Source organism: Barbus barbus, assembly GCF_936440315.1.
Source record: "Barbus barbus genome assembly, chromosome: 22".
NCBI classification, from domain to species: domain Eukaryota; kingdom Metazoa; phylum Chordata; class Actinopteri; order Cypriniformes; family Cyprinidae; genus Barbus; species Barbus barbus.
The window spans coordinates 30,291,916-30,413,811 of record NC_136750.1 but is presented as its reverse complement, the minus strand read 5'-3'; the positions used below and the strand labels follow the sequence as shown (position 1 = coordinate 30,413,811).

At 35.5% G+C, this 121,896-nt stretch overlaps 4 protein-coding genes across 4 annotated transcripts; all 4 read right to left on the bottom strand.

The window, feature by feature from the left end:
• Nucleotides 1-1,751: 1,751 nt before the first annotated feature.
• LOC306888011 (AT-rich interactive domain-containing protein 3B) lies at nucleotides 1,752-47,959 on the bottom strand. The gene is made up of 9 exons (XM_079446103.1): nucleotides 47,832-47,959; nucleotides 43,154-43,687; nucleotides 21,315-21,389; nucleotides 20,700-20,772; nucleotides 7,790-7,973; nucleotides 6,381-6,640; nucleotides 4,054-4,290; nucleotides 3,884-3,973; nucleotides 1,752-1,993 (listed from the first exon to the last, which is right to left on the bottom strand). The coding sequence occupies exons 1-9, from the start codon at nucleotides 47,865-47,867 to the stop codon at nucleotides 1,842-1,844; spliced, it is 1,641 nt and encodes a 546-aa protein (XP_079302229.1). The 5' UTR covers nucleotides 47,868-47,959; the 3' UTR covers nucleotides 1,752-1,841.
• Nucleotides 47,960-49,120: 1,161 nt separating this feature from the next.
• On the bottom strand, nucleotides 49,121-57,392 carry fam219b (family with sequence similarity 219 member B). The gene is made up of 6 exons (XM_079446655.1): nucleotides 57,188-57,392; nucleotides 54,613-54,700; nucleotides 54,422-54,515; nucleotides 53,211-53,285; nucleotides 53,077-53,119; nucleotides 49,121-50,973 (listed from the first exon to the last, which is right to left on the bottom strand). The coding sequence occupies exons 1-6, from the start codon at nucleotides 57,257-57,259 to the stop codon at nucleotides 50,824-50,826; spliced, it is 522 nt and encodes a 173-aa protein (XP_079302781.1). The 5' UTR covers nucleotides 57,260-57,392; the 3' UTR covers nucleotides 49,121-50,823.
• Nucleotides 57,393-58,365: 973 nt separating this feature from the next.
• cox5ab (cytochrome c oxidase subunit 5Ab) lies at nucleotides 58,366-61,045 on the bottom strand. The gene is made up of 5 exons (XM_079446557.1): nucleotides 60,917-61,045; nucleotides 60,454-60,570; nucleotides 60,069-60,190; nucleotides 58,917-59,054; nucleotides 58,366-58,767 (listed from the first exon to the last, which is right to left on the bottom strand). Exons 1-4 carry the CDS (start codon nucleotides 60,978-60,980, stop codon nucleotides 58,941-58,943), a joined length of 417 nt encoding a protein of 138 aa, XP_079302683.1. The 5' UTR covers nucleotides 60,981-61,045; the 3' UTR covers nucleotides 58,366-58,767; nucleotides 58,917-58,940.
• Nucleotides 61,046-75,358: 14,313 nt separating this feature from the next.
• On the bottom strand, nucleotides 75,359-75,898 carry LOC306888038 (ribonuclease P protein subunit p25-like; the record flags this gene model as incomplete). Its single annotated transcript, XM_079446135.1, has 1 exon — nucleotides 75,359-75,898. The coding sequence occupies exon 1, from the start codon at nucleotides 75,860-75,862 to the stop codon at nucleotides 75,359-75,361; it is 504 nt and encodes a 167-aa protein (XP_079302261.1). The 5' UTR covers nucleotides 75,863-75,898.
• Nucleotides 75,899-121,896: the final 45,998 nt, after the last annotated feature.

Here is a 121,896-nt window from a genome sequence, read left to right as displayed (position 1 = left end):
ATGTTAGAACTTCATCATACATGGGTGAATCTCACGAAACTTCAAAAAACACGACGTTCTGATACAAAATCAACAGGAAGAAATATATTTTTGCATTAAGAAAATGACTGTTTTAGAGCAAAGATTTTTTTTGCTGTGACTATTATTTGAATATGTATATGTACATATACATTTATTAAAAATTAAATTTAAAATATATTATACAATCACATTCATATATATGTGCACATACGTGCATATAACGTGCTTACATATATTTATTAAAATATAATAAATAAAATGCACATATGCATATGTATAATAAAAATAATAATAAAATACACTGCCATTCAAAAGTTTGGGATCAGAACATTTTTAATGTTTTTAAAAGAAGTTTCCGATGCTAATCAAGGCTCTATATATTTGATCAAAAATACAGATTTTTTATTTTATTTAGTGAAATAACATTGCAATTTAAAATAACAGTTTTCTATTTTAATATATCATTTATTTCTGATTTTCAAAGCTGAAATCATTCAATGTTGGAAACAGTTGTGCTGCTTAATATCTTTTTGAAACTAGGATTCTCTGATTAATAATTAAAAATATCAGTTTATTCAAAATGAGAAATTGCATGTTACAATATACATAACTGGGTAAGTACATTTTTTTTTCTTTCTTTATATTTTTTAAAGAAATTATCATTTTTTTTAATAGCAAGGATGTGTTAAATGGATAAAAAGTTATCGTAAAAACAAATAAATGCTGTTCTTTTTAACTTTTTAATTCATAAAAAAAAAATCAAAGATTCAGCGCTGTGTCACAGAAATAAATTATATTTTAAAGTATATAAAAATAGGAAACCAATATTAGAAATTGCATATTGAATATTTACATTTTTTCTGTATTTTTGATCAAATAAACACAGCCTTGATGAGCAGAAGAACCTCCAATAAAAAACATTACTGATCCCAAACTTTTGAAATAATGCAAGATTTCTTATAAATGTGATGATTCTCTTTTATATTCAATTATTAAAACCTAAAATATGTATGCAAATATGTGCATATATATATATATGAATAAAAGAAAAGTTGCATGTATTATAAATGTTCTTTGGATTTCATGAGATTTCCCCACATATTTAAACCCTGCCCTGAGATCCAGATCAAATGATTAGTTTTTGCAGATCCCACAGAAGGCCGGTTGCTCGTTTCAACATCTACTGAGACATTCATCTGGTTTCTGAGGTATTTGACGGTTGTTCTTGAAGACAGACGGGCTCATCATCAAACAAACAGCATATATATTCCCAAGACTCGTCTTCCCCAACGATCACACGCTCAGGTCCAGACGGGCGATGCATAGAGGAGAATCAGTGAGGTCCCGTCAGCGTTTCTGATGAGAAAGCCTAAAGTACAGATCCTGAGGTAAAAGACACTCCTGTAATGTTCCACCGCTAAGTGTTCGAGGTATGACTGTAAAATGAGGAACTATGAGTGAAAAAGATCATAAAGTCCCGAAACATAATCAGAAGAAACATCAAAACACACCCTAAATAAAAAAAATCTTCAAGTTCTGTAAAACCTGCCCGTCGTTTGGCTGAGCGTTCTGATTGTGTTTAGCGTTTTTGGACGTCGTTCATGAAACTCGAGCATGAATCCAGTCTGATGTAACTGTTTCATTGAATTGATTAGGATTTTTTTGCATAGGACTGTATGATTAATGAATGATTAACTGGTGATTCATGAATGAGGCCCAGCCGTGTTATTTTATGCATGTGTGTCCATGTAAATGTGCGGACAGCCGATGTGGACAGGAGAAACTGAGGTACTGGTTGTGCAAAGCGGCCGGCAGACGGGTTACGGAGAGCCGCTGGGGTCCGCTGAGCTCCGCCCCTTGGAGGAGGAGGAAGAGGCGGGGCTTTGGCTGGGGGCGGAGCTAGAGAAGGTGAAGCTGGGTCCAGGCGCAGCAGACGCAGATGCAGACGCAGACTTCTGCGCAAACAGAGTTCCTGCCATAGAAAACATTTAAAAACGAGATCAGTGCTGATTAAAACATAACTACAAATAACACTCTGTGCCAGGGATACCCAGACTTTTCATCAGCCGAACCCTTTACACATTGAATATTTTTTAGGACAATATTTCAATAATTTAACTACACATTTGCACAGTTCTCTGATGATTGTTAATTGTCACATGATGTGAAAACTATTTTTTTTTATAGTGTTTTATTTGAACTTTTTTTTACATTTGCTGAAACTAAAACTACAATTATAAAAAACAATAATAATTGTTACCAAAATAAAATATATGAAAAATGTATTGCTATTTTTTAAACAGCAATGTTTAAAAACGGGGTTAACAATTAAAACTAGAAGCATAAAAAAAATTGTTACTTAATGTTAACTGAAATAAAATAAATCAGCTAGTTGCCAAAGCAACATTTCTCATTTTACCTTAATTATAATGAATAAAGTAAAACAGAAACAATATTAAAAAAAAAAAAAATCCACAAAAAAAAAAAAATCCACAAAAAAAAAAAAGACTAAAACTTTAACTAAAATTAATAAGAAATTATTAATAAAAACGATTATAATATCTCAACGATAGGGGCGTAACAGTACACAAACATGACGGGGTTCAGTTATTTTTTTTGTTGTTAAACAAAGGTTTACTGAACAAATTGCTCTTTCTTTAAATAAATTCAATATAATTAAAAATCTACCTCAGCTTAACTGCAGGAGCCGTTTTACACAAGGTTACAATTAACATTAACAGTTAACAACAGAGCCCAAACTTAAAATTTAACTATTTATTTTTAAATATAATAATAAACACTCAACTTAAAAAGAAATTGTATGCAAACATGTAAATTGTACATAATGGCGTTTTTAAATAACTTCTAAATTATAACATTTCTATTTGTTGTTGAATTATATTCATTTACACAGTGGCTGTCATTACTTTTTTCAGAACAGATTTATTTAAGCAAACATTCAATAATTAATTCATCACTAACAGGTCAAATAAAACATAATGAGTAGCTATATAGTCTAATATTTCACGAAATGCTCCTCTCCAGACTTCACTTCTCTAGCAAATAACTGATGATTTTCCTGCCTGAGGTACATTAATTAAACTCAATACTGTGTTTAGACTGTAAAACATTTATAGTGGATTTAACACAAAAATGTAAAGTCTATCTTTAAAATGCATGCTTTTTATGAACCCTTCAATACTTTAAATACTTTGGTGAGTTATGAAGAATATAGATACTTTAGTGTCTAGTTCTCACTATTAACTAGTTGTTTATTAGCATGAATATTACTGTGATATTGGCTGTTTATTATTATTTAAAAACATATTAATGTCTTATTCTGCAAGGCCTTATTCTAAATCCTTAATCTGACCCAATTATTAAATTTAACTACTTTATTAAGTAATAATAAGCAGTAATTAGGAGTATATTGAGGAGAAGGTCATAGTTAATAGTGAGAATTGGACTCTAATCTGAAGTGTGAGCAGAATAATTTATGTAGTTATCTATTATGATATCTGATTCTGATTCTGATTCTTTATTTGAAAGAATTCAAAGAAACGTTTCATGTTTATCCTCGTATCATTAACTTATCGAGGCTGATATAGGATTTAGAAAGTAATTAGTAATAAGTAATTAAATACTTTTTGGAGAGAGTAATTTGTACAGTAATCTAATTACACTTTTGAAGATGTAATTAGTAATTAATTAATTTTTTACACTAAAAAAATAAAAATATTTGAGTTCTCTCAACTTTTAATTTTTTACAGTGTAGAGTAACTTACCCAACACTGGGTTAAATAAAATAATAATAATAATAATAATAATAATAAAACGCAATGCATTTGTCTGTACGGCATACCTGAGTAAACGATGCCATTGACTTCCACTGACACGCTGACACTCGCTGCGCCGCTGGAGGAAATGCTCACGGACAGATCCTGCTTCTCATCTACAGACACAAACACTCATTAACACACACACACACACACACACACACATCAGTGCATCACAAACATGCAGCGCACTGACCCCGGGCCGGAGCTCCGAGCCGCAGGTTGGCGGGGATCTGCGAGGCCATGGCGAGCAGGTTGTGATGGAAGGCCTGCTGCATGAGTCTCTGCTGCTCCTCGGCCAGACGCACCATCTTCCTCTCCGGCACCTCCGTCTCCAGCTTCTCTCTGAGCTGCTCCAGCGTCGCCGCTCGCGCCAAACCCACCGCCTGCTGCTGCCCAAACGCCAGAGCCATGGAGGACAAGCGGCCATCGTCTGCAGGACAGAGAGGAGAACCAACCTATATGTGACCCTGGACCACTAAACCAGTCATAAGGGTCCATTTATACATCATCTGAATAAAGCTGAATAAATAATCTCTCCATTGATGTATGGTTTGTTATGATCGGACAATATTTGTCTGAGATACAACTATTTGAAAATCTGGAATCTGAGGGAGCAAAAAAATCTAAATATTGAGAAAATCTCCTTTAAAGTTGTTCAAATGAAGTTCTTAGCAATGCATATTACTAATCAATAATTAAGTTTTGAGATATTTACAGTAGGAAACTTACTAAATATCTTCATGGAACATGATCTTAATATTCAAAGGATTTTTGGCATAAAAGAAAAATTTATAATTTTGACCCGTATTGTTGGCTATTGCTACAAATATACCTGTGTTACTCATGACTGCTGTTGTGCTCCAGGGACACATTTCAGGTTTATTTGACAGGGACAATGCACATCAATAATACATAAATGTACAATGTGCCAGAATTAGCCAGGAGGCTATTTTGCATCTGTAGACACTGGACTGATGGTAAAATCGTGACCTTAAAAATATTTTTTATAATTAATCAATACATCCCTAAAAAAAAAAAAAAAAAACAAAACAAAAAAAAAAAAAAATATTAACATCTGCTTAAAAATTACACTATATATATATATATATATCACCTGTGCATGATAATTAGTTTCTGCATCAATTCAACTTGGTATAAATGGGTATTATAGCAATAAACATGGATTTTTAAAACACAACATGTTCCTTGCAGTGTTATTTTAGTATCATTGACAAACTATTACAGTTTTCATTAATAGTTTAAATTTTATTTTATTTTCTGTTTTCACTTTCATTTTAGTTCACGTTTTGTTGTGCATTTTTGTTCCCATTTACTTTTTTAATGTTTATATTTATTTCAGCAACTTTTTCATTAAGTTTCACTTTATGTACTGAAACAACTAAAACTGGAATAAAATCTGATAAATACAATAGACATTAAAAAATATATATAATAACAATAAAAAAATAATCTAATATACTAAAACATTAAAAATGCAAAAATTTAATTTAATTCAAAATATTAATAAAAACTCAAAAAGCATCTAAAATATCCCTGGTTTTAAGATAATAATAATAGTTATTATTATTATTAATTAACTTAATTTTTAGTTTTAGAATTTAATTGTGCATTTGTTTCATTTTTACTTTTTAGAAATTGTCTGTTTTTATTCAAATTTATTTATTTACTTTTATATAGGTTTTACTAATTTTTATTTATTAGATTTTGTTTATTTACTTTCAGTTATTTTAGTTAAAATAAATGAAAATAAGAAAGGTTGCCATGGCAATTAGCTGGAATAAAACAAGTTTACGTTTTTAAAACTTTAAGTTTAAGTAACAAAAATGTTAGTTTTAGTTGTAATTAATGATTACCCTGTTTTTCAAAATAATATTAATGCTGTTTAAAAAATAGCAATAAACCAGTCAAGGTTGTGATTTTCTGCACAGTCAGTTATCATCATCAAAAAACACACAGGGCAGAAAATGACTGTCTGTGAGATAAATCTATAATAAGAACACAAAAAAACAGAAGCTATTCTTTCGAAATGGCCTTTTGTACATCATGTGACTCGTTTGGATGAAACTCTGCCATAATCAGCAAGTGGAGAAACACTAATTACCACATGAAACTTCCAGTTAATGTGTGTGTGTGTGTGTGAAAAATATAAAAAAGAGAAGTCTTATGAGGGACAACATATTCATTCAATACCACTGAACACTGAACACTGAACACTGAAATGTCTTAAGATGCAGTTCCTGTCAATGTCGACAGGAGGCGCTGTAACACCACAAACACCAGACTGAACACTAAAACAGCACAAACACGACTCTATAAAAACACCCTGTGAAAATAAATATGAGTTCTGTAGCTTTAAGTAGGCGTGTCATGAATAATGTTTAATAATTGTCTGATTGTCCTTGCTTGATCTAATTGCATTGCTAATTTAAGATAACCACAATAATTGTGCAGCTTAAATTTCAATTACATTTTCTTATAGTTTATTTTTGCATCACTCACCCAGTCCCTTCTTCAGAGATGGCCCCGAGGATGCCTGCAGTCCGTTCAGGGCCCCTATGGCCCCCAGCGCTGACAGGTGCATCTTGGGCGGGGTCAGGAGGTGAGGGGCGGAGCCAGGGGAGGGGCTAAAGCGGAACAGGCTGTTGCTGTAACTGGGTCGACGGCCTTCACGCCGGTTGCTGTCGATGGCAGCCTGCAGCTCGCTGGGAGAACTCAACGCCTTCCGCTCGCATTCGTACGGATACAGATACTTCATATACCTGAGACAGACAAACCAGACACAAGTCAACACCACCGGTGGCTTTCATTCTGTGCACTGATTCTGCAAAATGCATTCAAATACAGCATAGGCGCTCCAGTATAATTCACCATTTAACCACAAATTAATCACAGAAAGTGCAGTACTACTAAAAGCTATTGACAAGTTTTGTGTGATTCATATAAACACAGTCAGTTATGTATTAAATCAACAAACAGTCGGGAAAAAAATTGGATGTGCATCAATATTTTGGATCCGTGACTTAGGTCTTAAAGTGACAGCAGCCTAATAAACCTGCTGCTGTCTGTCACAGAAACAAACTGCATTTTTTTTTATCTGATTTTTTTCTTTCTGTCATGTATGACTTTTTTTGACCACTGTGGATCTGACATGGTATAATATAATAAATGTAGTAATGCGAAAAAATCTGCAAAATTCTGGAAATTATTATTAAAATTTTTATTGAAAAAATAAATCCTGGACTGATATAAGAGTGTGTCGTACGGCACACTTATTAACAGCTGAAAGCATCATCAGTTTAGCTACTACTCAATCCAACTACAGATGCATCCACCCCCACACTAAAGCCATCCAAATCAAATCAATAGATCAATAAATCAATATATCTATCAGCTCAAGCTAATTAGTGGGAGGAAGTATGTGAAGTGAAGAGGGAGAAGCGGCAAAGACAGAGAGATACAAGGACGAGGGCCGACAAAACCTCTGTTTACAGGCATCTCAAAGATATAAACCATCTAAATACAGCAGTGGCCAAAATGATTAGAGCACTAATATTTTCAGCAGCTAAGAAAGGGTTTTAAGTCAGTTTCTTGAAGCTTGGAGACACAGTTCTTCTGGATTTAGTCTGTCTCAGTTTCTTCATGTCATTCCAGACAGACTGATGATGATGTCAAAATGAATGTTTGGAAATATAAACTGATATTTCCTGCTGACACACTACAGCAAAAGATAGAAATAACTGACTTAAAACCCTTTCTTAGCTGCTGAAAATACTAGTGATCTAATCATTTTGGCCACCATTGTATAGTGTTTTATGTTTATGATTTGGGGTTAGGTGTGTGTGTGAGAGTGTGAGTATGCGTCTGTGTGTGTGTGTGTGTGTGTGTGTGTGTGTGTGTGTGCGTCGTACTGTGTGCGGAGCGTGAACGCGGCGCTGGTGATGGACGTGGGCAGGTTGAGACCCTTGGTGATCTCTCTCCAGATCTTCTTGTTGATGACCTCCACCAGTCCTCCCTTCTCCGTCACCAGCTTATACAGCATGTACAGATCCAGAACCTGCTTCGCCATGATGGGGATCCTGTTCACCGGAGTCCCTGCAGAAACAACAACACAGAACCCATCAGAAACCAATAAATCACCAATAAAGCAATTTTACTACCCCACGTCATGCCTAACACACCTTAACTGCGGTAAAATCACAGTAACATGACTCACTGCTTTATAAATCAGTGGAAAGAGGAATTTAACAACAGACGCCCAGCCCAAGATCAATAAAATCACGACATGAAGAATAAATCACAATAATCCTAATAAACACTCCTCTGCAGTTATACAGTTCACCGAAGGATGTGTGTGGTTGCCTGGCAACATAACATTTAGAGATCAATGAACAGCATGTTAATATAGAACTCCAATGCTGTGTGTGTGTGTGTGTGTGTGTGTGTGTGTGTGTACACACAGGCTCATCCAATCAGATGTCACAATCTGAAACATCAGATTTTTAATAAAATATATTATGCATTATATAAAGTATACAGATTATTATACATTACATTTCACTGACATTTAAATCAGTTTTGATTTAAAGTTTTGCATTATTGTTCATTGTTGTTGCTTTTAAAGTTATGGTATTAATAATAATAATAATAACACATTTTTATTTAAATATAAACTACAAAAAATATATACATGAAAAATGAGTGACAAAACTTCAATTTTACAACTCAATTTCCAAGTTTATATTTACCAGTGTTATTTTAGTTTTTTAGTATTTCATTATATACTATTTTATAGTTTGTATGAATATTTTTAATAGCTTTTATTTTTTATATATTTAGACTTTTAATTTCGTTTTATTATTTATTATATTGCATTTAGGTTTCATTTATTTTTATTTCAGTTTTAGTTTTTATTTATTTCCAGTTAGTAATATTAGTGCTTCAATTTATTTTAGTTGGAAAGACAATATTTTTATTTTTTCCATCTATTATTTACATTTCAACTGTTATTTGAATTAACAAAAATATTTTTAATAAACTTTTAGTTAAACAACCCTGATTGATATATATATATATTACACACACACACAAACAACTGTATATATTACACAACAGTATAATATAAAAAAAAAATCTTAAATATAAGTGTTTTTCCATTATATTTTCCAAAACAAAAACAAACAAACACACAAACAACAAAAGATAAAAGAAAATTCACAATATATTAAGTTGGAGGGTTTTTTAAATAAAAAGATCTGTCACACTAGTTCATATAACAGCTCTGAGTAAAACACAAAGAAACGTGTCATTTTTACTCCATAAATGCATTGAAATGCACACAGCAGATGTGTTTGTATAGAGGTGAGAGTTCAAGCCGCCCACGAAACAGAACACACTTCAAAAGACACAGGTGGGCTACAGGCGGAAAAATACATATTAGCCTGCTTTACGCAAACAAGCTTAACCTGGATACCAGAGCCAGCCTGCCCCAGACGTCTGATAGCCATACATGAATCCTGTCAACAGCTTATCTTTAGGTCCGGCGCGGGTGGAGATGTTTGCTGGATAGTTAAACCTCCATATGAAGAGTACACAGCGGCTCCCTCTGATTGTGTGCTAGAATAAAACACACTTGAGTATCTACAGGAAAAACATTAGGATAAGTGTTTTATATTACAGGGTTTCTAAAATGTTTTGTTTAAATATGCAAATGATGCATTATCTAATTATAAATGTGCACTGATTTGCATCTGAACATAAACCTAAAGCCTGGTTCAAAATGTTTGTTTGACATATTAGAGTTAAAGAGTTTATCACTCCATAAATCAGAAAATACTGTCAAATGACAGAGAAAAACATTTTCATCATGCTTTCAGGAATAAAATATTGTTTAAATCAATGTGAATGATATATGAACAAACTCTTCAGTAAAATCCTTCAGAATATAGAGAGGAATAAAACTAAGTCCTGCTGAAGTGGAGAAACAAACTTTTTTTTTTTTTTTTTAAATATTGTAAATTAAATCTACAGATGCAAATAGATAAAATGCAATAATAAAACCCACATGAATGACATATGAACAAACCTTCAGAATATAAATAGGAATAGTTTTGGTGTTTAAGTGCTGCTGAAGTGGAGCAGAAAACTCATTTTAAGAAAATGGGCTTTGAAAATACGTATAGTAAATTAAATCTACAATTAGATAAAAGTACAATAATAAAACCAGGCAAATAATATATGAACAAACTCCTCAGTAAATTTCTTCAGAATATAGAGAGGAATAAAACACAATACGTTTTGGTGTCTGAAGATAATGGAGAAAAGGTATGAATTCCAGACAGACACAAACAGATAAAGTGTAATAAACACTTGAAGTGTATTTTAGATGCTTCTTTTTCCTATTCTGAAACAGCACATTATGGAAGAGCAAACTCTTGGAGCATGATCATCAGAACGGCAGAGATGCGAGTAACATGCACAGACTTCGATCTCATGCGGGTGTGATTCTTATCAACAGCGTCCTACAGAAACAACTCATGACGGCTTTACGATCTCGTCTACAGAGCAAAACATAAAACAGAAATGCAAGAATGTGCAGTGAAAAACAGTCAAAGTTCAAAGGTCGTGTGACACGCCCCGACACGCACACACGACAACAAAAGAGCTTTAGACGCCTGTCAGATTGAAACGCTGCATTCTGGGAGAAAACGCTAACATTAGATCAGCCGGTGTGTTTCAGATCACGTCATCTGCTCCAGAAGCATCTCTGACCATCAACACAACATCAAACAATTAGTGCAAACACAGGGGTCAAAGGTCAGCCTGAGGTTATTGATGGCTGAATTAAAACGCCGGTCAGCAATAAGCCAAGCTTTTATAGGTACAAGCGCACACAGAGACTAGAGAATGGACGAAACACAATAGAAACAATCCTGAATGATTAATACTGACTGCAGCTACATCCATCCGCTACTGAACTACACTGACTACAACACATGATCAAAAATACAGTAAAAATCTGAAATATTATTATGATTTAAAATAGTTGTTTTCTATGTGAATATGTGTTAAACTGTAATTTATTTCTGTGATCTGCAGCTGTATTTCCAGCATCATTACTCCAGTCTTCAGTGTCACATGATCTTCAGAAATCATAATAATATACTGATTTACTGATCAACAAACATTTTCATATACATACAGTATATATACACATATATATATATATATATATATATACACACAATACATGATTTTTCTCTATATGCATATTTAGATGAAGTGTGTTACTAAACAGAAGCTCAGTGTTGCTGGTTAGTTAACCCTCTCTGACAGTAACTAAATAAACAGGGTAGATTCAGGGTTGCTGAGGCCTGTAGTTCAGTGTGGCGCCACCGTTGGCTGGAGCCACGCTCTGATTGGCCCCTGGCTGACCCTCCCATCATGCCTTGCTGGGTTGATTTTCCCAGTGGGACAGAGCCATCAGGAGCTGAATGATTAATGGCAGGCGGGGTCAGAGGTCACCCAGCGGGCCCCTCCCACACCCGGCTGTACGGCACAGCACAGAAAACACAACTGAAGGACATCACTGAACGATATGACATCCATCAACATCTACTGCCTTCCACTAAATACTAACAGAGCATCATCTGCTGAAATAAACACGGACTGCTTCAACCTGTTACAAATCTACAGGAAAGAAGCTGTAGGTTGAATCCAAGTAAATTAGGCCACTTTTGCCATTATCCTGAATTAATCCTAAATAAATAAATAAGTGTAGTGTTCTAATCCACTCTATTACAGTCTTTTTTTTTTTTTTAGAAAATTGAGAATAAAATTATTGTAATTAAAAAAAGCATATTTGTATTTCAATAAAACATTTTGGTAAATGTTTTAAAAATAATGCCATGATGCAACAAAATACAAAAAACGTCCTCATTTATAAGATATAAACTAAAAAAATAAAATTATATATATATATATATATATATATATATATATATATATATATTTTTTTTTTTTTTTTTTTTTCAGTACTACAGTCATTATTAAGAATTAATATTTTTTAATAATTAATTATTAAGAATTAAGTTAACATTTATAGAAAAGTTGAGAATAATAAAAATAACTAGAATAGTAATTTAAAATAATAATTGTTCACATATCACATATATACTGTATTTTAGAATTTATGTAATACAAACTCTTTTTTAAACAATATATATATATATATATATATATATATATATATATATATATATATATATATATATATATATATATATATATATATATATATATATATATATATATATATATATATATATATATATATATATATATATACGTTTTTGAATAAATTTTTTTATTATGAAGGGAAAACTAAATCCAAGCACTTTTTCACACAGGGCCATGTGGGTTTGGATTTAGTTTTCCCTTCATAATAAAAAAATTTATTAAAAAACTGCATGTTGTGTTTACTTGTGCTATCTTTGATTAATATTTAAATTGGTTTGATCTGAAACATTAAAGTGTGACAAACATGCAAAAAAAAAAAAAAAAATTCAGGAAGGGGGCCAACACTTTTTTACACCACTGTGTGTGTGTGTATACTATACTTTATGAAAATGCAGTATACATAATTAAAAGCAATATTAATTTAGCTTTTTTCAAATATATTTATTTTATATATGTTGTATTTTCTTATATTTCTATTTTATATATCTATATATAAAGCGACATACAATACACTTTTTTTTTTTTAAATGTAAACAAAATATTTTATAACTATGAAACTAATAAACGATATATTTACAATATAATATTGTATAATATATAGAATTCTCTTTATATGTAAAATCATTCCTCATTCATTCACCCAGATAAAAGCTGAAAGGTGAAGAGTATTTGACCTGTAGTTCAGCTGAGAACAGCATTCTGTCGTACGGCTCCTGAACTCAATCAATAGATATCAGCGCGCCACATTAAATATGGCTGATTTCACATGACGGACGTGTGTGAATAATTCAGAGGCAGAGAGTGACAGGCTCACGCGTGACACAGACTCTGAGGAAATGCATTTCTCCGGCGGTCGGTGTGAGGTTTCACTGATGCTCTGCTCTTAATGCACAGGAGCAGCATGCGGCACTCAGGTGCTTTATTTTTAATGGCAGGTCAGGGACATAAAAGGTAACACTCAATGACTGCAGGGAATCTGCTATATTTAGTCCGGCTCGTGCCACATGAGAGACGAATTCATATACAGTGACAGCAGCACATACCTACTGCGTGTTTACATGCGACGAGTACAGAGGTCATGCAACACACATCCCAGCAATAAAACACAAGCACATGAACATGCATGGATATATTAATGTGTGTTAGTGCAGCAAACTAACTCAATCAAAACCATAAAGAGACAAACCTGATCATGCATCTTCCTCTGTGCAATAAAATCACACAGCCAATGGAAAACTACGTTGAAACATTTCCATATGCGCACAAAAACATGTCATCATTGACAAAACGCACAAACAAATCCTGCCGGAAAGAATTTCCATTTTCTGCATTTGTTTAGGAGAACTGAAGGAACCATCACTTGTCTGATTATCAGCCGCGCATCTTACTGTTCGTTATTACGTCTGGATCAAAAACATCAGCATGAAACATCTGAACTTACCACTCTAGATGAGAGACTGTTGAATTCATTATATTAATATTGTTTACACTTTATATTTGATGTCAATAAGATATACTTATATTTATCTAGATGGATACATGATTTGAGGAATCATTCATCAAGTCCACAGCAAAAATGGTGCAGAACACATTATAGACAGGGTTATTAGTTACTTAAAAACATTAAAAAAACTTGTTACTTCAAATAAAATAAACTTTAAATAACACAAAAAAAAAAATATTTCTAGACTGAAAAAATTATAGACTGAACCAAGGCTATTAAAGTTAATTAAAACCACACACACACACACAAAAAAAATGCTAGTTTAAGTAAACTTTAATTGAAATAAATTAAAATATATTTTTTAGACTGAATCAATTACAGAATAACAGCTAATTAAATACAAAAATTTGTTGAAATAAAATGAAATGCATTTTTAATTACTGTATTTCAGCCATTTTTTCAAGGCACATTTCTCATTTTCATTTCGTTTAACTCGAAAATAAACTAATACTGAAATAAAAAATACAAATATTTATACTGCACAAATAAAAATGTCAAAAAACAACAAAAGTAGTAAAACTTTAAACTAAAAATGCAAACAAATGAACTTGAAAACATGAAAAACATTAATAAAAACTATATTAGCATCTCATACTCGCATGACACTAAAAACACTGTTCTGAAAATCAATAGGGTCCACTTTCATTGTTTGGACAAAAACAAACATTGAGGCATCTTTCATAATACTGCGGTTTGTGTCCCACAGAAGAATAGAGGCAGTAAAGCGCACTACTGAGCTGAAGCGAGGGATTGAGACGCTGTAATGTGACTCCAGAAGACGGTCACCTGCACAGATAAAACCAAGAGGAGAGCAGGACACTCAAAAGACTCGACGGCGCGAAAAGTGAGACACCAATTTAAGTGTAACTAGAGTCTGTGAGATCCTCTGGGGAAGCAGAAGAGATCAGGATCTTATCAACACCTCCTCGAAACACGAGAGGAACGGCTGGAGTCACGGAGAAATATACAGTTAGAATCAGATCTGATCCCAGCCCCATTTCATTCTGGACCAGAAACACTGATGCTTTCACAGACCCAGAGTGAAAAACGCTCTCTGATGAAGAGAGAAGATGCTCTCGGGTCACAGAGGTCACACAGATCCTGTCAGAGGTCAAATAAAGGAAAGCAACCCCCTCCGTAATCAATGAGTAACCACATACTCAGATGAAGCCATCCGCTGATGAGACCATTACTGTCAGCATCAGCTGCTCTAATACCCTACCGTTCAGAGGCTCATTCATTCAATCAAAAATACAGTAAAGATTTGAAATATTTTTGCAATTTAAAATATCTGTTTTCTGTGTGAATATGTGTTAAACTGTAATTTATTTCTGTGATCTGCAGCTGTATTTTCAGCATCATTACTCCAGTCTTCAGTGTCACATGATCTTCAGAAATCATAATAATATACTGATTTACTGCTCAACAAACATTTCTGATTATTATCAATGTTGAACACAGTTGTGCTGCTCAATATTTTTATGGAAACTGTGATGCATTTTATTTGTCAGGATTCACAGATGAATAGAAAGTTCAGAAGAACAGCATTTATTTGACATGGAATTTATCTGTAACATTATAAATGTCTTTACTGTCACTTTTGAGCAATATAATGCTTTCTTTCTCAATAAAACTATTAAACTTTAAACTCAAGAGTGTATGTGAAGGTCGTTTTCTATACTAAAGTGTGCAGGTGTTCAATTTCTGTCACGGTTTGTAACTGATATGAAAACAATCCAGTCTAACTAGTTTCAGTCAATCATTATTGGTGACTATTACAGTATAGAATCTGACAGTAATACTTACATAACGCATAATAAAAGTAGGTTTAATGCATTAATTATGTTATAATGCATTGTATGATCGCAACCACAGTTATAATGCATTATTTTAATAATCATTGTTTAGGAAGTGTAATGCATTAAAGCATGACTAACAAACCTTCAAAAATTATAATGCATTATAACTTAAGTTACAATTATTTATGAGTAGATATAATGCATTACAATGTACATTATGAATACCTTTATAATGCATTAAAGTGTTACTAAATCGACTGCATCTCTCGTTTTGTATCAGACGACAAGCAACATTCTGTGTGCGCTACATTTGGACAAAGAGTTACATTTTTTCCACTTTCTCTAGAATTTAAATGTTTCCACTTTCTCTAGATCGGTCAAAGCTAATGGGATAAGATTAATTAAATATATTCAATATTTCCAAACCAGTTAAAGCAGCTGAATGTGATACTATGAAAAAAAATATGTGATTGAAATTTAATGGTAGTTTAACCAGGAAAGGCTGCAGTGATTGAGCGTGAAAGTGTGAAAAAAAGCAAAGAGACATTAAACAGGAAGTGTGAAACAGGGTGAATGACAGAGACAGGAAGTGGGCATTTATAACGGGCGAGCGTCCAGCGTGGCGTCGGGAGAGAAATGATAAATGCCTTTCAGCTTCACCGTATAATTTAAAACACATTAAGAATGTTATTCTGGAGCGAAAACGCATTTACACACAAAACCTCATCTTATAATCAAAGATAAATATATAGATACTAAGAATAAACGTCTTTGATTAAACAGCAGATGGGATGCCAGGCCCCTGCCCTGTTTCTGTCTCTGATAAATCACTGGTTTCAGCGCGACTCCGTCTGAATTATTGTTTTCCTATGAAGGAAATTTCATTTCACTCAACCAAAGCCTTTTCTTTCTGGTGTTCATCTCTGCCTCGGCTCCATCAGACGGTAGTTGTGTGTTTCAGAGGTTCATTAATCATGCTACGAGACACGGCCCCTAATTCAGCCCTGCTAACCCACTTTATCAAGTTTCAGAGGCCCGAGGCCCCGAATGCAGCTCCAAACACAGGAAGAACCAGCCAATAAATCAAAACCACATCTTATTTCAGCGCAGCGTCCTGTGAGGTGCGTTCAGCTCTCTGCCACATCGTCTGCTAGAAAGACTCAAAACCTGACACTAAAATACTAGTTCAGCCTTAAAAAATAAAAAATAAATCGCTTTTGTGTCATTCAAACCTGTTTGACTTTCTTCTGCAGAGCACAAAAAGACTTAATGGAGTCAAAAAAAAAAAAAAAAAAAAAAATTATAAAATTATAAATATTTTCTCGTGTTTCAAAAGAATGGTGCAAAAAAAGAGCAAAAAAGCAAATGCTAAAATATTGATATATATACAGAATATTGTCAAAACTAGGAAAAACACATACGGAATATCTTCAAAATTAAGAAAAACATTGAGATATTTACTGCATATCATCCAAAAATAGTGAGATAAATACTGATTGTCAAAAAATTTTAAAATATTGAAATATATACTAAATATCATCAAAAGATTGAGAAATAAATGTCATTAGAATTAGGAACAATAGTGAGATGCATAATTAATATAGTCAAAATGTGGAAAGAATATCGAAATACTGAATATATTTAATTATTAGGAAAAATACACACTTAACATTTTTTTAAATATATACTGAATACACAAAATTGCGGAAAATATTCAGATATATCAAATATCATCAAAATTTCACTCATAAATATTAAACTAAAGGTCTAAATTTATGATTCAGGTTTTTAAATTGCATATAAATTTCCTTCCATTTGGATTACACAGTTTTAACATAAAAACAGATAAAATCAATACATTTATTGCTGTGATAGTAATAAACTGAATGTGTTTCAATAACCAACTTTATGTATTTATCATCAACAAACCCAATGTCATACATTTTAACTGACTGAATATGGCTTATTCCACAGCTAACCATATTTTAAACATGCTCATACTTTTTAACTGAATAAATGTGATTGTTTTCACAATGAAGAGATTTACTGATTTTAAGCAATTTGAATAAACATTTTGCAAATAGGATTATTTAAATCAAATGAAGTAGATGCAAATAGTTGATGATAAACTATGCCACAGTTTGTTTGACTGCAGAAATCCGACTTATTTCATTGATGCATGACTGACAAGTATGCATCACATTCAGTTTATATTAAAACCATGTAATCCAAATGGATACAAATTTCATAAAAAGTCACAATAAAACAGAAGTTGCATCAGATCTTTTCTTTTCATATTGTGACATTCAACCGAGTGAGAGAGATGATCCAAAAATAATAAATCTAGGGTGGGACTTGGTTCTGTGCATTGGTTGCTGATTGGATGCTAAGATGTGGGTGTGGCTCTCGAGTGTATGCAGATGAGCATGAGCTGTGGGGGCGGAGCTTAAGAGCACTAAATGATAGGAGAAATCCTGCATGTTTTGGTTAAACATTACAAGGTCAAAAGCTGTTTAAAAATAACATGCACGGATTAATTACTCATAAGATGATATATAACCAGTGTTGGGGAAAGTTACTTTTAAAAGTAATGCATTACAATATTGCGTTACTCCCTAAGAAAGTAACTAATGTTACTTAGTTACTTTTTATGGAACGTAATGAGTTACGTTACTTTTCAGTTACTTTTTAAATCTGGGCAGGGTTTGCTTGTTTGTTTTTAATATAAAGTTATTTTACAAATGTAAAAGCTCTTTCACAACAAAAGTTAAATGAATGCGCCACAGGCTGAAGGAAATGTAGATTCAGGTCTGTACAGTAGAGTACAGTAAACTAATCGCATGAAGAATGTGACGCAGGAGAAGAAAGTTCAACACTATTCAGCAATAACTAAAATCAAACACAAATGTGTCATTTTTGCTTAGTATGGTTGAATTGGATCATTGAAGGTCAGCAGCAAAGACTTTGGTTAATAAAATGGGATTAAATGCATAAATGATTTTTGTCTTATTTAACATATTTAACTATTGCAGGTTTTTATAATATTCTGAGTTTGCATTTGATCACAGTAAGATCATGTTCTCACACAACGCTCTGCACTATTTCTCTCAACATGGCAACACCAGAGCTGTCAGTCAATACATGAGAAACACAGTAACTGGTGATACTTATTTGAAAAAGTAACTCAGAAATGTCCTTCTAAATTAAAAAGTAATGCGTTACTTTACTAGTAACTTAAAGTAATCTGATTACATTACTTGTAATGCGTTACCCCCAACACTGATTATAATATGCATGATCTGATGAAGATATGTGATGAGGATTCCTGCACCTGTGACACCAGACATCAAACCACAACCGGCGCTCATGTTGTGTTTAAAAACATCTGCGTGACCTCTTTAACATCTCACGCTCTGATGTGTTCAGCAGAAGCGCTCGTGTCGAACACACATGAATCAGGCTGGACGGCGCACACGTCTCTGAAATAAAGAGCACAGCAAACCTGATGGGAAAAACCACTCTGTCTCACACCTAAACTGCTCTGAAACACACACACACACAGACGATTGAGCCGCTGCGTGCCATCAAACTGCAGCAGCATGTGGCTTTCCTGAAGCTCCTCGATATGGGGCCTCAAGAGCGGGCCCCTGACGCTCCGTTAAAAACAGCTGCTGGAATCTCACACACACACACACACAGTTCCCTGTATTTTAGCACTCGACACGGAAGTGAGATTCTGCGTTTTTCCTTCCTCACAGAGAGATGCTTGAGGAGATCCCAGTGATCTTCTGCTCTGGAGACACAGCAGGACGCTCTGGACTAGTTAGTTATGGTGAGGATTGGTTTAACGAACACTAATGCAAATGTTTCTCACACACAGCCAAGCACTGTGTTTATTGTGATTAAAGTCTGTTTCAGGAGGTCAGAAAGACAAAGAATAGAGAAGAGAAAGTGATCATATGATTTTTAAATCATATGTTTTGAAAGCAGTCTCTTCTGCTCACCAAGGCTGCATTTATTTGATGAAACATACAGTAACAACAGAAAAACGTTAAATATTATTACACTTTAAAATAGCTGTTTTCTATGTGAATATGTGTTAAAGTGTAATTTATTTCTGTGATCTGCAGCTGTATTTTCAGCATCATTACTCCAGTCTTCAGTGTCACATGATCTTCAGAAATCATAATAATATACTGCTTTACTGCTCAACAAACATTTGTGACCCTGGAGCACAAAACCAGTCATAAAGGTCTTTTTTTTTTTTTTTTTTTTTAATTGACCATCTTAAAGCTGAATAAATAATCTTTCCATTGATGTATGGTTTGTTATGATAGGACAATATCTGGCTGAGATACAACTATTTGAAAATCTGGAATCTGAGGGAGCAAAAAAATCTAAATATTGAGAAAATCTCCTTTAAAGTTGTTCAAATGAAGTTCTTAGCAATGCATATTACTAATCAAAAATGAAGTTTTGATATATTTATGGTGGGAAATTGACAAAATATCTTCATGGAACATGATCTTTATTTAATATCCTAATGATTTTTGGCATACAATAAAAATGTTTTATTTTGTCTATGTTGTCTATTGCTACAAATATACCTGTGCTACTCATGACTGCTTTTGTGCTGCAGGGTCACATTTCTGATTATTATCAATGTTGAAAACAGTTGTGCTGGCCAATATTTTTGTGGAAACTGTGATGCATTTTATTTTTCTGGATTCACAGATTAATAGAAAGTTCAAAAGAACAGCCTTTATTTGAAACAGAAATCTTTTGCTACATTATGAATGTCTTTACTGTCACTTTTGATCAATTTAATGCATTGTGGCTGAATAAATGTATTTTTCTCTTTCAAAATGTTTCGTTCCATGATTCTGATGCTGTTTCATGCGGATATGAAGCACTGCTGTGTTTAAACACTTCATGTCCTTCACGTGTGAACTTGCCACAGGTCAATCCCCTCATCATCCCACGGCCCCTGACGGGCCCCTCAACATTCAGCATAAATAAACACACATCCAGATCTTCAGGTTTCAGTCCAGACATGAAGCATCAATCACACGGGCTTTACACTAACAAAACACACACACAGACATACATGTGTGCACATGCTCAAGAACACACACACACACACACAGACAGACACATGTGCACATGCTCAAGAACACACACACACACACACACACACGATCAGAACGGATCCTGACAGTGACAGTGAACTCACTCCACTTTCAGACTGTAATCATATGAATTCAGATTAATCCTTCTCACCTCGTTTCTGCATGAAGGTGAAAAGGTCATCCAGAAACTCCTTCCTGTGCGGGTCACTATCCAGCTCATATAACTATCAGACACAAATCAACCTTATTACACAAAATCATCTTCATACACACCCATCGGACATCCATGCCAGAATCAATCAATTCAATTAACAAATTAAACAGATCAATTAAAACACATTTACTTTGAAAAAAGTTTCACTGATAAATTACTAGTAAATTTCACAAATAATTACAAGTGACAAGGAACACATTAATTAAACATGAAATTTTAGTAGAAAGACTAAAATATTGTTTTCTTACAAAACACACTCCAATAATCTGTTTTATTTACAACTTCAAAAAATGTTGTTTTTTTACCGTGCAGAGACACAGATTGCAGTAAATCATAAAGTAATTGTATAAAAATGCAAATTTAAATTAAACTAATAATTTAAGCAACTCTGAATTAATCATGAAATTTTGAAGTAGAAAAATAGCAGTTTCTCAAAAATAATTGTTATATTTAGAACTTTGAAAAATTATTTGTATTTTTTTTTTTTTACAGTGCACACAGATAGATACAAATAATATATAATAACATATAATATAATAACAAAAAACTGACCTTGGCAAAATCTCTGGACGCTTCCCCTCTTCCACGAGCAACATCCACATCATCCGGCCAGGATACACCGCCGTTCTGCACACACACACACACACACACACGTGTCAGTTCACAGGAAATAGTAAATAAGGTTGTGTGTCTTCCTCCTGTAACACTCATCCTCCCCTCTCGTCCTCTGACCTCCAACACACACACACACACACACACACACACACACACACACACCCTACCCAAACTACAGAAGATTAATCTGAAGCGGCTCTAATGGTCTGAGGGTCATGGGCTCCAGCGCAAATTCAGTCCATGCGGCTCCATATACAACACACAGGGGTCAAGGAGGCCATTGCTACAGAGAGCAAAGGATCATGGGATAATGGACTGTCTGTCTGACAAATGCAGTTCAAGCAGAACTGAATGAAACTGCTCAAATAATGAGTGTTTCCAGACAGGTTTCCCAACACTCTCACTGTGCTGCAGTACTATAATCATAATAAAACTAGAGTTGCTGTCAGCTTTATTGCCTTTTTCAAGGCTTCAATATTCAACAAACAGTATATGCAATAAAAATAAACATTTTGTGAAATGAAACAATTTATTTTTTTAGTATATTCATAACTATGAAATAATGACGCTATTGTGCTCTACTTCTGTGGAGCTGCTTTACAGCTGAAATAGATTTAGTTATTTTTCCTGTTTATTCCTGTGAAGCTGCTTTGAAACAATCTGTACTGATATAGAAATAAATGTGACTTAATTATTAAAAAGATTCTGTAAATGCATTTGTGATAAAAAAAAAATGAGTCCATCAAATATCCTTTAAAGTTTAGTAAAAAATCTCATAAAACCATAAAAAATTGTTTCTAAATTCTATAAAAAAAAATTGAACAGACAGAAAGAGAGAGAGAGAGAGAGAGAGACAGACAGACAGACAAACTACCTGGACAACAAAATTGCTAAAACTTTAAAATGAAAACAGAAAAAATAAAAATAAATAATATTAAAATTAATTTAAAATAACATTGGTTGGTGCTCACTGATGCAGGACTTTCAGATGTTACCCAGTTACTGGATGTTTTGATCTCTGCTTCAGTATAATATAAAATCATCAATCATTAAACTAAAAACCATTAAGTGTCAGAGGATGATGATTCAAGCAAAAGCAAACCAATAAAAACTCTGAATCAAAGCAGTACAAATGCATGCTTTCGTACTGCTTTTATTTTATCCTAAAATGCAAGCTGATCCTGGTTTTCTCCGTTTCTCGCGTCGGTCTAAATCCATTAGCAGGTTTAGAGTAAGCGGCAGGTTAATCACGTTACCTCAGGACGTGAGAGGATCGCTGACGGCTAAATAAGAGTCAAAAATAACTCTGATCTCTGATGCTCAGACATGTTTTACTGGGTCACAGAGAGAAAGAGACGGGCTCCTCTGAGATCACAAACCACAAAACAAAAGAAAACTACACATCTGCTTCAGACCGGTTCAGAATCAGAGGGAGTGTCAGCGTCTCAAATATCAGATGAATCTCTGAAATCCAGACAAACTCGCTCCGCACACAAATACAGCCTGTGTGTACATATTACGGAGCACTCAGGTTTACACACATAACCTGTATAGGTTACTTGTACACATTTGCACAAGTTAAAACATGGACATGGACTCTGTATTATTTCACACTTGTTAGAATAATAGTAAAGTGATAAACTCTGAAATCACATCAAAGGAGGTCTGGAAATGCTGATGAAATCATATAAAAACTCTTCAGAATCAGAATGAGCTTTATTGGCCAAGTATGTTTACACATACAAGGAATTTGTTTTAGTGACAGAAGCTCCTCAGAGCAACAGAGAGACAGTAACAGGACAGGACACAGATAATAAAAGAATAACAACAATTAACCAAAAAGCAATGTACAAAGCAGCAAAAACACAATATATAATATATACAACTATGGATGTACAGGTCAAGTATGTGCAAATTAGAAATGAGAAAATAAAGATAAAATAAGTGAGTGTGGTGAATGGATAGTGTATTATAGTTGTGTGTTCCACGTTTATTGTTGAGTGTTCATGAGATGGATTGCCTGAGGGAAGAATCTGTTCCTGTGTCTGGTCGTTCTGGTGCTCAGAGCTCTGTAGCGTCGACCAGATGGTAACAGTTCAAAGAGGGAGTGTGCTGGATGTGAGGGGTCCAGAGTGATTTTACCAGCCCTTTTGCTCACTCTGGATGAGTACAGTTCTTGGAGAGTGGGGAGGGTTGTACCAATGATTCACTCAGCAGTCCGGACTACCCTCCGTAGTCTTCTGAGGTCAGATTTGGTAGCTGAGCTGAACCAGACAGTTATTGAGGTGCAGAGGATGGATTCAATGATTGCAGAGTAGAACTGTTTCAGCAGCTCCTGTGGCAGGTTGAACTTCCTCAGCTGGAGAAGAAAGTACAACCTCTGCTGGGCCTTCCTGACAATAGAGTCAATGTGAATATCCCACTTCAGGTCCTGAGAGATGGTGGTGCCCAGGAATCTGAATGACTCCACTGCAGTCACAGTGCTGTTCATGATGGTGAGTGGGGGGAGAGCAGGGGGGTTTCTCCTGAAGTCCACGATCATCTCCACCGTTTTGAGTGTGTTAAGCTCCAGGTTGTTAAGACTGCACCAGACAGCCAGCTCCTTAACCTCCTGTCTGTAAGCAGACTCGTCACCGTCCTGGATGAGGCCGATCAGTGTGGTGTCGTCTGCAAACTTCAGGAGCTTGACAGAGAGGTCTTTAGATGTGCAGTCGTTGGTGTAGAGGGAGAAGAGCAGTGGGGAGAGTACGCAGCCCTGAGGAGCTCCAGTGCTGATGGTTCGAGTGCTGGATGTGAATTTACCAAGCTTTACTAACTGCTGTCTGTCTGTCAGGAAGCTGTTGATCCACTGGCAGACGGAGGTGGGGACGGAGAGCTGAGTTAGTTTATTTTGAAGGGTTTCCGTGATGATGGTGTTAAAAGCGGAGCTGAAGTCCACAAACAGGATCCTCACATAAGTCCCTGGTCTGTCCAGATGCTGCAGGATGAAGTGCAGTCCCATGTTGACTGCATCATCCACAGACCTGTTTGCTCTGTAGGCAAACTGCAGGGGGTCCAGTAAGGGTCCAGTGATGTCCTTCAGATAAGCCAGAACCAGTCTTTCAAATGATTTCATGGCTACAGACGTTAGAGCCACAGGTCTGTAGAAATTAAGTCCAGTAATTTTGGGTTTCTTTGGGACGGGGATGATGGTGGAGCATTTGAAGCATGAAGGGACTTCACACAGCTCCAGTGATCTGTTGAAGATCTGTGTGAAGATGGGGGCCAGCTGATCAGCACAGATTTTTAGGCAGGCTGGTGACACACCGTCTGGGCCTGGTGCTTTCCTTCTTTTGCTCTTCCTGAAGACCTGGAAGTCGTCTGCCAGGTGTTGATTCTCCACAGTACTGGGGGATGGTGACTTGTAACTGGTGATAATTCCTCTTTGCCACTCTGATCTCCTTTTCCAGTGTGTATTTGGCCTGTTTGTACAAGTCTTTATCCCCCTTTCTGTGAGCATCTTCTCTGGCCTGACGGAGCTGTCTGAGTTTGGCAGTGAACCATGGTTTGTCATTGTTGTAGATTAGATGAGTCCTGTTAGGAATGCACATATCCTCACAGAAACTGATATAAGATGTTACAGTCTCTGTGAGCTCGTCCAGATCAGTGGCAGCAGCTTCAAAAACAGTCCAATCAGTGAGAGAGAAACAGGCTTGTAGATCCCGCTCTGTTTCTTTAGTCCATCTTTTAACAGATCTTAATACAGGCTTTGCAGACTTAAGTTTCTGCCTGTAGGATGGAATAAAATGAACCAAACAGTGATCAGAGAGTCCTAAAGCTACTCGTGGAACCGAGTGATATGCCTCCTTTATTGTTGTGTAACAGTGATCCAATATATTACTGTCTCTGGTGGGACATGTGATGTGCTGTCTGTATTTTGGCAGTTCGCGGGAGAGATTTGCTTTATTAAAGTCCCCGAGAATGATTAAAACAGAGTCCGGGTGTTGTTGCTCACTCTCTGTGATCAGATCAGCGAGTTTCTGTAGAGCTGTGCTCACGTGCGCTTGCGGTGGAATGCAGATACTCACGAGAATGAACGAGCAGGACTCCCACGGCGAATAGAACGGCTTGCAGTTAATGAAGAGCGTTTCTAGATCTGAACAGCACATCTTCTTTAACACAGTTACATCTGTACACCACCTCTCATTGATGTAAAAGCATGTCCCGCCGCCGCGCGATTTCCCCGTTGATTCCGTGTCCCGGTCTGCTCTGATCAGCTGGAAGTTAGGCAGATGTAGTACGCTGTCCAGTATGTCACCATTCAGCCAGGTTTCCGTGAAACACAGGGCAGCAGAGTTAGAAAAATCCTTGTTTGTCCGGGAGAGCAGAAGGAGTTCATCCGTTTTGTTGGGTAGAGAGCGGAGATTCGCCAGATGGATGCTAGGCAACGCCGTTCGAAATCCGCGCTGACGAAGTTTCAGGAGCGCACCAGCTCTCTTCCCCCGTCTGTGCGTCCTCCTGTAGCGTTTGACCAGAGCTACGTAGACCACCAACTACAATGTCCAGCAAAACGTCCGAAAAATCAAAATCCGGTAAAAGATTTTGTGGTGTGTTCTGCCGAATGTTCAGCAGATCATCCCTGGTAAAACTGATCGTATTTGAAAAAACAAAAAACAGGAAAAACAACAAAAACAACAACAAAAAAAAAACTAAAAAAATTCCACTCAGCTGTTTTCCAAACACTGCAAGCAAACATTGAAACGAACAGTGCAACTTCTGTTCTGTCGAGCACAGCGCTTGCAACATCAACATCACGGGTTTGATTCCCTGGAAATGCATAAGCTGCAAAAAGTCTGCCTTGAATGCAATGCAAGTTGCTTAGGATCAAAGTGTCTGCCAAATGCATAAAGGTGAATGTAAAGGTTTAGAGTAGTAAAGAGAATACAGGTTTGAGTAGAAACTCTCGAGGTGAAAATGCTCTGCTCTTTCAGCACGACTCTTTAGGGTCGTCAATCTCTAATCCTGATTAAATAACTGGGCCGCTGCATCGCACCTGTGGAGCCGGACGAATCCTCTGTACCAGAGCTCAGAGCCACAGAGAAGTGTGTAACCCGAGGAAAGTCTTAAACGCAGAACGACTCCAGGAGCCCTTAACAAACAGCCCTGATCGAGCCCAACAAACTACTCAACCAGACCAGCCAGCAGCATTTGTTCAGCAGATCCTCTTTACCAGCGCAACACATTCCACAAACCCTCCCCCACACACACACACACACACACTCAAAAAGGTAAACTTATTTAATTTCAGCTAACTGTTAAGGCAAAATCTCAACTTTTTAAAACTATATGCACTAAAATACTAAAAACAAAAACTAAAAACTAAAAACATTCAATTAAAAACGAAAACAAAAAATAAAACATTAAAAATGTTAAGAAAAACTAGAATAATATCTCCACAATACTAAAATAACACTCGATAATCCATCAAACAGTAGATCACTGCGCTTGCAACTCCAAGGTCATGGGTTCAATTCCCAAGAAATGCATGAATGCAATGCGTGTTGCATTGGACAAAAGTCAAGTTAAGAACCTTTTCCACTATAAAGAACCTTTTGTGCAATGGATGGATGTTAACGGTTCTTCACAGAAGCTCAGATGCCAATAAACAGCCTTTAGTTTATGTATGCATGCATGCATGTATAGTGCTTTATACAATAGAGATTGCATCAAAGCAGCTTTACAGTATTAAACAGGAAAATAGTGTGTTGATAATACAAGAGGATGATGCAAACACTCAATTTTCCAGTTAAAGTCAGTTCATCATTGATTCAGTGTATTAAGCGCATGCAATAGAAAGAGGAGAAAAAAAAAGACTTATTTTGTATCCGACAGGCTGTAAAGCCATCCTGTTATTCTAGTTTTAGAATCAGGCTAAATATACCCTTCATATCTGACCTCTTCAGAGTAGTTAACTGATAATGCACTCGTCTCAGAGTGTCTCATGCTGTGAAATGAATGACTCATTCGTGCACATGATCACTGAAATCCATTTCACAAGAACCAAAAAAACAACATTTGTCAGCCATTTCACCATCAGCGGCTGAACAGGTTCCTGTAGTGAAAGAGTCAAACGTGACGTCCAATCATCAAACCGCAAGATACTCATTCAGATGTTTCATCGATAGCAGCAGTGCTATCTAAATGGCCCTTCGGGGGGAAACTTTGCTCTCCTGAATTTGCATCGACTCATCCGTGAATCTCTGAATCTCTCGTGGAACGCTCAACATGAGCGCATCATGCAAATAATGCCTCGATGCAACCAGCACTTCCAAAAAGGCCTGATCTGAGGATGTGATGCATGAAAATAATACAGAGTAAAATATTAAAATTGACTAAATTCCAAATGGAATTATTCAGTGCATCACGGAATTGATGTTTCTGCAAAAAAAGGCATCTTAGAAGGCATTAACATATTGACTGATGTTTAGGCTTTATGTAATGCATTAAACAGGCTTTCTGCAGGTTTGATGAGGGATAAGCATTTCTTAAGAGCTTTTTAAGACCAAGTAAAGAAAATTTAAGGAATAAACGAAAGGAAACCCAATAACGTCAGTTTATTCTCTTAATGTAAATGTACAATGATGCACAATGAGTTGTATGAGCAAAACTTTAAAGTTTGGAAATATGCAACTTCCAAAGGATCTACAGGACTTAATTTTACAAAAAAAAAGAAAGAAAATGTAAGAATATGGAAATAACTTTCAGTATTACTTCCGATCACACTGCAAAGAAAAGATGTTCTTCCACAGTGTCGTGTTTTTTAGTGCAAACGTCTAAAGATTCTTAAATCAACATAAATCTACTGAAGAAGAAAAATGACAAAATAAAGTCTTATTTTATGAGAAAGCGATCAAAATGAAGTTTATGGTTTATGATTAAACAAGAACAAATATCTGCCAATGAGCACAGAAAAATCAGCTTAATTCAAAGGGAAAACATCTTTTCATTCCAACTTTTCAATGAGAGATATTTGCTCTTGTTTTTAAGTAAACTCACTTCTTTATATATATATGTGTGTGTGTGTGTGTGTGTGTGTGTGTGTGTGTGTGTGTGTGTGTCTTGACTTAAGGACGTTTAGATATTTGTATTGGAAGATATTCATTTTTTGCCATGCATGCAAATGTTTTTTTTATTAAGAAATTAAGACTCTCCACTCTGATTTAAAGTGTTTAAGGGCCTTAAATTGTGGAAGGGCAAATAAAAACTTTAAGACATCTTTAAGAAACCCTGTTTTTATATAGGGAGCTCACTACGTTTTAGAACACAGCCTATGACAGAGTTGAAAAAACACAAATCCATAAAAAAAAAAAAAAACACAACAGAAGAAAGAAAGACTCCCCATGCGTGTCATGACGTCTTCTTTTAAGTTCAGAGGAAGTGGGCTGCAGTGTGCGCTGCGGAAGCAGGTTGGAACGCAGCCCGTTTTCTGCCCAGCTGCCAAAATCTGACGAATGCATTTCAGAAAATCAGCCGCGCTTTTGACTCCACACTGCCTTGAATGAGCTAATAACCACTGCTTATTAATTGCATCTAAACCTGCTATTACAGAGCTAAATCAAAGCTGAATATCAATTAGAGAACTGTAAATACGGTTTACTCGATATCTCGGAGCCGGCCAGACGGATTTGATTTTCTAAACGCATCTAATTTGACAAAGAGATCACACCAACCCAACCCTGAAATCAAATAAGCTAAACACAATTGATAAAGCAAATGAGGGTGTACTCATTTCCATCCAGTAAAACAGGACAAGCCCCAAATTTGCATAACTAGTATTGAAACGTGATCCATTTGTGGCCAGCTGTTTGTGGCCGTCACCGAGCCTTCGGTTATTTCTGGTGAGGAGACTGTTGATTTCACGACACAAACGGCACCAGAAGCACAGAAGCACTTCAGGTGATTCAACACAAGACCAACGACACGAGAAGAGGTTCGTCCTGATTGTGTCTGAAAACAACCAACAAACTTGCACTTTTAAAGACTGGAGCCAAGAATCTTCCGACGAAATGAATGAGTTTTCTAGTACAGTGAAACTTCTATACAGTAAACTAACTAAATAATAAGACATAATTTAAAGCTTGCGATGATGGATCCATTCACACGCCAATTCTAGGAATCAATATATATTAGATTTACTACAAAATGTCTCCGATAAAATTAAAACATCCTGAGACGTGATAAAAAAATTAAAAAAACTTCTGAAGTGAATAATAATATACTGTAAAAGAATACTTAATTATTTTTTAATTTTAATGTATTAATTGTTTATTTAATATTTTATTTAATACTTGTCTACATATACACATATATATATATATATATATACATACATACATACATACATACATATATATATATATACACACACACACACACATACATATATACATATATATATACACATAAGTATTGTATTTATTATTTCTTAAAATTAATGTTTTTGTAAATATATTAATTTTAAGTATTTTATATATGAATCACAACATTACAATATATATACACATTAGAATGTTTTGATTTATTAAAATGAATATGCATTTTTTATTTATTCATTTTACGTCTGTTTAATACTACAGGGCCGTTGAATGCTTGAATCTGATTGGCTGACAAACGTTTTAAGGTCTGCAATTATTTTCAGGAAAATGCACCGTGAAGCTCCAGGTATATCACTTCACCAAATGATCATCAGTCATAGCTTACAACAGCAAAATAACCAAAACCCACAACGACACAGGCCGAACACATAAATATAGCGAGCAATAGGATAAAAACGACAGATCATTTCCATGTTTTGCCACAGAATTACGTTTTATTATGTACGGAAAGCACATACTCCATCTCTCCCGCTCTCTGTCCCTCACACACACAGAAACATATGAGCTAATGTTGTAATTTTAAGTTATTTTACTCTAGCTAATAACTTCGTTATTAACTGTATTAGTCTGCCATCAACAGCTCAAGCCTCTGTTGTAGGTCTAAAATAAAGTTTTGGAATACTTGGCCATATATATATATACTCAACTCTCTAACCATTAGGCCACGACCTCCCCACTGCTATATATATATATATAAAACACACCCACACACACAATATATACACCCACATAACAAAATAACTTTGGTTTGGTTTAATACTTTTCTGTCTTATATAAAACAGTGAATTTGGCAATTAAAGAAGTTTGAAAGTGGAATGGAAATCACTACGTTTGTCTGTTAAGATTCTGGCTGTTCATTTTAATATGTGTTTGCGTTATCTGTAGTCGATCTGCTAGTGCTTTCATTTGATTGAACTCGGACGGCTCATATGACATCTGCTGCACTGTCATGGCAAAACCTTGAGCAAACATATGCAGAATAAGAGCGATCGCATGATTGGACTTTAAAGCTCCTCCACTGGTGTGCGTCACATATGCATTGCTCTTATTTGCCTGTTAAATTGTTTTTCAAATCTCAACATTCAAACATCAACCCACGCATGTTCAACAATGAGGACGAGAGAGACCACCGATACCACTGATCCTGATCCAGGTCTAGAGACGACTCCAATACTAACTGAAACAACAATCTGACCATTAAACACACAACAGGCATCTGCACCTGCTGTAAACTGGGAAAGAACTCAATGCTTCTGTTAACTCAAACTTCAACAGTGAACAACTTCAGCAGGAATCATGACAAATAAAACCAGCTATTCTGAGTAATGAACATTACTAAATCAATGAGTAAATCAGACGCTGTATTTAATGAAATCTCACATATAAGTTCACTAAGAAATTATATCGCAAAGTAACATCTTGGAACTCTGACTTTCATAAACTTGCAATGCAGAGAAGAAATTGTGAAATAACCTTAATAATGCAATAATCTTCTTTTAGTCCATGGCAGAAACAAAAAGGTCAGAACTGATTTAAATACCACAAATCTGAAGAGAAAAGATATAAAATAAAATGTATATATATATATTTTTTTTTTCGTAAGGGAAACAAGCTTTCATAAGAACTAAACATTTCTGTAAACTAAATCTTCAATAATTGCAGCGAACAACTCACTGAATACTTCAACAAGAAACTCTATTATGAGCATGAAGTAATGAAATAATGAGATAAATTAAATCATTAAATGAGACGATCTCACATATAAGTTCACTGAGAAAATCTCCAGCAGCCTTCAAGCTCTGTTAACGTCCTACTTATGAGTTTACGAGCCATAATCGAATTAATTTAGCTCTAAAAATAAAAATAGAGCGGTTTGAAATCTCACATGAAGTTTTTTTAGTGCCAGCGCCGGTAAAACCAAATGAAGAGCAAATGATGCACATTAGATATGCAATAGAGGCTGTGTGTATTTTATCATTGTCACGCTGCCTTCAGAGTAATGAAGTGGAGCATTTAATGGAAATCTTGGCTGTTACGCTTCATGTACAATATTCAAAACAAACAAAACCCGATTCTTCTGCAGAGCCACAAATGAAGAAGTCTGGCCTCAAAGAATCGCAGATAATGATGACTTTACAGTGGCCTTGAATGCAGCATTACACCTGCTAACTACAGCGTTTAACAGGATTGTTAAAGCAGCTAAAGCATCTGTCTGGGTTTGGGAAGGTGATTTTGGCAGGACTGGGCTCTTGGCGCTTACATCACGAGCGAGAGAGTGAAATCAAACCCTCCGCTCCGTCTGTGGCTGTGTGCCAGCGGCTCTTTCTTCCACTGATCTGGACCAGAGCCAAACCAACAATCACTGCGGCTCGTTCACAATCTGCTCAATCACTGACACCCAAAAACACTCACGGCTCAGCGCACAACTCAACATTTCATCTGCTTTAATAGACTTTAACACACTTTAATACACCAATAAGCCTGTCGCAGTAATCAATATATCGACTTACCGCACAATATATGTACATGACCTCAATAATTGATATATTGCCCATTATATTTAGATAAAAATGAATGTCACCATGTTTTTTGCATTCCACTTGCACCTGTGTCTTTTGCAGCCTCTCGTTCATAATGTGCTGCTAGTTCAGATTTAAAAAGTGCTTCTACAAAAAAGGTTTCATCTGCAGATATGGCCTTGTTTAAGGATCTGACGGACATCTGACTGCTATAGTGATTGTGTTTTTCAGCAATAGTGTGCACCCTTAATTTACAGAGAAAAGAAAATCTCTAGATGGAAAAATCTTTGTGCATTTTTATTTTTTCTACTTGTTACTTTGCACTTTTTGTGAGAAAATGTTTATTTACTATTTATTCAAGTTTTTTAAGGTATCTAATATTTTGATTCTTAATTTCCGTGTTCTAATATTCTTAAGAATTCATCGTTTGTTGTCATTTGAAAGCGTGTAGGCCCTCCTGCATTATTATGCTGTTATATTATGATGTGACCCTGGACATCGAAACCAGTCATAATTTTGTGAAATTGAGATTTATACATGATCTGAAAGCTGAATAAATAATCTTTCCATTGATGTATGGTTTGTTATGATAGGACAATATTTGGCTGAGATACAACTATTTGAAATCTGGAATCTGAGGGAGCAAAAAAATCTAAATATTGAGAAAATCTCCTTTAAAGTTGTTCAAATGAAGTTCTTAGCAATGCATATTACTAATCAAAAATTAAGTTTTGAGATATTTATGGTAGGAAATGTTTCAGTTTTAACATTAAACCTTGAAATTCATATTAATTGAAAATAGCAAATCAAGTCACATTTATTTATATAGTGCTTCTCACAATACCCATCGTGTCAAAGCAGCTTTTATTGTAAATATTTTGCTCACTTTTGTGCCAAAGCATTAAAATTTTTAATATTATAAGAATATTAAAAGAGTTCAAGCATCTGTACTGCAGAGAGCAGAATATCAGATCATCAGCTCCGTTGCAGTTGTGCTGGTGCTGGCAGTGTGTTTCACTCATGCAAACCACAAATTTCTTCAGAAAAATCTAAATTAGATACAAATCTAGTTTATGATGTTTTCTGTTCCTGCACTCCAAAGGTTTTCTGTCACTCATTCAGTCATAGTCACGTTCAAGGCCAGACCTGCCGTCTGCATTCTCTTCCGGGAAAGAAAACGTCTGCGGGGTCAAGCTGAGATCACAGGCAGGTTTCTGCACATCCGAGTGTAATTCTGTCGTCTCATGCTTTGATGGACAGAAAAACACAATCAAATCAACATACTGTGAATTACAGTAGTTTACACATCATAGCTGCTTCTGAGCAGCAAACTAAATCTTTACATTTTCAGCATGAAAAAAGACATGCACCCCCATGTCTATTGGTTTAATAGGGATTAACTGAACATTAATGGGGTTATGGGACAAAAATGCCACCAAAATGAACAAAAAAAATGCAAAGCTGCACAATTAAACTAAATCTATTACGGTTGATGCGATTAAAGTGAAATATGAAAAAAGCGTTGATTGCAGCATTATATTTAGATTTCTTTTTTCGTTATAACAGATCACAAATGTTTCTATCTTATGAATGCAATGCAATCAGAGGCATTTAGATTAGTTATTAGTCAATTAATAATTAGTTCTTAGCTTTTTAAGTGTAGCTAGAATATGACTTGCTGTTTATTTTATTAATCAACATTATTACATTTAATACAATATCAAAGGCAATAATCAACAATATTAATCTTTGTCATGAAATTGCAGCCTTAACCTGTCATGAGTTTCTTAATTTATAATTGATCTACTTTAAACACCCCTCTGTCAAGCTCCTGAAGTTTGCAGACGACACCACACTGATCGGCCTCATTCAGGACGGTGACGAGTCTGCTTACAGACAGGAGGTTAAGGAGCTGGCTGTCTGGTGCAGTCTCAACAACCTGGAGCTTAACATGCTCAAAACTGTGGAGATGATCGTGGACTTCAGGAAAAAACCTCCCTGCTCTCCCCCCACTCACCATCATGAACAGCACTGTGACTGCAGTGGAGTCATTCAGATTCCTGGGCACCACCATCTCTCAGGACCTGAAGTGGGATAGTCACATAGACTCTATTGTCTGGAAGGCCCAGCAGAGGTTGTACTTTCTTCGCCAGCTGAGGAAGTTCAACCTGCCACAGGACTTACTGAAACAGTTCTACTCCACCATCATCGAATCCATCCTCTGCACCTCAATAACTGTCTGGTTCAGCTCAGCTACCAAATCTGACCTCAGAAGACTACGGAGGGTAGTCCGGACTGCTGAGCGAATCATTGGTACAACCCTCCCCACTCTCCAAGAACTGTACTCATCCAGAGTGAGCAAAAGGGCTGGTAAAATCACTCTGGACCCCTCACATCCAGCACACTCCCTCTTTGAACTGTTACCGTCTGGTGGACGCTACAGAGCTCTGAGCACCAGAACGACCAGACACAGGAACAGTTTCTTCCCTCAGGCAATCCATCTCATGAACACTCAACAATAAACGTGGAACACACAACTATAATACACTATCCATTCACCACACTCACTTATTTTTTCTCATTTCAAATTTGCACATATCATGCATGTACACATAATTGTCTATATTATATATTGTGTTTTTGCTGTTTTTGTACATTGCGTATTTTGTATATTTGTATATTATTCTGTCCTGATGCTGTCTCTCTGTTGCTCTGAGGAGCTTCTGTCACTAAAACAAATTCCTCGTTTGTGTAAACATACTTGGCCAATAAAGCTCATTCTGATAATGTAGGCTATATTTGCATGATGCAAGTTGCTGTTGATAAAACTGTATTAATAACAGTCTATAATATTCTGATTGAAGTGAATTACCAAATTTAGGTATTTGACAAAAGTCAACATTGATATATTAAATAATGTTAATTATAAATAACGCCCGTGGAAATCAAATATTGCATCTTAAATGGAAAACTTCCATCAATGCATTTCTTTCTCCTGTTTTATTGTAAAGGTTTTTTGTCTGAAGCGTTCATCTGCTGCTCTTTAGCTCGTCTTACTGGCTTTTATTGACACGCAGTGAGAGAGAACAGAAGCAGCGGTGATTCTCCGATGGGAATCTGTCACGTTTGAGGACCTCACTGTGTAATTCCGATCGGAATGTTTCGTCTTCCAGACCCTCCCCCACATTCAGGAACACTATTCCTGGATCTGAGGAATCTTCAACACGCCACTGTGAGGGAGTCAACAAACACACACCCTATAAACACACACACACACACACACACAACCCATAAACACACACACACACACACACACACACACACTCACGCACTCTCTCTCTCACACACACACAACCACACACACACTCACTCACCATAAACACACACACACACACACACACTCTCTCTCTCTCTGACACACACACCCCCTAACCCTAAACACAGGATTAGATAAGTGTGGATCAGCGCTGTGAGACGGGAGGAGCAGATTGAGCCAAACCTGTTCTGCTGCACAGATTAAAGGGGTTTAACTGTTTCTGCTCATTTCAGCTACTTCTGTAGTTTATAGCATATTGTGCTTATGTCTTGTGGAAAATTCATGGAATTATCAACTATATTTACAGAACTATGCTGAAAACTGCACTGGAAACACACTCTCATTGCTGAATGAACAGAAGCAACATAATCCACAATATTTATGTTATTTGTTTTCTTTTCTTAACTCATTACTTGAAAGATTATAATTTTTATTTTTTTATTTTCAAAAATTGGATTAAAATAGCCATTTTGTTAATTTGTAAGTTTCTCACAAACCACAATATATATATTTTTTTCATTTTCTTTGCCTGATTTACTGTTAAGACTGATAACACTGTCAAGAGAATCATTTTTATACACATTTTTTTAAATAAAATCTTATATAAATTTGGATCTATTTTTTTTTACTAATAAACCAATATATTTATTGATTTTCTTTTCTTGACTGTCAAAAGACTGTTTTATACAAGATTGAGTTAAAAGCCACCTGTATGATTTTTGTTACTCACAAGCTTCTCTATAACCACAATATTAATTTATTATTTACCTTTGTCATTTTTTATTTATTACTGGATAAGATAGACTATCAAAATATTAGAGATTTTACACAATATTGGATTAAAATGACCATTTTTTATTTATTTGTAAGTTTCTCACAAACCACAATATTCATTCATAATTTTTTCCTTTTTCTTTTCTTGGCTTATTTTTTTAAACACGTCTGTCAAAAGATTATAGGACTTTATCCACAACATTATTATAAAAACTTTACGCTCAAACTACAATATTCATTCCTATTTTTTTATTAGTCTTTCCTAGACATATTATTTTTATTATAATATTATTGATATGACTGACAAAAGATTACAGTTTTTAAAAAATGAGCCATTTTCATGTGTAAACTAGTTTCTGAACATGCATGAGGATCAGATCACGTGAGGAAGCATGCATTGTAATTATCATGGCCTTTGTTCCACATAGCATTTTAAAAAAGCAGTAAGCAGCATAACACATGTACGCAGCGCACCAGTGATCCGTTCTGAACACAACCTGACGTCTACAGACCAGCACAAACACAAGCGTCCAAGGATTTCGTTTCATGATGCAAACCTTGTGCCCTCATAACATCAACCCACATAAACAACCCACAATCCCTCAGCGCTGAACACCTTTAAACTGCACAAACACAGCGATCGCTCTGTCTGGATATATGCCACATTTACTGCGAGGAAGTAAAGCGTTCAAATAGAACCGTTAACTAAAGCTATTGAACTGAAAGCTGAAATAAAATAAAATATAAATATTAGAGGAAAAACTTAAACTAAACGGAAATTAGAGCAACTAAAATACATTTAAGCACTGAATAACACTAAAACTGAACTAAAATTAAAATAAGTTAAATATTAAAAAATATATATATTTGGAGGTGGTTATACTGTTTATGTATTTTTATGTACTGTGTATATTTGTATGCATGTGTTTTTGTTTTGTTTATTCCCTATTCCTATTTGTCCGCTTGTTGAATTGTTTCCTCCTGTAATTTCTTTTCTTTCTTTCGTAAGCAAACACAATTACTGCAATTGCATTCTCCTAGTACACATCTTTTTCTTGCTTTGTCTGTTTGTATTTGCTTAATAAAAAACTTAAAAATAAAATAAAAACACATACAATAAGTAAACAAATGGAAGCTGAAATTGAAAAAACTGAAAGAAATGTATGTATAGTTCAAATCGTGAGTCACCGGGTGTCTGCAAGGTATCCGTCCAGAATGCCTGATGTACAGAGACGCTGAATAAATAATAGATCAGCTTTTAACTGCAGTAGGTGTGAGACACAAACTGACTGAGAAAAAAAAAGTCTTTTGAAATTAATAAATCTTTTCAAGAACAACAGCAAAACAATCTGAACTAAAATAAAAAGTGTTGCTTTAATTAGGATTGGTGTCACTCCTGACCGCCTCAGCTTTACTAATGAAAGCCAAACGCATGAGGATCTCACATTCATAATGCATGAGCGTAAATGAGCCCAATCACTCGCTTACACGACCCACATCGATCCGGATCCACACCGATCGTCCAGCTTCACGTCACGCTGCAATTATGAACGGATCGAGTTGTGAGAGCGAAGACGATATGAGCTTCACAATCACCAATATCAGTAATATTCACTAGTTCACATCAGCGCTATTAATGCTTTTTGTTCCTTAAATGAATAGTAAATTAGCAATAATTTAAATAAAAAGTTAAATAAATATAATTTATAAAATAAAACAAATTATAGACGATATCTACTGAATGCAACAGACACACTTCTGTCAGTCAGCTGGTCAGATACTGCTCTATAGCATCTACAGCTACAAGGCCATAGACATCCAAACAGCAGAAGTCTGATGTTTGCAAGCATCATCTGCGGTAGTTACTAAAGCCCTATCAATCACTGACGATTACACGGAGCCATCGGCCCCTCCGGACCCCAGGGACGCAGCGGAGGATTACAGGGGTCAGCCCTCGTTTAACAAAGATTTCCACACATCACTGACAAAAGCCCACAACACACACATCACACTCGCTGCTTCTCCAGCTGACTGAGAACAGGTCCTTCACTGAGAACCACCAGCAAATTTAACTTTTCAGAAACATGCAAACATTCTGACCTCATTTCATCCAAACCTGAACGACTTGTGGAACATAAAAAGAATGTTGGCAAAAATCAAAACATTGACTTTCATTGTTTGGACCAAAAACATGGAGACATTTCCCAAAATATTTTCTTTTTATCTGCTTCAGTCATGCAGGCTTCCAGAGAACACAATAAGTTCTTGCTGCTTGCTACAGTCTATTATCCACTAAAAAGAAGTGCTTTCTGATCAATCCCTTCACTCTTGGATTAAAAATCTGAGCATTTGTCACCGTCTAGGACAATATTTCACTGTAACAATGAACAATTAACTGCATTTTACATAAAAATACATAAATAACTAGAGTAAATTTTCTATTCAAGTCTGCAAACTCTTCAAATATATTTGTTTAATTTATATATATTAAAAAAACTTGCACTCTATTCATTCACTAACTTCTTGTTTTCTTTACATTTCAACAAATATTCACATAGAAAACAGCTATTTTAAACAGCAATAATATTTTACATTTTTACTGCATTTTTAATCAAATAAATGCAGCCTTGGTGAGCAGAAGAGCTTTCTTACAAAACATGAAAAAATCTTAATCAACTGCAAGACTATAACGGCCATCACATCTCTGTTTTATACACTGGTGTGAAGCCCTGAACATGAACACACCAGTAAATCACATGATCTGGTCTGTATGCAGTCTTCTGATCAATCAAGCAAGCATCTGAACGTGACACGACATCTCGTCTGATGGCTTCAGGAAGGAATTCACAGCAGCAGCTGTCATTAAAACTCACAGAGATAGCATTAAAACCAGAGTCTCTCAACCTTCCCCCAAACCACTCAACCCGAGACCAGTGGCCGTGATGAGGTGTCATTATATACTGCTGGATGCACGTAATGACAGAACACAGAAAACACAGCATACAAAGACAGAGACGGATGCGTCTCACTCCCTTCCCCCCGTCTGCATTTCCTCTTCCTGACTGTCGGATCAGGGTTCGGAAATTATAACAAACACGCTTTATCCTTCAGATCAGAATCTCTCTGCTGCCTTTAAGTTAGAATGATTGTATCTATGAGATAAACAACACGTGCACAATGTGGGATTTCCCATGTTAGTTAAAGAATCACTGCAGATGCAAATTGGTTTTAGTCATAGGAAGGTTTTAAGGGTTACCGTACAATTTATTTTGCATGCATTTTGTAAATTGTTGAGCACATATGAATTTGGCCGGAAAATATTACTCATTTAGTTCTGCCATAGAATATAATGTCTATGAAAGATATAAACTCAAAAATGCAAACTGTAGGCCATACCTTCATTATAGATCTAACCCCCCCCCCTTTTCTTTTCTCCCTTTCTCCCCCTTAAGGGTGATGTTCTGGTTATTTACTAAATTTGATTCATCTATTGCTATGGAGGTTTAAAAAAAAAAATAGCAGGTTGTGTTGATTTTCACATATGCCATGTATATGTTGTTATTTAAGAATCTGCATAATAAAATAAAAAAATACAAAAAGAAAAGAATTGAGAGATATAAAATCAGAATTGCAAGATGTAAACTTAAAATTCAGAGAAAAAAAGTCAAGAGATATACAAATTGTAAAAGCGTCTAAAACATCAATTATACTCCTAATGTGCATCATTTGCTCTTCACTTGTGCTTAAGTGGCAAAGCAAGAAATATGCAATCATTCAATGCATCTAATTAAATTGAAGCACATTGCATCATAATTCTGACTCGCAGTATCATACGCAGGAAGCATCTCTCTCTGTCTGTCAGGATTGTGTGTTTCCACACTGCTGCTCTGTATTTATATTGGGACACGGCAGAACGGACGTAGTCTCTATAAATAAGAAGCTCCAGGCCTTTAATCACATCAGCGGCTCTTGATGTGGAGCTCTTGACAGATCGCCTGAGATCTAAACTCTGTCACGATCAGGACAATTAATTGCTGATGATTAACTGTCATACAAATAATTGTGATTAACAATTTCTTTCTGTTTTCTTCATGTCACTTGCAGTGTAAGCATAATACATTTTAAATTTACTTTACAATACTATTTCAATAACGTTTATGATATTATTATATATTTCACAATATTTTAATATGATAAAATAAGCCCATAAGATTTACTTCAATCCTGTGAAAATAATATTTATAATTAATAATAATATATATATAATGTAATATAATAAATTTTTTGACATTTAAGCTTAAATTTTCCTGATTGTGATGAAAAAAATGTGATGAGTGTTTTAATATTTTAATATAATTGAGATACTATTACAGATTTAAATGTTTTTTTTTTAATTCTGCTTTCATGTTAATTTTACTTAAAGTTTTAGCAGTTCTGTTGTCTTTTTGCCATACATTTTTGTTGTTTTTAAGTTTCTATATAGTTTTTTTTTATTTCAGTTTTCGGTTTAGTTATTTCTGTACATCAAGTTTTTAAATTTTATTTCAGCTATTTTAGTTTTTTGTTTTATATTTGGTTAACTACACTGCACAATTATTGTATATTATCCAGACAGTTAATTAATTAATAATTGCACCAGGCCTAGTCGTATTGCAATCGATTCATTAGTGCATGCTATTCTGAAGGAAATATCATACAAAAAAATAAAGTTTAAATGTCACATTATGAAAGTAATGATGACGTTAATGGTGCTTGCTCACTAGAATAAGCGTCTGATGTATAGGAACGCATAAGAGGCATTTTGGGACTGTGGAAACATCAGAATGCATTGCATTAGAAGCTGTGGTTTCAGATTCAGATGCATGTCAGATGACGACGTTCATACACTCTTGTGATGCAGCATTCCCTTCAAAATCAAAAACTTCCACCATGCAGCTACTGTACAGCCGGCCACACACACATGCACAAACACTCCCACGCATTCGCTGACAAATTTGGGCCAAATGTCTCTTTGCACGGCCTGGACGCCGGCCAAAGTCGACTCAGCGTTTGGCAGAAGCATAAGAGAGCAAATAAGTGCAGCAAAGTGTCCGGCTCTGAGCCAGAACTCACGCGGAGCAGATGTTTCTCCTGAGGAGCTCAAACCAACACAAACACACACAGAAACCTGCAGAAAGGTGCAAAGAGGACGAGAAGACGATGACCGACTGACCCATCAAAGCCTGCTGAGCTTCCTAAACATGCTGATCAAACAAATATATGAATAAAAGCCACCAGATATGAACAAGCTCGTCTGCTTTTGAATAAGAATAATGGATTCACATTGTGTCAGAATTAATGGAATGTGGAGTTTCAAACTAGTAAAAGCATCCATGTCAAGCTGGAGATGTTACAAAAGCTTCAACTTCTCTCAAAATAAAGTGACAGAAAGTTTGTTTAATTTACTATTGATAATAGTTAACATTTAATTTGAACAATATTGTATTTAACAAACATGCAAATGCTTCAGAATGTCTTGGAAATAGTAATGATGTTTTTACTTAGTATTTTTATCTTTTATAATTAAAATGAGCATACTTTTACTTTAGATGCACAACGACTGAAATGCATTAAAATGAAGCGAGTTTAAGCTCAAAACAAGAAATAATATCAGTCAGCAAGATAAGAGTAAGCTCAAATTCAAAGGGAAACAAGATGATTTTTCTGACCCCATTAGCAAACTCACTTCATTTTGGTATATTCTTTAGAAAACAAGCTTGAGAAGCAAAAATATTAAAGAAATTTATTTGAATTTGAATTAAGCTGATTTTTTCTGACCCCATCGACTGATATTTTCTTGTTTTAAACAAACTCACTTCATTTTGATAGACTTCTTTCTTGCAGAAAACAAGACTTGAGAAGCAAAATGACAAGATATTAAGTGAAAATTAAATTTTTGCTTAAAACGAAAAAAATATCTGATAACGGGGTCAAAAAATCCCATTGAATTAAGTTTATTTTTCTTCTTTTATTTTAATTTTTTAAGGATAAACTTAATTTTGATACTTTTTTGAGTTTGTGCTTAAAACAAATAAAAAATACCTGCCAATGGGATCAGAAATGTTTTTCCTTTTAGAATTATAATTTCTTTATAATTTTTTTCTTGTTTTAATCATAAACTCACTTCATTTTGATACACATGTCAGTAAACAAGACTTAATTCTTATGCCATTTTGCTTCTTAAGTAAATGTATCTTGATTTAAGAATGTTTACATATGTGACCAATCGCCACAAAACCAGTCATAAGGGTCAATTTTTCAAAATTGAGATGTAGACATCATCTGAAAGCTGGATAAATAATCTTCAACACGGGACGCGGCAACCGGCAGAACACTTCAGCTTTGTACACCGAAACGAGAACTGGAACAATTCCATCATCCTCCATTACTGGCAGCGAACTATATTAACGCTAACATTAGTGGAGTGCCCTGATGCTAGTGTTTCCTGTCACTGTTTAAGTTCAGAATATGAACTCAAAACAAAACAACTGCCATGAATCTTGTATGATTTTTTGTATTTTTTATATAGATATTCCGTTTTGGAGAATCGATACAGTATCGTCAAACAAAATATCGCGATACTCGTATTGATATTTTCTTACACCCCTAGCTACTTATGACTGCTTTTGTGCTTCAGGGTCACATATTCATCCTGGAAAACAAGTCAAAAACACAACTGTAAGGAAGAAAGCACAAGATAACCCAAGCTCTTACTGCTTTAAAGTGATCCTCGTAGTTCCAGTCCGCTTGGCCGTTAGGAGAAGACACAGACGGTCGCCCGACGGATGAGAGATCGTCCTCAGGCTCCTGTTTGACCCTGACGGCAGGTACCGGAGCTCTCTGCGCATCTACGGTGGCCCCGGGGCCCGAGAAGCTCCCGTACGCCCGTTCATCTTCCTCGCTGCCTTCATCGCCCTCCATCATCCCATCGTCATCGGAGTCCCGGTCGCGTTCATCCTCGCGCTCGGAGTCCAGACTGCTTTGATTGGAGACATGTGACGGCTGTCCGGCCCCAGAAGGTCCGAGGCCCCTGCTCATGATCCCGGCCCCTGAAGCCCGAGCGGCGGCCAGAATGGCCTGCTGAGCCGCGAGCTGCTGCGCATACATGATGTGAGCTTCATGCAGCCTCCGCTCCTTGTGCTCCATCTCCAGACGCGCCTGCTGCTGCCGCTGAAGATGCTCCATCATCTGCTCCAGCTTCACTCCTGTGGAGCCGCTGTGGGGAAACCCACCGGCCAAACCAGCCTCCTGAGACATGGAACACACACATGTATGAGCTTCACAGATATACATACATAACTTAGCATGCACTTTTTTTTGGCAACACGATCAGCATGTTTAGGGTTCATCTTCACATGCAAATGTAAACATATGGCTAGGCCTGTCATGATAACAGCTTTTTGTTGTGTGATATATTGCCCCAGAAATAATTGCGATAAGCGATATTATTGTCATTTTATGCCACTGAATAAATGTGACCCTGGAGCACAAAAGCAGTCATCAGTAACACAGGTATATTTGTAGCAATAGACAACAATACACTGTATGGATCAAAATTATACATTTCTCTTTTATGACAAAAATCATTAGGATATTAAGATCATGTTCCATGAAGATATTTAGTAAATTTCCTACCGTAAATATATCAAAACTTCATTTTTGATTAGTAATATGCATTGCTAAGAACTTCATTTGAACAACTTTAAAGGAGATTTTCTCAATATTTAGATTTTTTTGCTCCCTCAGATTCCAGATTTTCAAATAGTTGTATCTCAGACAAATATTGTCCTATCATAACAAACCATACATCAATGGAAAGATTATTTATTCAGCTTTCATGTGATGCATACATCTCAATTTCACAAAGACATTAAGACTGGTTTCGATGTCCAGGGTCACATCATAATATAACAGCATAATAATGCAGGAGGGCCTACACGCTTTCAAATGACAACAAACGATGAATTCTTAAGAATATTAGAACACGGAAATTAAGAATCAAAATATTAGATACCTTAAAAAACTTGAATAAATAGTAAAACATTTTCTCACAAAAAGTGCAAAGTAACAAGTAGAAAAAATAAAAATGCACAAAGAAGATTTTTCCATCAGATTTTCTTTTCTCTGTAAATTAAGGGTGCACACTATTGCTGAAAAACACAATCACTATAGCAGTCAGATGTCCGTCAGATCCCTAAACAAGGCCATATCTGCAGATGAAACCTTTTTTGTAGAAGCACTTTTTAAATCTGAACTAGCAGCACATTATGAACGAGAGGCTGCAAAAGACACAGGTGCAAGTGGAATGCAAAAAACATGGTGACATTCATTTTTATCTAAATATAATGGGCAATATATCAATTATTGAGGTCATGTACATATATTGTGCGGTAAGTCGATATATTGATTACTGCAACAGGCCTACATGGCTGCTGACGATAGCATTAAAGGAATAGTTCAGGCAAAAATTTATTTGATGTAGATGGGTTTGTTTCTTCATCAGGTTTGTAGAAATGTGTCTCTGCATCAGTGTCTCAGCAATGGATGCTCTGCAGTGAATGGGTGCCGTCAGAATGAGAGTCCAAACAGCTGATAAAAACACCACAATAATCCACACCACTCCAGTCCATCAGTTAACATCTGGAGAAGACAGAAGCTGAAACAAATCCAGCATTAAGACGATGTTAACTGATGGACTGGAGTGGTGTGGATTATTGTGATGTTTTTATCAGCTGTTTGGACTCTCATTCTGACGGCACCCATTCACTGCAGAGCATTCATTGCTGAGACACTGATGCAGAGACACATTTCTCCAAACCTGATGAAGTAACACACTCATCCTGATCTTGAACGGCCTGAGGGTGAGCACATTTTCAGCTAATTTTCATTTTTTTGGTGAACCATTCCTTTAATGCAAGAATGCCTATAAAAGAGCAATTTAAAATTCTGTATAAGGCTTTAAAGTTCAGTTTGGATAAAAACTCTAAAGTGCATTCAGGTTTGTCTGTTAACCATTTTTTTGAAAGCGTCTGGTGAGTAATATAATTTCCAAAGAGAACTTAAACCAGCACAATCTCAAATGTTTTGGCAACACGATAAGGATATTTGCAGAACCGTCTCACGCCCCATCGGTCACTACATCCAGCATTCACTGATCATGTGCATGCATTTATGTTTAGCAAACATAAACATTTGGCTGTTGTTGCAAATTCTGCTGAAGTCACCAACTGAACATTAATGCAGGAAAGACTGATGGTTTTGGAGAAATTAGAATGCGAGTTAGAATCTGTATCATTTAGAATGTGCCAACAAAAATCGAATCATCAATAAAAATATATTTTTTTAACACATATGCACTGCTAAAAATGCATATGCATGGCCAAAACATTTTTCTTGTTGTTGAGCACATTAATTAATACTAAAATAGGTTTTTAATGGCTGAGAACAGGTGACTAATGGCTCATTTAGTAACAGCAAATAGAAAAAAAGATGCTTGCATTTCAATTAATTTGTATTTTACACAGTATTTACTCCAAATTCAACATTTGAAAGCATAAAATCAATTCACAATCTCAAAATATCGGCCTGGCAAATATATCTGTCAAACAATACAATACAGCACATTAAATACATGAAATCATCTCATCACGCCATAAGCCAGGCTTAGAAATGAACCTTCTCGGCTCTCGTTTTCAGAAAGATACATAATAAACATCAGAACTGAACACCGAAAACAGATCAAAAGTGGTTCGCAAAACACAAAAATGTAAAGCAAATCCAAAAAGCCCTTTATGAGAAAATGTCAAAACCTGTAAATTCGTTAGAGAAACAAACACTGAGCTCTGAACGGAGTCAGATTTGTTTTGAAATACGCAGGTTTAGCAGGACAGACGGGTTAAAGAACCTGTATGCAATAAACCATGAGCTTCATTTACGAGTTATACTATAAAACACCCTTTAAAAGCACACATAGTGACACTTCTGAACCAAAACAAGCTTGATTCAATGACTCAAATGTACTGATGAGTTTCATACTAGAGTAAAACAGTCACGCATGAGAATCATGTGGTTTAAGGGAATCTAAAATGACTAAAAACAGTTAAACGGTGGATCAAAGCCGAGGCCCCTAATGAAAGCAGCATGTTTGTGCATTCAGATGCATCTGGCAGTGTGTGTGTGTGTGTGTGTGTGTGTGTGTCAACACCATGATAGTAAAACTTGAAATCACCACCATTGTGGGTTCCCAAGATAAAAACAGCTTCATAAAGGGACTAAAGAATGAAACTCTTACCATGACAGAAGGTTTCTGTGGGTTTAAAGGGTGGGAACACTGGCTATAATGCATATATTAGTCATTTTCCCTAGAGAAAATTATATAAATATCCTTAAAATACATGCATCTGACAAGCAGACGTGCATCAGAACAAGATGCATAAGAAATGCATATATCTAATAGCATTAAATTAAATGTGCATTTACTGAATTCAATGAAAACATTCTCTTTATAATAAATTCACTTAAATATTTAGAAAACGAATCTTGCTTACACTTAATGAAATTTGGCTTCTCGGGTAAGAAAATGTGTTGTTCTAAGAATGTTTATATATTTGATTGCAAAAAGAGACAAATATGCCAAATAAGATTTTTTAATACACTGTAAACATGCTTTCTCAAAGTTGTACATAAAATTAAGATTACTGGATAAAGTTTTACAAGAAAACACAATTTCAGTCTTTCTGTCATATTTAATTCGGTGAGTTACTTGCTGTTTATTCGTAACTATATGTGTCCCTGCAGCACAAAAGCAGTCATCAGTAACACAGGTATATTTGTAGCAATAGCCAACAATACATTGTATGGATCAAAATTATACATTTCTCTTTTATGACAAAAATCATTAGGATATTAAGATCATGTTCCATGAAGATATTTAGTAAATTTCCTACTGTAAATATATCAAAACTTAATTTTTGATTAGTAATATGCATTGTTAAGAACTTCATTTGAACAACTTTAAAGGAGATTTTCTCAATATTTAGATTTTTTTGCTCCCTCAGATTCCAGATTTACAAATAGTTGTATCTCAGACAAATATTGTCCTATCATAACAAGCCATACATCAATGGAAAGATGATTTATTCAGCTTTTAAAAAAGACCCTTATGACTGGTTTTGGTTCAGGGTCACATTTGTGAAATTTACCAGCAATTTTTGAGAGTAAATGGTTTCTAGGACAATTCTTGTGCACCGTGGCAGAAACACAAACGCGCTCGTGCAGATGAAACCGTGTGTCGCGCGGTGTTTGGTTTAAGCTATAGGAGGATGTGTACAGCTCAAGACTTCAACATTGTTAATAACATTATGAACATTTAAACTAAGTTACACCGACTCACCATCTGCGTTTTGCCGCTGCCGCTGTTATCCACCATCCCTCCGCTCCGCTCGACTCTCTCTGCTCGGTAACTCTCGGCGAACCGGCGGCGCTTTCCGTTCGATCCGGTGCGCTCCGTTTCAGACGCAGAACCGCGACCACCGGCGTTCAGCGCGCAACTCCCTGCAGCTGCAGCTCCGCCCCGCGACGCGTCTCTCTGGCGTCTCCTCCCCGCGACGCGACCCGACGCGCACCCCCACCCCGCGCGGAATGCGTTCACAGCGCGTGCCAAAGCAGTGATGGACTAATAATGCATGCGTGTGTGTTTTCAGAAAATTACAATAAATTACTACAATAAAATGAATATTCTAATGATGACAACAATAATTTATAGTAATAATAATAATGACATAATTAAAATAAATAGTTAGAAAATGACCAGTTCTAATGTAAATATAATTATGTCAGTGTGTTTGGTATCCAGAAAATTAAATCAAATAACTAAAACAACATATAAATTAATTAATTAATTAATATTCTAACGATGACAACAATTTTAAAGAATATTTATCAAATGACCCGATCAGTTCTAATGTCAATATATTTCTTGTGTCAAACAAACAATACAAACATTATTAAAACACTTAATTCTATATTATGGCTGCGTCTTAAACCTAAAAACCAAGCAAACTGCTTAAATAGAAAGCATTTTTCTAGCCTTTTCTTTTGAAGTGGGCAGCTCACTAAATTTTCAGTTTGATTATTGTGTAATAATGAGACATTAATGAAGGAATTTCCTTATTTTACGGTTTTATTTAACGAAGAACATGCATAATTTCAGTTTAGCTTCATGTTGCATGTTTTACTGGATTAAAATCATGATTTTAAATGCAAGAATTAAACTCACAGACAGTAAACCAGGCGGCAGCGACCTCTAGTGCTCATGCGCAGTAGCCGCAGCTTCACATTGCTGGGACATCTACATTACATTAATGTTATATTTGTTATATTATATGCATCCATCAGCTTTCTGCAAACCACATCGCTCTCATCCTCGTCAACATACCTGTGTCACAGATATGAGGAGAGACCCCCACATGATTGTAAAGCTCTTTGGGTGTACGGCAATACACAATAAAAGCTCTGTATAAACGCATCATTCATTCATACTGTACATGCGTCAGACTCCAGCTGTGTTCCAGTTTAATCTAAATACTATTAAAAGCAGATTGGTGGTCATTTGTTGGCATCTCTACTGTGATGCAGTTAGTAATGATCTGAATATGAGCAGTCATTCATGAGAAGACCAGAGAAAGTTGAAGTGTTTGCTTTAATTTCACAAAACATTGTTAAATACAAATAATATTGTTCTTGCAACAAAATAAAAGTCAATAAGGTTATCGCATTATAAAGTCAGTAACTGATTTGCTGAGGCTACAAAGAAGAATTAGTGTTATTTGCATAGTGTTGAAGAAGATTGTCCACACACACACACACACACACCTCAAAGCAAATGCATATTTAAGGGCAGATAAAAATATTTTTGATTATACAATTTTAAATACAAAACATGTCATATCTCACCGCAGGCGTTTAACTAAAGGAACAACTCACATCAGTCTCACTTCATTTCAGTAACAATGTGTTATTGTTTGACAGTAACCGAATATCAGAGAGATCTAACAAAGCTTTAGTGCATCCAAAAACTTACTGAGAGAAAATATAATTAAAAAAAGTTAATAAACACTTTTCAAAAGAGTCCTACACACACACGTTTCTGACTATCAGTAACACTGTACTTCCCCAAACGCTGAGCATCATGGGTATTCTGTGTGTTTCAGATCCCACTTTCATCTTCAGTTCCTTTTCTGAATATTGAAATAATCAGCCGCTCTCTCGAGTGAAATGATGATTATAAAACACACGTCGTACGTCTGAGCGATGGCCACCGAATACATACATGCATCAATCTCACGAAACACTTCCAAACCATATCTCACCCCAAAATATTAATGTTGTGACTAAAGCAAATTAAGTAATATGTGTTTGTAAAATGTTTTTTCAGTCAGTTCAAAGGCAGCACAACAAATACTTCCATGACTTATAAATGATTGACAATTTAAATATCAGTATTTTCAAACATTACAGCAATGAGAATGAGATCTTTGGCATTACTATGCAAGCGTTTTTTAATTGAATAAAAAAAATAAAATAAAATAAAAAAAAAAAAGTTAACTTTTGTGACTTTTTCCCCCTCGCAATTCTGATATAAAGACATACAAACGTGTAATTCTGAAATTAAATAATAATAATAAAAAAAAAGTCTGAATTGTGAGGGGAAAAAAAATCTTTAAATAAGATTTAAAAAAACTTTTATTTATTTATTAAGTAATTATTTATTTTGTGGCAGAAACAAAGTTAACACCACCATAAAAAAATTAATAAATGAATAAACAGTTCCAAGTTTACATCTCACAATTCTGTTTTTGCGAAAGAAATGAAATAAAAGACCTCACAATTCAAACCATTTTTGTTCATATATCGCAATTCTGAAAATTGTGAAAAAACACTTCTGAAAAAAAAGTTTCAGAATTGTGAGATTAAAAAGTTGCTGTTATCTTTTGATGTTTTTATCCCAATGGCGGAAACAAGCTTCCATTTATTAACGAGAATTTAAGGGCTAAATAAACTTAAACACACAAAAAAAGTTGCAAAAACTGTGCAAAAAACTGGTGTAATGGTACTAAAATCTGCCTCACTTTTAAATATAACTACTCATTGATTTATTAAGATTTTGAGGTGATATATGGGCCGGTCTCGAGTGTTTTCATGCGATGCAGCAGAGATGTGAGTAAATCATGGCTCTGATTTACATGCAGCTCGAAACTGGAAGTGTTTGGGATTATTGGGAGACTGAGGTTTACATCATAAAGAAACAAAACCAGTCTGTGCTCCTAAAAACACTGTAAGAACGTTTGATCCATTCACACAGCATCAGCAGCTCTGGGGCTGGATCACTGCACGCAGCAGGAGGAGACGGCGGAGCAGCAGCAGACGGAGGAGCTCAGGGCTTTAGGAGGAATCAGGTCCAGATCCTCATCATCAGGGATCTCATCCAGGTGATATCCGTCCTTCAACAGCTGCCTGCTCAGGTCTGGATGCACCTGCCGAGAGACACGCTTATCACTCATATGAAAGGTGTTTGCTCACTTCATGAAAACAAACCTTGTGAAGTCCATCATGTTATGTGACTTGAATTTATAAAAATGACCCCGTTCAAAAGTTTACATCCCCTTGATTCTTAATACTGTGTCGTTTCCTGAATGTGTTTTTTGTTTAGCGATAGTTGTTCATGAATCCCTAGTTTGTCCTGAACAGTTAAACTGTCTGCTCTTCTTCAGAAAAATCCTTCAGGTCCCACAAATTCTTTGGTTTTCCAGCATTATTCTGTATTTGAACCCTTTCCAACAATGACTGTATGATTTTGAGATCCATCTTTCCACACTGAGGACAACTGAGGGACTCATGTGCAGCTATTACAGAAGATTCAAACACTCACTGATACTTCAGAAGGAAAAACCATGCATTAAGAGCCGGGGTGTGAAAACTTTTATTTTGTCTTCTGGGAAAGATGTAATTATCTTCTGTAGCCTCTGAAGGGCAGTACTAAATGAAAAAAAATATGATATTTAGGCAAAAAAGCGTTTGGTCTCGTTCTGTCTCGAGTATCTTGTCAGTGTCTGCGCTTGCTTGGCCATTTGTTGTGAAAAATAAGGTAAGTGTGTCCAGCTAAATTCAATTAGTATTTTGTTAGACGGTATAAAAAAGCTTAGTTTACCGCGGCAGCCGTCGTGTGAAGTCCTCCTCGTGTGAAGAATGAAGAGTGTAAAGACCATCGACTCTACCGTCTTTTAGGCACTCAAAGCGCTTTACATACAAGGGGGGAATCTCCTCATTCACCTGGATGATGCGACGGCAGCCATAGTGCGCCAGAACGCCCTCCACGCACCAGCTTATTGGTGGAGAGGAGACAGAGAGAAGAAGCCAATCAGTGTATGGGGATGATTAGGAGGCCATGATGGTCAGAGGCCAATGGGCACTTTTGGCCAGGATGCCGGGGTTACACCCCTACTCTTCTTCGAAGGACATCCTGGGATTTTTAATGAGGGTTTCACGTCTCATCCGAAGGATGGTGCTTTTGACAGTATAGTGTCCCTGTCACTATACTGGGGCGTTAGGACCCACACAGACCACAGGGTGAGCACCCCCTGCTGGCCTCACTAACACCTCCTCCAACAGCAACCTGGTTTCCCCAGGAGGTCTCCCATCCAGGTACTGACCAGCTCAACCCTGCTTAGCTTCAGTGGGCAACCAGTCTTGGGCTGCAGGGTGAAATCATCTCAGACTGGTTTCTTGAACATGACAATGAGTTGACTTTACTCAAATGGCCTCCACAGTCACCAGATCTCAATCCAATAGAGCACCTTTGGGATGTGCTGGAACGGGAGATTCACATCATGGATGTGCAGCCGACAAATCTGCAGCAACTGCGTGATGCTATCATGTTAATATGGACAAAATCTCTGAGGAATGTTTCCAACACCTTGTTGAATCTATGCCACGAAGAATTAAGGCAGTTCTGAAGGCAAAAGGGGGTCCAACCCGGAACTAGCAAGGTGCACCTAATAAAGTGGCCGGTGAGAGTATATGTATGTATGTATGTGTGTGTGTGTGTATATGTGTGTGTGTGTGTGTGTGTGTGTGTGTGGTTGTACATATACATATATATAGCTGTTGTTTTTTTGGTGTTTGAGTGTTATGTTAGAATCATTATTATACTCTTATACCTTTTGTTGTTTAATATTTTGAATTGTATTTAGCTTTATTTTTTGTTTTTCATTTAAATGTTAAGTTTTGAAATTATGTCATATGCATTTGTCATTTTTATTTAATTTCTTGATTTTTAAAATGTGTATAATAATATATATATATATATACACACACACGCATATATAATTGATTATTATTTGATTTGTATAGCCATATCTGCTTTAAAGGAAGATACTAATCAAAAACTTGCTAAAATTCAGCTTGAACAACAATTCTGAACAACTCAACCACTCTATAAAAGAGCTGTTGGGATAAAAACTGTAAGCGTTTTATAATTGATTATTAAATTGATCAGTGCATAATAATGCATATTCAAACCCTAAACATGAAGGCAACTAAGTACCCGTTTACCAAACAATTTAAAGGCATTAACTCACCTCTGCTGAGGAATATCCAGAGGAACAGTCCAGCTCTGCATCACTGATGAAATCAAACAATCAGCACACACTTCTGTCTCTAACCAAAATGATTCAAACAGAACATGTTTCTTCTTTCGACTGCAGAATCGTACCTGTCTGAATCCAGCGAGATGAGCGAATCCTCTCCTGTCTGACTCAGAGCCGCGTATCCCTTATTGAACTTCACACTGCAGAGAGAAGCAGAAGAGAATAAGAGCTCAGTGCTTGTCCTTTCCTCTTTTACAGTGGGTTTGTGTGCTTGAAGAGAAATAAAAGAAGGTTTGATGAGTGTGAGCTGTGAAACACACCCGCAGACTCACTTTAATCATTAATAACAGGCCAAACGAACCAATCGCTCTACTGTACCAGAGACACTCCGCCTGACCGATCAATGATATCAAATAACACACAATACACTGATTGTAGTTTTAATTCATCTGTGCATTCATGCAGCACAGCTACTTTAGAATCATATAATATAGTATTATAGAGTTTGTTAATATTTTGAATTATTTTATTTTTTAGATTTTGTGTTTTCATTTTAATTTTAAAACATTTTAGTAATTTTGTTGGCGATTTATTATATTTACTTAAAATAAACTAGAGCAGTCAAATGATTAATGGTGATTAATCGCATCCAAAATAAAAGTTTGTTTACATAATATGCGCGTATACGTGTATATTTATAATGAATATATAAATAGAAACACATGCAGTAAATATTTCAGAAAAATATGCTGTGTTTATATATTACATAACAAAACACATTGACTTTTTTCAGCTAGTTGCTATAGCAACATCTCATTTTCATTCATAGTTTAACTTGATTTACTAAATTAACTAAAACTGAAATAAGCTACTAATTAAATAGATATAGAATAAAAATAACAAAAACACAACAAACTCTTTCAAATTTTAACAAAAAAAAAACTAATTCAACATGAATAAAACCTATATTATTTAAATTATACTAAAATGCGTGATTTTTCATTTTTGTTCTTTTAACTTTTTTTTTTTTAGTATATACTGAGTTTTAGTTTGACTTATTTTAGTAAATGAAACTAAATGAAAACGACAATTCCTTGCAAGTTTAATTTTTTAAAATTTAATTTAAGTTTTATTTCAAGTCATGACATTTTTATGGTTTTATTTTAAGTTAATGAACATGATATGCATTTAATGCTTCTGTAAATTAAATTCACATTAATTGCACCGATTTAAAAAAAATGCATCCACTGCAAGTCACTTTAGATAAAAGCATCTGCCAAATGCATAAATGTAAAGATGTGAATATAAGTATGTTTTTAAGTTCCCTGAGACTCACGTCTTTGGTTTGTGTCGGGGCTGATGAAGCACAGGCCTCGCTGAGCCCAATCCTCTCTTCTGCAGAGCTCGTCTCGCTGTGTCTCTGTGCTTCTCTGCAAACACAGTCTCTATTTCACTATATGCAGGTTAAGATGTGATTTTCAAGCAAATGAGTGATGCAAACACGTCTCTCATACTCTCGGTACTTACGGAGCGTGGTGTGGAAAGAAGGAGTTTTGGACATGATATACGGCCCTCTCTTCTCCACCGCTAGTGTTTGCTCACTGTTTCCAGCACTCTATTGATTAAACATGTCAGTTCAACTGATTTCATTCATCAACATTGTGAGATGAGTGACAAATAAAGGGGCGATTTCATATCATAAGTTACTGCTATCATATTTTTCTCATAACAATTGCATTCTTAACCTGGTATACTGTCACACACACCATGTATTTGTATTGCATTTTATATTCTGTGCATAAACAAAATAAAAAATAAAATATAATAGTGGGTGTGATTGAATTATTATTTGACGTAGCATGCATGCTTTTTGGTGCATATAACAGGGTTCCTACACATTTTCCATTTCATAATTCCATACTTTTCCAGACTCAAATTTCCAAACCTCTCAGTAGATATTTACCATATTTAACATAAATGGTTCATATAGAACTATTTTCAGCTTTATATTTGGTATATAGTACAGTCTGTAAATATTTTTACTTTTCAGGGTTTTTTTCATTGATATTCTCGGAGTGATAGAAACATACAAGTGAACATACAGAGCCCCTATATAAAAAAACAACAACAACAAACAAAAAAAAAAACAGACTTTTGCATGCACACAAGAAACTTTTTTGAGAAACTATTTACACGTGCATGGGATTTTTTTTTTGCATGCTTAGACAATTTCTAGTTTTATATAACCCTTTTCCTTTGTGAATCACTGCCATCTTACTATGAATAAAACGAGAGCATGGATGCATATGAATTAATAGAGATCTACTTGCTCAAAATTGGGCTTTCCTTACGGTAATACTTCTAATATCAGAGCCTAATGTCCAACTTAGCCTTTGCAGTGGCGGAAAAACCATGACACGAAATGGGCTGATGGCATAATATGGCTTTATATGTCATATTTAATCAACCTATTTGCTAAGTTCAAGGGTTGATAAAAAAGACTTGTTTTGTAAAAAGTGTTCAAAATGTGGTTTAGGGCAGTATGTCATATTTCAAGGCCTTAGGTCTCTTTATCGCAGTCTTTGTGGAGGCCAAGAAATCACATGCAAAATGGGCTGACGGTGCAAGAGGTGGCTCAGTGTCAGAGGTGTAAAAAGTACTCAAAAGAAAGAAAGTACAGATACAATTAAAAGTGCAATTATCTGGCCAAAAACATACTTGAGTAAAAGTAAAAAAGTAGAACTTTAAAATGTACTCAAGTATTAAAAAATATTAGAAGTACAGATATTCAGAAGTATGGTTATAGGGAGGAAACGAAACAAAATGCAATGGGACAGGTCAAACACGTATATCCAGAGCAACAACAACAATTAAAATACAGCACAGCGGAACACAGGAGGGAAAATACAGGGAAAGGGATTAAAAGGAAACTCATCCGCTAGTGTTTGCTTAATTAATGAGCAAATCAGGTAATTATTAAGATTTTAAAAAAAAATCATTAACAGTTTTAATTGATACTCAACGTGTCATATAATAACATATTATAAATACAACTTACATCACTAAACATGAATTACAATTAATGTAACATACAATGTTTATTTAAACACTTTTGGAGATTTTTATTTAATTAAAAAAATATTCCCAGAAAAATATTAATTGTATTTAAATCCTCATCACTGATTTTATTTGCACTCAATCTTGTGCATTCAGCTAATATATCACACAGCTATCGAAACACAACAAATAACGATTAAACTTTTTTTGAGAAAATACAACCTCAATATGCTTCCTCAGATTTGATGGTGAACTTTTGAAGCCAGACATTTATCTGATGAAAGTCATAACTGAAGTAGAAATGTGTGCTTGATGCGTTAAAACAATGATCATTGGTTCTCACATCAGGCATTCACCATATTTAATGTGCATAAGATCAAATAAAAATGTACTTTTCAGGATGAAATTTAATTGTATTTCAGAAATGTAATCAAGTAAAAGTACAAGTAGCCAGTTTAAATTGTACTTGAATAAAGTACAAATCCCCCAAAATAACACTTAAGTACAGTAATCAAGTAAAATGGAATATTCACTGGATTATTACAATTAATAGCTAAATGAATGTTTGGAAATGTAAACTGATATTTCCTACTGACACACTACAGCAGAAGATAGAAATAACTGACTTAAAACCCGTTCTGAGCTCCTGAAAATACTAGTGCTCTAATCATTGTAAACAGGGCCAAAAATCTGGAAATGCTAAAATATTGTTTCCATACTTTTCCAAACTGCGTAGAAGCCAATTTCCTTGTTAGTGCTTATTTAGCTACTAAACTTGAATTCTGATTCTGATATCATATCGTCAAAATGACTTCAATACTCGTATAGTTTGAAATCTATATAAATGCTCATTCAGAGACACAAACACACTGTTCAACAATAAGATTTGACTGACATCTCCACAAAACACAGATGACGGGACACAAACTCGAGTTTTCCGACAGGATATTTCCCTTCCTGAATACATGATCTTCATTTAAACGAGTGATGTATGTTTTATGATTATTAATGGAGTTTATTAACACAACAGACGGAGATAAATCACCTTCCCCGCGGCTGAAGACTCTCTCTCGGACAGAAGAGTGCGCTGCTCTCGGCTCTCCATCGTGTGGCTCATGTCGGTGTTTCAGAATGAGAGTTTAAATGAGAAATCATGTCTTAAATCACACTGTCGATGCTCATGATAACAGAGTTTCAAAACACTGCTGTAAACAGAGATTCTTCTTCGCCTGATGTCACTTTCAGCGCATTCTGCGCGCTGCTGCCGCTCTCAGGCGCTCCGGCGCCACTGCAGCCTTAAATTAAACTACTAACTATGCACAGAACCAGTTATTAGTGTCAGTGAGATACCAGTGAAATATATATACACTGAACAAAATTATAAACGCAACACTTTTGTTTTTGCCCCCGTTTTTCATGAGCTGAACCCAAAGATCTAAGACTTTTTCTATGTACACAAAAGGCCTATTTCTCTCAAATATTGTTCACAAATCTGTCTAAATCTGTGTTAGTGAGCACTTCTCCTTTGCCGAGAGAAACCATCCACCTCACAGGTGTGGCATATCAAGATGCTGATTAGACAGCATGATTATTGCACAGGTGTGCCTTAGGCTGGACACAATAAAAGGCCACTCTAAAATGTGCAGTTTTATCACACAGCACAATGCCACAGATGTCACAAGTTTTGAGGGAGCGTGCAATTGGCATTCTGACTGCAGGAATGTCCACCAGAGCTGTTGCCCGTGAATTGAATGTTCATTTCTCTACCATAAGCCGTCTCCAAAGGCGTTTCAGAGAATATGGCAGTATATCTAACCAACCATTTTAATTTCAGTTTTAGTTATTTTATTACACCAAGTTTTATGGGAAACTGATCTAAATTAAGTGAGTCTGTTTAAAACAAGAACAAATATCTGCCAGCTGGTTTACAAAAATCAACTTAAGTAAAAAAAAAACTTGATTTAGTTTGAGTTTGTTTGCAAAAACAGGTAACTCAGTTTTTTTAAATATTCAAAAATCATGTTTTTTATTGTGTTAGTTAACTGTATTTTTTTTTTTTGTTATTTTGTACCTAATCAAAATAACCCAACTGCAGTTCGATTGAGATGAATTGGAATGCACAATTATTATATATATATATACACACACACACACACACACAGTATATGCAGTGCATGCAACATTTAATGCCATGACTTCATGAATTTAAGACTTTCTGCTCTAGTTTAAGCCATTTTTAGGCCTTTATTTGTGGAATGGTAAATTAATATTTTGCAAGACCTGCAGAAACCCTGCAAAATGAATATTTCTAATGGTGATGGGACTGTTTTCTTTTTTTTTTTCGGCTTACATTTTTAGCATTTTAATGTGTCAAAAAATTTAATTCAGTTCATGGTTGCAATCATCAGAAAAACAGTGATCTGTTATAATGTCTTTGAGATACAAACCTCAGTGTCAGTGTTCATCTCATCTCATCATCCAAACACAAACGAAAACACAAACTCATTCAGTATTGCTTGGTTTATTAGGCCCATTATTTTTTATAAAGGACGGGATGGAGTTTGACTTCCTGAATATCGTACAGTGAGCAGAGAGGTAGAAAACCCCATTGAATTCACAAAAACCCTGAAACACAAACAGAGACAGATCATTATACGGGGCAAAACTTCATGAATAAAAAATAGGTATTAAAAATGAGTGATGCTTAAGAAACTATTCCTGCTATTAATGCATTTTTGCATTTAAAAGTATCTGTAAAATGACAAGGAACCAACTTGTTTGTTAGCTGCTTTGAGGAATCAGACTTTGTCGATGCCCAGCTCTTCTGGAGTGGAGATGCCCAGCTCCTGCAGCGTGGGTCTGAGCTCCTGGATCACATATGGGTAGATCTCCTTATGAGGACCAGACTTATCCTGAGAAATAACAGAGCGTGTGCAGCATGTTAATGACCAAACTCACAAATAATTAACCTTCTGCCCAGTGGATTAGACCGAGCTGTAATTGAGCATGAACGACCTTTACAGTGTGAATGAAGATTAGCCTTCAGTAATAATACAGCAGAAACACTGCGGCCAGTTCAGACACATCAGGACCTGTGATTTCACTTCTTATCTTTTTAATTAATGAATGGTCTGTAATACTTCATAGATCAATAAAGGCATTAAACTTTATGAATTAATTAAAAGGAATAGTTCACCCAAAAATGAAAATTTGCTGAAAATGTGTTCACCTTCAGGCCATTCAAGATATAGATGAGTTTGTTTCTTCATCAGGTTTGGACAAATGTGTCTCTGCAGTGAATGGGTGCCGTCAGAATGAGAGTCCAAACAGCTGATAAAAACATCACAATAATCCACACCACTCCAGTCCATCAGTTAACATCTGGAGAAGACAAAAGCTGAAACACATCCAGCATTAAGACGCTTTTAACTACATACCAAGTCTATAATAACGCTTCCTCCAGTGAAAAAGTGCATCTTCTGTTGTCTCTCACATCAAAATATTTAGAGCTGTTTTGTCTTGTAAACGGTGCTTGATCTGTGCAGATTTCTCTCCTGATTCAGACCAGAACACTTTTCACTGGAGGAAGCATTATTATAGGCTTGGAATGTAGTTAAAAGCGTCTTAATGCTGGATTTGTTTCAGCTTTTGTCTTCTCCAGATGTTAACTGATGGACTGGAGTGGTGTGGATTATTGTGATGTTTTTATCAGCTGTTTGGACTCTCATTCTGACGGCACCCATTCACTGCAGAGCATCCATTGCTGAGACACTGATGCAGAGACACATTTCTACAAACCCGATGAAGAAACACACTCATCCTGATCTCAGATGACCTGAGGATCACTCAAATTTTCCCATTTAATTTTTGGGCGAACTGCTCATTTAAAATGAAAGCATAAACTCTTTTCTAGCTGTTTCTCTCACTCTGATGGCCTCTAGGATGCGGACCGCACTGGCCAGATCATCCAATCTCCTGCATGCACGCAGAGCCGAGTCCAGGATCTTTGGTTCTGGAACGAGGTCGTATCCAATCAGAGTGTTCATACCTGGAGAGAAAGAAAAGAAAAATCACAAACATATTCATGAACACATCTGTGTTCAACATTGCTAATAATCAGAAATGTTTGTTGAGCAGTAAATCAGTATATTAGAATGATTTCTGAAGATCATGTGACACTGAAGACTGGAGTAATGATGCTGAAAATACAGCTGCAGATCACAGAAATAAATGACAGTTTAACACATATTCACATAGAAAACAGATATTTGTAATTGTAATGATATTTGACTGTTTCTACTGTGCTGTCACCTTTGCGCAGCTCCCAGGCGTCCAGGTCTGGTTTGCTGAAGTATGTCACCCAGCGGGAGTCAAACTCCTCATCTGTCTCCACTTTAGCATGAGAGTAACACCTGACAGCCAGAGGAGCTGAGAAACAAGAGGAAAACACATCCAGACTGAAACACCTGCTATAATATAAACTACTGTCACTGCTGTAGGCCTAGATATAAATAATAACACAAGAGTCAAGTGTTAATGAGAGTCTAGTGTATGATGTGGGTCATTAGAAGGGCAAACACATACACACAGACACACACAAGCGCACAATAATCATCCAAACCTCTTTAACCAACTAACTTAGTTAGTGATCTGTCAGACGCGACGCGATCTCAGGAAATCAATGGAAGGTCATCGACATTCTCCGACTGGCGCAGGCTTCTGTGATCAGATGAAGCTTCGTGAAGCTCGCTCGTGTTTGTGTGTGTTTCTGTACCTGTGAAGGCGGCTCGTGTTCGGGTCAGAGTCCCGATCCCGCGCAGAACCGCCGCTGAAATCATCCTGCTGCCGCTGTGATCGCCGAGGAACCGAAACTGCGGTCCAAACAGGACACGGCGCGCACTGATGACGCAAGACGCATAGCGGGATGACGCAGGAGGAAGAGGGCGGGTTTTTTCTTTTCTTTTCTTTTTTTCTTTTATTGTTTGAAAGAACATACAGTAAACAACAGTAAGAAAAATATTAATACAATTCAAGAAGTCCAAATAGCAGCATTAAAAAACATAAACAAAATAACGTAATTAGAACTTTAAGAAAGCAATATAAATACATAAATAAAATACAATACAAGGGACTTAATCATTAAAAAAAAAAAGATTTAAAAGATTTCATTTAAAAGATTACATAGTTGAAGGGCTTTCTATGACGCATGAGTTTTAAGGATTTAAGGATTGAAGAAGACCATTAAATCTTTGTGGAAAAGTAAGAAAGTGTGTGTGTGTGTGTGTGTGTGTGTGTGTGCATGTTTATGTGGTTTATGAGGACACAAATTTGTATAATGACATGGGTATGACTTCTCAGACTTGTTCTTCCAGGGCTAGATGGCAGCAGAAGCTCAGAAACGCGCTGGAGCCTCGGGGAGTGACGTCATCACGCAGGCGCAGAAACGAGCAGCACTTTTATATTAGAAAAAAAAAAATATATATATATAAGCACTTTTACATTAGACTACAGTCCTATCAGTTTCCAGCAGCTGAATAGCCCTCACTTTACTTCTGTAATCCTCTTGATAGCCTAATTAAACACTTTCAAATCAATCATGAGAGATGCATATTAATAGGGTATTTGAATAGAACATTTCTACATTACATATAGTGCATTATCTACAGTAAGACCACAGTCATATAAACCACCAAAACAATTAATTAATTAATATTTTTTTTTACCTAGTTGACAAGGCAAAATGTCTCATTTTCATTGTACTAATTAAACTAACTAAAATGCAAATGAATAACAACTGCATATTTACAAAAATAATAAAGATTACAAGAGCACACAACAAAAGTACTAAAACCTGTAACTAAAATTTAATTAAATATAATAAGATAAGATAAAACGAATAAACACTTTGTGCATATTAGTTATCGTTAACTACTACTTAAACAATACAAAAAATCATTACTTCAAATAAAATAAGTGTTTTTATAGGCAAAAAGTCTTATTTTCGTTTCATTTACTTGTAATATAATGTAAATAAATAAAAAACTAAAAGTAAAATAAAAATTAATAACAAAAACTTTATAAATGTATAAATGACAAAAGCACAACACAAATACTAAAACATCAACTAAAATGAAAATAAAAAATGCAAAAATAAAAACAAATTCAACATTATTTTAGATAACACTAAAAATAAAGGTGCTTGAAAGGTTCTTCACAACGATGCCATAGAAGAACCATTCAGTCAAAGAACCATCTCTTTCTTACCTTTTTATAATCTGAACAACCTTCTTTTACCACAAAGAAGCTTTTGTGAAACAGAAAGGTTCTTCAGATGTTAAAGATTCCTTATGGAACCATTTAGACAAAAAGGTTCTTCTATGGCATCGTGAAGCACCTTTATTTTTAAGAGTGCAGATCTCAGTGATTATTAAAATAACTGCACATGAAATCCAAATGGATTATTTTTGTCTTCATAATCTTTGATGTAATAACTTGTTCTGCCCCTGAAACGACTTTCTTCTTTAGCTGACATCATCAATCCCCCTTCATTCAGAGACACTTTCATAAGCTTGAGGCCTTAAAGGTTAGGTCTGAGATATAATTGCACAATGCTTTGAAACATTTAAATCATTTGCTGGAGTGAAAACACGCAGGTTTGCAAATGTTCATCAGAATATTTGAACTCGTGTGAGAAAATAAGATTCCTCAAACACATCTCGTGCTCTCTTCATTGTGCAGAATGATTTTAGGTCATTAGCGCTTTCAAATATTCCTACAATTATCTCTGATTTCCTCCTGTTTCTACTGTGTCCTGCCTCTCAGGCATTAATCAGAGCTTGTTTGATGTGTGTAATCCGCTAATATTGTTCAGTACGTAAACTCTGCCAGGCTTTTATTCAGCGGACATTATCGTGTCTCACAGCTTTGACTCCAGCACTGCAATTACACCCTCAACTGCTCCCATTAATTCAACACGCAGGCATTTCTGAGAGGAAAACGGCTCTCTCTGCATGAGCTGTCAGACGATTCTGATCCGGGTCCAGCTAATGTCTGGAGAAGACACAAGCCAGACTGGTCTGGGAACAGCAAAGCAGGCCATTTATGACACAATATTCATGAGGCGTTCTTTGCAAATTATTAGAAAAATCATTTAAATTTAGAGAAATACATTTGGAAACAGTTTTAACTGATCCTTTAAAATTGCAATTGTCTATCAACATGAATGCGCCTTGCAGAAAATGTAGGTGTTTGTAATGAGGCTGAGGCTGAGGCTGTGTTAGAATCCATTTGCAGAAGTTTAATGAGGAACCATTCAACAATCCAAATTGTGAGGCAAAAATCAAAGTCGTGGTCACAGGCAAAGAAGTCAAAATCACAGTATTCAGTCCAATCAGCAAACAAACAAGAGAGTAATCCAAAAGGCAAAAATCCAGAGAAACAGGCAATAAATCATACACGTAGCAAACAAAACAAGACAATGGAAACGCTCGGTAAGCTACCCATGATCTCTCCTCAGGTCCATAGCCCTCCTAGTCCACCAGATATTGGAGCTGACCCCCTCGATGTCTTGAGTCCAGCAACTCATTCACCTTGTATGCTGGTAATCCATCTATATCCAGCGGTGGCGGTGGCTCTTGGTTCTCAGCATTGGGGTCAGCATCCGGGTGGACCGGTTTGAGGAGCGAGACATGTGAAGGAGGGAGAGATCCGGTAATTAGTAGGAAGCTCAAGCTGGTACGTGACCTCATTAACTTGTTTAATTATTTTAAATGGGCCAACATACCTGGGGCTGAGCTTCCTGCTCGGTAGCCACAGTTTGAGGTCCCTCGTAGAAAGCCAGACCCGTTGTCCTGGTTGGTAGGGAGGGTGTGGGCGACGGCGTCTGTTGGCCTGAAACTCTTGTGTTCTGACGGCTCTCTGTAGACGGACATGGGCACTGTCCCACACCCTCTCACTGCACCTGATCAAGTCATCGACTGCTGGCACTGATGAGGGTTCACCTGACCACGGGAACAAGGGGGGTTGATAACCCAAGATGCATTGGAAAGGGGTCATGCCAGTGGAGGAATGAGTTAGGGAGTTTTGAGCATACTCAGCCCATGGAAGGAATTCTGCCCATCGGTTCTGTTCATGACTACAATAAGTTCTGAGATACCTGCCGATCTCCTGGTTCAATCTTTCCACTTGGCCATTTGACTGTGGATGGTATCCTGATTTGAGGCTTACATTGATGTCTAATTGCTTGCAGAAGGCTCTCCAAACCTGAGAGGTAAATTGGGTTCCTTTGTCAGAGACAATATCCTCAGGTAAACCATAGACTCTGAACACATGGTGGAATAGGGCTTGAGCTGTTTCCATGGCTGTGGGGAAACTTTTGAGAGGGATCAAGCGACAGGCTTTAGAGAAGTGATCAATGATAGTTGATGATAGATACTAGTATGGTGGTGAGACCATTGGAGAGTGGCAGGTCTGTGACAAAGTCTATGGACAAGTGAGACCAAGGACGCTGAGGAATTGGTAACGGTTGGAGGAGACCAGAAGGTAGTTCCTTGGGGGTCTTGGATTGAGCGCAAGTTTGGCAGGACTTGACATAGGTTACCACATCTTTGGTCATCGATGGCCACCAGAAGGAGTTCTGTAATAGACAGAGAGTGCGTGAAATTCCAGGATGTCCTGAGCTCAGAGATGTGTGAACCCATTGCATGACTCAGAGACGTAAACCTTGAGGCACAAAGTGTTTATTTGGGGGACAGTTGTCTGGTGGTGGTTCTTGCTGATGGGCTTGTTGGATCTCTTCCATAATGTCCCAGGTTACTGGAGCAATGATAGCAGATGGTGGAAGAATAGATTCAGATGTGACATTGTCTGTTGTACGATCATGACATCTGGATAGAGCATCAGCCTTACTGTTCTTGCTGCCAGGTCTGTAGGTGACGGTAAACTGGAAACGGGTGAAGACTAACGACCAACGGGCTTGACGTGGATTCAAGCGTTTGGCACTCTTGATGTATTCTAGATTTTTATGGTCAGTGATAACTTGGAACGGATGGACTGCTACCTCAAGCCAATGCCTCCACTCTTCTATCGCTGCCTTCATTGATAAAAGTTCTTTATTGCCTACATCAGTTGCGCTCAGCCGAAGTCAATTTTCTTGAGAAGAATGCGCAAGGGTAGAGTTTACCTGATTGACCATGACACTGTGAAAGAACGGCTCCAATCCCTCAATCAGACGCATCTACTTCTAACACGAAGGGAAGGTTAGGATCAGGATGTTTGAGAATCAGGGCTGTGGTAAAACTGTTCTTGAGTTTGGTGAAGGCTTGGGTAGCTTCTTCAGTCCATTTGAGTTTTGATGGTTTGCCTTTTAACAGTGACGTTAGGTGGGATGCAATCAGACTGTAGTTACGAATGAAGCGTCTGTAGAAGTTTGCAAAGCCGAGAAATCTCTGAAGTTCTTTTACTGTAGTGGTCAGTCTGTGACTGCGTTGACCTTGGAGTCATCCATCTCGACACCTTGATGACTGATGTTGTACCCAAGGAAGGACATTTGTTTGACATGAAACTCACATTTCTTGGCCTTGATATATAGCTGGTTATCTAGCAGGCGGGAGAGTACAGTCTTGACGTTGGATATGTTCAGGTTCAGACTTGGAGTAAATTAAGATGTCATCAATGTATGCCACTACACACTGCTTCAGTAGATCTCTGAAGATTTCATTGATGAAAGACTGGAAGACTGCTGGGGCGTTAGCAAGTCCATATGTTATGATCAGGTACTCAGTGCCCCCTAGTGCTGAGAAAGGCAGTCTTCCATTCATCACCCTCACGAATTCGGATCAGGTTGTATGCGCTTCTGAGGTCAAGCTTAATATAGATCCTGGCCTCACGTAGTTGTTCCAGTGCTGAAGGAACCAATGGAAGGGGGTAGCGGAACTTGACAGTCACGTTATTTAAACCTCTGTAATCTATGCACGGCCGTAAGCCTCCATCTTTCTTTTCCACAAAGAAAAATCCTGCGGCAGCTGGTGAAGTGGAGGAACGGATAAATCCAGAGTTCATGGCTTGTTCTATGTACTCTTCCATGGCTTGAGTCTCGTTGCGTGACAGAGGGTAGACTTTGCTTTTAGGAGGCATGGCATTGGGTAACAAGTCAATAGGCTGAGGCTGTGTTAGAATCCATTTGCAGAAGTTTAATGAGGAACCATTCAACAATCCAAATCGTGAGGCAAAAATCAAAGTCGTGGTCACAGGCAAAGAAGTCAAAATCACAGTATTCAGTCCAATCAGCAAACAAACAAGAGAGTAATCCAAAAGGCAAAAATCCAGAGAAACAGGCAATAAATCATACATGTAGCAAATAAAACAAGACGATGGAAACGCTCGGTAAGGCAGTGAAACTGGCAATACTTCACAAGGTCTGGTTGGCCTGGTCATGCTAAAATGGCTACCAAACAGGAAGTGATCACAGAAGCAGCAGAGGGAGTGGTACCAGTCAGTACTCAGGTGACGGCTCCCTCTGCTGGCGTGGCGTTACAGTGTTCTTACTGATGTCTTACATTTTATAAGGACAGTGGTTTAATCCACAAAAGGAACTTCTAAAGATTTGTTTAAAGAAAAATACAGTGTCTTCTCTGTGCCACAGAAACCTTTCACTATATCTTTGGATGATGTCTGTAAAATTCTATTTAAAACTATCCCAGCTAAGAGGAAACGTTCTCAGAATGTTCTGGAAAGGTTCTCTCAACGTTATGACAGAACATTTCGTTCAAGGTTATGTGGTCATTAATAATGTTCTCAAAATGTTATTCATACATTGTTCACAGAATGTTTTTTTTAATAAAAAGTTTTAGTTGGAAATTTGTGTAACATTTTTAAAAATGTATCTACTTGTTTTAGAACGTTCAGTCAACATTCAAAAGTAACATTTCCATAACGTTTGCAAAAGAATGTTTCTTTAACCTTTGCATTACCAAAACCTGGATGTTTTGAACGTTCAGAGAACTTTCAGAAATAAAGTTTTAATAATGTAATTTCAGTTCATCAGAGATCAGGATGAGTGTGTTTCTTCATCAGGTTTGTAGAAATGTGTCTCTGCATCAATGTCTCAGCAATGGATGCTCTGCAGTGAATGGGTGCCGTCAGAATGAGAGTCCAAACAGCTGATAAAAACATCACAATAATCCACACCACTCCAGTCCATCAGTTAACATCTGGAGAAGACAAAAGCTGAAACACATCCAGCATTAAGACGTATCCATAATAACGCTTCCTGTTGTCTCTCACATCAAAATCCAGTCACATATTTGTTTAGAGCTGTTTTGGCTTGTAAATGCTGCTTGGTGCAGATTTCTCTCCTGATTCAGACCAGAACACTTTTTCACTGGAGGAAACGTTATGGATTATGGACTCGTATTATAACTCACCTACATCTTAGATGGCCTGAGGATGACTACATTTTCAGGGTTTTTTCATTTTTTGGTAAACTACTCCTTTAATATCCTTGTCAGATTATATGGTGAATGGCAACAGTTGCTACAGTCTGATTGGTCAGTTGTCAGAGGCGGGGCTTCATGGATCAATGGTGAGAGAAACACTGCATTCCTCTTGTTCCATTTCTTTTGCACTGACTATTATATAAAATGAAAGTGGTTTGCATAATTTCCAGAACATCCTTTTTGTGGACATTCATGGCTTTGCCGTCCATTCATTTCCTCTGAATGCATTATCAATCTTCGTGTTATTTTCCGACAGATCTGGTTTGTGTAGGCTGAAGTCCGTCCGGCGTGGAAAGAACGGGGCCTGCGGCGCTCCGGCACAGACTGGGAACATCAGCCTAGTAAATATTCAATTTAAAGGATTCCCAGATAAGAGTGTCTGAAAAACGGAGGCAGCGGCCATTCTTCTTGATAAGAAAAGACGCCACCATCTGCAGGGAGAGAGATAGTGAACTCCTACAACAAACCAGAGCCCTCGACCACAGACAGACGGAGAGAGAGAAGCTGCTCACAGAGAACAGTTCTTACAGCTTCTGGAAATTCAAAAAAGACATTTATTTTCACCTGAGAAAGGCTGTAGACAGAATTGAACTTGACAGGCCAGTTCACAAATACTAAAAAGCACTCTTTCTTTTTCATCCTCATTTTTTTTCTCTACGGAGGGAAATGATTGAAATTCTGTCATCATTAACTCACCTGCATGTTGTTTCAAAATAGGAAAATAAATTCTTAATCAGCATTTTTGTCTTTTGTCATGTCTGTGTTTCCTGTAAACATTCTTAAAATGTTACTTCTGTAAACTGTAATGTTAAAATCTTTACATTCTTAAGATGCTACTTCTGGAAACTGTGGCTTTTAAAATTGTTACATTCTCAAGTTGTTTCTTCTGCAAACCATTAAGTTTTTAAAAAGTTACATTCTTAAAACATTACTTTTGGAAATTGTTACATTTTAAATGGTCAGATTCTTAAAACACATTACTTCTGTAATTTTTTAAATCGTTACATTCTTTGGACGTTACTTCTAAAATACTACTTTCTTAGGAAGTTAATTCTGGAAACAGCTACTTTTAAAATAGTTACATGTTTAGGTAAAACTTTATTTTAAGGTGTCCTTGTTACACATGTTATACTTACTATTATAATAACAATAAATTATGCATAAGTACACGCAAGAAACCCTAAACCAAATTAACCTACATGTAGTTAATTAATATTCCTCAGTACTTAAATGTATAGTTACACTGTAACAAGGACACCTTAAAATAAAATATAACCCATATTTAAGACATTGCTTCTGCAAATTTACTTTTAAAATCGTTACATTCTTAAGACATTTCTTCTGGAAACTGCTACTTTTAAAATCATACCATTCTTAGGACAGTACTTGTGGAAAATGTTATTTAAAAAAAAAAAAAAACATTGTTACATTATTAAGACATTACTTCTGAAAAATGCTACTTTTAAAATCATTAGATTCTTAAGAAGTTACTTCAAGAAACTGATACTTTTAATATCGTTACATTCTTAGGATGTTATATTAGGATGTTACTTCTGGAAACTGTTACTTTTAAAATCGATACTTTTTCTAAATCCTTTTTAAAGCTGCATGAACATTCTGCTTATAGGTCATGGGTTGAGCTCCCAAGGAATGCATGAACCGATCAATTGTGCATCTTGAATGCTACGTTAATGTAAGTCACTTTGGCCAAATGCATCAGTATAAATGCAAATAATCACAGAGCGTCTGTGTGTTTTAAATAAGCAGCATTTACACAGTGACCTGTTCAAGCAGTAACGTCTGATTGGGGTCAGGGATTGATCGTCTCTTTATCTCTCTCTCTCTCTGCTCGTGTGCTGCTTCACTCCCATCTGCATTTCTGCACTCAGAAGGGAATTATAAACGGCTGCCAGAGGCTTCAGGTCGACGTAGTATTTACAGTGCAGTGTGTGTGTGTGTGTGTGTGTGTGTGTGTGTGTGTGTGTGTGTGCAGGTGAGCGCTGCTGACTGAGAGATAAGACGCTCTGTGATAACACGCTCCATCTGTGACCCTCCAGAGTTTGTTGAATTTACGTGGAGCTGTTGCTGGAATGAGTCGGGGTGATCATCCTTTACTCAGCTGGAAAAAAGAGGATAATGATGTGCCAATCACTGATGGGAGGATTGGGGAAGACTGACAAACAAAAGGTTTTTAAAGGAAAAATTCTGTCATTTTTCACTCACCATAAATGTTTTTTTTTTTCTTCATTCAGTTACAATTGCAAAAGTAAACAGTATTTGGCATCGGTGATTGACGGGGATTTCCAAAGGCCAGTTCAAAAATAATTACACTTGTTTGGGCTTCTTGACTCCACTATGTGACCATCTACAGTATATTTTAACATACTGTATTTTAGGCCTTTTAATAATGTCTATGATTTTGTTCTGTTCTGCAACATAGAAATTCCATCATAATGTGTGATTCTATATTAATTCAACATAAGTTTTAAATGATGAAATATGATGCATTTCTATATTGATTAATTGGAATTAATCAGAATATTGATAATTAATTGGAAAAGTGGCCTGAAAATTGACTGATGATACTTCCAACTGATTTTATTTAAATGAAAGATTCAAAACAAAGGAAGAGGATATAAATAACAACTACTACTAATACAAATAACATTCTTAAAGAATTACATTTGCTCTCAATTCTAAATATATGTTAATAGTCATGCTTTTATGATGCTTGAATGGTTCTTTTACAGACTTTTTACTGAAAAAAATATTTTATTATTTAGAATTTTTGTCTTGTTTTCCAGAACAAATATCTAAACAATGTATTTACTTGAGAAGGAAAATTTCTTATGATATTAAGTGAAAAATCTTCGTTTTAGTGAAAAATGTATCAAAATTTGATACAGAAAAATGATCTTGTTTTCCCTTTGAATTAAGTTATTTTTTATGGCCCAACTGACTGATATTTTTCTTGTTTTAAGCACTTAGTTTTTATCATTTTCACTATACAACTTAAAATCTTAAGTATTTTTCTTCTCAAGTAAATGTACAGTGTCGTAATTTAAGATATTTGTACTGAAAAGCAGGACAAAACATAATTTTTTGCTTTGTATTTAAAATCTTTGTTCCGCAAATGAAAGTAACTGCACAAGCAAACAATGACAGAATTGTGATTTTTGACTGAAATTTAACTCCTCTATAAAGACCCGAGAGGACGACAGAAAGATTCAAATCAGTGCTGCTTTTTATCATTCAGAAAGTCCATTTGCGGAGCCGATCAGCACAATTAGATTGCACAGGCTGTTTTGTGCACACATATTAAAAGCACGTCTGAGACATTTTGATAAATTGAAAGCATTAAGTGGTTTTCAGCCCTCAGAGATTTTCATTACGATCAAGAGAAACGTCCTGAGGTTAGACAGAGAGAAACGCACAGACTCAGCCACGGCTGGAGGATTGGGAGCAGACGAGCCTCATGAACATCATAACGCCGCTTACAGTGATGAATGCTGCTGCTGGGAAAATGATAGAGACACAATCTGTGATCTCTTCTGGAGAAAACACTAGATTGGGATTTTGATGAAGTGACTCTGTCAAAAGCACTCAGTGTGTGTGAGAGTTGTTCATCACACACACACACACACACACACACACACACACACACACTTGTCACTGCATTCTTCACTCACATGGACCTTTTGAGGAGAGATCTGAAAATATGGCATCTTGACTTCACTATGTGAGCTCCTCTAATTTAACATACTGTATTTTTGACCATTTAAGGATCATGTGAATAAATGCCTATGATTTTATTCTGTGGTGCAACATAGAAATGTCATCATAATATAAATATAAAAAAATAAAAAATTATATATTATTATCTGTACTGCGTTAAGCTATCCAAGACTTGTAATAGCACTTGCACGTTATTGCTCTTTTATTGGTTTAGATTTCTTCTTATGTCTTCATTTGTAAGTCGCTTTAAAAGCGTCTGCTAAATGACTAAATAAATAAATAAATATGTGATTCTACTGATGCATTATGAAATTTGATGCATTTTCAACAGAACACTGAGAGCTGATTTAAAAAGTGGCCAGAAAATGCTGCAATTAATTTGATTTAAATGCAAGATTCAAAACAAGGAAGTGGCTATAAATAATAATGGAAAATAAACAATAAAAATAATAATCTTAAATAATTACATTTGGTCCCAAACTTAAATATATTATATTATTATTATGACTCACTTTTATGATTCTTTAATGGTTCTTTACAACATTTTTTCCCCGGATGCATTGTATTCTTGTTTTCCAGTACAAATATCTAAACATTCTTACATTAAGATGCATTTACTTGAGAAGGAAACTTATGACGTGAGATATTAAGCCTTATTTTGTGATAAAAACAAGACCATTTGGCCAAACAACATTTAAGAGTAACGTCAATAAATGTCTATTTATTTGTTCTGTGGTGCAACATAGAAATGCCATCATAATCTGTGATCCAACATGACTTCATTATTAGATTTTAATTATGAAATATGATGCATTTTAATCAGAATATTAAGAATTGATTGGAAAAGTTGCCAGAAAATTGACTGATGGTGCTCTTTCACATGCTGCAATTTATTTTATTTCAATGAAAGATTCAAAACAAGGAAGCGGATATAAATATTAAACTATACAAATAATAAATGTAAATAAATAGATTCGGTCCCAAACCTAAATATATGTTACTAATCATGCTGTTATGACACTTTAATGGTCCTTTAATGCTTTTTTGCCTTTTTCAAAGATTCATTTACAGTATAAAAGTGTTGAATGAAGATGACATTGCAAAAAAGTATTTTATTATTCTTGTTTTCCAGTACAAATACCGAAACATTCTTAAATAAAGATGCATTTACAGTACTTTAGAAGGACAATTACATGAGATATTAAGTCTTGTTTTGTGAAAACTCAAGACCTTTTTGGCCAAACATTTAAGAATCATGTCAATAAATGTTTGTTTTGTGGTGCAATTGAGAATTGATTGGAAAAGTTGCCAGGAATCTGACTGACGGCACTATTATGCATGCTGTAATTGATTTTAATGAAAGATTTCAAAACACAGATGTGAATAAGTCACTTTCATGTTGACTTAAAAAAAATGATATTCCCATTTTTAAAGCGTCCATGAGGACCACAGACGTCTGAGTGATGTTTACTGAAAATGCTCTGTCTGTCTCAAAACGTTTTTCTACTTCTTAAGATGGAAATTGCTTTTTTTCCCCACAAACATTCTGCCAGACTAGATGTTTGCTTTTCCAGAAGATTATTCATCTCAGAGATGCAATCGAGCATTATGATGGTCACATTATGTAATCGAGAAAAAGAAGCGGCGTGCAGGTTAGTTCAGTCTGCAGGTAGAAGCTTATCAGGGTAAATGTAATTAAATCAACTGTCCCTCAAATAAATCCCTCAAAAGACATTTATCAGGATCCGGCGCTGTAATACGATGTGCAGCTCTATTGGAACAGAACGTTTTGTCCGGATGAAAGCGCTTGAACTCGTCACAGGAAAGTTGCACACGGTGGCACTTTCTGTGCGGTTAAAACCACAGAAAGCATGAGGAGCAAAGGCTTTATTTGCACAGAAGCTGCACACTGAAGCTCTGAAGAACTGTCAGTCTGCTTGAGCTGCATGCTGCGTTTGGTTTTGCTGAGGTAAGAAATAATACAATGAAAACAGAAAAACACTCCTATCTCAAACTGCATCTTAACAAGGTTTTTACCGGCTCTCTAATAAAACAACACATCTTTCCAGAAGCATAAGACATTATGTGAAATCATCTGACTTCGACATCCATCTGAGATGTTTGCATGCATCTAGATCAGTTCTACATGTTTCCAAGGAGAAAGAGATTGGTCTCGGGGAACCAGTAACATCAGTAGTTGTATATATAATATGCATGAATTGATTGCTTTAAATTTGACCTGTTATGTTGTTTAAATTACATTCTTGCATTTGGCATGAGCTTTTATCCATATTTTACATCCTTTTTGTATTGGTTCATGTATTCCCTGGAAATGCATGTCTGATTATATCAAAGCCACTGAATTAAATTAGTGATGTTGCATGCTCAAAATCAAGATTTAAACTCAAATCAAGACTGATGTGCATGTTTATTTGTGGGTTGGTTATGAGCTGGGTCAGCTTTCAAACTCCACCTTAACATGATCCTTATCGGCTTTCTAATAAAACATCTTTCCAGCACCTCGAGCCATTATGAAGCATCTGATATCATCTCCATCTCACTTGCATGTCCATGTGAGATGTCTGCATGGATCTGGACCGGTTTCCACCAAAGAATGTGGTTCTGGGTCAGAAAATTGGCTCTACACTAAAACCAGTAGTTTTAGACATAAATACAAATATTTTTGCTCATCGTATTTTTAAATAATGTTTAAATTGCACTTTAAATTACATTTAAGCATTTAGCAAACCAACAGCGTTCCTGTTTTTTAATCAGTTCATGTATTTCCAGGGAATGCTCGTCTGATTATATCTAAGAATTGAATTGCATGCTCAAAACCTGGATTTAAACTCCTAAATCAAGACTGTGATGTGCATGTTTATTTGTGGGTTGGTTATGAGCTGGGTCAGCTTTCAAACTCCATCTTAACATGATCTTTATCAGCTCTCTAATAAAACAACACAGCATCTTTCCAGCAGAACAACCTGTTATGAAGCATCTGAAATCATCTCCATCTGACTTTGAAGCCCGTCTGAAATGTTTGCATGGAACTAGGCTGCGTTTCCCAAAAGCATCGTAAGCCTAAGTTGATTGTAGCTCCATTGGTTTCAATGGGTCTACGATATACTTAAGCTTATGATGCTTTTGGGAAACACAGCCTTAGACCGGTTTCCACCAAAGAATGTGATTCTGGGTCAGAAAGTTGGCTCCACATTAAAGCCTGAACCACACTAAACCAGTAGTTTTAGTCATAAATACAAATTCTTTTACTAGCCGTATTTTTAAATAATGTTTAAATTGCACTTATGTGCATTTAGCAAATGTATGCATTTTTCCAACTGCATTCCAGTTAGTGCATTTCCAGGGAATGCTCGTCTGATTGTATTTAAGAATTAAATTGCATGCTCAAAACCTGGATTTAAACTCCTAAATCAAGACTGTGATGTGCATGTTTATTTGTGGGTTGGTTATGAGCTGGGTCAGCTTTCAAACTCCGCCTTAAACAACACAGCATCTTTCCAGCAGAACGACCTGTTATGAAGCATCTGAGATCATCTCCATTTCACTTTGATGTCCATCTGAGATGTTTGCATGGATCGGACCGGTTTCAACCAAAGAATGTGGTTCTGGGTCAGAAAACTGGCTCCACTCTAAAACCAGTAGTTACAGTAGTTAAAACCAGTACATAAATACAAATACTTTTGCTCATCGTATTTTTAAATGTTTAAATTGCACTTTAAATTACATTTATGCATTCCCGTTTTTTAATCAGTTCATGCATTTCCAGAGAACTCTCATCTGATTATATCTAATAATTAAATTGCATGCTCAAAACCTGGATTTAAACTCTTAAATCAAGACTGCAAGTGATGTACATGTGTATTTGTAAGTTGGTTATGAACTAATATGTTCTTATCGTTCAGCTTTCAAGTCAGTCAGGCTGTTTCTAAGAGAATTTCGGTGCAAACAATCATCTTTAATGATCCTCAGAGACAGACTCTCTTCGCCTGTGGCTCGGTCAGAGTCTCAGACGAGTCTACAGATCGTTTCTCCACCGTCTGCGAAGCTTCTCCTCCGTTCCTCTCGTCCCACAAGCCGTTCTCCGGAGGCTGGTAGCCCGGTTCCAGCGGGTCCAGCAGGTCTTTGGAGAGCAGGATGCTGATGGACGGAAGCGTCCGGTGGACGGTCACCTCTGAATCACCTCCCTCTTGGCTCTCCCAGACCTCTCGTAGACCCTTGTACTGCAGTTTGGTCATCTGATGGAGGCCGCCGAGCTTTCGTTTCATGATCTCGGCGCACGTGATGGTTTTGGTCACGGCCCGTCCGGACCCGGTGAACACGACCTGCCTCAGTCCGGTTTGACCGGCGTCGTTCTGCATGCGTGCCATTGCGAAACCCATGAGATTGCGAATCTTGCTGCCTTCCTTCACCCTCATTTCCAGCACACCTGCCGGCAGGCCGGGGAACGGACACGTGCTTTCCTCTTCCATTCGACACACTTTCTTAAACCCGCCTGTTTGAGTCTGTTTAAGCAAAGGCGACGAGGCGGAGACGTTTGCAGTCTGACCCGAAACGGACAGACGGGCGTCCGGATCGATGCTGAGCTCCATAGGTAGTGATTTTAAATCATCTTAAACGCTCAAATTGCATGCAATTCCCCAAAATCATCTGTGATTAGTGTCCTGGACTTGGATTTATAAACAGACAAAATGAACAGAAAAACGTCTTGCATGACATGCATGTGAATTACCCACGTGTCCTTTTAAAAGCAGCATCCAACTTTTTTCTCCCAGATGTGAACTTCTGGAAATTAAGTGTCAATTCCTCCGAGGTGTTTTGGGCACACTTACTTCTGCAGGATGATCCAGTTAAAGATCCAGCTCTTGTCTTGGGTTCCTCCTCTTCTCTCCTGTTGTCCTTTGCACTTTGCGGATGTAGTCTTTGGAGAGCATCTTCCTATCTTTCACTGTCCTTTTCTGTTTCTCGTCTTCCTCCACGTGCAGGCGGAGCTGGAGTCTGTCTGTTTCTCGCCCGGCACTCGTACTGCCTCGTAAATGCTGGTGCTGGTGGTGTTGGGGGGGGGGGGGCTGACAGAGAGAGAGAGAGGGTCAACCTTCTTAAAGCAACAGTAACCTGAAATTCCAAATGAACAATATTATTAAACTAACACTTCTATAGGGGGCCTTTTAACAAGGGAAATCTTTTAAAAATAAGAAAATGCACTGTGTTAAATAACAAATGCACCCTCTCCTCCTGAAAGACATCCACTGATGTACACTTATTTCATTTTCAATTTAGTTTCTGATCTAAATTTTATCCATTGACCTGACTAACAAGATAGAAAAGGTTCATGCTTACAAATAAAATATGTGTAAAAAGTAGATTTTATTCACATATATATATATATAGAGAGAGAGAGAGAGAGAGAGAGAGAGAAATAAACATGCACAGTAAAAAAAATATATATATCAAATAGAACATTTATTCAAATTATGTGTGTGTGACTATTCTTTTTATATAGAAAATATACTTTTAATAGAAAATATATTAAATCATATGTGTGTTTGTGTGGGTGGGTGGTTGTGTGTACATGTATTTTCTATGAAAAGTGTCACTATTTTGTGAATGTTTCTTCTAAAAAACAGTTTAAAACTTAAAAATACACACACACATACACACACACACACACACACACACACACACAAACACACACACACACACACTTTAAATCTATTTTCTATTAAATCTACATTCATTTCTATTCTTGTGCATGTTACTTTTCTCTCTATCTCTCCATATATGATTTTAATTCATTAATATATTTTCATTTAAAAGTTCCATTAATTTGTGCACATTATTTATAAATAAATAGTTGGAAACTTACATTTATTCATTTAGCTGACGCTTTTATCCAAAGCGACTTACAATTGCTATATATGTCAGAGGTCGCACGCCTCTGGAGCAACTAGGGGTTAAGTGTCTTGCTCAGGGACACATTGGTGTCTCACAGTGGATTCGAACCCGGGTCTCTCACACCAAAGGCATGTGTCTTATCCACTGCGCCATCATCACCAACTTGTCAAATGTAAATATTTGTAAATAAATAATACACACAAACACATTTGATTTTTATATATTCATGTATTTTTATTAAATGTGAACTTTTTTTTATTATTGTGCTTGTTATTTCTCTCTCTCTCTCTGTATGTATGCATATATATATATATACAGTATATATATATGCTTTTAATATATATAAATGTTTTCAATGTACATCAATTTGTTTAAACTTCTAGCATGATCTCATATATATATATATATATATATGTATAAATCATGCTATGTTGAAAGTCCCTCCATAAAATGATGCCCGTGATAAACTCTGCAGATGGTCCTGTAGCTTTAAAAACTAAGCCAGCAGCTCTAAAGCAACTTTGCTGATCTGTTTAAAGGACGTCCGATGCAGGAACTGGAGGAACGCTGACAATTAAAGCCCAGCTCTGGAACACAGAGCCACTCGGGCTCAGAAAGACGCATTTCCAGCAGGTGAATGAAGGTGGGAATGAAATGAGCTGGAATCTAATTGAAAACACCCTTCACAGGGCAGATGAAAGTCAGACTGCTAAATGTGCTGCGGTTGGCCTTTAGCCCTTGACATGCATTTGGCTATTACCATTTGCATAATGTGATGTTAATGGTCTTTATACAGGAGGAATCCTGGGACGGAGCGAGTCGGGCGTTCATAGACATCTCTTCACTCGAGGATAAAATGTAAAATGGATTTTTATCACCTGCGCACACATGAGTTATTTGGCAACATCTATCCTTTTCTTCCCTTTTTATCCCACCATTTAATCCGTATTTAATTAACCTATGATCTTAAATGAGCTTAACTTGATTTTTCACATCTGTGTTTTTCATTTTTCATTCTGGTGTAAAGCACTTTGAATCACTATTGTCCATGACATTCACATTAATACATTTTTAGTTAATGCATTCCCTGGGAATCTAACCTATGACCTTGGTGTTGCCAGTGCTGGGATCAACTGTTTGAGCTACAGGAATGCTATGAAATCTGCTTAATAAAACAAAGTTCTGATTGGATGAGCTTTACATAAACCCTGCAAAAAGTTTTACACATTTGTTTACATGCGCATTTGTGTACTCCGAACTAAACTTCAGTGCATGCACAGTGAGCATAATTGCCATTTTCGACTTGATATAAAGGAATAAAAAAGGTAATTGCAACTTAATTATCTCTTAATTCTGACTTTTTTGTTGGTATTTTGAGTTCACTATATCTCACAATTTGTAGATATTTAAAAAAAAAGTAAAAAAGTTAAAACTGTAAAATAATTTTTTTTTTTACTACTATTGTTTTTTTATTCTGTGGCAGAAACAAGCTTCCAAAAAAAAAACATGTTTTGGTAAGTACAAATTTTGACTTCAAAAGTCAAATGAGATAAAAAAAGAGCAAAATTATGACATAAGAAGTCATAATTATAAGTTTAAAATGAATGACATACTAATTGAAAATTTTATGGCATACTAAATTACATCCTAATTACCATATAATATATATAACCATAATCGAAATTATAAAATAAAAAGGCAAAATAAATAAATAACTAAAATCCTAATTTTTATGAATGAGCTTTATTGTCAGGGATGTTTACACATACAAGGAATTTGTTTTAGTGACAGAAGCTCCACAGAGCAACAGAGAGACAGCAACAGGACAGAATAATATACAAATATACAAAATAGGCAATGTACAAAAACAGCAAAAACACAATATATAATATAGACAATTATGTACAAATTTGAAATGTAAGTAAGTAAATGATTAATGATGTATAATAGTGTTGTGTGCTGTGTGTTCCACGTTTATTGTTGAGTGTTCATGAGATGGATTGCCTGAGGGAAGAAACTGTTCCTGTGTCTGGTCGTTCTGGTGCTCAGAGCTCTGTAGCGTCGACCAGACGGTAACAGTTCAAAGAGGGAGTGTGCGGGATGTGAGGGGTCCAGAGTGATTTTACCAGCCCTTTTGTTCACTCTGGATAAGTACAGTTCTTGGAGAGTGGGGAGGGTTGTACCAATGATTCACTCAGCAGTCCGGACTACCCTCCGTAGTCTTCTGAGGTCAGATTTGGTAGCTGAGCTGAACCAGACAGTTATTGAAGTGCAGAGGATGGATTCAATGATGGCAGAGTAGAACTGTTTCAGTAAGTCCTGTGGCAGGTTGAACTTCCTCAGCTGGTGAAGAAAGTACAACCTCTGCTGGGCCTCTCTGACAAAGGAGTCAATGTGAATATCCCACTTCAGATCCTGAGAGATGGTGGTGCCCAGGAATCTGAATGACTCCACTGCAGTCACAGTGCTGTTCATGATGGTGAGTGGGGGGAGTGCAGGGGGGTTTCTCCTGAAGTCCACGATCATCTCCACAGTTTTGAGTGTGTTAAGCTCCAGGTTGTTGAGACTGCACCAGACAGCCAGCTCCTTAACCTCCTGTCTGTAAGCAGACTCGTCACCGTCCTGGATGAGGCTGATCAGTGTGGTGTCGTCTGCAAACTTCAGGAGCTTGACAGAGGGGTCTTTAGATGTGCAGTCGTTGGTGTAGAGGGAGAAGAGCAGTGGGGAGAGAACACAGCCCTGAGGAGCTCCAGTGCTGATGGTACGAGTGCTGGATGTGAATTTACCAAGTTTTACTAGCTGCTGTCTGTCTGTCAGGAAGCTGTTGATCCACTGACAGACGGAGGTGGGGACGGAGAGCTGAGTTAGTTTATTTTGAAGGGTGTCCGTGATGATGGTGTTAAAAGCGGAGCTGAAGTCCACAAACAGGATCCTCACATAAGTCCCTGGTCTGTCCAGATGCTGCAGGATGAAGTGCAGTCCCATGTTGACTGCATCATCCACAGACCTGTTTGCTCTGTAGGCAAACTGCAGGGGGTCCAGTAAGGGTCCAGCGATGTCCTTCAGATAAGCCAAAACCAGTCTTTCAAATGATTTCATGGCTACAGACGTTAGGGCCACAGGTCTGTAGTCATTAAGTCAGTAATTTTGGGTTTCTTTGGGACGGGGATGATTATGACAATTATGATTTAGTATGTCAATTTCGACTTTTAAATTAATAATTTTGACTTTTTATCTCATAATTATGACTATATATGAAAATTTAGACTTAGTATTTCATAATTAGCCTATGAATTTTAATGTCAATTTCTACTTGGTATATCATAATTTCAACTTTTTATTTCATAATTATGACTTAGTATGTCAATCTCGACTTTTAAAATCATTTCGATTTAGTACGTAATAATTTTGACTTAATGTGTCAAAATGTTAAACTTTTTATCTCATAATTATGACTTAGCATATAAATTTCGACTTAGTATGTCATAATTATGACTTCTTGTCAATAGTGTCATAATTTTGTCATGTAAAGTCATAATTGAGATAAAAAGTTGAAATTATGACATATCAAGTCGAAATTATTAGTAAATTGAAATAGATTTTAAAAGTCGAAAGTCGAAATTGAGAGTGACAACGGCAAGTAATAATTTTGACTTTAAAATCAGAAAAAAAGTCAAAATTATGATATAGTAGGTTATATGACATCAAGTTGAATTTATGACATTAAGTCAAAATGATGGCAAAATAAAATTACTATTTATGTCTTAAGTTAGATTTTTTAAATCCAATAATTATGACTTGGTATGCCAATTTAGATTTTTTTTTAAATAATTTTTACTTATCTGATAATTATGACATAGTATGTCATAATGTTGACTTATCTCATAATTGTGACTTTTAAAGTCACAATCATGACTTACGAAAGCATGATTTTTTTTCTTGCATGGCATAATTGGCCTTCCATATATAGACATTACAATGACAGGATAACGATGCACGTCTACTCGTTAAAGTTACAACGCTTTATATGAGCTCAGCTTTGCTCACCTTGAACAAAATCACAGTCCTGATGTTCCTCCTCAACAATCACGGTTTCCTCTTTCTTACGTATATTTCCTCTGGCGCTGGCCAGTGATCCGTGGTATTCAGCGCTGAGTTATTTGGGTTTGTCAGTGCTCTGGTTAGCTCTGTGTGCTGTCACTTAAGCAGATGATCAGCAGAGACAGCAGAGGTTCAGCGGGCCCGTCCCAGCGGAGGACAGCGGGACAGAATGAAGGCCCGGTGAATGAGAGACGACAGATCATTCAGCCCGAACCAATGGACTGTCTGAACGAGAACGGCCAATTCTCAGGAGGAAAACAGGGAGGGTTCCTCCGGAAAATCACTGGAGTAATTCCATTCAGCTCTTTGATTAATGACACACTGACAAAATTAGCGTTTTTGGTCTCGTTTCCAGTAATCATTCTTGAAACAAGATTCAAACCAGGGGCAGAAGCTTAAAGACATGCACATTGAGCATAATTGTCATTTTTGACTTGATATCCAGGAATAAAAAAGGTTTCTGCAACCTCTCACAATTATGATTTTTTTCTTGCAATTCTAATTTGTGGTTTGTTTCTTGCATTTATGAGAAGAGAAGTATGAATTGTAAACAAACTCACAATTGCAAGGAAAAAAGTCAGAATTGTCAAATAAAAAGTCACAATTACCTTTTTAAAATTTTGTGGCAGAAACAAGCTTCCAAAAAAAATCATGCTTTGGTAAGTCGAAATTTTTAATTTGAATTGGGACATAATTAATAAATTATGACAAAGTCATATGAGATTAAAAAAAGTCCAAATTATTTATAAAATACATAAAATATAATTATTATGAGATAAAGTCGAAATTACGAGATAAAAAGTTACATTTAGTAAAAAAAAAGTCATAATTCTGATTTGGTATGTCATAGTTTCGACTTTTTATCTAATAATTATGACTTAATATGTCAATGTGTTTCATAATTTTGACATTAAATGTCATAATTATGACTTACTAAAACATGTTTTGTTTTTTTCTCACATGGCATAAATGGGCTTCCAAAAAAATAAAAAAACATGCATTAGAAAGTCATTTAAAAATGAAATCAGCATTTGTGGTCCCGTTTACATTAATCTTTAAATAACATTCAAACCAGGGTCAGAAATTAACATTTCCATTAAATGGCAATATTTGCCCCTTGCAATTGATTTCCAGGGGTATTTTCCAGATAATTTTTTATAATTACCTTATTAAATGTGTTGTCTTTGATGCCAAATAAATTTAACCAATTACTTTAATTAAAATACTTTAAACTGCTACTAATACTAGTAACTATATAAAATTATTACAGAGTAGGGCTGCAATATTATGGCAAAAAACATTATTGTTGATTATTGCTTGTGATATTGTAATAATGTAATTTAATAGAATACATATGTGTGAAACATTTTGGTGTTTGGGGAAACATCACATCATATTGAGTCCATGACATTAGTCTAGTCTAGTGTAAATTATGCAAAAAAAAACTGTTACAATCACTGAATCTACTAAATTAGTCTATTATTTGCATCGTATATGCACTTTGTTGTTTATGATGAGAGAATTCACGAATGTGCAGAATTCAGTCTGTGAACACGTGTTTCTAAACGTCTCTGATTGGCCATTGCTTTCATAAGCTCAACAGAGCTGTGTGTGTGATTGGTTAAAAGGCTCAAAGCTGCAAAAATGCGTAAAAAGCAATCTGATGCAACAGGCAAAGATTGAATTGACATTTATTTTCATCGTGATAGCCGTATATGATTTAGTTTAATTGTGCAGGGGCAATTTTTGCCCCTTTATCTTGAATTTGTGAGACATTTTTGATCATTTTGGTGCCACAAGCTCCCGTTAATTTCTGATTCTGATTTAAACTCAGACTTTTTATGCCCGTCTTCATCTTTAACAGGCTGGACGTCCACGACACGACAGCCTTTCTGTCTCACAATTACTGATGAACAATCATTGCATGTTTCTGTCTCTCATCTCACCGAAACAATTTGCTTCTCATTTGGGTGTAAATCTGTTTTTAAATATGATAAACTCTTCATTGCACACGATGCTGCCCACAGCAGGAGACACCGCAACAAATGCCTCCACTTACACACGGTGTGTGTGTGTGTGTGTGTGTGAGGGGTGAAATGATCGTTTGGCTGTTTGGGTGAAATTACCCTCATCACTCATAAGGAGATACACAGCTGCCTGCGGGAGAGAGAGAGAGAGAGAGAGAGAGAGAGAGAGAGAGAGAGAGAGAGAGAGAGAGAGAGAGAGAGAGAGAGAGAGAGAGAGAGAGAGAGAGTCAGAGAGAGTAATGATACTATTTGTGTTAAAAAGACAAAATGGGAAAGTATGAATACATAATAGACAGAGATGATAACAGTGGGAGCTGTAAATTGATAACACTATATTCCTTCGAGCAGCATCGTATAATGAAGTGTTTCAGGATCATTCCACATTCATAGATTTAGTAGTTTAACCACTTAACCAATCTACTGTCCCTGTATAATCATATACACACATCTGCACTGGTTCACACACATTCATGTGGTAAGAAATATGATATTTACTGAAACCATTGTGGGTTTCTTTAGGCAGGTGAATTCACTCTCTCTTGAACAGGATCACCTTTAAAAATCATTCACCAGGGTTACTATGGTGAACTAACGCTATTAAAATGTTTTTGTTACTTGAAAAAAAAGCTGAAATGAAATAAAAAGTTTAAATGAAGAACTTTAAATAAAAATAGGACTATACTAGTCAGTTTAGTCAGTTTAAGTTGAATCACTAAAATTACTGAATGAAAAACTTAGGTGACTTTTTTTCTTCAGTAGAGCATTAAAACTGAATCAACATTAAACTGAACTGAATCAACATTAAACTGAACTGAATCAAAACTGAACTGACTGAATCAACATTGAATTGAACTGAATAAACATTAAACTGAACTGAATCAATATTAAACTGAACTGAATCAAAACTGAACTGACTGAATCAACATTAAGCTGAACTGAATCAACATTAAACTGAACTGAATTACTATTAAACTGAACTGAATCAACATTAAACTGAACTAAACTGAACTGAATCAACACTGATCTGACTGAATCAACATTAAACTGAACTGAATCAACATTAAACTGAACTGAATCAATATTAAACTGAACTGAATCAAAACTGAACTGACTGAATCAACCTTAAGATGAACTGAATCAACATTAAACTGAACTGATTCAATATTAAACTGAATCAACATTAAACTGAACTGAATCAACACTGAACTGAATCAACATTAAACTGAAGTGAATCAACATTAAACTGAACTGAATCAAAACTGAACTGACTGAATCAACCTTAAGATGAACTGAATCAATATTAAACTGAACTGAATCAACATTAAACTGAACTGAATCAACATTAAACTGAACTGAATCAATATTAAACTGAACTGAATCAACATTAAACTGAACTGAATCAAAACTGAACTGACTGACTGAACATTAAACTGAACTGAATCAACATTAAACTGAACTGAATCAACACTGAACTGAATTGATCTGAACAATGACTTGAATAATGATCTGAATAATTGTCTTCTGTAGAGCTGCTCACAGCTGAAACTGAATTAATGTCATAATTGATGAACTCTGCAATATTAACAATGCTATTTTCCTGTTTATTTTCGTAAAGCTGTATTGTATAGAGCGCTACAAAAATAAATGTGACTTGACGAGCTTCACATTTAACCCTCCTATTTTTCCTGTAAATTTCCGTTTGTTTTTATAAACTGAGGATTGATTGGAAAGGATTTTATAACGGCACGTATGCGTCTCAGATTCTGCCAATACACACAGAACCAGGATTATTCCTTTAAGAAACAAGGTCTGTCTCTTTCTCCATTTCTCAGTCTAAACGTCTGCTCTAAGCTAGAGAAGCGTGAATCTGACATGCGGCAGTGACATTAATCCGGTTCTTTATCAAGTGGCCATCAGGAGCAGGAGAGCGACGGTCTGCGTCAGGAACTCCAGGGCAGATGAATCCCGCTCTCTCCCATCCGTACCTGAGCCTGAAGTCTGATGAGGAACGGCCGGGCAGCAGGGTTTAATTAACTCTCCAGAACAGCACTGACACCTCACAGCCCTCAGCACTGCAATGCAGAGAGAGCAGCTCAATACAGTGTCACTGTTCACACACACTTCATATATTCACATTCTACAGCATCCAACACAGTCACGGCTTCGATTCCCAAAGAATGCATGAACTGATCAAATACTGTATATACCTGCAATGCAATGTAGAAAATGTGTGCTAAATGCATTAATGTAAACGCAAATGCAAAAGAAGCATTTACGCTTTTTATCAATGAAATTGCATGACTTTTCCAGTTGTTTGTGATTACCAGGATTTTTTATTGTATTGTATTGAATTTTTATGGGTTTGAATCCCAGGGAATGTATGAACTGATCAAATATATTAATGCAATGTCAGTCACTTTAGATAAAATCAACTGTTAAATGCCTGTTAAATCTGTTAAATTCAGTTGTTTGTGATTACAGGATTGACTGGTTGATTGATTGATTTATCAGAAATAACTATTTCTACCTGACACAACAAGAAAAATTTATATTGCATTGCAAAAAAATTAAATAATTGTTTTCCAGGCCTAGAAAATTCTAAATGTAAATGCAGAATTTACACTTTTTATTTTCTAATAAAATTACATTATTTTTTCACTTGTTGTGAGTACAGTACTTGTCCAGCCGTGTTCGTCTCGTTATCTATGATTTACCTGTGTATTTATAGTCCTGTCCGTTGAGTTAGATTTAGTCTGGTCTACTTGTTACTCCTGGTGGTCCTGTCTGTGTCTGTGTCTGTGTCTGCCCTGCCCTGATCTGATGTCATCAGTAAAGACTATTATTTGAAGTTATATCCTCGTCTGCGTGTTCCTTGCTCCTCCCTTGTGTGTGTGTGCAAATTTTGATTTTTTATTTTATTGGATTATAAAGGATTCTCTCCCAGGTCTGGAAAAATACATTTTTTTAAGTTACAAATTCGAATGCAAAAGCAGGTTTTTTTTTTTTTTTCTTCTTCTTACCAAAGGCATGACTTTTCAGCTATTTGTGATTTACTAGGATTTTTTTTTTTTCAATTTCCACCAGAGAAATGTTACGCTTGACATAACTAGAAAAATGTATATTGGATTACAAATTATTTTCCAGGTCTATAAAATGACACTTTAAATTCTCTCATATTGTGTATAAAAATATTTGGTGCTTAAAAAATAAAAAATAAAATTGAGTACAGCATGGCAGCAACACCAAAGTCATGGTTTCGAATCCCTGGGAATGCATGAACTGATCAAATATATGCCTTTAATGCAATACTAAGTCACTTTGGATAAAAGTGACAAATGCATACACCTAAATGTAAATTCAGATGCAATTAATTCAACTAAGATCCAATTACACATTATGGTCCTGAGAGGGCTTACGCTTTTAAAACAAAGCCTGTGTTGATTTATTAAAAACTGCTGGACAATGTGCCTCTGGTCAAAAATTATCTGCCAAAAACAGAAAAACCACTAATTTAGTTGAACAGTTTAAACAGTTAATAGTTAATTTGCACTTATCTCTTCCAATATAAACTAGAAAAATAAATCCTGCACACCTTCCTCAGGCTTTCAACACACAGAAGGTACCAGGACATATAAAGACAGCTCATTTAGAGTCCAAACAGTTATAATAACAATCACCACACTGACACTGTAGATTAAAAATTAATAAAAATACAATTCTATACCCAATGAACACTTCAAGTTCACCAAGATAAAAACATTTTCCATTCCAACAATAAATCATTTTAAACTACTTAAAACACACACACACACACACACACACACTGGTCATCTCTCCCCAAAACGTCTCATTGTAAAAGTGGCTGATTTAAATTTTTTAAAAACACAGTGAACAGGTGCGGAAGTGACAAGAAAACAAACATTTGTTTCTACCTCATTTCTACCCGAGTACATCTGATAACGAGCGCTTGAATTAATTCCCTGCATTAAGACGAAACACAGTTTTCCTGCATCTTCTTTAAAGGCGAGTGTAGCGTGTGAACATGGAGAGTTTAATTGAACAGCCCTTCAGTCTAATTCTCATTACCTGATAATAGCAGCCGCATGCACGCTTCAGACCCACTAATGCAATTTATTGCAGTATTTTGATCAATTAAATTAAAAACAATTAGAGCTTTATACAAAAAAGCAAATGGATCATTAATTATTCCGTGTTAACTGAATGTTTAGACAGAAAATGTTAAAATCTCACAAAAAGCACAGTAAGTTGCTCTAACATGTTTTGAACATACAGTAAAAATCAGCCATTGACCTGAGCACAACTGAAACATCAGTTCATCTATTCAAGCACAGTGGTTTACCATTAGAAAAGTGTTTTTACTGTGTGTGTGTGCACTTGTTTAGCTACACGATTGAGGCCCTAAATGTCCTCACTAGTCAAAATGATCTTTAGTAATATAGTGACATTTGTGAGCTGATTCTCGCTATTTCAAAACTTCATGAATTAACTCATTTATGTTTTGCTTTCGAAATCAAAAAATGTATCTAATTAAATCTAACAATTTACACTTGAATTACTATTTAATAACATTTCTGATGACTTTTAGATATGAACATCATAAACTATTCTGTTCCATACTGTAAAAATTATTTTTTCCTATGCATTACTTGCTGTTACTTTGTCATCATTTGTGAAATTCACAAGCAATTTAGAAATGCAACATTTTCAAAGTAAACACTAAAAACTCGGAAACTGCTAGTAAATTTGATAAATAATTACAAAGAAGAGCAAGTAACACATTGAACTAAAAGTTAAGTTTTGAAAAACTGAAATATATATATATTTTTTTGTAAAACGTACTTCAATAATCTTCAATAAACTTGAAAAATAATTTTTACAATGTGCTGTTGTTCTCATTTAGTTCATGTTGGTGTATAGGCTACTAAAATTACTACAACTACAACAAAAATGAATAAAAGCATTTTTAAACAAAAACTACTCAAATTGCAAAAACAACAAAAATTACTAAAACTTTAACTAAAATGAAAATGAAAATGGAAAATAGAAATAAAAACTGATTCAAACTAAAGAAAATGATTTAACCAGAAAAGAAAATCTCTTCACGGGAGTGTCCTGGCCAAAATGAGCAGCAATATAATTAGTTTCATCACAAGATTTACAAAAAACAAACTAAGAACACTATAAAAATTACACATCACTGAGTTTTGCGATTTCAGTTTTGATTGAAGAAGATTCCAATCAGACGGAGCTGCATATAAAAGCCTTCTTACCCAATTCAGTTTGAACAAATGCACATTTTTGACTTCAAAATAAGACTGGTTTATTGACAGAAGCACAGTGAATCATTTTGTGCATGTAAGTGTTCTGTGCTGGTAAACACTCATAGATGCTGCTGATGGAGTTTAACTAGTTCTGGACCCAGAGACTCGCTGGAACAGATTGAATCTGTGCAGGTTGATCTCTGGTGGTTAAATGTGTTAGTAAGTTCTCTCCTCGCGCAGATCAGAACTGCTTTACCAGCTCTTGAGCTCCAGAGGAAGCAGAGTTTAGACCAGACCTCATGTAAAACCCAACAATTCAGCGTGTAGCCAGATGGCTAAAGACTCCACAGAGAGCAAGTGTGTGTGTGTGTGTGTGTGAGTGTGTGTGAGGGAGACACACTCCCCTGCAGTGGCCATTCGTACCGGGTCACTACTTTCTTCGTCACGCTCACAGAAACGCTCGGTCATCTAACAGCATGCTGCGAGGGAAATGTCAAGTGTGTGTGTGTGTGTGTGTGTGTGATATAGAGACATTCCCCCTCACGTCATTGAACAGTAGCAGTCAAAGTTTAACTCAAAATAATCTGCTTTCGGAGCTCTGTCTGTATGGACAGATTATGTTATATCATTTTGGATCAGAAGTGTAATTTATCAGCATCTCAAAAAACATTTAATCACTGCACGCCTCACTAAATGCAAACAATGTCAACACTGTGTTTAGAAAAGTAATAGGTATCACGTGACAACATTATGCAGTTCTTCACTAATCTGAACCTTAATAATTGTACTGAATAATGACAACCAAAAAAATAACTGTTCTCAATCTTTTTGTCTCCAAGGCAGGGTTTTTATAGGTAACTAAAAATAAAACCATAAATTGTTGAAATAAAATAAACATTAACAGAAATAAAATAAAATATTAAATGTGTTTTTTCAAATGTTTATTTTCATATAGTACAATTAAAATTTAAATAAAAATTCATATAAACTATATGGACATTTAACAAAATAATAATAAAATAACAAAAAAATTGAACTATAAATCAAATGAAAATGGATAAACATAAAACTATTTCAAACTACTAATAAAACCTACAATTGTATTTGAATTACACTAAAATAATATTTGTTTTAAAACTTGTTTTATTTAGAGCAACTGGCAAAATATTTAAATAGTTACATATTAGAAAAAAAATCAATTCCATAATTTCAGAAGTTTTAATATCTGAATGTTCTGCAGGATTTACACATAGTAATAGTCATAGTATTCAAGATTCAAGATTTGTATTTGTCACATACACAATTATGCAGAGTATAACCAGCAGTGAAATGTAGGTCAGGTCCGCTCCAAGGACAGTGCAATTATATAGAATACAGATATTAAGAAAAAGAAAAGTAGAAAAAATAAATAAAAAGATAAAAAATAGAAATATAAATGTGCAGGTCAGTATGTTGTTGACATAAATAGTAATAACAGGAATGTTCAAAAAGGTTGTACAGGGGTTGTATAGATTACCAATCAGTGGTAATCTATACTATTATATTTTTATGAATATTTAGAATATTTATAATTTGATATTTTCAGTTTTCTTTTTAGTTTTAGATACAGTTTTAGCCATTTTGTCATGTGCTTGCCATTTGTATTAGTTGTTTTGTTATGTTACTATTTAGGTTAATTTTAAAATATTTCTCTAGTTCAGTTTTAGTTTTTATTGTCTTCAGTTAGTAATTCAGTTAGTTGGCAAGGAAACATTTTTCATTTTCATTTAGTTTTTCCATTTAAAATGCATATTTTATTTTATTTCATCTTAATTTTAATTAACAAATATGTTCTAATAGTTGTAGTTTTAGTTAACCATAATTAAGTTTCAATTACAAGACTTTTTCCATTTGTTTATGATTACTGGCATTTTTTAAAAATCATTTATTGCTCACAAATAGCGATTTTTTTTACCTAGTAAAATATTTTAGAGCTTGAGGTAAATTTGTAGCAATTATAAAAATTTCTATGACTTTTCAGGATCAAGAAATTACACTTTAAATTCCCTCCTATATCCAGCTTAAATAAAATGACAGTTCCTGCGTGCATTAATTAAAATAAGAAATATGATTTCAGCTCACATCTTGATTTAACTTATTTTAAGCTAATGTATATTGAATCAAGAATGTTTAGATGTTTGTACTGCAAAAGAAGACAAAAATACTAAGAAAATCATCAATTTTGCAGTGTATTCCTTCTCTGAGTACCACAGTATAATAAAGTACCATGTTATTCCCATCTTATACCATCATTTTACCATGATGCCACCACAGTAGTTTGTGCAGATCATTTGTCCCCTGCGTGTCCCATCATACCCCCGGCGTCACGTCTCATCTAATCAGCTTCAGGATAAACGTGAAGAGAAAGTTTAAAGCGTTTCTCGACTTTACCTTCTGCATACAAGCTCTAGTTCAGGGAGTTTTCAGATCATTCACACACAAGAGTGAAACGAAAAACTGAAGCAAAACTTCATTCACACCAGGAATGAAATGAATATATTTGTTTTTACGTTTACTGTGGTACTACAGGAGGAGCAAATTACCTTCTAGCTGGTTTGAGATCTGCCATGAATCAAAGCCAAACGCTGATAAAACATCTGCAAACGACCACTGAACAAAAACAATAAGTTGAGAATCTCCTACAAAAGTAAGTTGAGAGAACTCAAAAATCTGCTGAAGCTGGTTGCCTTAAAATTTTAAGTTGGCTCAACTTTTATAGATCCAGTATCTACATATACTTTTCTATAGCATCTCAAACATTGATTATCTATCTATCTATCTATCTATCTATCTATCTATCTATCTATCTATCTATCTATCTATCTGTCTATCTGTCTGTCTGTCTGTCTGTCTGTCTGTCTGTCTGCCTGTCTGCCTGTCTGCCTGCCTGTCTGCCTGTCTGCCTGTCTGTCTGTCTATCTGTCTGCCTGTCTGCCTGTCTGCCTGCCTGCCTGCCTGCCTGCCTGCCTGTCTGCCTGTCTGTCTGTCTGTCTGTCTGCCTGCCTGCCTGCCTGCCTGCCTGTCTGCCTGCCTGTCTGCCTGTCTGCCTGTCTGCCTGTCTGCCTGCCTGTCTATCTATCTATCTGTCTGCCTGTCTGCCTGTCTGCCTGCCTGCCTGCCTGCCTGCCTGCCTGCCTGTCTGTCTGTCTGTCTGTCTGCCTGCCTGCCTGTCTGCCTGCCTGCCTGCCTGCCTGTCTGCCTGTCTGCCTGTCTGCCTGCCTGTCTGCCTGTCTGCCTGTCTGTCTGTCTGTCTGCCTGTCTATCTATCTATCTGTCTGCCTGTCTGCCTGTCTGCCTGCCTGCCTGCCTGCCTGCCTGTCTGCCTGTCTGTCTGTCTGTCTGCCTGCCTGCCTGTCTGCCTGCCTGCCTGCCTGCCTGTCTGTCTGCCTGTCTGCCTGCCTGCCTGCCTGCCTGTCTGTCTGCCTGCCTGTCTGCCTGTCTGCCTGTCTGCCTATAACAATAAAAATAGTAACTAAATAATAACTAAATATACATTTCTATAGGCAGCATTTCAAACATTGATTTTTAATATCTAAAAAGTCAAAGCTAATAAAGTTGTTTTCAGGAAACTTTATGTAAAATAAATAAATAAACACTAAATACTATATATATTTCTATGTTTAGCTTTTAAATATAAATATAAGTCTGTCAAAGATAATAAAAAAAATTTCAGGTAACAAACAAACAATAAATAAATGGATTCTGGGAATGTGTTCTTGCATCATTACCCATAAAATGAAAATTAATTTATTAAATATAAATAAATGTATAATATACATTTCTATTTCAGACATTAAGTTTTAATATCACTGATTTCTAATTCTATTAATGTACCTATGTTAGCATGTTTATACTAATAAAGAAAGAGGAATATTACATTTATAGCAGTTTCCTTTTTTATTGCACTTAAAGTTGAATTATAATTTACTGAATCAGCCACTAAACTAAAGGTTTGTGATCCTGCTGCATGTTTATAATACCTGGATTGAGCTATCGGTTAATGTTTAATATGTTAACATTAACGTGACACTGCAAGACCGTTTCTCAATTGTGAAATATAAGATCATTTACATACATCATATGCATTAGGCAGACACTTTTGTCCAAAGAAACTCACACTGTGTGCATTCAAGTACATTTGCTCAGTTCATGCACACTACAAATATTAGTTTCTGTTCACAGTGAATGATTGGCTTTAATATGGGCACTTTATGGCGAGTCCCATTGAATAGTTCTGTATCTTTGTCATGTGGCTCTATTGTACTGTACGTTATTGCAAATCATCCGTGCTCAAAGGATATTCACCTCCACTGTCTTGTTTTCCGTCTTTCTCTTCTCTGTCCTTGCTTTCATCTACTTATCTTTTCATCCCTTGCTCCATTTGCGCTTCTATTCAGACCTGTCCAGGGTTTAATCACTTTCATCATGGTTTCTATTAGAGCGACTGAATACAGAGTAATTAAAGTGGAGAACAGAGAGAGAGAGACGGACACAGAGCCAGTCATCCATGACAGACAGACAGAACAAAAGAGCTGAAGAACAGGTCAGAGAGAGAGAGACGGAGTCAGTGCTTCTCCAGCCTGAGAATCAGACGCATTTACACGCAGAGGAAAGGATATGAGCATGAGAGAAGTTGGGCCATTTCTTCTGCAAATTTACTGTGTGCATATGACAAGCACGAGTTTGGCATGCATATAATATGTAATATAGTAATTTTCACGTGCATATGATACACATCTACCTCAGACCCATAATCCTAGCCATTGTGTAGGGTGAAGTCAGCTAAAATGGGCCACGTTTTGGTGAATTACTTACAATAATTCCATCAAATAAGCTATGCATGAGATCTAATGATATTCTTATAAATTAGCATGGGTCTCTTAAATATATTTATATATTTTGAATGTGAAAAAGTTTTTAAATTATGAGAGTTAGAGTATCAGCAGGTATCTTCTTGAGCCAAGGCACAACATTGGAGACTAATGCAACATTCAGGTAAAATGGGCCAATATAAAAAGAGAACAAGACAGGTAATTTCAGCTTAAATCATTTTATTTTTAACATTTTAGTGTGCCATAGCAACACCATAAAAGTATTTCATTAAATAGAAAGTTGAATGAATAGTTAATTAAACAATGCAATTAAAAATCAACTGATCATGTTGTGTAGGTGTGTGTTTCTGTGCATTGATGTCTTGTGTGCATGTGTGTGCTTTTTTTTTTTTTTTTTTTTTTAAAGACTGTTAAGATTTTGTATGGATACACATCTACGGTAGGCATGGTAGGCCTATAAACCTATTTTCACCCTCAATTTCTGTGTAAAAGTGTGTGTGTGCAGCCCATTTTACTGACATCTTTCTTTCCCTTTCTCTTCTCGTCTCTCTTTTTCCTTTCTTTGCTTGTCCTCCTCCCATACTGTCTGCAATGCAATTTATTTTAAAGACTGTTAAGATATTGTATGGATACATATATGGGCCTATTAACCAATTTTCACCCTCAATTTCTGTCTAAAAGTGTGTGTGTGTGTGTGTGTGTGTGTGTGTGTGTTAAACCATGGTTAATTTTTGTAAGGGTTGTGATGTCCACGTTTTTTGTTGAAGAAATTATAGAGGCTGTGTCATCTATAGCAAAAAGATGGCCAAAAATGAAAGATTAAGTGGATTTTTGAATTCAATTTTTGGTCAATAGCCTATTAAACAAGGACTTGATCGTCTTGTAAGTGTAACAGCAGCAATGACCAGGCCTTTAGCTCCTTTTGCAGGCATTTGTAATAACATGTAATGTTGAAAAAAATTGTAATGGTTTTACTGGTTATAATGGGACTTGTATTGGTTTTAATGGAAACTGTAATGGACCCTGTTGGTCTCTACTTGGTCACCTTCTATTGGTGGCTTGTTAAAACCAATAAATCCTAATTGAATATGTCCCAAAACACACTACAGAAAACCATTTTATATGGTTTTAAAGGTTAAAAGTTGATGGTTTGTAATGGCATTTGTCATTTATTTGTGATGGTGTTAGAATTTTCTGTGATGGTCTATATTGTTTTTTTTCAGCGGAGTTGCCTCATTGTTTTTATATAATGTTGAGCCAACTTCACATTTTAAGGGAACCAGCTTCAGCAGATTTTTGAGTTCTCTCAACTTACTTTTGTAGGAGATTCTCAACTTTTTGTTGTATAAACTTAAAACATCAAGTTGAGAAAACTCAAAAATCTGCTGAAGCTGGTTGCCTTAAAATTTGAAGTTGGCTCAACTTTTTTTTTTCACAGTGTAGTTTTCTCTAGTCATGTAACACAGATTGTTCATGTTTCCGCTGCATAGACATTCAGCCAACTTTTATTAAAACCAGCAGTGAATCCCCCCCTTTATTGTTTTTATGGGCTGTATAGCCTATCTACATTCAGTAAAATACAGTATATCTGCACGGTGACATCCAATATTACCAAAGTCAGCTCAGACTCTCAGTGTAGTTTGGTGCATTCTGACCCAGACTGATGTTGTGCGGTGCGTTCGGTCGGATCAGAGCGGCTGTAATGTTCAAATCCATCACCCTGAAGCTCAATAAGCTCCCTAAATCCAATTGTTTTAATTTTACATCGATCAATTATTTGTTCAAGCCGAACATGCTGTGAACAAAGGGAGTAGATTACGCGGGGGACGTGTCCCACTTTTAATATCGTGTAAATTCGTCCCCTGCACTTTTTCGGGCAAGTGTGTTGGCATAAAGGTTTTCAAGAGCCAGTGTGAATAAATATAGATTTAAATTCAAAGAGACAAGATAGTCTGTTGCATGACCTGATGTTTTATTCGGACCCAGAATAAGGCGAGATGAACATCACGGAGCGCTAAACGCTCATTACATGCAGTGTGTGTTTCATTCATACTCGAAGCCGGAGGGTGCTCTCCGCAGAAAGTTGCACCGTGAAAGTCTTAATATATGAAATGGATGAAAACAGAAAAAAACGGCAAGTTTGGATTTGTGATTATGACGATATATGGTTTAATTGTGTTTTTCAAGTCATCTCCAGGTAATAAATAAAGTATATGAACAATGCAGTGCTAATTGACATAGCATTCATTACAGTATAGAAACTATTCTGCCTCATGGGACAAAAAAAGTGTTTGTAGTATATAAACAAATCATTATTATTGGTTATTGTCCAGCAGCGTATCTGATTTCTAAGCCAATTAAAAGCTAGAAATAAGATAAAAAATTAAAGTTGCCCAGTCAAAAGTTTTTGAACATTAAGATTTTTAGTGTTTTTTAAAGAAGTCTCTTCTGCTCCGAAAGCCTGGATTTATTTGATCCAAAGTAGGCCTACAGCAAAACAGGACAATTCTGAAATATTTTCACTATTTAAAATTTTCTATTTGAATATATTTTAAAATGTAAATTACTCCAGTCACACAATCTTTCAGAAATCATTCTAATATTCTGATTTTCTGCAAAAACAAACAAAAAAAAACATTTATTATTATGATGATGTTGAAGACAGCTGAGTAGATTTTTTCAGGTTTCTTTGATGAATAGAAAGTTCAGAAGAACAGCATTTATCTGAAATAGAGATATTTTGTAACATTATAAATGTCTTTATCATCACTTTTGTTCAAACCATCCTTGCTCAATAAAACTATTAATTTATATAATTTATTTTCCAAAATAAATCAAATGAAATAATAATAATACTGACTCCACACTTTTGAATGGTATAGTGTATAATGTTACGAAAGCTTTTTATCTAAGATAAACGCTGATTTTTGGAGCCTTTTATTCATCTAAGAATCCTGAAAAAAACTACTCGACTGTTTTAAATAATAATAATTTAAAAAAGGTTTCTTGAGCAGCACATCAGTATATTAGAATGATTTCTGAAGGATCATGTGACTCTGAAGACTGCAGTAATGATGCTGAAAATTCAGCTTTGATCACAGAAATAAATTACATTTTCCAATATATTCAAATAGAAAGTAGTTGTACATAGTAAAACTGTATTTTGGATTAAATAAATGCAGGCTTGGTGAGCAGAAGAGACTTATTAAAAAAAAAACATTTTATATATATAAAACATTTCTGTCCCCCTCACTTCTGAAATGATGGCTACGCCCCTGGAGGAACCGTGTGTGGCTCAAACATCTAACGCAGCAAATCGCTCTGCAATCTTCTCCTCTTTTCTTCCCCCTCTCTTCATCTTCCCCGGCACAATGACGGCTCTCTCAGCACTCTTCCACGGCTCCACAATAGGTGCTTATTTGGGAAGCACTTTGGAGAGAGCTGCAGTCTTGACAGGGGGCCATTATATGGGCTACGAGATTCAGACGCACACCCACCCAAAGACTCGCAGTCGGCAGAAATGCACGTTCATTAAAGGCCCAAGCGCGTCACATTTGACACCTGAATGCACTTTGAGTATAAATGCTCACATGGTTAATAGCCGGAGTGTAAGTGTATAGATCCGACCATCCATATATAGAGAGAGAGAATGCATGTGTGAAAAATAAAAGCAGATGAGTTTTGAATTATAGCTTGTTCGCCGGCCTGTCAATATCAGGCAGAAAAGCTTTTCAAGGGCTCGACTTTGTTTTGGTTCACCTCTGATTACCATCATAATCTAGCAAACGTTCTCTGCAGTCCAAACACACACACAAACACACACACACACTCTCTCCGTCTTTGTGCTTGACGTAGTGATTGCCTCGTATTTAACACTCTTTTCTAGCACAAAACGCTTCTCCAATACCGATCACGGCCGACCGCGGCTCATTTCAATCTGTGAAAGGCGTTTTTTTTTATTCCATCAGCAGAAAGCGCCGTCAGCTGTGACAAAGGCCATTCGATAACACGCTCGCGGGGAGAGATATGCACTGCTTTTGAGCAGGTTTTAAGAATATTTAGAGGTCTTTTGGGTACTGACATTGAATTTGCATTTAAATTTTGGACGGAAAATTCACCTTGAATAAAAGTCATTACTGGCGTTTAAGGAAAGCTCTGACGCTGATGTGTTAACCTTTAGAAGTGCTGATAGCAGCAGCGTCGTGTGGGAAAGTGGACGGCAAATAGGCTGTAACCGCCTCATTCACAGCTTGTTGACCTTAATGCTGATCTGTATGCATCTTCTGGTGGTTGCCAGATCCTCAGTCAGAAGGGAATTTGATCACTGTTCCAAATTAAAATCAGCAGTAAATTGGAGCAGCTGATTGCCTGAGCGCCACTGAGAGTTGTGTAAGTGGATATGAAGGACAAGCTCACATCTGCTCTTACACACGTTTATTAGGTTTTTGCACATGTGGTTTGGTTTTTTAATTGAACCAGAGTTTGATACTCACAATTTTTTCCCACTATTGCAAGTTTATATATTACAATTCTGACTGTTTTCTTTGAATTGTCTGGCAATTCTGACTACTTCTCTCGATTTTGACTTTTTCCACACAATTTAGACAATTTGCCATTTTTTTCTGACTTTACATCTCACAATTCTGACTTTACATCTTGCAATTTTGACTTTACATCTCACAACTCTTTTTTTCCACAGAATTCAGACTGACTTTACATCTCATAATTCTAACTTTACATCTTGTAATTCTGACTTTACATCTTACAATTCTAACTTTACATCTCACAATTCTAACTTTACATCTCACAACTATTTTTTCACAGAATTCAGACTTTACATCTCGCAATTTTTAGTACATCTCACAATTCTAACTTTACATCTCACAACTCTTTTTTCAAAGAATTCTGACTTTACATCTCTGAATTTTGACTACACCGACTACATTGACTATTTTGTGACTTTTTTCCACAGAATTCAGACTGACTTTACATCTCATAATTCTAACTTTACATCTCACAATTCTAACTTTACATCTCGCAATTCTGACTTTACATCTCACAACTATTTTTTCACAGAATTCAGACTTTACATCTCACAATTCTAACTTTACATCTCACAACTATTTTGTTCCACAGAATTCTCATCTCGCAATTTTGACTACATCTCACAATTCTAACTTTACATCTTGCAATTCTGACTTTACATCTCACAACTTTTTTTCCACAGAATTCAGACTGACTTTACATCTCATAATTCTAACTTTACATCTCACAATTCTAACTTGACATCGTGTAATTCTGACTTTACATCTCGCAATTCTAACTTTACATCTCACAACTATTTTTTTCACAGAATTCAGACTTTGCATCTCACAACTCTTTTTTCACAGAATTCAGACTTTACATCTCGCAATTCTGACTTTACATCTCACAACTGACTTTACATCCCGCAATTTTGACTTTACATCTCACAACTATTTTTTTCACATAATTCAGACTGACTTTACATCTCATAATTCTAACTTTATATCTTACAATTCTGACTTTAAATCTTACAATTCTAACTTTACGGCCCGGTTTCACAGACAGGGTTTAGATTAAGCCAGGATTAGGCCATAGTTCAATTAGGACATTTAAGTCATTTTTATAAACGTGCTTAGGAAAAAAACATTACTGGTGTGCATCTTGAGACAAAACAAAGGCACTGATATATTTTAAGATCAGTCATTGCAAGTTTCTTTCATTTGAAAGAGCTCAGATTTACATTTTAGTCTAGGACTAGGCTTAAGCCTTGTCTGTGAAACCGGGGGTACATCTTGCAATTCTGACTTTACATCTTGCAATTTTGACTTTTTTCACAGAATTCTGATTTTACATCTGACAATTTTGACTTTATCTCTCACATTTATAACTTTACATCTAACCATTGTTTTAGTTGTTGTTGTTGTTTATTTCTACCATGACAAATAAAAAAAATTAAAAAGGTTGTTTCCTCTCTCACAATCAATTTCTTCATTTTTGTCTTGAGTTTATATCTTACAATTTTGCCCTTTTTTTCTTCAGAGTTCAGAGATTCAAAAGTTGCAATACCTTTTTTAATGTTTTATTCCATGGGAGAAACAAGCCTCCATACTGTTCCCACCTTCAACACTGTAAATCATCCTCTCTGTTGAGCATACACCTGCAAAACAAAAGCTGAAGAAGCCCAGCATCGATTATCTTCAATAATTTGGTTGCATTATAACAGCAAACACTTCTGTGTTGATGAGAAACACCTGTGACACTAACGTTCCCAAACACTGCACTGAGTACTGCATCCCATAATAAAAGCACTCGAGCCAACACTTAATATCGAGTGTGATACATTAATAGGAGTCTATATCATTGTGATTTTACTTTCATGAATTTTATTTGATTCCTTTTTTTTTTTTTTTTTGAGAAGCTACTATTAAGAACACTATGATAAATAGTTTATAATAGAAGGCAGTATAGTGTAAATGCAGTGCGGTACACTAGTATTCTGAACAGAACTTCAGTCCTCTACCTCTGTAAACTCTCACAACTCTTCTGCTGGATTTTGATAATTGCAGACACAAAATTGCCACCTCATTTTTCCCCCGTTTCTAATTATTGAGCTCTTCAGCATTGACAGCTACAGGGAACTAGAAATAACACACACACACACACACACACACACACGGTGAGCAGCTGAACATTGGTGTGCAATTACACTCCTGCAATTACGGCTCTATTGTAAAGCAGGGCATTATGGGGATTTGCTCTCATTGCAATTAAAAAAACGGGACAAATCTCCTTCCACATGCACATGCAATTTAGATATTGTGTGTTACACTCAGGGCAGAAATACTCAGAGTTTTGACACCTGAAGTTTAATCTGTGCTTATGTAATGCTCTTGTGCACGTGATGTGCTCTTGTGACTTAAAACGATTTAAACAAAAACCAGCTTTAAGAAGCAAAATGATTTAAGATATTAAAGTCTTGTTTTCTGAGAAACTGACAAAAATGAAGTTATACTTAAAAAATGAAGAAAAAAAACAACAACTTAATTCAATGCAAAACAAGCTATTTTTTCTGATGCCACGGGCAGATATTTTTTTTTCATGTTTTAAGCATAAACTGACTTAAATATCTTAGAAAACAGGACTTAATATCGTTTGTCATTTTGCTTAAATAAATGTATCTTGATTTAATAATCTTTAGATGTTTGTACTGGAAAACAAGACAAATATACTATTTATGTATGTATGTATTTATATAATTCATTTATGCATGCATGTTATTGCTATGGTGCATATTTAAAAACAAAAAAAATACAAGCACATTATCATGATTTCATGCCATAAAAATGCATGTTATTTTTATTTTTATTTTTTTATTTCCATTGTGGGTTAAAAGCAAATCAAATCACCAATAGCAAACTAAGTGCTAAAGTCAGAAGTGATGAGTGCTCTTCTGCTGTCGACATCGTTTATTGTTCCGCGTGAAAATACACGTTTTAAAATCGATGGTGACAGAGATGAAGTGACGGCGTTTCGGTGAACGAGCGGGAAACATGAACGGATGAGGGTTTAATGTCCTAATGATGCTCATAAATAACGGTTAACACACACACACACACACACACACACACACCGCTGCGTCTGACGGCTCAATTAGACGAGCAATCAAATCAAATCCATCAGAGCAGGACAGTGAACATGAGATTCAATGGATGACATCACTGACACCAGAGCAGCACTGATGAGAGTCTGATCCAGATGTTACAGATCCACCTCTTTTATTCATAATCAAAGACTACGGGTCAATACTTGTATATTGTCTTGTCATATATCAAATCATTCACAATGCCTCATGGGACTGTAGTTCATTTCCTCACAAAAGGCATTAAGTTCACAGTCTTGTACTTTGTGTCTTTTGAAAGACATTTAGCTTCAGGTTCTTAATCTCTGAGCCGCTTGCTTTAGTTTAAGCTCTTCACTGAAGAACTGAAGATTGTTTTAGGTCTGTGGGCGTTCACTGTTGAGCTGTTATCATTCACATTTCAATGCAACATCTTGTATGTCGTAGGCAATTCAATTCAAACTCCAACTCGTGAGTTAAAAGGGAGTCTATTCTCAAACTGAATTTTGCCCAACCCTGATTCACACACACATGCACACTCTTGATATTCACTCAAATCCTGGCATTGCCAGATGAGCATTAAAGCTCACAGTGTCTCTTCAGTGTTTCACTCTGCAAACAGCATTTGATGTGAGCGCGCCGCAGGCCTCTCGTGTGTGAATAGACACTCAAGAGCTGAGATGTTTAGTGAGTTAATGGCACCAGAGACGTGTAGTTCATCAGCGGTCTGAGGGCTGCCAGATCCTCTCCACATAAGTGAGCAATTAGCACAAATTATTCAAATGAGGGTTCAGACGGGGGCGGGGTCTGGACACGTCTGAACTCCTGCAAGATCTGAATAATAAACACTCGTATCTTAATAAATAAACACTCATTTGCATGTGTACAGGATGGTGTTTGTGTTAAACATGTTCGTTATTAACTGAGAAGTAATTTAGAAAGTATATAATTTCAAACTCAGCCAACACAGAACATCCTCAGAATGTTCTGGCAAGGTTCTCTCAACGTTCCAGACAAACGTCATATCAGTAACATTAATAGAACGTTCGTTCAAACGGATCTGATCTTTAATGATATGTGTCTCTGCAGCACAAAAGCAGTCATGAGTAGCACAGGTATATTTGTAGTTGGACAATAAATGTGACACGTGTCCGTGCAGCACAGAAGCAGTCATCAGTAGCACAGGTATATTTGTAGCAATAGACAACAATACACTGTATGGATCACAATTATACATTTCTCTTTTATGACAAAAATCATTAGGATATTAAGATCATGTTCCATGAAGATATTTAGTACATTTCCTACAGTAAATATATCAAAACTTAATTTTTGATTAGTAATATGCATTGCTAAGAACTTCATTTGAACAACTTTAAAGGAGATTTTCTCAATATTTAGATTTTTTTGCTCCCTCAGATTCCAGATTTTCAAATAGTTGTATCTCAGACAAATATTGTCCGATCATAACAAACCATACATCAATGGAAAGATTATTTATTCAGCTTTAAGATGATGTAGCTATCCAGGGTCACATATGGGCTACAGTTTACTAAAGTGTAGCCTACGAACTCATTTTCTCCATTATATTCCTCACTTTATGTCTTTTTTCTCTGTTAGGTTTGTTCATTTCTTTGTAAGATCTTTGTAATTATATTCTCAGAGGGCGTTTTCTTTGATTGAATAATGATTTCATCACTATATGCACTTCAGCAACAGTTTCAAGAACTCCATCAATTCTAAAAGCGAAGCTTGTGGAACAGAAACTCGAGGCATTTCGTTAGTTTTGGTGGATTCTGCTTCCATCACGTGGACACAACCTGAACAACACCCGAGAAACCTAAGATACCCTCACTTTCTCGTTCATACCACACAAACTCCTCTAAAAGCTCTGAAATAATTCAAATCCTCACTGTGGTTGGAATCAGTAGATGATGTTTGTGATGGATGAGCGTCTCTTTCTCGCCACACGGTGGCGCTGCTGGATCACACTCAAAGGGAAGCTGCTATTTTACAACCAAAACTGTTTTTGTACAAGATACCATTGATTCTAAAAGTACCATTTCTTTTCTTACACAACTAATTATGTTACTTGGAAAATATCATATTGATGTAAAAAAATGGGCTAAAGCTAAGCCAAATAGTGAACATTATATAAAAGAATTTAAACAATATGATACTATTTTGTACAATAATAGAAACAGAAAAGCTAAAAAGACGTCACTATGTCACTTTAATTTGGAATAGATCCCTGGAATAGATCTAATTTTGTTTATTTATTTATTTATTTTTTTACGCATGTACATGCACTTGTTTTGGTTTTTTGTATACCCTTTTTAATTTTTTTCTATTACTGTTGTGAGATGTATATGCTTTTATTAATATGTACATAATTGCATAATAATACTAATAATACTAATAAAATATTACAACCAAAAATATCTACAGCAGTTTTTCCTGATTAATAGTAATATGTTATTATATTTCCATAAAAATCATAAACATACACTGAAGCAAAGTCTTTTCTTTCTAATATAATTGCATTGGATGTATAAAAGTTCCATACTTTTTTTGCAAGGCAAGAGAGGAGTAGTGATGCTGTAAATCATCTATAGACATGTTAAAGATTTGACCTGTTAAACCTGTTAATTATTTTTTGTCATATGGGTTTTGTCATATGGGTCATAAACAGTCAACATCATATTTTGCCCTACATATATTTCAGTCCAGGAAAATAAATTCACATTTGTCACATTTGAAGAAAAACTTTTTGTTGTATATATTACTTTATGTGTGAACATAGATTAGATTGAAAATGTATTTTCTTTCCTCTGAAATACATTTCGAAATATTTAATATTTTCAGTTGCAAAAATATTTTTTTATTGGGTTTCACTGTTTACAACATATATTATTAGCTCTTTATAGGATAAATATATTTTTATATTACATAAAATATAGGTACTTCAAACTTTTTCAAACACACTCACACACACACACACACACACACACACACACACACACACACACATACACACACACACTCACATACACACACACACACACACACACACACACATACACACACACACACAGTGAGTTTTGAAATGAAATAATGTATGTAATTTAATCTAATAATTTACACTTTAGTAGCTATTCTATAAAATTTCCTGATGACTTTTAGGCTTTTAGATTTCATATTTCACAACAATTCTGAAAAATAAAAAATAAAATTTCCCTGAAAAAGAGATGATTTTACATTTTACAAGAAAATAATTATTCAAGTTTTCTACACATTTCACAGTTAATTCAATGTGTTACTTGCTGTCACTTTGGGAAATTACTGAAGTTTTTGTGAAGTTAATTTTGGAGTGAAGATTTTTCAAAATAAAAAAGTCTCAGTTTTCACTCAGAAATCGCTAGTAAATTGCTAATAATTACAAAGAAACTGCAAGTAAAACACTGGATTAAATGTGAAGTTTTGAAGTAGAAAAACTGAAATAATATTTTCTTGTAATGTACTCCAACACTGCAAAAAAAAAAACAAAAAAAACAATTCTTCCTCAGTATTTTTTTGTCATGTTTTTCAATATAAATATCTAAACCTTTATAAATGAAGATGCATTAACTTGAGAAGCAAAATAACAGATAGGCATTTAACTGTCAAATAAATAAATAAAAATAAATAGTGTAAAATAATAAGTGAGTTTCAGCTTAAAACAAGAACAAAAAATAAATAAATAAATGTCTGACCCCAATTTAGTTTTCTTTTTCCTGTTTTAAGCTTAAACTCACTTAAATTTGAGTTTAACAAATAAAAAAAATTCTTCAGAAAACCACTTAATTTATGGTCATTTTGTTTCTTAAAATGTATCTGCATTTAAGAATGTATAGATATTTGTATTGGAAAACAACACAAAAAGGCATCTTTGTTTTATTTATAATTAAAAAAAAATGTAGACCGTTTTTTAAACGCAGCACCTTTATAATTTAGCAAAATTTTCTCTTCTCTTCTCTTCTCTTCTCTTCTCTTCTCTTCTCTTCTCTTCTCTTCTCTTCTCTTCTCTTCTCTTCTCTTCTCTTCTCTTCTCTTCTCTTCTCTTCTCTTCTCTTCTCTTCTCTTCTCTTCTCTAAATGTCATCCTTGAAAATCAATCCTCCATCTCTGTCTCCCTTGGCAACAGGTTATAATCCATGGTTACCAGAAGTGGTTGCTAGGTGCGTTGCCAAGATACAGACCCCTCTTCACATCGCAGCGACGTGGGAGGTCATGCGGTCCAACATGATGGCAGAAACACAGAAAGCAGATCTGAGGAACGTCTCTGATCAAATCTCCTGAATGTAATTTATCAGCAGATGAAAACAAGAGAGGCCTGTGATTCAGGTTTAGTGCAGATGAGATCTAATGCTCTGTTCTGGGTTCACAATGTGGTTTAATCAACATCACTTTAATAAACTCAGTGAAGAGGGAAAATAACCTTGAAATTCTGATGCAACCATATCCTGCATCTTTAAACAAGCCTCTAATAACATCCCATAAACACACTGATGGGACACTTTTATTGTTTCTTTTCCAACCGGATACACACATTTCACACAATCCTTTAGCAGTTTCCTTATGATATACATAAAGTTCATTATCAACCATATTCACAGAAAAACTCCTGAAAAACTCAGAAAAACCAAAAACAGAAATTTCACAGAAATCTCACGTTTTTCTTACACATTAACACATGCAATAATTTTTATTCAGTCACTGTGTATTAAAACTGAAAAATGAAACTTCAAAAATACAGTTTGGCATATTTATTGAACAGCATAGTCAGTAAAAGTAAATATATAGCTCTGTCGTGTGTGTCGTGTGTTCCCGCCTCATGTTTCCATATTTGGTTTGTTTCCTGTCCTTGTTGTATGTAATCATTAGTTAATTCTTGTCCAGCCGTGTTTGTCTAATTGTCTATGATTATCCTGTGTATTTATAGTCCTGTCTGTTCAGTTTGATGTGTCTGGTCTACTCGTTATCCCCGGTGTTTCCTGTCTGTAAGCCATGTGACACTGAAGACTGGCGTAATGATGCTGAAAATACAGCTGCGCATCACAGAAATAAATTATATTTTACGAGATATTCACATAGGACACAGCTATTTTACATAGCAATAATATCTCACATTTTTACTGTATTTTTGTTGAAATAAATGCAGCCTTGGTGAGCAGAAGAGACATCAAAACATTAAAAAAACACACACACTGAACCCAAACTTTTGTATAGTTGTGTCTATATATTTCAAGGTTAAAACTTATAAGCTACATGCATAGTATTTACAATAAATTAATTATTTAATAAAAAATAAAAGCAAAATGTTTCAAATAGTTTGTCATCGAGCTCCTGCAGTTCTCAGTGTGTCCTGTAGAGGTCAGTAGGAGAATATACAGCTGTGTCATATCAGGACATTACAGGATGGAAATACTACAACATCAGATGACATTTGATCCCAAAATGATCTCATTCAGATGAATCATCCGGGCATGTGCAGCTTCACATCTTCTGATGTGTTATTGTTCTGGAGCGCAGGCCCAGATGAAGGTCTAGTTCTCGGAAAAACACCTGTTATGTCTTTTCCCCTCCCAAAGCCAATTCAGTGTGTCGTTTGGGATGAAAAGATCTGATCACACTGAAATGTATTATTTAGATTTTTGTCCATCTGTGGCAGGTTCACGCTGGGAATCATGAATTAGGAGTGAAAACAACGTTTGATTATGGCTGAACACTGTTCGTCATAAAGCCAATGTGAGGCGCAAATTGGATTTGGAAACAGTGTGCAATGCATTTTGATAAATTTACATCTCTTCACATCAACCTGTCAAACAGCCCGAGGCAAGAGAGAGATAGAGATGCTAATGTTCAACAAAACCCAAACGCCTCATGAATCGACACAGAAGTGTAGGTTTCATCATTTTCCTGTCAGACATGTTTTCATCCATGAAACACTTTAGCTCCTTCATTAAATTAACTTGCATGAGAACATTAGGAATCCACAAACATTATGATGAAGGAGCATCTTCATCTAATCCTGTCAAGCACAATGCAAATGCACACCGGGGCTAGTTGTCACAGGGTCTGTCGTTATCTCAGGTTTGGAGTCAGAAATGCTTCTTTTCTCTAGTGGTTTTGGAGATTTATTTTCAAACAACTGGTTCAAAACTGTACTAGACTGAAAAAATAAAAATTGGTATAGGATTTACTTTTAAACTATTTTCAATGATAAATAAAACATTGAAGTAAATATTAAAGTAAAACATTTATTTAAATATTAAATTGTGAAGAAGAAAGATTGAGATAGTATTTTCCTGTAAAACATACTCAAATTATTTTCCAATAAACCAAAAAAAAAAACAAATTGTGAATTTTGTCTTCCAAATTTGCTTACACTGTTTTTTTATTTTTTATTTATTAACTGCATAATCTACTAGCCAAAACAATATAGGATATATTTAATAAATCACGTTTTTCATAATATTGAAATAAAAAACATTTACCACAAACAAACAAACAAATAAATAAATATTCATTTTCACATTAGCTACATACATTGAAATATAATAGAGAACAGAAAACAATTCTGAAATAACTAATACAGTTTCTAAAAATTGTAGTAAAATTAATTGCATTCTGCTGAATCAGCATAAATGATAAATACTTATTTGTTTCCTAATTGGTTAAAATGTTCTATTTTGTCTTGACAATTTTGGGGCATTTAATATATATATATACTTTAAAAGCATACTTTGCATTGTGAAATATCTTATTAAGGTCAGTATTAAATAAACAATAACATGCATTTTGTATGATCCCTCTTAATTTGGTAAAATAATTAACATTTTGCAGATTCTGAAAGGTGTATGTAAAGTTTTGATGTCAGCTGTATATATAACTCTTCTGCATACACTGATAAACTCAAACATGAGTGGCTCGTGATGATGGAGTGTGGCGCTTGGAAACGACCCCCGTTGACTTACATGTGATGACTTCTGTAATTGGTTCCTCCTCTAATTGAAATGTTATAAAAACGCATCTGTTGATGTGGCAGTATAATTACCGTATGCACAGCGCTTGATGAATTGACATGTTGGATTGTAATTGCAATGGGTAAAAAATGCAGACAGTTTTGGCCATTAGCTCAAATCTGTTAATGTTCTGCACTCAGCAAGATGGATTTGCATTTTATATTCTCAAACGCTCGGCAGTTTGTACTGCTTTGTTTCGCCTTAAAGTCTCATTTCTGTGGTGCTCAGAGAAAATACAATCACCTGCCGAGCAAAACATCAGCTAAACACAATATATATGTGCAGTGGTATTTTTGTACTATTGACATACTATCAAGTTTTTCATAAAAAAAAAAAAAAAAGACTGTGTATATATATATATATATATATATTCTTTCTTTATTTCAATTTTCACTTTAATTTTAAAGTTTTAGTAACTTTATTGTTTAATGGTCATTTTTATTAGTTATTAATATGTCTATACATGTTTTATTCAATTTTATTTTTTAGTTTTACTGTATTTAGTTATTTTTATATTAATTTGAAAGTTTTAGTAAGTTTTGTTTGTCGTATTATTAGTTTTAGTTTTTTAGATACTGTAGCTTTTATTAGTTTTTACTTATTTTAGTTTAGTTCGTTTTATGTTAAATGTTTACTTTGAACCTTTTACTTTTCATTAGGTTTAGTTTTTTTCAATATGTCTACATAGCTTTTATTAATTTTTATTTATTAATTTTAGTTATTTTTGTTTTCAGGCAAAAGGTTTCAGTATTTTTTTGTTGTTGTCATTTTTATTACTTGTATTATTATTATTAAATATTTACATACAGTTTTTAGTAATTTTATTAGTTTTAGTTATTTTTCATTTTTCATTTAGATTTTACTTTTACAGTTTAAGTGATTGTTTTTTTTATTTTTTATTCATTTTAGTTTTTTATATGTGCAGATACATTTTTATTTATTAGTTTTAGTTTATTCCATTTGAGTTATTTTAGTACTTCAACTTAAACTAAAAGACGATGGGAAATGTTTCCTAGGTAATTATCTGAAATAAAGTGTTTTCCTCTTATTTTATTTCAGTTAATGTTTATTTTTTCAAGTAATGAATATAGGCTTCTTTATGGTTTTAGTTTTAGTATAATAACCCCGATGCCATGACTGTTTTCTTGAATGTGATCAGTGAGATTAAAAGACAAAATAATTATAACAGCAGAAAGATTATCTAATGTTTTGATTTGCATTTCATAAATGCAAACAGGTTTCATAAATGATGAGTTTAGTCTAAAGGCGATGAATCCACAAGTGACTGTTACACAAGCTGAGAGAGGAAAACAGAGGAGACACATATGAGACAAACAAGATGCAAATCATCATCGATTCACTCTCTCTCGTTCAGCATCAGAATCTAAAGAGTTACTGCCTCCCACTGTAGTCATAGCAACAGGTTAATCAGCATCCTCTCTGATCTCGCTGTTGCCGAGCAGGTTGCTAAGATACAGATGAAGTTGCAGGCACTGGAGAGCATCCAAACAAACCTGTGCAAAATAATACGCGTTTAGTTTTGCCGCAAACGCCCTGAGATGCATGAAAACTCTGTCTGGGATGTAGTTAGCAACAGGCCTAATGAGACACGAATAAACAATGAAACGCGTTTGTTTTGTCTCTCTCTCTCTCTCACACACACACACACACACACCCACACACACACACACAGTAGTTTCTGTGAGGAGAGGGGCGATTGCAGGTTTCGCCAGCGAGTTGCATCATGTTCCTCCGGGCTGCGGGTGAAGGTGCGCTCACGCTCGTCTCTGGCGATGGCAGGAGAGATTAACGAGCCGCAGCGCACAGATTTAGCCAAAGCGCCGCGAGCGGAGATCCAGCAGAGTGCTGGAGATTTTAGGCTGCTGCTTTTCTTGGAAGTTTTGCATAAATTTGACTAAAAAGTAGCTTTTCGAGGAACTTCAGTGCTGAGGAAATCAACGCCCCAATTTAGCATTTATTCCAATTTCCATAAATGTGTCACGGCGAGCAAAAGTGATCCAGATAAGACAAACTCCATTCTGAACACTGACTCACTGAGCTGTGAGTCACTCTGACCTTCATACACACACACACACACACACACACACAGTGCACTATAACACTGATGCTCAACTGCATTTGATGTATACAGTTTTTTCAACTTCTTACATTTTCAAAACATTTAAAATGCCTTTTTTCCCCAAACTTTTCACACAAATCCAAGTTTGAGTTTTCATGCACTAAAACTTGTTTGTCTCTCAGCCAAACTTCCTCTCTGACCTTTTGATTTTCTTTATAAACGTACTTTTTCGAACTCCTCCTAGACCGTTGGTCCGATTTTCACCAAAATCGAATCATGTCATCTTCAGACCATGCTGACAAAAATGTATGGATTTCATGTTGATAGACAAAACGGTTTTCACATACCACAACAACGAATTTGAGGCATGATGCCAAAATGACACTTGAGGCCGTATCTCTGCAATGCTTTGGCATATTGACACAAAACTTTGTGTGTGCCATTGTCAACTCACACAGAACACACCACATCAATTTGATAACGGTGCCCCCTGTTGGTCAAACGTGATAAGCCAATAAATCATATTACTAGTAGTTTTAAATGATTTTTCAGCCATTTGGACTACAATAATCTTAAAAAGACTTCAATTACTCATTTCTGCAGTTGGTCTGATGCTCCGTGCTATGCATAGCTCCTCGTTTTGCTCCATTGCAGTGGCTCAGAACTGTAATCACCACTGTTTCCTCTAATAATGCCAAGAATCACTCTTTATATAGAAATCTTGTAACAGCGATGAGCATATTTTCTGAAACAAGTCGCATTTTTTAACATCTGAAACGTGCTGCAACTTATATTCCAAAGCGACTCATATATATATATATATAATGCAATTAACGTTGTTTCCAACAGGCTGCTAGTTTCACTTTCAATTTAGATAAAGTTATGTGTGCTTGACTTTTAAAATATTGTTTATAGGGAATGCCACTGTAATTTTTGCATGTTTTATATTTACAATTTAGTTTAAATCTAAATGATGCGTGTGCTTAGTGAGTGAACAACAATAAAGGTCATGCAACAGAAGTGTGTGTGCTTGTGCTTTCTCTCTCTCCCTGTCACTCCTTACCGTCAAGTAACGTTAGTAACTTGTGCATTGTTTTACATGTTTGCCTTTTGACATTTCCGACCGAACTACAAACGTTCCAGTGATGTCTGAGTTCCTGCATTATCGGCCTTGATACCGATACCAGTATCGGTATCGGTGCATCCCTAGTTTATATGTAGTTCATCATATTTTACTAAATTAGGGTGGAATTTCCCAGAGTGCATTAAATCTCTTTGAATTACAATTGAGTAAATTCCTCTTCCTGTCATTCCATTTGAATTTCCTGTATGTTGTGGTCAATTCAAATTCACATTTATGAACTGAAATTGAGTCAGTTCTTCAACTCTGAATTTTCCTCAGCCCTGCTTTTCACCGACAATTCAAGTCCTCATGGATCGACTCAAACCCTGCCCTACATTTGTCTCACTCAGTATCATATTTCACTCAGAAATTCATGATGTTATAGAAGTGTAACGAGTTTGTGAGCGTGGTTTCATGTTGAAGGTAGTGACAGAAGCGTCTCTGTGCGCAGATGAAAGAGAGAAACTCTGGGGATCTTCACTAGCGATTCCAGATTCTCCTTTGAAAGCTGAAAGCTTCTCTCCTGACCTCTTTGTTGAAATATCTGGTGTTTTAACACAACACTTTAAATGGGCAAGACTTACGTCACTCTACAACACACACACACACACACACACACACACACGCACGCACACACACACACACGCACGCACGCACGCACGCACACACCTACTATGAACTAACAAAAACTGCCTCAGAATGTGACTAGTTTGATGCACTAAACAAACAACGAGTTAAAACACTCACAATTTCTGGTTTTCTATCATGTTAGAGTTCAGTTCATCATTGTAATGATTAGTTAAGTGATAAGTGATAAGTGAACACACACATCACAGACTGTGTGCATACGTTACATGTAATTTTGCTTTACCATTTTGCTGCATGCTGTGATGTACAAAATATGATTTTGAATGAGACAAAAATGTATAATAAATTAGGATTTAATAAGAAATTGGTGGTGAAAAATGTTTCTATGACAAACGGTTCATCCAAAAATTAAAATTAGCTGAAAATGTGCACACCCTCAGGTCATCCAAAATTAGGATGAGTGTGTTTCTTCATCAGGTTTGTAGAAATGTGTGTCTGCATCAGTGTCTCAGCAATGGATGCTCTGCAGTTAATTAAGATAATTTAAAAAAGTTAATTAGCATTAAGATGTTTTTAACTAAAATATGAGTCTATAATCCATAATAATGCTTCCTCCAGGCTTTCTCCTGTTGTCTCTCACATTAAAATCCAGCCACATATTTGTTTAGAGCTGTTTTGTCTTGTAAACGCTGCTTGATCTGCAGATTTCTCTCCTGATTCAGACCAGAACACTTTTTCACTGGAGGAAGCCTTATTATGGATTATGGACAAGGATTTTTAGTTTAAAACGTCTAAATGCTTTTTCTTACAAACACACAGTGGACTGGAGTGGTGTAGATTACTTGTGGAACTCGTCTACATCTTGAATGAGGATTTTTGGGTGAACTCTTCCTTTAATGACTGGATCGATCATTGATTAGCGGAGAGCTTTAATGATCCATGTTATTCGATGAACTTGCTCTGATTACTTTGATGAAATAATGCAACAGATTTGTATTCTTTATTGATTTTTCCATGCTGCTGTATTATTAAATCATCAACTAATCTTATGTTTTATATATATATTCTCAGTTTGTTATATGAAATCAAGTCTCTCCATCTATACATCAAGTCAAATAACAAACTGTGTCTGGTTTTTACATGTGGTTCAGACGGTTCTTGACCATCACAGTGTCATCATGTCATCATGTCTCAGGTCAAGTCACTTTTATTTATTCAGCGCTATTATCAATACAGTTTGTGTATCAGCAGCTTTACAGTCTCAGGTGTGCCGTGTGACTCTCCATCACTCGCTCTGACTTTGATCTCGATGATTTTATGCCGCCCTCTGAATTACACAGAAACCAGAGGATGACGGGATGTAAATAACAGGCTGCGATCACACATTTCATCTTGTATTTATGGAAACTATGCTCTTAGAAATAACATAAATCAAACGGGAAACGTGGAGGATTGTAAAGCGTAACGGGCCGCTGGAGGAAAAGCTGCTTCACTGTCAAACTCAATGACAGCCTGTAAATGTTACAAAAATGTTACATTTTGTTTTACAAAATTCATCAATGATGCATTAAATTGATCAAAAGTGCCAGTAAAAACATTTATAATGTTACAAAAGATTTCTGTTTCAAATAAATGCTGTTCTTTTGAACTTTCTATTCATCTGTGAATCCTGAAAAATAAAATATATCACGGTTTCCACAAAAATATTGTGCAGCACAACTGTGTTCAACATTAATAATAATCAGAAATGTTTGTTGAGCAGTAAATCAGTATATTATTATGATTTCTGAAGATCATGTGACACTGAAGACTGGAGTAATGATGCTGAAAATACAGCTGCGCATCACAGAAATACATTACAGTTTAACATATATTCACATAGTAAACAGCTCTTTTAAATTGTAATAATATTTCATATATTTTACTGTATATTTGATTAAATAAATGCAGCCTTGTTGAGCAAAAGAGACTGTATTTACTGTAATCTACAGGCCTACAGAACACTTAAACTTCGTAAAGCTGCTTTAAACTTTCAGGAAAGATTGTCATTGGAGCATTTTATTTGATCATAAATGAACCGTTCAAATGCAAAACATCAGAGCCTGAAAATAGATTCTGAGCTTTGAAACGAAACACGAGGGCAAAAGTGAAGGAGAGAAGAAACTTTACAGAGGAATGAAGCTGTTGATTTGCCCTTCAGCTCAGTCATCTGGAGACGGCGTCGGTAATTATGTAAACGCCGCTCAGATGTTTGCTGGGAACTGAACGCTTCTTCATCACCTCTAATCTGTCGTCTTCCTCCGCATCCCTGGTTTTAATTATCTCTGGCTCTCTCTATCTCTCATCGACGCTTCCTAAACTGACATCAATACCGTGCAACACCTGGCCTGCTGCAATGGAGACATAACCTGTGACAACAGAGGCCCTCGTGTCGTATTTCTCCTGATTGGATATTGATTACGCTTTTGTGACACATAATAGGATCAAAGCTTCTGCTCAGCTTCAGATCGCCTTTTATTTACAAGCTCTTTTTATTCATGAGGGATCTGCTGCCGATGGATCAGATGGAAAAGCGGAGATCATGTGGGTCCAGAGCTGCACGACAGTAAAACATCATGAGAGCAGAGCGTTAAAGTCTCATGTTAAATTTGGCTTTTGATTTATGGAGGAAAGAGAAATCACATAATGATCTCTTGAGAATAAATGGAGGACGTTTGCTGATGCTTCACAGATGTTTCTCCTGAGAAAAGGAGCATAATAATTTCAGGCTTCAGCAAATGTCCTCCATTTATTCTCAAAAAAAAAGAAAAAAAGTTTGGAATAATACTCACCAAGGCTGCATTTATTTGATCAGATATACAGTAAAACAAAAAAATATTTTTGCAAGTTAAAATAGCTGTTTTCTATGTGAATATGTGTTAAACTGTAATTTATTTCTGTGATCTGCAGCTGTATTTTCAGCATCATTACTCCAGTCTTCAGTGTCACATGATCTTCAGAAATCATAATAATATACTGATTTACTGCTCAAGAAACATTTCTGATTATTATCAATGTTGGAAACAGTTGTGCTGCACAATATTTTTGTGGAAACTGATACATTTTATTTTTCAGGATTCACAGATGAACAGAAAGTTTTGATCACAGCAATCAATTACTTTTTAACAGAATCACATGCAGCTATTTTAAATTGTTATAATATTTCACTGTTTTTACTGTGTTTTTGATCAAATAAATGCAGAAGAGACTTCTCGTACATCGACATGATATAATTAAATTATTGTCCCTGATTAAATAGGCTAAATAAATAAACACAAACACAAACGGCTCAATTTACCAAGACACCAAATTCTGCGATCTAAATTTCAATATGAACTCATTTCACATAATCAGATCTGCTCCACATTCATTCAGAGGGAGATGAATGATAACAGAATATTAATTCTGACTGAACTAAACCTGTGAGAGCCCAGAGCTAGGAAAGAGTGATAAAAAGATCCTGGAACGTGACAAAGTTTGGTACATTTATAATAAATCACACATGGACTGAGTTATGTTTAATATTCATAAACAAATCTACAGTAAATCTCTCACGTTCCTGCATCGAGTTCCACACACATACATGAGCTGAGGAGCTCTGAACGCTTGACAAGCTTTCGTCTCTCGCTGAAGTTTCCACACCTGGAGGACAGGAACGCTCAGCTGGCGCTCGTCTCGGTCTGAAGTGTGTGTGTGTGTGTGTGAGTGTGAGTGACACTCACACTCACACACACACACACACACACACACACACACACACACACACACACACTCACTCACTCACACACACTCACACACACCTGTACATAGATATAGATACATACACGTGTGTTTTATTTTTTACTTTCTTTTTCTTTTTGAGAGTAATATTTTTTTGGTATATTCACCAAACTTAGGTGTGATTTGTTTTGTTTGTGTGCGTTTTGTTTCTAAATATTTACTACATACAATAAATATTTTTTTGTACCACATGCACTGGACACGGTGTTTTTTGATGTAGTGTCTAATGAAGGATCTGCAGTGCGTATATGTGTATGATTCGAAAGCTTTGTTTGATTTTGCCAGAAGAGTCAGGGGTTCTGTGAATTTAATTTGGATTTGTGTTTAAGGTTTTAAGAAAATTAGTGATAGTTTCAAGAAACGTGTATTAGCAATTCAGAAAAACTGTTTTGAATTGAATTAATTTATTTTATATTATTTATTTTACATTGTAATTATTAGTCTTTTAAATAATTTCAGTCTTTTTTTGTTGGTTTCATTAAATGCCCACTTTTCATTTTTCCTGATGTTCATCTGACTATAATTTGGTCAGAATATTAAAAATGAAACATTTAAAAATGAAATTATATGTTGTGTGTGTGTCTGTGTGTATTTTATATAATACTATACAACACATTTTATAAACATTGCAGGTTTTTTTTCTTTTGGTCTTTTTTTCATGAAATTGCAATAAATGTTCACTTTTCTCATTTCTAATGTTCATCTGACTACAATTTGGCCAATTAGTGAAAAAAAAAAAAAAAATCAAAATTATACAAACATAGACAAAAAAAAAAAGAGTATAATAAGTATAAGTATAATTGTGAGTTTATACTTCATAATTCTGACTTTTTCTCATAATTGTGAGTTTATATCTCATAATAATAATAATCATAATTAAAATCTTGCTACATGTCCTGTGTTTTCCTGTAATTGTGAGTTTATACTTCATAATTCTGACTTTTGTCACACTGCTGTATATGGGGTAAGCTGTGAACAGAAATTTAATTGTTTTAAAAATTAAATTGTAATACGTGTGACAACATGCCCCGAGCTGACAAAAAAAAACTCTCCTGAGAACAGAGGTCATTATACAGCTTGGCCGAATGTGTCTGTGTGGTTTTTATTAACATTCATTTTAGAAAGAAAACATGAATCTTAATTCTGACTGTGATCCAGACCTGCTGATTATTATAATGTTAAACACGTAAGAACCTCCTTTGCATTATGAAACATTAATATATGCATATAATTCTTGTTCAAATGCTGAGCCGTGAGAGTTTTCTGATACAAGAAAAAAACATTTTATTTTAATTAATTCACCCCCCACATCCCATTAATTATTCATTATTTGCCCTTTTTAAATAATTTGCTATAGCAACCCTGTCATCAGATTTGCTATTCAGATGCGCTTAACACCATTATCTCAATTAATACAGCCACACGTGCTGCTAATGCATCTTCTGTTGGACTCAAAGAGACTGAGAGGAGAATGAAGCGGAGGCGAGCTGGTCTACAGGACTGTGCTTTATTTAAAGTCTAAGCAGAATATCATCGTCTAGAGCTACAGAGATCATGAGCAGGGAGGGAAACCCAGACTATCTTACAGCTCTGATTAAACAGAACACCATGAGCAAAAGGCTTGTGTCTCTTCAAGTAAACATGTTTCTTTCAAAGAGTCGAAAGAGATTTCATTGCAACTCAACAGAGGTTTTTGTGTAAATTAATTGACTGCCGTCCTGATGCATCAAAGAAAAGATTTGAAAAGCATGAGAGAATTTCAAAAAGAAGCCATGAATGTCGTGGTCTCTCTGCTGGAAAAGTCTCGGTGTGGAATCATGGGAAAAAAAGCATTTGTGTCCAGCTCCTCGTGTCAGTTTGGTCCAAACAGCTTAACAGAGAGACTTCATTCATGCTTATTCAATAACAGCTCAAAGGAATAATTCACCCCAAACATGTCATAATTTTCTCACTCACAAACCTGTATTACAGTCTTTCTTTTGTTGAACACAAAAGGTAAGAAGATTGTTTTCCAGTTGTGTTCCAGTGAACAAACAACAGCATATGGGCTTTGGAACACGTGTCATTTTTGCCTGAACTGTTTTTTTAAATAATTATCGCATTAAAATAATCCCTCATTAATATTGTTTGAATGGAAGCCTGGTTCCGCCAAGGAATAAAAATATAAAATTCATAATTGTGACTTTTCATCTCAAATCTGAGTTTATATCTCACATTTCTGCCATTTGTTTCTCAAAATTCTGACTTTATATTTTGCAAATCTGACTTTTTTCCCTCAGAATTCTGACCCCCCCTCCCCTTAATTGTTTATGTCTCAGAATTCTAACTTTTGTCTCATAATTGTTAGTATATATCTCACAATTCTGACTTTTTTCTCGTAATTGTTTATATCTCATAATTTTCTCATAATTCAGACTTTTTTCTCATAATTGTGAGTTTATATCTAATAAAAACACCTTGTTACATGTACTGTGTTAGGCTAACTCAGGCTTGTTAGCACTTGCGTATCATTGCTCTTTTGTTGGTTTTGATTGCTTCTATTGTCCTCATTTGTAAGTCGAATTGGATAAAAGTGTCTGCTAAATGGCTAAATGTAATTCTGACTTTTGTCTTGTAATTTCACATTTATATTTTAGAATTTTGACTTTTTTCCTGTAATTGTGCGTTTATACACTGAACAAAATTATTCATTGAATTTACAATTTTTTTTAAGGTAAGTGGTTGAAATCTATTTATTTTAGCTACATTTAAATAAAAAATGTAGTTGACCAACTTTCAATTTTTTTTTAAATGTAGCTAAATTAAATTGTTTGCAACCTTAAACCTTAAACAATTTTGTATCATTTTTTTCTCTTCAGTGTACCTCATAATTCTGACATTTGTCTTGTAATATTGAGTTTCTCATTATTATGACTTTTTTTCCCTGTAATTGTGAGTTTATATCTCATAATTCTGGCGTTTGTCTCATAATATTGAGTTTCTCTCATAATTCTGACTTTTGTCTCGTAATATTGAGTTTATCTCATATTCTGGCTTTTGTCTCATAATATTGAGTTTATCTCATATTCTGGCTTTTGTCTCATAATATTGAGTTTATCTCATAATTCTGACTTTTGTCTCGTAATATTGAGTTTATCTCATATTCTGGCTTTTGTCTCGTAATATTGAGTTTATCTCATATTCTGGCTTTTGTCTTGTAATATTGAGTTTATCTCATATTCTGGCTTTTGTCTCATAATATTGAGTTTATCTCATAATTCTGACTTTTGTCTCGTAATATTGAGTTTATCTCATATTCTGGCTTTTGTCTTGTAATATTGAGTTTATCTCATAATTCTGGCTTTTGTCTCATAATATTGAGTTTATCTCATAATTCTGGCTTTTGTCTCGTAATATTGAGTTTATCTCATAATTCTGGCTTTTGTCTCATAATATTGAGTTTATCTCATAATTCTGGCTTTTGTCTCGTAATATTGAGTTTATCTCATAATTCTGGCTTTTGTCTTGCAATATTGAGCTTCTCGTAATTCTGACTTTTTCCCTGTAATTGTGAGTCTGTCTCATAATTCTGACTTATTTCATAACTGCAAGATATAAACTCTGAAATCTGAAATCTATACATCTGAAGTTTGAGATAAAAAGTCACAATTCAATTTTTTTATTTTGTGATGGAAACATTCTTCCATATCTAGAGATATTTTGAAGCTTCATTCATTGTCAGAGGCCCAGCATATTCAAAAACCTCCTCACAGTTCATTTCATTTGAATAAACGGTGAATACGAGCAAAACAAATAATCAAAAAATAAGACATGCAATAATGAGAATACAGTTTCTAGGCAAATATCTATATAAAAAAAAGAAATAAAAAAAAATTCCAAAAGAAGAAACAAATCTTTAGAAACCAGCAGGTGTTTACAGAGTCAAGAACATTGAAGTAAATGAAGTAAATCATGAGCCTCAAACATCATTCTCTAATGTACACAGCTGTAGAAATGGTGCTTACGTTCACATTACAAAACCCTTAAAATCTTATGACGTTCTAGGGAGGAAGTGATGTCATCACACGACATTCCAATCAAAACCCAGTGACACTGGCGATTCAGAAATCCTCAGCTTTGACTTTAAAAAATTTAATCAAAGAAAATAATACAAGCATTTGCCAGCGTGAATAAAAAAATCATTGTAATATTAGTGCTTCAAAGACACAAGTAATGTTTTTTTCTACAGTACTCCTCATAAATATTTTATAGCTCTTGTCTCTTAAACTCAGTGAATATATTAATTGTGTTTTTCCCCTCTTGTTCTCTGTATTGATGTAGCAATAAAATGACAATGTAATCATTTATAAAATGTATGGCAGCACACAAATATTCTTATCTGAAAATAAAAAATAAACTTTTTCTGAACAATAAATAAGCGTTTATGCTAATCAGGTACAAATAATAATACAGGAAACATGAGGTGTTAAGTTCAAAATCATATGAATTTCACTGAAGCTTTAGCATGATGTCAAAAATACATGATTTCAATGATATATAATTATTGTTTTGCATTTCAGTTATGAGAACTAGTGAAATAAATGTATTCAATTGTCATGAAAATAATGCAAAAAATCACCTTAATCCTAAAAATAGGCTTCATTTTCTTTAGTAAATTCACTTTCTGATTATTTCATGGTGAAATATGAAAACAGCTCGTTCCCTGCACCCTTGACCTTCTAGTGGACCAAACTCGCTGCTATTCAGTCACACGTCCATAATCTCTAAATATGCTTATGTAAACGTCAACGGAACTCGCAGAAGGGTAGAAAAGCGTAAAAACTAACTAGATTCGCTCAGTACTGAACCTGGAATAAATACAGAAAAATCAGTCAAAATGACCAGGGAGCAAAGTCAAAAGTGACCCAAACCCCGCCCCCACCCTAGCCCCGCCCCTCCACCCTGTGCTACGATCTATTCTGATTATATTAACAACACGCTGGACGAAACTAAACTAACAGAGCGAAGTCTCTAGTGTTCGCTAGCTATTTTGTTTTTAAAACATGGCAGAATAAAAAAACAATTGCCTTTTTTGCGTTTGCTTTGCTTTGAATCGTAGCTTTATCAGACATGATTGCACATTTTCTGGCTGCTTTTGTCTTCCTCTAGGCTTCTGCAGGAAGATCAAAACATGCTCGGATGCATTTAGTGCCGTGATGAAGCAGTTTCTGTCGTGTCTTAAAGGCTCGGTCGACATGTCAGGTGCCCAAGAGGATCCACAAACCATGACATCATTGAGTCTGATGCCCTGAGAGTTAAAAAAGATCTGTGGCCTTTCAGGTTTTGCGCCTGCATGTGTGTCCAATGCCCTCTACATCTCGTTTCCGCTTGCTATTAAGCGACATCTCACCCCATCCGCAAAAAATAACTATTAAACGAGGAGCATTCATTTTTTCCCTGTCTAAAATGGTTCCTTTCATTATTTCTTGACTTGTAGTCAATTACATTTGACTTCCTTCTCTTGACAATCACAGCTATTTTCAGGGAGAGTCGAGCCCGAGGGCATCCGGTCTTCGCTCCGGAACGTTTTTCACTTCTGTGGCCTCTTAACGAACCCCGAACGGACGCTTAACGAACACCAGAGCAACACGGATCCGCCTGTGAATAGAGACGAGCTCGAATGCAAATGAATGGATAAAGAGCCTGACAGAAACACAACGAGCTGGAGTTCTTAACACCTACATTCACTGCAAAAAATTAATATCTTCATCTATTAAAATGATTTTCTTACTTAGTATTTTTGTCTTGTTTTCCCTTTATAAATATCTAAACATTCTTAAATCAAGATAAATTTACTTAAGTTTAAGTTTTTTTTGTGGAAATATATAAAAAAATATTTTTTTTTGTTGCCTAAAAAAATCTGCCAATGTGTGAAAAATCTTGTTTTCCTTTAGAATCTTGTCCCCTCCCATAAAACAATATCTGAAGTCATTTTGCTTCTAATGTAAATGTTTAGATATTTATGCTGGAAAGCAA

Excerpts from the sequence above, each read along its gene's own strand:
- LOC306888011 (XM_079446103.1), bottom strand. The coding sequence starts at position 47,867 with ATGGTGGATAACAGCGGCAGCGGCAAAACGCAGATG. Across the intron at positions 21,390-43,153 it reads ACGAGGATCACTTTAAAGCA|AACGGCGGTGTATCCTGGCC; the intron begins GTAAGAGCTTGG and ends GTGTGTGTGCAG. Across the intron at positions 4,291-6,380 it reads ATCTCTGAAGAAGGGACTGG|ACGATGGCCGCTTGTCCTCC; the intron begins GTGAGTGATGCA and ends TCTGTCCTGCAG.
- fam219b (XM_079446655.1), bottom strand. The coding sequence starts at position 57,259 with ATGAGCCACACGATGGAGAGCCGAGAGCAGCGCACTCTTCTGTCCGAG. Across the intron at positions 54,701-57,187 it reads AGTCTTCAGCCGCGGGGAAG|AGTGCTGGAAACAGTGAGCA; the intron begins GTGATTTATCTC and ends TTTAATCAATAG. Across the intron at positions 53,286-54,421 it reads CCCCGACACAAACCAAAGAC|TGTGAAGTTCAATAAGGGAT; the intron begins GTGAGTCTCAGG and ends TTCTCTCTGCAG.
- cox5ab (XM_079446557.1), bottom strand. The coding sequence starts at position 60,980 with ATGATTTCAGCGGCGGTTCTGCGCGGGATCGGGACTCTGACCCGAACA. Across the intron at positions 60,191-60,453 it reads CGCCTGGGAGCTGCGCAAAG|GTATGAACACTCTGATTGGA; the intron begins GTGACAGCACAG and ends CTTTCTCTCCAG. Across the intron at positions 59,055-60,068 it reads GCATCCTAGAGGCCATCAGA|GATAAGTCTGGTCCTCATAA; the intron begins GTGAGAGAAACA and ends GTTATTTCTCAG.